The sequence below is a fragment of the Eurosta solidaginis genome, chromosome 5 (genome assembly GCF_040869045.1).
Source record: "Eurosta solidaginis isolate ZX-2024a chromosome 5, ASM4086904v1, whole genome shotgun sequence".
In the NCBI taxonomy this organism is placed as follows: domain Eukaryota; kingdom Metazoa; phylum Arthropoda; class Insecta; order Diptera; family Tephritidae; genus Eurosta; species Eurosta solidaginis.
This window is the reverse complement of record NC_090323.1, coordinates 201,801,521-201,945,699: the sequence shown is the minus strand read 5'-3', so window position 1 is coordinate 201,945,699 and position 144,179 is coordinate 201,801,521. Positions and strand designations below refer to the sequence as shown.

At 40.1% G+C, this 144,179-nt stretch overlaps 2 protein-coding genes across 4 annotated transcripts; one reads left to right on the top strand and one right to left on the bottom strand.

Annotated features, from left to right (window-relative positions):
* The first annotated feature begins 15,464 nt into the window (after nucleotides 1–15,464).
* Nucleotides 15,465–18,689, top strand: Cdc5 (cell division cycle protein 21). Its single transcript, XM_067792241.1, has 6 exons — nucleotides 15,465–15,671; nucleotides 15,733–15,998; nucleotides 16,073–16,203; nucleotides 16,266–17,043; nucleotides 17,320–18,367; nucleotides 18,418–18,689. Exons 1-6 carry the CDS (start codon nucleotides 15,627–15,629, stop codon nucleotides 18,562–18,564), a joined length of 2,415 nt encoding a protein of 804 aa, XP_067648342.1. The 5' UTR covers nucleotides 15,465–15,626; the 3' UTR covers nucleotides 18,565–18,689.
* Nucleotides 18,690–29,833: 11,144 nt separating this feature from the next.
* Nucleotides 29,834–115,116, bottom strand: Ptpmeg (protein tyrosine phosphatase Meg). 3 transcript variants are annotated; one of them, XM_067787499.1, is made up of 14 exons: nucleotides 114,784–115,116; nucleotides 114,357–114,633; nucleotides 76,780–77,285; nucleotides 58,805–58,912; nucleotides 58,633–58,725; nucleotides 58,413–58,554; nucleotides 58,131–58,339; nucleotides 49,989–50,141; nucleotides 48,464–48,615; nucleotides 48,033–48,413; nucleotides 40,623–41,338; nucleotides 38,182–38,806; nucleotides 34,321–34,498; nucleotides 29,834–30,137 (listed from the first exon to the last, which is right to left on the bottom strand). In XM_067787499.1, the coding sequence occupies exons 3-14, from the start codon at nucleotides 76,921–76,923 to the stop codon at nucleotides 30,045–30,047; spliced, it is 2,994 nt and encodes a 997-aa protein (XP_067643600.1). In that variant the 5' UTR covers nucleotides 76,924–77,285; nucleotides 114,357–114,633; nucleotides 114,784–115,116; the 3' UTR covers nucleotides 29,834–30,044. The 3 variants fall into 3 exon arrangements, with proteins under 3 accessions (XP_067643600.1, XP_067643599.1, XP_067643602.1); XM_067787498.1 differs by having other exon boundaries at nucleotides 114,357–115,116; XM_067787501.1 differs by having other exon boundaries at nucleotides 29,839–30,137; nucleotides 48,033–48,377; nucleotides 114,357–115,116.
* Between the last annotated feature and the right edge of the window lie 29,063 nt (nucleotides 115,117–144,179).

Sequence of the window (144,179 nt, the reverse complement as noted above, 5' to 3'; positions counted from 1 at the left end):
GCTCGGTTACCATGTAATTGCGTTGAGCATTATTCAGTTTTTTCGACACAAACGCGATCGGATGCTCAGCGCCCTCGTCATCGACCTGGAACAGCACTCCGCCAACACCTATTTTGGAAGCGTCGCATTGTATTACGAATTCCCTTGAAAAGTCTGGTTGGGCCAAGACAGGGGCGGAACTCAAAGCTACTTTTAGCTTTTCGAAGGCCTCTGTAGCTTCAGAGGTAAGCTTGAACGGGCCTGCTGACTTACGGAGACAGTCGGTCAAGGGACCTGCCAAGTCAGCAAAATTGGTAATAAACACCCTGTACCAATTCGCCATGCCCACAAACCTACGCACTTGCCGAGGGGATTTAGGGATCGGGAAGTTTTGCATTGCTTCTATTTTTCCCGGATCCACTTTCAGACACCCGCTGCCTATCAAGTACCCTAAGTAGCGTATTTCCTTCTGACAAAATTTACTTTTTTCCACGTTTATTGTCAGCCCTGCGTCACTCAAACATTGGGCCACTTCCGCTAGCAATTTCAGGTGGTCTTCAAAATTAGTGCTGCATACCATCAGATCGTCCAGGTAGACAAAGACGTTCTCTCGCAGACGCGAAGGGATTGCCTTGTCCATCAGCCTACTCATAGTCTGCGGTCCATTGCACAGACCAAATGGCATTACTTTGAAGTGGTACAGAGGCCTCTCCGGAACTGCGAATGCTGTTTTTTCCTTAGAGGACTCTGTCAATTTGATCTGGAAGAACGCGTCCTTCAGATCAATGCCACTAATAAAATGCGTATCTTTCAGTCTGCTCAATAAGCCGTTGATATGAGGCAGGGGGTACGAGTCTTTCTTAGTCACCGCGTTGACCTTCCTGGAATCTATGCACAGCCTAACTTTACCTGGTTTCCGGACCAGTACTACAGGACTACACCACGGGGAGTTTGATTCTTCTATAACTCCTAATTCGAGTAACCTGTCTAGTTCGCTAAAAGCTTCGGCTTGCCTCGGTGGCGAAAGAGGGAAGTGTTTGCTTTTTATGGGAACGGCATCACCGGTGTCAATGTGGTGCTCCACTAATTTAGTTTGCCCTAGGCCTAACTTCTCGTACGAAGGAAACGTCTCGATGACCTTTTGCAATTCTAATTTCCGGTCTGGTGACAATTCATGTAGGTTAAGTTCCTCTTCTTTTTCAAGTCTAATCTCTATGCACTCTACGCTTGGGAATATTTCGGGAGCTAACGCAAATGCTCTCCAAAAATCTACCCCGAAATACGCTTCTTGGAGCAATGAGGGAACAAGGTAAAAACGAATAACCTTTGTGATATTTTTGAAGGTGACTGGTAGGGATACTGAGCCTAAAATTTGTTGCTTGTTGCCGCCCGCGGTATATACGAACGCATGTAAGGGCTGATATTCGAAGCCGTTATCCTCTAGGAATTCTAATCCATTTTTCCCTAAGATGGAGACGTTGGCTCCCGAGTCCAACAGCCCTACAAGAAAACTACCCTTAATTTTGGTCTTTACGAGAGGCCTTTCATCCTCTGTAAGCGTTAACGTGGTGGCTTGCAGCAGTCTTCGCTCCTGTACTCTCCAGTGGTATCTCTTCCTACACTTCAAAATATTGTCCGATACCGGGTATTGTTCGAAGATGGTATGTCTTATTTGTTTATACCTATGTTCCCTTTCTTCTAAGTTTGGTGGAAATTGCGTTTGGCAAGCGACATCCCTATGCTGGCGTTGCAGAATTCTGGTCGGCTCGCCCATCGCTGATGAGGACGTTTGACTCTCGGATTCAGAACTATTCGAATTGTCGGTACTGTCAGGGTAAGTTATTATCACGTTTGGGTGTTCCTTTTCCAGGGTACTACTGCACCTCGGAAGCTCACCACCTCCATGCAGAGATTCACCCTCTGGTTCGGTGCACGGGACGACACTTCGAGCACCAGCTGGTGTGGGAGCTATGAAGCCGAACGAGGATCCCCCGCCTTCTCGCTCGGGTACTGGTTTCCCTGCCTGCGATGGTCCCTAGGGCATTTTGGAGTTAATACTCCCCTATGGCCGCATTTAAAACAAAAAGGATTCCTAATGAGTTCCTCGCAGTATATGTATGAGTGGCCCATTGCCTGGCAATTCCAGCATTGGATTCCCGAATAGTCTGGCCTCCTGTTGCGTCGATATTCCAGCGCCTCTATCTGCGGATCCATTTCGCCGTCCTTGCCGTCCATCCTTATGTCCGGGGTTGTCACGCGTGCTTGGTTTACATGCCGTCCTGGGTAAGTGGCTCCCAACAGCTTGCTTTCTTTCAGCACTTGTTCACCTCTGCGTGCTACATCGCGTAGATCATGAAGGGTCCTTACATCTGCGTTAAAAAGCATCAGCTTAAGGCTACTGTTGACGTTTCTTTTTATTATGTCAATCAGTAGAAGCTCCGACATGGGTTATCTTAAGCGCGCGTTCAAGGAGATTATGTCCGTGTGGAACACGTCATAGCACTCACTTGCTTTCTGCTTGCGCATGGAGATCTCCATCATGATCTCGTGGTCAGTTTTCAAAGTGCCAAACTCTCTTTTCAATGAGTAGCACAAAAAGGCATAAGTCGCGTTTGGGTTTTGTTTCGTGAAAAGCCAGTACCATTCTTCGGCCCGCCCGGAAAGAAACAGGTGGAATCTAGCCATTATTTGTTCGTCCGTGCATTGTGTGTGCTCACACAGGGTGTTCAGTTTAAAAAGGAAATCGGCTATGCTTCCAGTGCCGTCGAACGCGATTTTCCACTCCTGCGGTTTCACTACTATGCTGCTCGGTGCAGGGTACATTGGTGGTGCTACTGTTTGGAGCGGGTTACGGTCCATCCTATTTGTGTTCCGGTTCTGATTCGCTGATTGCTGCGCAGATTCAAGAGCGGCGTTGAGCTGGTCCATATTGTTTCTGATTGACCCCATCTCTCTCCGCATTTCCTCCTGCGAAGCCTGGAAAAGCTGGTGTAGCACGTCCACCCACGAGCCTCCACGAGTAGCTTCGTTCTGGATTCCTGGAGTATTCGTCCGGTCACTTGCAGCTTCTCTTATATTTCCCATTCCATAATTAGGTGGTAAAGCACCAGCTCCATCTGGAGCGTAGGTCGACACATTGGTCATTAGCCCCGAGATATCATGCGCGTTTAATAGGGGCGCGTTCAATTGACTTTTGCTTCCCGGTCTGTCCAATTTTTCGCGAGGGTCAGGCAGGTCCGAGCCCATGTTCCCGCGGGATCTCCATATGGTCCACCTACTGGGGTGTGCACCACCAAGGGACGCCTGGTCTTGGAGAAAGCCCCCCTATTATTACCGCCCCGGTTGTGGCTCCCCCGAAAGCTTCCCGCACTCCCGAACGGAGTATTTCGGCCCGGTTGGCCGTACGACTGCTCGCGTGACATAATCCGTAAAAAAAATGTTACTTATGTGGTAGTTTTGATAAAAAAAACTTTTGGTCAAATAAAAATGTATATAGGAAAAATCGCGTGAATAACTGCAGTAAATAATCGATGCTCGTATCGAAAGACAAAAAAACAGCTGAAAGAAAATTAGTAGTTAAGTGCAAGTGATCAATGGGAAGCTGGCATCCCCTTCCCGAAGGCACTCGGGCTACAGGTAAAAAAAAAATTACATAAATTCATTCATACTTGTCCCTAGTGCTCCCAACCGCAATGCGAGGGAGTCTTAAGGCCCCCCTCCGAGACTGGTTGGGGGTGTTGAGGCCTCCCGTCCATTCTCACTGGACACCCCTCCGCCGCAATGGGTGGATCGGTTTCGAAGCCGCTTCCCAGTCTGGTGGGACAGGAAGGAGTGCCACTCTGAATCCCAGCTCAACCCGTCACAGTCCAGGTGGTATTCGAAACTACCACCTGGGACGCGGGATGAGCTGGGGTTCTTTCAACACATACACACTCACTCTAACAACACAAATTCGGCAGATACACTAAAAAAACTACTTTACAAAAAAAAACCCAATTAGCGGACACATATTTTACCTAAGCCGACTAACGCACCACATTCCGGGAAAATAAAAACCTCTAATCTACAAAAAAAAATTAAAGTGCGTGCAGCACTGCCTCATCGGGGAATACAAAAATTCGGAGGACTGACGTGAAGTCCCGTGACCTCATCAGCCACTGTCCCCCGATGACCAGCGCGGACAACCTGATCCGTCCAACCATCCCACCGCAACGTAGGTGGCAGCTTCTGTGGCTGCTCACTCGGACTGGTGGGATGGTCAACTTCACAGGTTGACCCGACTGACCCTCGCGACCAGCGCCTCAGGCGCCACGTTGGGCGCCATCTGTTATGGTAATGCATTTTCTAAGGAAAGCAGTAAGGAAGGCGGTCGGCATGATGTGGTGGTGCACAGTGGCTAGTTATTGTCGGCTGGGGCGGGTCCTTGCCAACCTTACTGTTCCTGCGCCATAATCAGAAAAAAATCCTATCATGCCTATCAAAAAACTCAGCTGTCAAAATCAAAAAAACCTGACAGAAGCGCAGAGACCGACTCAAAACGCTTATCAATTCAAAATAAAACGACATCCGGTCGACCCGGATGCCACGGACAGACCGTTAGACATTCAAACATTTAAAATTCAAAAAGAAATAACCGCGAAAAAAATTAAAAAATTAAATTTATAGTAAAATTAATGAAATCGTTTTACATGTTCAGGTAAAACGTAAACTGTTTTAGCTGATAAGGTTGCGGCTAGTATTGTTGTAGCCGGTATGGTCGTAGCTGATAGGGTTGCGGCTAGTATTGTTGTAGCCGTTATGGTCGTAGCGGATAAGGTTGCGGCTAGTATTGTTGTCGGTGGTACCGCTTGTTGTAGGTGTTAACATTAGTGGCCGCAGGCCTATATTCGCGGCCCTGCTGCGTGCCTTGCAACAGGTGGTGGCGGTACGTTTGGTGGTTGTTACGCTCGTGGTTGGCGCTAATGAAGGGGTAGGGGGAGGTACTACCGATGGTGATGCCCGTGATAATAGTAGGCGCCGTTGGTGGTGGTTGGCGCTTTGGGTCGAGGTAACCGAGTGAACCGGGTGGCGATAAAGCTTCGTGCTACCCTTCACGAGCCGGATGACTTGGCTATTTTGACGTTGATTGTATTACGCGGCAGCGTTCTGCTGGCCCTGGAGGCGGAGGTGGTGTCGGACGCTTTTCCGCAGGTGATAGTGTTCTTCGTAAACGTAGAGGAAGGGGTTTATCTTACTAGGTGTGACTGCGAACGCCGACATACTTCAACTGGATCTTGTGTCCACACAACACAACCGGTGCAAGGTTTATTACCACCCAAAATAGACGCGTAGAAACGAGATTTGTCGGAAAGAACGGTTTCGGTGCTTTGCGCTATCGACTCTTTCCTAGTTTCTGGACAATTACCTGCTTACGCGCACAGCCGGCGAGGATGTTTTGTGATTAGTTGAGTATCGTTGGGGATGCGCAGTGAGCAATAAGGTTACCAAAGCAGTATAGTTGAATATCGTTGGGGATGCGAAGTGAGCAATGAGGTTACTAAAGCAGTGTATTAGCGGAGCTTGACGCCTTTGCTGCTGAAGTTATGTCCCTAGATGTTATATATTCCCATTTGTATAATTGTAGGGCCGCCAAAATTTCGCCCATGCAATTTTCCACCCTTCCTCTTTTTTTTTTTTTGCCGGAAACTCATGGCAATTTTCGCTAGTGATCGCCCGTCTGTCTTCTTCCTTGTTTTTCGATACTTTTTATCGCAACTTTCGCCACATCACTAGGTGTGTTCGCGCGAACAAGCTCCCAAGTGGATCGTAGCCGTAGACCGTAGCAGCAGACCGTAACAATTCGACTCCAGTAATGATATGGTGGAACAAAATACAGGGAAAAAAAATTTCAAAATGGGCGTAACTCCGACCTTTTTCATTTAATTCGTCTAGAATACTTTTAATGCCATAAGTCGAACAAAAATGTACCAATCCTTGTGTAATTTGGTAGGGACATAGATTCTATGACGATAACTGTTTTCTGTGAAATTGGGCGAAATCGGTTGAAGCCACGCTCAGTTTTTATACACAGTCGACCGTCTGTCCTTCCGCTCGGCCGTTAACACGATAACTTGCGCAGAAAACGATATATCTTAAATAAACTTAGTTCACGTACTTATCTTAAGTCGCTTTATCTTGGTATAAAATATGGCCGAAATCCGACTATGACCACGCCCACTTTCCCGATATCGAAAATTACGAAAAATGAAAAAAATGCCATAATTCTGTACCAAATATGAAAAAAGAGATGAAACATGGTAATTGGATTGGTTTTTTGACGCAAAATATAACTTTAGAGAAAACTTTGTAAAATGGGTGTGACACCTACCATATTAAGTAGAAGAAAATGTAAAACTTCTGCAGGGCGAAATCAAAAGCCCTTGGAATCTTGGCAGGAATACTGTCCGTGGTATGATATATATGAATAAATTAGCGGTACCCGACGGAAGATGTTATGGGTCACCCTGGTCCACATTTTGGTCGATATCTCGAAAACGCTTTCACATATACAACTAAGGGCTACTCCCTTTTAAAACCCTCTTTAATACTTTTAATTTGATACCCATATCGTACAAACACATTCTAGAGTCACCCCTGGTCCACCCTTATTGCGATATCTCGAAAAGGCGTCCACCTATAGAACTAAGGCCCACTACGTTTTAAATAATCATTAAGACCTTTCATTTGATACACATTTCATACAAACTTATTCCAGGGTTTCCCTAGGCTCATTTTGCTAAATGGTGATTTTGCCTTATTTTGTCTCCAAAGCTCTCAGCTGAGTATGTAATGTTGGGTTACACCCGATCTTAGCTTTACTTACTTGTTTTAAATTATTGAAACTATAAAAGTGCGGAAATGTATGTCAGAAATCCCCATATGCAGATCTATTCACTTTTGTTTGGAGTGGCTTCATTAACAAAAATGTGCATTTTGACAGCGCTCTCTCAAAATCTAGAGTCGCAAATCCATTCATCTATGCCAGAGGTTTGTGTCTCCGATTTTAGGTACACCCTGTGCTGTAGCTAGTTATTTATCCACCGCCGCTAGATGGGTCTCGTAAGCATTATCTAAGCGAGGATAAGCGTTTTTTACGCGCAAACGTAAACGTATGCGCGTGTAAAAAAACACGGCTACTGATTCAGACATTGATAAGTGATTCTGAGTGTTAGGGAACGGACCTGAAATGAATGAAAACCGACTGTCAAAATTCGCGTTGATTTTACGTTTATAGATTTCTCGGCTTTTTGCCATTGTTTACTATATAGTTTGGCAGCTTAAATTGAGGTTATGTTGCGAATAGAGTGGAAGGCAGTGAAATAGGCCATAGTGTATAAGTACAAGTGTGTTGACTTCTTTCTGACAGGCACTTGCTTAAGTGAGTATAATGGGAAAATCTGGGTTGCCATTGCTGTTTCGGTTGAAAACGGTTAATTAGGGTTCTGTGCAAGGATCGTAAAAGATTGAAACAGGGCTTATGTAGTCACAAAAGTGTTGCTCATGTTCCACAGCATTTTAATTTTTTTCATGGCGAAAATTGTTCAGTTCAGAGTTATTGACTTTCATTAAAAATTTAATTTACTATACAAGGTTACTTCTCTAAGTGTAAACAGCATAGAAAACGTAGAGTTTTTCAAATTATTGTGAAAAACTTTTTAAACTCAACAACAAAGTATATCGGTAAAATATTTTCTAGGATTTCTGAATTTCTGTACCCAAGTTCATTATATTTGGGTAATAAAAGAATCTGGTAACAGTATTTTTAAACGAAAAAACAACAATGTTATTGCATAAAAACTTATCCAATATTTAAACTTTCATTCATTAAATTTTTGCCCGCTTCTTTGGTTTGCTTCCACTCACAGCACCGTTTTATTTGCGGGAGACTTTCACAGCGACAGAAATTAAGGCGGATTTACATAGACACTTTGGTTGTGTTGCATCGATCTGATCTTGGCAGGGCCGTAATATAAAAATGAGACTCCTTGCCATTTACTTCGCTTTGAAGCGAAGAGAGTTGTAAATCCTCCTTTGAGAATTTCTCAACTTTTTGAGTCCTTTAACATTCAACAAACTTTGCTTGGCAAAATAGAGGAGCTCCCATAAATTTAACTCATCTGTCGGGCGAAGCATCAAAAGATTTATATAAACGATTTGGTTGCATGCCTACGCCATTGACGACGCCATACGAAAAACAATCAAACGCCTTGCGTTATCTTTGCTTTGAAGCGACCAAAGCGTTTATATAATTTTGCTTTATGCATTTGTGTAAACAGCCATAGAAGTGAAAATTTTCCTCAGGGCAACACGTTACACGCTTTATATTTGGTTAAGTTTCTCTAGACCTTTTTGACTCTAATTTAAATAAATTTTGCTTTCGGTATGTTTCCGCATTGTTGGAGGCTACAAATCTTCTATTATTTATATTTCCGCAACTATTTCATCTGTTAAAACTACAAAGTTTTATTAAACTATCAAATTCAACTCAGCTTAAAATACTCTTATGTACCAAAAATGCAACTCTAGACCTGAGATTTGCATCAGGTGAGCGAGGCTGTTTGTAACTTTGACATTTATCGCTTAGTTGACACACTGGTACTGTACACAATAGCTATCATCCGGTGGCAAAATCCTGAGCCAGATAAATAATTTTGCATGTAAATGCAACAACAACGATTTGAGCCAGATAAATCCAGATAGAAGTCTGATTCAATTTGTGAGCCAGATAATTTGTTAATTTCTTCTTTTTAGGTTGGCAACGTGGTGTGCGAAAATTTCACGACATCTGCTTCTCACGTCTCTGAATGATCCAGAGCATTTCCGTGAGAATTGAGCGTGAGCCGGAGCTGTAAAACTCACTGAAAGACGGCAAATGAAATAGGCAGTCGAATAACATCCCTACAAGACGGTGGTAACTAATTCACCCACACATTCAAAGCTTTTTTCGCTCTCCACTAACACATCGACGTTTCATGCTGTCATCGAAATGGCAGTTCATTAATTATTCCGGGAAACTTTGAAACCACTGATGACATGATATGAAACTTTTATTCTCTCTCAATTCGTTTCCAGGAATGGGTCTTGAAGTTCATTTGATTGTAAACAAAAGTTCATTCGTTTCCAAGAATGGGTCTTGAAGTTCATTCGATTGTAAACAAAAGTTCATTCGTTTCCAAGAACATCAGATGGCTATAGAGTTGCCTAAACTACCCAAAACAAAACTCCAAGAAATATGTTCAGTTTCATTATTTTCAAAAAAATCAGCAAGTAAGGTGATAAAAACTTATTAAAATTTATAAAAAAGGCAAAGTTTTGTAGAAATATTGTGTGGTAGATAAGTGAAAAAATATGAAATAATATATTTCGATTGCGTTGCTTTGCTTTGTTGCGCTGGCACCGCCATAAGATAACAATGAACGGCTAGCCCCTTTTTCACTTTGATGCGACCAAAATGGTTATGTACATACATATGTATATCCACATACAATAAAAAACGCAAACAATTTATAAGAAATTACGAAATTAGATCACTTGGTGAAGTATCTACGGTTACGGTCCACTTGGGAGCGTGTCCGCGCGAACACCTAGTGATGGGGCGAAAGTTGCGATAAAAAGTATCGAAAAAAACAAGGAAAAAGACAGACGGTCGATCACTAGAGAAAATTGCCATGAGTTTCCGCAAAAAGAAAAAGAGGAAAGGTGGAAAATTGCGTGAGCGAAATTTTGGCGACCCTACAATTATACAAACGGGATATATAACATCTAGGGGCATAACTTCAGCATCAAGTTCCGCTAATATACTGCTTTAGTAACCTTATTGGTCACTTCGCATCCCCAACGATACTCAACTATACTACTTTGGTAACCTTATTGCTCACGGCGCATCCCCAACGATACTCAACTAATCACAAAACATCCTCGCCGGCTGTGCGCGTAAGCAGGTGATTGTCCAGAAACTAGGAAAGAGTCGATAGCGCAAAGCACCGAAACCGTTCTTTCCGACAAATCTCGTTTCTACGCGTCTATTTTGGGTGGTAATAAACCTTGCACCGGTTGTGTTGCGTGGACACAAGATCCAGTTGAAGTAGGTCGGCGTTCGCAGTCACACCTAGTGAGATAAACCCCTTCCTCTACGTTTACAAAGAACCCTACCATCTGCGGAAAAGCGTCTGACACCACCTCTGCCTCCAGGGCCAGCAGTACGCTGCCGCGTAATACAATCAACGTCAAACAACCGAGTCATCCGGCTCGTAAAGGGTAGCACGAAGCTTTATCGCCACCCGGTTCACTCGGTTACCTCGACCGAAAGCGCCAACCACCACCAACGGCGCCTACTATTATCACGGGCACCACCGACAACAATATTAGCCGCAACCTTATCAGCTACGACCATAACGGCTACAGCAATACTAGCCGCATCCTTATCAGCTACGACTATACCGGCTATAACAATGCTAGCGCAACCCTATCAGCTACGACTATAACGGCTACAACAATACTAGCCGCATCCTTATCAGCTACGACCATACCGGCTACAACAATACTATCCGCAACCTTATCAGCTACGACCATACGGGCTAAAACAACACCAGCTCCAATAACAACCACAGAGCAGCGAGCATCGGCCTGCGGTCATCTTAATTGCGACAACGAATATCAGCGGTTAAAGCGGTGAGTTCGTTCCAATACTGAACTAAATATACGTATTTGTAGTATCAACCTTGTTCTTTAAAATTTTTTTTGACTCTGCAACAACATATATTGTTAATATACAGACATATTCAAATTCAAGGCTATCACCCTAGTATAGAATCTTAACACGTAATACATATATACATGCATATACCTAAGTTAAAGAGAGCAAGCTGCATCCGCTTGTAGTAAAGTTAACTTATTATACCATGCAAAAAAAAAAGGTAGACGTAACGTAAAGTTAAGTAGATAGGTTTAATTAACTTAGAAGCAAGAAAAAAAAACAATACCAGTACTGACTGATAAATGCAAAACAGTTTACGTTTACCCTGAACATGTAAAACGATTTCATTAATTTCAATATAATTTTAAAAGTTCACATTTTGCCTGAACAGATAAAACGATGTCGTTAGTCTTACTATAAAGTTAAAAGAAGTTAAAAGTTCACGTTTTACCTGAACATGTAAAACGATGTCGTTAATTTTACCATAAATTTAAAAGTTCACGTTTTACCTGAACATGTAAACGATTTCGTTAATTTTTCTATGAATTTAAAGTACACGTTTTACCTGAACATGTAAAACGATTCCGTTAATTTTCCTATAAATTTAAAAGTTATGTTTTACTTGAATATGTGAAACAATTTCTTCGAGGAGTATGATTTACCCCAATACTATGCGTTATACCGAATTGATGATTTGTTTAACTCAAAAATAAGTGCTACTACAACAACATATTAATTTTGTAAGGGGGCCCCAATTATCGGAATTTGTATCCAAACTGTATAGCCCTAGAATAGGTTTGTGAATGAAACGAAAACGGGCATTTAACCAAATTTTTACTTTGCATGTAATATATCTACTATTCATAAGCACATTTATTTACAACTTTTTTTTCACACCAAGCGCTTATAACCCTTGTCAAGAAAAAACGGGATGACATAAATATAGGTATAGCTTTAAATATTTCTTTTATAGCATACATACGTTAGTAAAAATGAAATTTGAATAAACTTGTAAATAATATGGGAATGCTGGCGTCGCCATTTATTTAGAAGGCACGTAGAGTCTACAGGTAAGGGGCCACCGAAATTTTAGGTGCGTCGGTGGCCATGGATTTTGAGGGTGGGATATGCACCGGGCGTCGCAACAACACCCGCGGCGCCCCCAAGTTATATTCGACCCTTTTTGTTGATACCCGTTTGTATTTATTTTCAGTATTTTTTTTGATTTTCAGAGTTAGTAACCGGCCATGTCCGGTTCGGTTAATTTTTTTTGCGATAGATTTTTTTGAGTTTTTTTTGAATTTGAATTTTTTTGAATGTTAACGGTCTGTCCGTGACATCCGGTTCGGCCGGATGTTGTTTTATTTTGAATTATAATCGTTTTGAGTCGTCTCTGCGGTTTTTGACAGTTGAGTTTTGATAGGCATGATAGGAATTTTTTTCTGTTTATGGCGCAGGAACAGTAAGGTTGGCAAGGACCCGCCCCAGCCGACAATTACTAGCCACTGTGCACCAACACATCATGCCGACCGCCTTCCTTACTGCTTCCACTGTAAATGCGATTCCATAACAATATGTTATTCATAAACACTGATTCTTATATTTTCATTATCATTAAACTGTAGACTGTAGACTCATGACGGGTATTCTTACTGGACACTGCCTTCTGACGTCACATGCCTTTAAATTAGGCTTGGTCAGTGATAGCAGATGTAAGAAGTGCGGGTTGGATGAGGAAACGATTGATTACGTTTTGTGCTCGTGCCCTGCGCTTGCCAGGCTAAGACTCCAGCTGACAGCTGTCAGATCTAGAAGCAGCAAGTGGCTTAAGTTCTAGGAAGCTTCTGGTATTTGTCAAGAGGGCGGAGTTATTTTATAACATGTCCTGGTTGTTGATAGGGTTTTTAGCTTGGTCGTTAAAACAAACTTCTGGTAACACTACGGACGCAATCAGTCTATGTGAGGTCGTCATGAACCCGCCAGTTCAACCTAACCTATATTTTGTTTTTGTTTTTCCTTTAGAATTAACCGTTTAAGTAAGCGATGTCAGCTAACTAAGCGCCTTCAAATGTAGATCTATAAGGAACTTTGGACTTTTCATACTGCACGTCCATACAAGAACTTCGGATAATGAATTAAGTTGTTGTTGTTGTTGTTGTTTTTGAATTAAACAGTCATCTGCATTTGTTTGTTTTTGTAGCACGTCTAATTTCCTTCGTAACATCAATCAATTATCCCTTGTTATAATGTTGTGTTCTCTATGAATGCAACAGCGAAGTATCTTCGGGTACCCCTGATTCTAGTTATCTGAAATCTTCTTGAGTCCCTTGTGCCTTTGGCCTCTCAGAAAAGAGCTAATTGTGGAGCCCTATTAAAAGAACACTTTTCGGGTTAAATATATTAAAAACTTTAATCTATCCTTACTGATATTAGACTCTTTCTCATTCTAGGTAATTTGATTTTGACGATGTGCGCATAGCAATATTCCAAATATTCCAGCTGTAGCTGAAGGAAGAACATAAATTTGCTCAAATTATAAGAAAACTGCGACAACTATCCCCCGCCTTTTTAGTACCACAGATAAGGCGCTAACAAGCATACTATGGGAAAGGGTCAAGACCAAAGGATCAATATCACCTGTACATCGACTTTGATAGCACGAATTGGGGCTTCCGGTATTATCCCTACAAAACTCATATGGCTCTGCAAACTGATGTTGAACAACACCACCAGCGCAGGAAAAATTGGGCATCATCATTGAGCTTCGAAAGTTTCAGAGAGGGCACAGCTATTAATAGACGTTATTGTACTTAATTAGCTTGTACATATCAATATACAAATATGTAAAGTTCACTAGAGTAATAAGGGAATAATTTAAATTGTAAAAAACATTGTATATATGAATTATTTATAATTATATATTATCTGAACATAAAGGACGCGTTTCATTCATGGAAAAAGCGATTTGACAGAAGGTAACCGATAGGCCAGTTACCCGTGTTGTTGTTGTTGCATATATTTTGGTTAGCGATAACGAAAACATAACTGATGAGGTAACTTAAAAATGTAAATAACATCGAGCGAGAGGGAATGTCGAAAACACAATAGGTAAGAGCGAGAAAGCGAGTCACACGTACACTATTTTGAGAGAGCGCATGCGTTACCTTTTTCACGACAGCAATGTAAAAGTCATTAAGACGATAATTGGTGAACAAGTTATTGGTGACGATTAAGTAATCGATTAGGTAACGGGTACCTGCCTTGTAGGGATATAATAAAGGAATGGTGTTCGGAGTTTTTTCACAGTTAAAAAAAAAATTAGAAAGCTTTAATATAAATAAAAATATTGTTTAAATAACAAAAAAACGCCTTATATATTCTATATACATAAATTCGTAAGGATTATCTCCCTTTAAAATTTGAGCTAAATAATCTAAAGTTTTTTGGAACTGAGTCGAGAACTGTGCGTGTGAATGTGCGACTTTTCACCGATCATCTGTTAATTGCGCTACCTGGTAAGATATATGTTGACTTTTACGTTGCGTTATTTTAACTTTGTAAAACATAACAATCAATATTGTACGCATACTGTTGAGCAGGGATGCACCTTAACGTTAAGCTAATCGTTTATCAAAAAATTTCCACCGTTTCCGTTGAAACACTTCGAAATATTATTGATAAAGAAATTATCAAGATAAATTGTATCTCGTTTTTAACCGAAACGAAAAGCTTTCGTTAACGTTAAAACCGTTAACAAAAACGTGATACTTTATGTTTGAATTGTGCTGGCAATGCTATAGCCATGGTGAAGCCGTAAGGTGGTAACAACAAGCGCACATACACACACAAACTCCATGTAATTTGTTTGTGTAATTCGTTGGTGGTAATGTCAAAAATACTCTGAGAAATGTTCGTACTGTCAAAATACATGAGAAAAGTTGCAATCAGCTGGGCTAATGCTTTCACCATTAATGACCCCGCCATCAATCAGCTTTGCCAGCATAGTTTGAAATTAATAATCAACATAAACGATTTGATTTCGTTTTGATATGGCAGAAAACGAAACGAAATAATTTCGTTAATTTGACGTTCTTAACGTTAATAAACGAAACGAAATGACTTTGTTTCGTTTATTAACGTTAATTACCGTAACGAAATGATATCGGTTCGTTGGTTAAGCATGCCTGCTGTTGAGTTTTACTTTGCGTTATTTTAAGCTGCAGGCATTGGTGCTTTATCGGTAACCGTACCGGTAACCTTATAACAGCTGATTCGACCAACCTTATGGGAATCAATGCAATCGATTATTGGTGCCGCTAAGGTCGTAACCGTATCGTAGCCAAACAATTGGGTTTTGGTTTACCGTCGTAACGATAAACAGCTGATTACGTTAGGGATACGACTACAGCGATACGACAAACGGCACCAATGACTCCGGCTTAAAGCCGTATGTCGTATCGCTGTATCCGTATCCCTAACGTAATCAGCTGTTTATCGTTACGACGGTAAACCAAAACCCAATTGGTTGGCTACGATACGGTTACGAACTTAGCGGCACCAATAAACGATTGCATTGATTCTCATAAAGTTGGTCCAATCAGCTGTTATAAGGTTACCGATAAAGCACCAATGTCTTGGCTACGATACGGTTACGACCTTAGCGTTACGATATGGCACCAATAATCGATTACACTGATTCCCATAAGATTGGTCGAATCAGCTGTTATAAGGTATATATGTATATATATATTTCGTCAGAAAAATTTCAGTACAGTTCAAATAAATATTCTCGTTTGCTAAAATTCGTTTGCTGGAAAGTCTTTAATATACAATGCTTTTTGCTGTTTATTTCGACAAACATTTTTGATTTGATTTTTGTGCTCATCGAAAGAATTCACAATTATATAGCACCATGCCGCGAATTATGATAAAAGGTGGTGTGTGGAGAAACACTGAGGTAAGCATTTGACGCGACTGGTTACTCTTGGACGTGTATTAACTAAATTGATAACTTTCAGGATGAAATCCTCAAAGCAGCTGTAATGAAATATGGCAAAAACCAGTGGTCACGTATTGCATCACTGCTGCACCGCAAATCTGCCAAGCAATGTAAGGCACGCTGGTACGAATGGCTTGATCCTAGCATAAAGAAGACAGAATGGTCACGGGAAGAGGATGAAAAGCTTTTGCATTTGGCCAAATTAATGCCAACACAATGGCGTACAATTGCGCCGATTATTGGACGCACGGCGGCACAATGTTTAGAACGTTATGAATATTTACTGTAAGTTATGCAGAGAAGTGCAAATAACATCATTTTTATATATTTATGTATATATTTTACGTTGATCAATAAAGTGATCAAGCACAACGTAAGGAAGATGGAGAGGATGGCGGTGATGATCCGCGTAAGCTGAAACCAGGAGAAATTGATCCAAATCCCGAGACAAAGCCTGCACGTCCCGATCCCAAAGATATGGATGAAGATGGTATGCAAATTAAAATTTTGTTTTTTTTTTTGCTATAATTTACAATATTTAAATGTATATAGAACTCGAAATGCTGTCTGAGGCACGTGCTCGTCTTGCCAATACACAGGGCAAAAAAGCAAAGCGTAAAGCACGCGAAAAACAATTGGAAGAAGCACGTCGATTGGCCGCACTGCAAAAGCGTAGAGAATTGCGTGCTGCCGGTATTGGTAGTGGTAATCGCAGACGTGTTAAAGGCATCGACTACAATGCAGAGATACCATTTGAAAAGCGACCCGCTATTGGTTTCTATGACACCTCAGAAGAAAATGTTGAAAAACTAGAACCAGACTTTAATAAAATGCGTCAACAGGACCTGGATGGTGAACTGCGTTCAGAGAAAGAAGAACGCGAACGCAAGAAAGATAAACAAAAGCTCAAGCAACGTAAAGAAAATGATATGCCCCTAGCTATGTTGCAAAATTTAGAACCCGAGAGAAAGCGCTCCAAACTGGTGTTACCGCAACCACAAATATCCGATCGCGAATTGCAGCAAGTGGTCAAATTGGGACGTGCTAGTGAAATAGCTAAGGAAGTGGCAGGGGAAAGTGGTGTTGAAACAACAGATGCGCTGTTAGCCGATTACTCTATTACGCCACAAGTTGCAGCAACTCCACGTACACCTGCACCTTTCACCGATCGCATAATGCAGGAAGCACAGAATATGATGGCGCTTACACATGTGGAAACACCATTGAAAGGTGGCGTTAACACGCCATTACATGAATCAGATTTTTCAGGAGCGTTACCTAAGGCGCAATCAATTGCTACACCTAACACTGTTATTGCCACACCATTTAGGTGAGTATACATTCATAAGTTTTTTTGTTTTTTTTCTTTTGAACATTTTTAAGTTAGCAAAACTTGCGAAACTGACTGATCCAATTCCCTGTTCTAAGAAAAATATTTCTAATAGCCTATTTTATAAAAGTTTCTGATAAGTGCCTTTGGCAGTGCTGAAAGAGTTATAATACTTACCAGTATGTTTGTTGCCTTTTCACTTTTTTTCTGAAACTATTTAAATTGTTAATACATTATTGCTATATCACCGTCAAATCTTTACTTCTTTCCCCTTAGGACCCAACGTGGTGGTGAAAATGGAACACCAGGTTTTGCAACACCAGCTTCTAGTGCACTTGTTCCGTTTGCTAAAACACCTTTACGACAAACACCGTCTATGGTGCGCGATAAATTGAGCATCAATCCCGAAGATAATCTAAATGTAGGCGATACTCCAGCCGTATACAAAAATTATCAGAAACAATTGAAGAATTCTCTGCGTGAAGGATTAGCCACATTGCCTGTACCACGCAATGATTATGAAATTGTTGTACCCGAACATGATGATCATGAAGCCAACGATGCGCAATCTACAAATACGGTCGAAGATCAAGCCGATGTTGATGCACGCGCCATCGCCGAAGAAAATGCCAAACGTCAACGTGAACTGGAGAAACGTTCACAAGCTATACAACGCCAACTGCCGAGACCAACTGAAGTGAATACAAAAATTTTACGTCCACAATCAGAGAAACAAAATCTTAACGATATGCAAAAAGCCGAGGAGTTAATTAAACATGAAATGATAACTATGCTTCTGTATGATTCAGTTAAAGATCCAGTGCCAGGACAGTCTCAAAATAAAATCGAACAGCTACAAAATTATTTCAAAGCCAATCCCTATGAAGAATATAAAAAGCCCGATTTAGAAAAAGCTACCAAGTTGATTAAGGAGGAAATGGAAGTTGTAAAGGAAGGCATGGGGCACGGTGATTTACCAATGGAAGTGTATTCACAAGTGTGGCAAGAGTGTTTGGGACAAGTGTTATATTTGCCGTCACAAAATCGTTATACCCGTGCTAATTTGGCAAGTAAAAAAGATCGTTTAGAATCCGCGGAAAAACAATTGGAACAGAATCGTCGTCACATGGCGAAAGAAGCAAAACGTTGTGCTAAAATCGAGAAGAAATTAAAAATACTCACAGGAGGCTATCAAGCGCGCGCACAAGCAATGATTAAACAATTACAAGATACATACGATCAAATCGAACAGAATACGTTGGCATTATCAACTTTTAAATTTTTAGCCGAGCAAGAGTCAGTTGCTATACCCAGACGTTTAGAGGTAAACAAAAAAATTATAAAATCTCAAATATAATAGTTTTCTTTTTATAGTCACTGCAAGAGGATGTACGTCGCCAAATGGAACGTGAAAAGGAATTGCAACAAAAATATGCAAATTTGCGAGAAGAACTTGAGCAAGCGCAGCAAGAGCTAGAATTGTATAAATTCCATGAAGAAACGAATGCCGCATTAAATTAAATACAATAAAGTAAACAAAAAAATATTCTTATCACACACTGGAAAGTTGTATTCATTAGTCAAATTAAATAAGGTGTAATTTCTACCTTGGATGGTTAATAAAACAGCAGAAATGTCAGGATTAATTATCTTAGTACTTTATTTTTCGGTCTTCGATCCAATAATGAACCGGAAGTCCACCATCTTCTCTTTCTTCGATTTTCTTCCTTTACCGTGATTTATTTTTGCTTATTCTATTAATTAGTTGACATGGTTAAATAAACTACCCGTGTTGCTGATCCTAGTTAGGTTAGGTGGTAGCTGCCCGGATAAGGATAGCTGACTTGGACAACACGAAGGTCCGTCGTGATACCACATACACCAAAAATAACAGTGACTTAGATCTAGCTACTTAGAGAATCGTTGGGTAGCAACGATAAAGCTCCGAATGATACCAATCTCAACTTTGGATAAATCCTCGGGAGATCCAAGTGAGTCGCGACCGAAGCACTTTCGCCTAGTTCTGACAAAAGCTTGGCAATCAAGCATAAAGTGATTCTACCACATCATCCTCCATACAGCTGCAGCAGGATGGAGTTTCCAGTATATTGAGACGAAATGCATGGATGGATACCCAAGGGACAGTGCCCTGTCAAAACCCCAATGACCATTGATAGGTGAGCCTTAGTGAACCCAATTATTTCAGCAGACCTGCCATCCACTTTCGGCCAAAAAGATCTTGCTACCTTGCAAAACGTGGTGTCCGCCCAACGTTTGCTGAGCTGACTCGAGGCCCAGCTTTGGAGGAGCAATCCACAGGTGGCCAGCGGAATCCCGAAATCCCTACAGCCATCTTCATCCGATTCGAACGTTAGCAGAAGGTTTGGAATACGCGGAATTTCCCTAAATTCGTTACAATATTTTTTTCAACCAACTTCAAAATTTTCTGAGACAACTGTTTTGATGCCTTGGACAACTACACCCATTGTACAGGTACAAATACCTGTACAATGACTACACCAACACCATGATGGAATAACCAGATGAAGTAAGCCGTCAATTGTCTCGCTCAAATTCTTCTTTGTTCTGTCATTCGGCTATCTGAAAATTTGTCAACAATGTTGTCCCCGAAAAGGTGTTGTTTATTGTTGTCATACCCAACTAAGTGTTTTAGCCTGTTCAGCGCTACTGAAGATTTTCGAGGAATGTTTTTGTCTTTCCTACAGCCAAAACTGTCGTGTTACACCTTATTTATGTTAAAACTTTGCTAAAACACTGGAATTCTAAATATAGTTACAACAAATTTTAACTCACTGTTGCTTTGCCCTAAAAATCAGACCAGTAAGATAAGAGGACCAATTGGCGCCGGTAGGCAGAGAGAAGAAGCGACTGGTGCGCCTTGTTGAACGGTTAAGCGCCAATTAAGTAAGTAAGTAAGATAAGAGAAATGTTACAGTTATGGATTGTAATATAGAATATATGAAATCGGCTCGATCGGATCAGCATCTTCTGGTTCTACGCCGATTGTCGCGGGGCTAGTATATCCCCTGGCGTATTTTAGTAATTAATAACTTGGTAACATTAGTAATACATCATGAATTCAGCTGTCAGGAGTTTTTGGGGGATCTTCTGATCAAGTTTGTATAATATATTAGAAGGGCATATGTTTTAGTTCCGACTCTCAACGACAAATCAAAAGAGCAGATGGCAATATCAATACGTTTTTAGGGATGGAAACACATTTAGAAGTATTATGGTCACTTCCAAGTGGGACTGTAAAACTTTTCACCAAACCCGAATCCCATTTAAGTGCGCAAAGTTACTACAGTTCAACTAAATAATGGATAACACCTCTCCCTTTTATGTCCGGTTTTTCGATGAAAGTTTCAACTGCCGTTGAAGATGAGGTTAGTTTACTTTAGACGCATTCATTGAATTTTACCGATCATCGCTGTTTCAGTTTTTTTATTTTTATTCGATGCCAAAAGTAATGTAAACTCGTACTGGTCCTGTGTATCCCTTCTGCATTGGCGTTAGGTAGCACTGATATGCTGAAAAAAACAGTTTCTGTAATGCCTTTCGTAGCAAGGTATTTTTTTTTTCTAGTCCTATTTTTTCAAATCGGGTAACAATTTTACCCTCTTCTGACCGTTGAAAATACATCACTACCGTTTCAGATAGCGTACATCTTCTGTCTTTTTTTATTTACTTCACCTGGTGATTCCACCATGCACCAACACAAGGTTGTAAACGGTAATGCTTCAAAAAGTTGTTAAGACTAGGCAACTTCAACCGACATTTCTTTTTTTTTTTTGACAGGTTGAGTTGTAATCTGTAATACCAAATTGCAAAATTTCAACTAAAAGAGAGTTGAGTTGTAAACCGTAATAGGGGCACACGACGTCATTTTTTCTAACAACCATTCCGCGTCTGTCATCCGTTTCATCCACCCTCCCTTGAAATTAAACCCTGTTGCAATTCTACCTTCAATCTAAGTAAATGTTTATTTTTTTATTATTAAAATAAATTTCATTAACGTTTTGGATATGAATGGTACGAAATATTTAATTGTGAGAACGAGCAATTATAATAAATATATATACATATAATTTTTTTTGTTTGTTTTATTTGGTGCTACAATACTTTTAAATTGGATATGATTTTTTAATAGATATAGGCTAAATTATGCCTATATGTATTTGTGGTACATACTTATGTATATATAATAATGATACAGAATTAATGATACAGCTGTAATGTTTTAGCATGTTTACTCATGTTGCATGCCGTTTGCTGAGTGGGAGATAGACCTTTCACTGAAATCGCTTATTCAGGGTTGTCATGGAATCCAAGTCGGTTTTGCGTTTTGTCGGAATTGCAAACCAATATTGATTTAAATTGGTGTCATAAAACCGTATTGGTTTTGCTCTTTTCGAATGTAAATAAAAACGATATTATCAGCTGTTTTGCAATGTTATCGGTGCACCGGCAATTTTGATGTTAATTTTTTTGGCAAAATTTTATAAAATTGTTTTGTGCATCTAATCAGAAATAAACAAATTTATTGAGTGCAAAATGGCATCAGCAGTTGTAGCATTTATGTTATTGGAAGAAGAAAGTTGCGAGAAAGTCAAAAGAAAATTTTTGAGGGATCGCAGCAATCCATTGGAGCTGCCAGAGACAGCGTAAGCAAAATATTCTTTAATGTGCGTTTTTAAATATTTATAGTGTATTTGCAGTTTCATTGCATACTATCGCATAAACATAGAGGTTTTCCTAATGGTATTGAACACCATTGAAGGACACTTGAACTCGGTTGCAAGTTCTAACAGTGCTGCAACTAGCAGCTACGTTACGATTTTTAGCTGAAGGATCATATCAAAGGTTTCTGTGACACCTAAAACCGACACTAATTCCAATTCGAACATTAAACCGATAACATTGGATTTCATGACACCAAAGTGATTTTTTTGTCGTTTTTAAATCCGATTCCGACAACAATTGGATTCCATGAATTGGAATTAGTGTCGGTTTTAGGTGTCACAGAAACCAATAATATCGATTTTGCTATCGGAAACAAACCAATCAGTTAAATGCCGTTGGATTTCATTTTTTCATAGTTGTTGTTCTCTTGCACTTGAGTATTTTCTAAAAATGTAAGTAAATAAAGGTTAATTTTATAAAAATAAATATACATATATTTTCATTCTTAATAAGGGAAGGCATAAAAATTCAATGCAGAACAGTATTTGACTGAATTTATGGAGAAACATCCAGATATTGCGAAGGGCTTTACGAAGCACATCATCTAAAATCGTTGGCACCGTGCTTCTACCTACACTCATGCTAGAATCCTTGGCAACTGATTTTTGATATGATCCTTCAGCTAAAAATCGTAACGTAGCTGCTAGTTGCAGCACTGTTAGAACTTGCAACCGAGTTCAAGTGTCCTTCAATGGTGTTCAATACCATTAGGAAAACCTCTATGTTTATGCGATAGTATGCAATGAAACTGCAAATACACTATAAATATTTAAAAACGCACATTAAAGAATATTTTGCTTACGCTGTCTCTGGCAGCTCCAATGGATTGCTGCGATCCCTCAAAATTTTTCTTTTGACTTTCTCGCAACTTTCTTCTTCCAATAACATAAATGCTACAACTGCTGATGCCATTTTGCACTCAATAAATTTGTTTATTTCTGATTAGATGCACAAAACAATTAATTTTATAAAATTTTGCCAAAAAAATTAACATCAAAATTGCCGGTGCACCGATAACATTGCAAAACAGCTGATTCGAATATCGTTTTTATTTACATTCGAAAAGAGCAAAACCAATACGGTTTTATGACACCAATTTAAATCAATATTGGTTTGCAATTCCGAAAAAACGCAAAACCGACTTGGATTCCATGACAACCCTGACTAAGAAAGTTCCATTTTCCACTCAACCGTCAAATTTAGTGATGCAATGTCAAATTTTTTTATTTTCTCGCACTTATGAATTTTAAAGTCTTAAAATAGGGCTTAAATATTTTTTCGCATTTCACACGAAATATATTTCTTACATATAAATGTATATACGTTCTTCGCTTATATGTTTGTATGAACTTATCTAATCGATAGTATGGTCCATCGTGTATTATCAAAAATTTAGAATAACGTTGCAGGACTTATGTGTTAAATTCATTTTTTAATTTTTCCGAATTGTCTTGTTGATATAATGTTTTTTGCTTTGCACAATTATAAGAAATTTAAATAAACGTCCTAATTTTTATAATATTTTATGAGCTTAAGCAAAGTTTTTAATATTTTGCCATAGTTTTTAGTTACTATAAATTTAGTAGAAATTTGAGTTTCATGTTTGAATTACGGGCAATAAAGAACGGATTTATATTGTAACGAATTTAGGAAAATTCCGCTAATTCCAAATCTTCGACTAACGTTCGAATCACTAAACTGTTGAATAAATAACTCCAATATTCAATAATGCAAAAATTTTCTTTATTAGACTACTTGAAAGTACTTCACAATAACACTTCACAACCAATAGCGCGATTATATCAAACTGATTGCTCATGCCTCAGCTGGTGCTGCTTTTATACTCTTCGCTTTCCTCGTTCGCATATTTCTAGGCGTTTCTCCTTCTAGAATTTACTAGTTCGCTGAAGATTGCATACTTTTGTGAGTATCTCAGAAATATGCATGTGTACGTGTGAGAACTACTTTGCTGATGATTGTATACTTTTGTGAGTATCTCTCCGCTGCTGTATGTACATATGTGTAGACATAATGATTGATTTGTTTATGTAGATACAAGTGACTGCTTAGTATCGGCTTAGAGATGATAGTATCCCTTAGTGTTGCTAATATTCGTCACAATATTAAGAGTGAATAAAACTGAAACATATTGTGACGAATATTCACATCACTAAATAAATGCACAACAAAAACCTTAAAGCAAGCTACATAAAAACATTAATCATCATGTACACACATACATATAAGTAGTCATCGCTGGAAGTAGTATTCACATATACACGCACATATGGCTATGCGAGAGGCTATAAACGTGTATCTGTAGTTTATAGCTGGTAGCGTAAAGCTGGTAACCAAGTAGAAAATTCTAGCAGAAGAAAAGTCTAGACATTTGGGCATAGAGTATAAAAGCAGCGAAAGCTGAGTAATCTGCAATCATTTTGATTTAAGCACGCTATTGGTTGTGAAGTATAAGTGTTATTGTGAAGTACTTTCAAAGTAGTCTAATAAACACCATTTTTGCATTACTGAATATTGGAGTTATTTATTCAACAGTTCAGCGATTCGAACGTTAGCAGAAGATTTGGAATGAGCGGAATTTCACTAAATTCGTTACAATATAAACAAGTCGGTAAAAAGGGAATATGAAAAACAAAAAAGTTTTTCCCGCTTTTTACGGATATGTTTATAAATTTCATTTATGTACCATAAAGCCCCACTTTTCAGTGCGACTTTAAGTTAAGTAGAGATTAAACTTGCTCTCTTGGTTTATTTAACTGTGAGGAGTATTGAAATTTTGTGTAAACGGTCATAGCAAGGTTGTATTGAGATAAACTTTAAACACAGCTTGATTTTTTATTGAATAAAATAATTTAAAAACAAATTTTAAGTCAAACGGTTTTATTGAAAACAATACTTAAATGAAGTACATAATAATACTAAAAGCTAGAAAATAATTAGGTAGGTCCTAGGTACTAATTGTCTGATCAACGCCCTATATGGATGAGGAGTGTGATGACTAGTACCTAGGACCTATCTAATTATTTTCTAGCTTTTAGTATTATTATTACTTCATGTAAGTTTTGTTTTCAATAAAAGCGTTTAACTTAAAATTTTTTTTTAATTATTTTATTTTCAAGTTTTTAGTCTTTATTTAATTGCCTATTATTTATCATTCTACTTAGTTCATTTAGTGAATCATTATTACAAGGACTCCTTCCTGACAATTTGTTACAATCTAAGTACTAAATACACAATCCTTCCAAAGACTTTACTCGACTCTGCGCCACGTATGCTTGTCTCTCCCCGAACTCCAAAATATTTTGTTGTGACTTCTACCGGACTGTATGTAATATTTGTTCCAAATATGAACCAAATCGGACATCATAGGTCGCTTTCTATTCATGTATGTATTATGTGTTCCAAATATGGACCAAATCGGACCACAAATACGAAAATTTTGAATATCTCGATCTTTGCACCACCTAGCGGCGACTTTCTTTCATTGGTCGCTTTCTATTCTTGCATGTATTATGTGTTCCAAATATGAGCCAAATCGGACCACAAATACAATTTTTGTAGCGGCGATTTTTTTCATAGGTCGCTTTCTATTCTTGTATGTTTCATGTATTCCAAATATGAGCCAAATCGGACCACAAATACGATTTTTGTGAATATCTCGATCCTTGCGCCACCTAGCGGCGATTTTTTTCTTATTATTACATTGTCATCGGGTTCTGAACAATATTCCCAGTTTCAAGCTTGTAGCTTATCGGGAAATTACTTATAGCGTTTTCTTTTCTGAAATAAATTGTTGCCTAAGTAAATGGTAAAGCCTTAATAGTTACTCCTACCCCAGAAAATGTTCAACATTTATAGTGCATGCAAAGAACATAAATGGCTACCCCATGTATTAGCTGATTTTCACAAACGCGCCGTCAATGATAATAAAAATTCATTAGCATTTATTTCCTTCATTTAAATTTTCTTCGCCTAAAAGGAGAGACAAGCATACATGGCGCAGAGTCGAGTAAAGTCCTTGGAAGGATTATGTATTGAGGACTTAGATTGTAACAAATTGTCAGGAAAGAGTCCTTGTAATAATGAGTCACTAAATGGACTAAGTAGAATGAGAAATAATAGGCAATTAAATAAAGACTAAAAAACTTGAAAATAAAATAATTAAAAAAAAAGCCTAGTTTAGCAGAGTTGCACTGCCACACCGCCATTTTATGCAGGGTAAAAGTGTAACGCTTTTGCGTTGCGATCAGGCAACAATTTTCACAAAAGAACGAAATACCCCGTAAAGGCGTTACCTGCTTTTTAGAAAAGAACAAAATATATTTACAACCCTTGCGCGGCGTACAAAAAGCGTAGCACTTTTGCCAGAAAGAAAACGCTATTAAATTTCAATTACAAAAAAAGTGCTGTCCAGCCTGTCAAGTCAACCTAAATAAAACCGTTAAAAAAAACGTTTTTTAACCGCTTTTTACGGATATATTTTTAAATTTCATTTATGTACCATAAAGCACGGCTTTTCAGTGCGACTTTAAGTTAGAGATTAAACTTGCTCTTTTGGCCCATTTAACTGTGACGAGCAGTGAAATTTTGTGTAAACGGTCATAGCAAGGTTGGATTGAGATAAACTTTAAAAACAGCTAGATTTTTTACTGAAAAATGGCATGGTTCAATTCTAGTCAAGTTTAAACTCGCACTGAAAACCTGGCACTAATATAAATTCATTTTATGTTGGTGGTCATTCGCTTTTGGTTTGTCTTAAGCTAATAAAATATTACCAAATATACAACAATTTATAGGCCTAAAATAGCAACAAAACAAATATTTTCAAAAAGGGTTTTAAATTTGCAAATATGTATGTATATAGTTAAGGAGTTAAACTTATTAAGGAAAAAAGTGCTGGCCAAATGCATAATTTCCTTAAAAATATATATATACAACTTCAGTACAAGAATATGACGTAAACAAATCCCCCAGCTGGTTAGGGGGTCAGAATATACCCGCGGTAGGTATGCCTGTCGTAAGAGGGGACTAAAATACCAGATTCAAGGGGCTGTGTAGCGCAACCCTTCAGGTTGCCAGCGCAATATATAGCTTCTCCAACCCAATTGTCAACATCACCTTCAAGCGGCGAATCCTGTTTCACTAACAGACGAGGCTCTGGCGACCCCAAGCTCCTTATGGAACTTGGGGATGGGGAGGGAGGGATGGCCAGAAGGTTTAATGTGGCACATAAATCGTTCCCGAGATGGCCGGGCTAGAACCTTAATGGTGCTGTGTTACCGGAGCGTACCGGATCTGTATCCGGCAAAGGACCATCACATCGAAAACACTCCCCAAGCCTGCGTGGGGCAACCTTATCGCTACAACAACAACAACGTAAACAAATCAATTACTAATTGTTGCACACTAATATATTACAAACAAGTTTATACATATGTACAGTACGCAAAATATAATTTCGCCATGGCGCATTCCATTTCAAGATAACCGGTCCGCGCGGGCCATGACTTTTGATTTCGATGAAATTTTAATATGTTGTTCTTTGTCTGTTCTGAAAAATAACAACAAATGAATGTTTTCAATAATAAATGTTATATGGTTATTAATTCTGAAGCATTTGTCATTGATCCCTTGTATGCTGATATGTATTGCAGCAATATATGGCGAAAAAGTTTAATATTCAAAAATTCATATTTCGAAAACAACTAATTTTGGCTAATGGGCATTTAGCCAAGTTGGAATATATGCTATTCAGTCAGTATGGAAAAAGTTCAAACAAAAAAATTCTTTTAACTGTATGCTATTGTTTATAAATTTATATAAAATTAAAAGTAATAACGAACATTTCAAAGAAAAAATCATGAGAATCGGTTAATTTTTGACAAAATTATTGACAGTGAAAAAATATGTGAATAAAATATCGATTGCATTTTATCGAATTGAATTGCCGATAAATCCGAAAAAAATTTTATGAGGCAAAAAAAAAAAAACACGTGTTTCATTATTTTGACCAAAGAACAACATATTAAAATTTGATCGAAATCAAAAATGATGTCCCGCGCGGACCGGTTGTCTTGACATGAAATGAGCCCCATACATTCTCCCATATGGAAAATTATTATTTTTTACGGCCTAATGTATTTGCTAGTTCGGAGTGAAATAAAAAATTGTATCTTCTTTGCTTGAGGGTGGAAGCCCCTTCATACCAAAAGGGAAGATTTTTGTCTTTAAAGCGGCGCAATCGGGGTCGGGGTCTTCGCTTAATGGTCCTCTTTTGTAACTGACAGAAATCGTTGGGTGAAATTATCTTCTTTGGAGATTTTATGATATTCCAAAATAGCAGGCTGGTGAGATTGAGCTCCAATATATAGAACACTCCAAGGGACAAAAAATCCAGGGATAGCTGTTTTTTAATCTTATTTTTGAAATAGAGCTGTATAATTAAAAAAAACTGCGTTTATCCAAAAAAATATAAAAATTCAAATTATTTTTGGTTACAAGTTTGCAGTTTCGGATGTTTTCTGTTTTAATAAAAGCTGCAAATTTCACCAACATACGCAAGATACAAATTGTTTTGCTCCATCCTAGTAAATACACATTCGAGGCCAAAGCAATAGTAGCACAAAATAATAATTTAACTTTCAACCTTGGCAACAAAAGCAAGCTTCTAACTTGTTGTTACAAGTAACAATTTCGTAGCCCAATAAATTTTAGTATCATGGCGGCCACCGTGGAGTGGTGGTAGCATGCCGCGCCTACCACACCGAAAACCCTGGGTTTAGGCCCCGGCAAAGCACCATCAAAAACTTAGAAACACATTTTTTCAATTAGAAAAAAGTTTTCCTAAGCGGGGTCCCCCCTCAGCAGTGATTTGGCATTGCTACCATGAAAAGCTCTCAGTGAAAACTCATCTACCTTACATTACTATATATATCGAAAAAGGAGTGTGGATCGTACATTAAAAATTCGAATCGAATGTCAACGAAAGGAAATTATCCTTATTGCCGTTACTTCGTACTACTATAATTTTTACATCTACTCTATTGCATATGTATAATTGAAAAAACTTAGCATTTGAAATGCAAATAAATCGTTGTTTGGGAAATAATTTTTTTTTTCTACACAAAGTCTACATACATTTATAGATATTAGTACATAAATTTAAAAAATATATTGAGTCTTAATTTTTTTAGTAATATTTTTATACTACAGATCAAGAGATATCGAACTAATTTACAGTGATTGGAAAACATATACAGTATATGTAAACAAATTTAAATTAAATGTTGATTTGGAGCTTTACGGCCGATGAATTTAGGGCAAAAAAATGGCTGATGCTGAAAAAAAAAAAAAAGCAACAGCGCTTGCAGCGCATTTAACTAATAAAAACCACATAGCGGACTTCGAAAATGCAAAAATATTGGATATAGAGAACAGGAGAAATGCACGAATGGCAATGGAAAGTCTTCGCATACAGCAACAACTACACAGAGTGATGAATTTTAAGGAGGACATAGATAAAATTAACAACGCATATACAGCTATGATACAGTACGGAGATGGCAGCAAAAACACCAACATTAAATAAGTTAAGGACAGTGGGTTTAGACGTACTATATATGGGTTTTTTTTAGTTATTACTAAATAGTTGAATGTAAGTGTGATATAAAATAACTTTTGATTGAAATGTGTACAATTGATAACGATTTACTTTCATTTTTAAATAAAAAAACATATTCCCTGAAGAAGATGCGACAGCATCAAAACGCGTAGGAGGGACCAGGAACGAAAAAAAAATGTTTAAAAGAATTTTTTTTTGCCTTAAATTCATCGGCCGTAAAGCTCTAAATCAGCACATATAAAACTGCCATTTTGGCCCAATTACAAAAAAAAAACCATTAAATTTAAATTAAGTTTCGTTATAAGAATAGTTGAATAACAAAGAAGCACAACGAAACTTTTTTTTTTGAAAGCTCTACCTATTTATGTTAGATGGACAATTTATATACTCAATTCTTGGACAAAACAAAAGTACGTGTATTTAAAACATTTTTTTCTTTTTTGCTTTTATTTAGCATATTTAGGTATGTAAATATAGAAAAAATGATTTAACAATAAGTGGTATACAAGGTATTTAAATGTATATTTCTAAGTGTATGTATGTAGATAAACTGTATGTAATATATGTATATGTCATAGCTAAATATCTATAATTATTGTTAATCGTCTTCAACATCATCAATGGCGGCACTAGAACGTGATAATCTCATATAAGCAGCACAAATGCATTCACATACAAAACGATATTGACTCTGAAAAAAATATTTCAAAAATTAATTGTAAGAATACACGACATGGCATAAAGAATTCTTATTCTGTGCGTTGGACCAAACAATTTTTTAATAGTTTGAGCCATATGTAAAAAGCAGTTTCTCCGTATTTCGAAGGAAGTTGGTTCCAAAAATTAGATATGCGCCTTCGTAGTTCGAAATTGACATCTAATAATTTTATATTCAGCTGAGCAGAGCTCACAGAGTATATTAACTTTGTTCGCATAACAGTAATCCGTAACGGCATAAACTAATCGAGATAGATATAGACTTCTATATATCAAAATGATCTGGGCGAAAAAAGAAATTCATTTAGCCATGTCCGTCCGCCCGTAAACACGATAACTTGAGTAATTTTTGAGGTATCTTAATGAAATTTGGTATGTAAGTTCCTGGGCACTCATCTCAGATTGCTATTTAAAATGAACGAAATCGGACTATAACCACGCCCACTTTTATGATATCGAAAATTTCGAAAAACCGAAAAAGTGCGCGATAATTCATTACCCAAGACGGATAAAGCGATGAAACTTGGTAGGTGGGTTGACCTTATGACGCAAAATAGAAAATTTGTAAAATTTTGGATAATGGGAGTGGAAATGCCCACTTTTAAAAGAAAAAAATAAATTTAAAGTCAAATTTTAACAAAAATTCAATATCTTTACAGCATATAAGTAAATCATGTCAACATACTCCTGTAATGATATGGTGCAACAAAATACAAAAATAAAAGAACATTTCAAAATGGCCGTGGCTCCGCACTTTTTCATTTAATTTGTCTAGAATACTTTTAATGCCATAAGTCGAACAAAAATTCACCAATCCTTGTGAAATTTGGTAAGGGCATTGCTTCTATGAAGATAAATGTTTTCTGTGAAAATGGGCGAAATCGATTGGAGCAACGCCCAGTTTTTATACACAGTCGACCGTCTGTCCTTCCGCTCGGCCGTTAACACGATAACTTGAGCAAAAATCGATATACATTTACTAAACTTAGTTCACGTACTTATCTGAACTCACTTTATCTTGGTATTAAAAATGGGCGAAATCCGACTATGACCACGCCCACTTTTTCGATTTCGAAAATTTCGAAAAATGAAAAAATGCCATAATTCTATACCAAATACGAAAAAAGGGATGAAACATGGTGATTGGATTGGGTTTTTGACGCAATATATAACTTTAGAAAAAACTGTGTGTGAAAAAATGGGTGTGACAGCTACCATATTAAGTAGAAGAAAATGAAAAAGTTCTGCAGAGCGAAATCAAAAGCCCTTGTAATCATGGCAGGAATACTGTTCGTGGTCTTAAATATATAAATAAAATAGCGATACCCGATAGATGATGTTCTGGGTCACCCTGGTCCACATTTTGGTCTATATCTCGATAACGTCTTCACATATACAACTAAGGGCTACTCCCTTTTAAAACCCTCATTAACCATGGTCCACCTTTATGGCGATATCTCTAAAAGGCGTCCACCTATAGAACTAAGGCCCACTCCCTTTTAAAATACTCACATTTCATTTGATACCCATATCGTACGAACACATTCAAGAGTCACCCCTTGTCCACCTTTATGGCGATATCTCGAAAAGGCGTTAACCTACAGAGCTAAGGCCCACTCCCTTTTAAAATACTCATTAACACATTTCATTTGATATCCATATCGTACAAACACATTCTAGAGTCACCCCTGGTCCACCTTTATGGCGATATCTCGAAAAGGCGTCCACCTATAGAACTGTGGCCCACTCCCTTTTAAAATACTCCTTAATACGTTCCATTTTATACCCATGTCATACAAACACATTCCAGGGTTACTCTAGGTTCATTTTCCTAAATGGTGATTTTCCCTTATTTTGTCTCCAAAGCTCTCAGCTGAGTTGTAATGTTCGGTTACACCCGAACTTAGCCTTCCTGACTTGTTTTTACTGTTTTTAAAAAAGTAAAAATGAAAGCGTGGTCTGCGTTCTTTTCATTTTGGAACATTTTTTGTTTATATTTATTTTATTTTTATTTCAAGCTTATACAAGAGACGTTAGGTCAGTTATGATTCCGTTTAATCGTCCCCTTGCCATGCTATCCAATATCGTAGCTTGCTGTATTCGGTTGATTTCCACATGTTGGATTCTGTTAGTCGTCAATCTCCTTTCTCAGCCAATCTCTGCACAAACACTTGTAGAGGCATAAAGTGGAAAATAGCGTTGAGCCCTTTCTGAGGTGCTCTGCTCACTATGCCTGACATACCCAAGAATGCTAGCCTTTGCACCTTCCCAACCATATGCTGATTACTCTTTTTGTCTAGCGCCTTCCACCAGACAAGATCTACATACGTTAGTATCGGTCGAATGATTGTGTTGTACATACCATGGATGATATGCGGTGACAGTCCCCAGTTAATTCCGAAAGCTCTTTTGTAGGCGTTGTTTGGTGCCTGAGTTTTCTTTGACCTCAACTCAGGTTTAATTTGCCAGCTAAGATATTTGGTTTCAGACGAGAGATTCATCGTTGTGGCGTTCAGCCCTGGTAAGTTAGAGGGGATTATTGTTTTTCTTGTGAACAGGATAAGTTCTGTTCTTGTTGGGTTTACCCCTAACCCGTTTAACCCTTCGTATCCATGGGCTCGCTAATCATTGGGAGGAATTCGCCTGTAATCAGAATCATTAAGTCGTCGCGTATGCGACTACCTATAGATTTCTAAAATTTCATTAACTACCAGTATGCAAAGCAGAGGCGATAGCATGCCGCCCTAAGATGTGCCTCTGGTAGCCATTTTACAAATTAAGCCAGCTCTTAAAGTTGCTTTGACGACCCGCTCCTAAGTATAGAATCGGCACATGCATATATAGTCTTAAGTTTCATGTCGCATAAGTGCCCTGCAGATGGCTTGCGTTTGCCCGTTGTTGTTGTTGAGGGCACCTTTAATGTTGAGAAAGGCTACCGATGTGTATTCTTTGTAGTGCAATGATTTCTCGATGACGTTAAGTGCCTCGCTTTCAACTGATTTGCCCTTCCGGCATTCGAGCTGAGCTGCGTCCATCTTAGAGAAATTTGCTTAGTCTCTTATACACTGAAAGAAATGGTGCTAGTAAAATCAACAAATCGGTTCTGTTGTTCTTGACTTAACGGAGATTCGGTGAAATTGATCGAATTATGGTTAATTCGACCGAGTTCTTTGTCAAGCGAACAGATTAGTTTAGTCATTTCAACAGAAGAGAAATTGTCGCTCTTAAGTCAACAAAATTCTGTAAAATTGACAGATTCCTTTAATCTAACTGATTTTTCTGTTAACACAACTGATCTCACTGGTCATTTCAACAGCGATCAACAGTCATGAGCAATACATGAGCAAATTTCAAAGAGAATTTTACGTTCACTGCGCTCTCTACTTTGTACTTATGACGATCGTGCCACTTGTTAAAAAGAAAACACCAAAATAAGAAAACCATCAAATCGAAAAAAAACACACAAAATGGGAAAACAACAAAAAACTAGTTTTTCAGTTATCAATACAAAACGAAAAACCCTTTTTTGAAGAGAGAAGAAATTGAGAATGAGCTGAGCTACAACTGAAAGAATTGAGAATGAGTTGACTACTAAAAAGGTCAATTACGAATCAACGATTTGTACGCAGTTGATTCAACATCTTGTTGCGTTGAATAAAAATTGACAGAAATTTCGGTTCAATTGACCCGTATTTCGGTTGATTTTACCAGTATTTTTCTTTCAGTGTATGCAGGTCGATAAGTATCTCCAATGTCTTAAGGATAAAGGAGGGGAGGCTTATGGGCCTGTAGTCTTGGCCTCAAAGTGGTTTAGTTTTCTTAATTAAGGTATTACCACCACTCGTACACTTCCCAAGACTTCGGGAACATAACCACCTTGTAGGCATCTTGAAAAGATGCCACGTGCATTTAGTATCAATTTGTCGCACAGTGTAATTAATCAGTATTTTTTTTAATTTTTATTCATGTTTTCTTTAATCGAGCAAAATTTTCAAATTTTAAATCGTATAGCTTTGAAAGTAATTGTAAAATTTCAATACGGCTCGTAAAACATCATAGGAAAAATCGTTTGAAGTGGATTCAAAATTAATTTTTTTATAATCGAGTAATCCGGTAAATTTTTTAGAAATTTATGTAGAGATGTCAAAAATGCTTACCACATTCTGCACCATACAGGCACGCTGATCACGCATTGTACGCACAATATCCAATGGATAAACAGGTTCTCTTATTTCCATTAAAGCTAATGCTGTATCCATTAATATGAGAACGCCTGTACGTCCAATGCCAGCTGAACAATGTACTATCACAGGTGGATTTGCTGCGCTGATGCATCTAAAATAAGAGAACAAACATTTTATACATTTTTTTAAATCATATAGTTTAGGTTTTATAATAAAAATCCTATTTTATTCAAAACTAGTAGAACCGGCAGATATTGTTCTGCCCTACATTTGGTCTATCTGCATACATTTTAATAAGCTTTTTCCGTCTAACTCTGCCCTCCCCCTCTTCACTTTTTCTTAATCCTTTTATTCGCTCCTCCCTTCGTCTTTTTCGCTTCATCTATCTCTATCTTCGTCTCACTCTATCTCTTTCTCAGTCTCCTTCCCTCTTTTCTCTTCTCTCAAGTTATTCTCATTCCTCTTCATCCCTTATTGCCAGTGCCATTCCGAGTCCCAGTCCCACTCCGAGTCTCAGTCCTAGTCATAATCCCCGTCCCAGTCCGTCCCTGGTCTACTTCCCGGAAAAAAGGATCGTAAATACTAATATAGGCAAATTTATATACCAAATTTCAGGCAAATCGAATAGGACATATGTAAATAGGTATGTGGGTATTATTAATTCATGTCTTTATTTCGGCTTCGCATGCATATTTATCAGTTTTGCCAGGCTGATGCGACTAAATCGAATATCACAATGAAAATTACTTTAAAGCTCTCAGCAGCAGCTTTCATTTCATATCCATATTACACACACATTCTAGGGGTATCCGGGTCCACGTTTTGGCCTATATCTCGAGACCCTAGCCACCTAGCGGTATAAAAAATATTCTGTACTAAAGCACACATCAACAGCTTTAAGTTGCTGCCCATTTTCCTAATTCCACACTTTCTTGGTGGTGTTAGGGATCGACTTCATATAACTCCTTACTGAATTTCAATGTTCTGGCATGTATAGCTTCAGAGTTATGCAGTACCAAAGATTCCATTTGTATGGGAGGTGCCACGCCCCTTTAATATATCGAAATTATTTTTAGCCTAAAACCTTCGTGTTGATCAAAGGAACCTATAGCCAAAATTTGGTGATGATTGAAGTGTGGGAAATACGTTTCCATAGCGAACACACACACATACCTACAGAATTTGATTTTTATATACACAGATAAAAAAATATATTCTACTGAACTGAGTTAAAGGCTTAAAATACGTTTGTGGCAAATGTATTCATGTCTGCAGAGGCGCCTAAAATCCAGAAGAATGCAATCGTTCTCATGACAGGCGGATCTAGCATCATATTGGTTATAACTCTCACTGCGGATGGACTACCCCTACTTAATGGCGCACAGCAATACAACGAAAATTAAGTCACGTAACCAGTTAAACTGTTAAAACCTTTCTGAAATGCCAACCTTATTCTTTAACTGGAAAAAGTGTCTGTAATTGAACAGCATTCGAGTTCCTTTCGAATCAAATTACGGATTAAGGCCCCTGATATCGCGACATTGCAATTAGCACAAGATGACGGCATGTTATCATCAATCTGATACAAAATTCGTCAATTAAACTAAATAATCCAAATTTTCTCTTGGTTTGGATTTCTGTTGCCCGGTGAATTGGATATGAATTCGCTTTGCCGTCACCTTCTATAGAATCGGATTGAGTTAAATTGTGAATTTAAAAATTCTTAACTGGATTTGAGATAGTCCGAATCCTCCGAATGAGAATCCTCTATAAGCTTTTTTGCCAAAGATGCTCGCCAAAATATCGAACTGAAGAGTTCACTTTAGAACTTTCGACGGCTGAGTTAATAGCACTATATCTCAATAATTGGTCACAAAGGACTTGTGGCAGAATTTCATTGTCGAAGGCCCTATCACGGCCAAAAATGTATTGTATTCTTATTCAGACCAGCGTTGGCGTGTAGACCTTGCTTTCCTTGTCCCTTACATATATGTAATACTCCTATATTGCTACAAAATTCTACGTACACTCAACCCTCATATTAATGCCACAGTCAATAAAGCGAGAGGGGTTTTAGCATTTGTGAAAAGATGGGCAAAAGAGTTTGGTGATCCTTACGTTACAAAAACCCTTTTTACATCATTGGTGAGGCCGATATTAGAATATGGATCGATAATTTGGAATCCGCGTTATCAAGTTCATGTGGATAGACTAGAATCAATTCAAAAACAGTTTTTACTTTTCGCCTTGAGAAATCTTCAATGGGACTCTCCGTATAATCTTCCTCCTTACACTAATCGATTAAAACTAATAAATCTTCCTACACTTGCAAGTCGTAGAGAAATGCTAGGTGTACTATTTATGGCTAGACTTTTAAATGGATCGATTTCAAGCACATTTCTTTTGAATGAAGTAAACTTGAATGTTCCATGCCGAGTTTCAAAGCATTATAAACCTATAATTCTTAAACAATGCAGAAGCAATTTCCAACTACACGAACCTTTTCTATGTTTGTGTGAAGATTATAACTCTCACTCGAGAATAATTGATGTTTCGGACTCGCTCTTTGCCATAAAAAAGACGGTTCTATCTTCTCTTAATAATTAAAAAAATTATATTTACTTTTAGTTTATTGTATTTTGTGAATCTATATTTCTCAGCTGATGAGTTTCTCTGTAGCTGAGCGGTTTTGGATCTCGGCGCTTAAGAAGCCACTGCCTCTCAAAGACTCGGTAACAAAAAAATTATAAATAACACATAAATAAGAATTAAGATACATAAAAAAAAAAAAAACCGTATGTATGAATTAAAAAAAACCAAAAACAGGATTAGCCTGGTTTCATCGGGCCACTTGAGGGCAGTGCGCTGCCACAACGTCCGAGAAAAAAAAAAAAATATCAGAGTGCCGATATATTGTTGTTTAAACGTTTTTGTTTTGTATTCAACAATCGAATGTACCTAAATTTAAATCTTTTCTTGTCACACTTATGCTGCTACAATCACAAAAACTTTATAGGCTGTCTTGTTTTGATTTCGAATTCAAAACACATTGCGAGCATTTTCTATTAGCAATATAGGAGTATTACATATATGGTCCCTTATCCTCATCAATTCCGTTATTACCATATCTGTCTCAAAGCCAAATATCATACATGCAAATCTTCAAAAAATTTACCGGAATAAAATAAGATCATATATATCGGGTATTCCATCCCATTTCGACCAATTTTGAACCCGACCCCTTTAGAATTGGCTGAAAGTTTTTCTTCTTTTTCTAGCTTACGAAAGACGTTTTTCAGAATTTTTTCAAATTTTTTCATCCAACTCAAAAAAAGATGAATTTTTAAAAAAACATCGTTTTTGTTTTCGCAATGCTATATTTTTTTTTCAAAAATTGACCGTTTGGGATCTTTTTTTTTTTTAATTTGTTTTTAAATGTACTTTTCGGAAAAAATACAAAAAAATTTTTAAAGTTTTTTTTTTTGTAATTTTTCAGTTTTTCGAGATTTTTCGAATTTCGCCATTTTTTTTTCTCATAAAAAACTTCAATCAATTCTGTAATCATCCCCACTAATCCCGGATGACTGCATATGAAACGGAAAATCTCATAAAATAATTTTGTTCAGCTAGCTTGTTCTACACGAAACACTGTGCTATGGTCCCATGGACAATATTACTCAGTATGACCCATAGATTCAGAAACTGGATGTGCACCTGAAGTTTTTTTCCCCCATACAATTTGACCCGCCCTAATATATATGTTGCTTACAACTTATTTATAACATTTCTTAAAGATCGGTCAAAAGCTTAAATTTACACATATTAACCACTTACTGATGCACACTAGTGGATACCGGATTTTCATCCTCCGGCGTCACACCATTACTCGCAGCACATTTACGTTCACTCATCAAACCACCATTCTCATCAGCATCAGCATCTAACAAACGTACTTGTTTCAGACTTTCCTCAATTTCCTGCAATAACGTTTTATTACGTGCGACACGTACACGATCCGTGAATTCAATAAACAGATTCGGGTCGGATGGTACACAATGATCAGGCCAAGCTAGATATTGCATATGTTGTATGTGACGTTGTTCACATGTGCGTTTATCGCATAAAACAAATTCACGAAATACAAAACTGCCCGTCTCATCCGGTTGCTCGCTGAGACACTTCACTGAAAAACCATCACCTAAATGCAATTCGTCACCGGTTACTGGCCAATATTGATGACATTTTTGTCGTCCCGCTTCCATAACAGTTGTAAGCATAACAATCAAATGGCTGCTCTCTTGTTGCACCATACGCCAAAAATCAGTTGTTGTATTGGCTAAGGGTCCCTGTGTGGCAATATAACGATTGACCACACCATTTGGAATTTCCATATTTACATAATTGGCATTGATGTAATCGCCGGTACTCGAATTTACCAGCGACACGCGTGTACAATCATCTAAAAATGAGAGGAGAGCAAAATTTAGTACAGTTTTATATGCATATTTTTGTATTTTCGAAAATATGCGAAAAGTTGTGAAAGTTAAAGGGTTACAACTTTTCCAGTTTAGATTTCATTTGAAAATTCCTTTGACCTCGTTCAAAATGCATGACCGATTTACCAAATACTAGGTCTAACTAATAGAAGATATTTCGGTAACAACCCCGAAACTGTTTCGAAATTATCCGAGCACAATCCGTAATCTGTTCCGAAATAACCCGCAAAGTAAAATTATCCTGGTAACAATCACGTAATTCCGTAATTGCTCGGAAACAGTCCCAAACTTATGCCGAAGATAATTCGATGTAACCACGGAAGGTTTATGGTCCTGTCCTGTGACCTCCCTTGGTGATCCCAACTGGCGCCAGTTATTGCGAAACAGAGGTAGCTGGCGTGATTTGTTACGAAACGGTCACAATCGCTTAGGTGCCAATTAATGTTGATGGATGACCTCGAAAATGTCCGAAACAACCTCGAAGTCGTGATATCGAAATATTCACAAAAGTCTGGAGTAGAAGCCGCATAACTTTCTGGAACTATCACGAGAACATTACTCAACCTGTCCCAAAATAGTTCCGAAAACAATACCGAAAGAACGGATCGAGATGCTCCCGAAATACTCATAGAACGGTACGAAGATAGTTAAATAATCTCCAAATGGTGACGAAAAAATTAGGCAGGAATTAACTTGCATGGTAACGAAATATATCCGAAACAATTCCGGAACTACTGAAATTATCCTGAAATATACGCGAAACGATCCGAAATAGTCCCGAATACATCTTGAAACAGTTCCGAAATTATCCGGAAATAGTTACGAAATCCTCCTTAAAAAGCATTGGAGCTTACCGAAAACATTCCCGAAATAGTCCCAATATGATGCTTAAAATTGCTGCGAAATAGTTCTGAAATGTACAAAAACGATAACGAAAAGATCCGATAATATCTTTGGCTCTGGAAATTCTGGAAATAGTCCCGAAATGATCCCGGAAACAGTCCTGAAACTATCCCGAAAACAATCCCAAAATTATCCTGAAATGGTTTCGAAATAGTTCGAAATACTCCTTCCCAATGACAGGAGGGTGCTACTGCTCACTTTTCCAAAATTGCTCCAGCCCCTGTCAAAGGTGCCTCATTGAGGTCAAAGTTAGGAAAAGCAGCGATTTTTCAGAAAAATTGTGTTTCTTCAGTAAAAGTGAAACCATTTATGACAGGAACTTGACTCGTATACCATTGAATATTGTAATGTCCATAGACGTTTGCATGGAAATTAAAAATTAGGGATATCCACTATGACCTGATCTGATAAATGCTAAATACTGCTAAAAATAACCGTTTTATAAAAATATTATTAAGATCAAAATCAATACAAATCAAATTGCTTATCGAATGGTGTACGAGTCAAGTTCCTGGCATAAATGGTTTCACTTTTACTGACGAAACCCAAAAAAATGTTTTCTGCAAAATCGCTGTTTTTCCTAACTTTGACCTCAATGAGGCACGTGTTAACATTATCGGATTGGCCTGAAACTTTGTATGTATCATTTTTTAATCTATTGGCATATTTTATGGGAGTGCCCCAGCGGAAAATCTAAAATTGATTTCTTGTGGCAACCCTAGTGCATACCAATACCCAGGATACTTTGCGTACTGGGAAACTTTTATAATTTAAAACCTGCCAAGCTCGTGCTGCCACATTCTTCACAATAACATTTCTGGCTATTTGCCCTAAATTACAAATGAATTAAATATTCATAAAATACATTCAACTTACATGGTGATATGTCACGATAACGATTTTTAGCAATGTTTTCCGGTTTACGCGCTTCCGTTATAGCCAGTTCGGGATTTTTACGATACATCAGTTCGTATTGTGCCAAAAGCGCACCTGATGCCAAGCCATCACTCAACAATAATAAACTTTGCGTAAATAATGCGTCACCATCGAGTAAATTTGAATGTGAACCAATCTCATCATTTTCGGGCACATACTGATACAATGGCTCTTCTTCGGAGTGTATAGCACGTAAAGCTTTAGGACGTACAGTTAGCAAAAGTTCACCAGCACGTTGTGTACGACTATCACGTATCATTGTTACGACCTGATCATGCTGTAACCCAGCTACATCACGACCATTTATCATTACCACTTCATCACCTTCACAAACACGTGGCGTACAACGATCCGCTGGTGTATTCGGCACAACTTTAGATACTTGTACAGGTAGACTTAAATCGATGCCACCTTTAACATTGAAACCGAAACGTCCTTGGTCATCCGATTGTAAACGTATTGTCACCAAATCACTACCGCTATCCAAATTTGATGATGTGTTGCTATGATTACCATTAATTAGTGTCGTAATGGGAGGACCAAGATGTGTGTTGGTGGCGGAATTATTTGTTGAATTCAATATTGGACTGTGTGCACCCGAACTATAGGCAGGAGGTATTGGTGAATCAAAGCGTCTGGCAATGATACCGGAATCACTGAAAATATAAACAAACAAGTAAGGAAGGCTAAGTTCGGGTGTAACCGAACATTACATACTCAGTTGAGAGCTTTGGAGACAAAATAAGGGAAAATAACCATGTAGGAAAATGAACCTAGGGTAACCCTGGAATGTGTTTGTATGACATGGGTATCAAATGGAAGGTAGTAAAGAGTATTTAAAAAGGGAGTGGGCCATAGTTCTATAGGTGGACGTCATTTCGGGATATCGCCATAAAGGTGGACCAATAGTGACTCTAGAATGTGTTTGTACGATATGGGAATCAAATGAAAGGTATTAATGAGTATTTTAAAAGGGAGTGACCCTAAGTTGTATATGTGAAGGCGTTTTCCAGATATCGACCAAAATGTGGACCAGGTTGACCCAGAACATCATCTGTCTATATGTATATGTAATACCACGAACAGTATTCCTGCCATGATTCCAAGGGCTTTTGATTTCGCCCTGCAGAATTTTTTCATTTTCTTCTACTTAATATGGGAGGTTTCACACGCATTTTACAAAGCTTTTTCTAAAGTTATATTTTGCGTCAATAAACCAATCCAATTACCATGTTTCATCCCTTTTTTCATATTTTGTATAGAATTATGGAATTTTTTTTCATTTTTCGTAATTTTCGATATCGAAAAAGCGGGCGTGGTCATAGTCGGATTTCGGCCATTTTTTATACGAAGATAAAGTGAGTTCAGATAAGTACGTGAACTAATTTTAGCAAAGATATATCGGTTTTTGCTCAAGTGAACATGTTAACGACCGAGCGGAAGGACAGACGGTCGACTGTGTATAGAAACTGGGCGTGGCTTCAACCGATTTCGCCCATTTGCACAGAAAACAGTTATTGTCATAGAATCTATACCCCTACCAAAGGATTGGTAAATTTTTATTCGACTACTGGCATTAAAAGTATTCTAGACAAATTAAATGAAAAAGGGCGGAGCCACGCCGATTTTGAAATTTTCTTTTGTTGCACCATTACTGGACATAAATGTTGCCATAATTTACTTATATACTGTAAAGATATTCAATTTTTAGTTAAAATTTTACTTAAACATTTTTTTTAAAGAGTGGGCGTGTTCGTCATCCGATTTTGCTAATTCTTATTTAGAACAAATATAGTAATAGGAGTAACGTTCCTGCAAAATTTCATCATGATATCCTCAACGACTGCCAAATTACAGCTTACAAAACTTTTAAATTACCTTCTTTTAAAAGTAGGCGGTGCCACGCCCATTGTCCAAAATTTTAATAATTTTCTATTCTGCGTCATGAGGTCGACCCACCTACCAAGTTTCATCGCTTTATCCGTCTTTGGCAATGAATTATCGCAATTTTTCGGTTTTTCGAAATTTTGGATATCGAAAGTGGGCGTGGTTATAATCCGATTTCGTTCATTTTAAATAGCGATCTGAGATGAGTGCCCAGGAACCTACATACCAAATTTCATTAAGATACTTCAAAATTTACTCAAGTTATCGTGTTTACGGACAGACGGACGGACATGTTTAAATGGATTTCTTTTTTCGCCCAGATCATTTTGATATATAAAAGTCTATATCTATCTCGATTAGTTTATTAGTTTATGCCGTTACGGATTACCGTTATGCGAACAAAGTTAATATACTCTGTGAGCTCTGCTCAGCTGAGTATAAAAAATTTTATGGTCTTGGCGTTAACATTAAACCTGTTTGAAATAAGTAAGTAATAAGTAGCTAATATTGTACCTGTTCCGAAAAAAGTTAATGCCTCCCAACCATTTGATTTTCGGCCTATCAGTATTCTTCCGTGTCTATCAAAGATTTTTGAAAAACTTTTATTGAGCCAAATTATGAACTATTTGACAAAAGAAAATCTGCTTTCACAAAACCAATCAGGTTATCGTAGGGGTCATAGCTGTTCAACGGCTATGCTTAAGGTAATGGAAGATATACGGCCTTCCTTTGATAACGGCGACCTGACAATTCTTGCACTGTTGGATTTCTCCAAGGCTTTTGACACTGTCTGCCACAAAATTCTTATTCATAAGCTTCAAACATACTTTGGTTTCAGTTGGGATGCTGCAAGGCTCATAAATAGCTACTTGACAAACAGGTATCAGAGGGTAGTGTGTAGAGATAGTAAATCCAAATTGCCGGTGAAATCTGGTGTACCTCAGGGCTCTATTCTTGGTCCAAGTTTATTTAGCTTGTATATAAATGACATAGAGAAATGTTGTCAAGATGTATCTATGCATCTTTATGCTGATGATGCGCAAGTATACCTCTCGGCACCTCTGGGGTTAGTGGAGGATCTTGTTTGTCGAATAAATGAAGACCTAAAAGCTATAAATCAATGGTCTAACAATAATAAGCTCTGTCTTAATGCATCTAAAACACAGGCGATTGCCATTTATCATTATTCTTATAATTTGGATGACGTTTCTCCAATAATACTTAATGGGAATGTTGTGAAATTTGAGAAGACTGTTAAAACGCTTGGATTCATACTAAATAAGCATCTTGCTTGCGCTGATCATGTACATTCATCATTTAGTAGGTTATATTATATATTGAGACATTTATGGAAAACGGCCAATTTTATTAGTGAAGATACCAAGCTTAAACTTGTTAAAACTCTATTACTGCCAATAATATCGTACCATGAGCTGATATATGGTTGCCTTGATAAAGGTTCCATGAGGAAATATCAACTTATAATTAATAATTGCGCCAGATATATTTTTCTTAAAAGGAAATACGATCATATTTCCAGCTTCTTAGTAACGATTCTTGAATGTAGTTTATCTTCGTTCTTTGATCGCCGTCTACTATTTTTTATACATAAAATTATTTACTCGCGTTCCCCAGAATGTCTGTTTTCGAAGCTTTCGTTTGCGCGGTCAACTCGTACTTGCAACCTTATTATACCGCACTTTAAGTACTCGGTGACATCCGGAATATTTTTCGTTAGAGCTGTGCAATTGTGGAATGCGTTGCCTAATAAAGTAAAGTCAGAACTAAATCCTAAGGGCGTCAAGTTAGCAGTACACCAGATCCTTTGTTAATGAGCTTATGAAAAATATCTATGCTTTTGTCTTATTTCATCTCACTTTTTGAATTGATCTCATTTTTGAATCTCGCTCTGTCAGTAACTAATATTAAATATATAAATAAGTAATAAATTTGTACTAGTATTAAGTAAACATTTCAAATATGACACTGTAAAAGACCATGTCTTATATGTTCATTAAATAAATAAATGAATGAAATAATAGTGCTATAGGTCAAATGCTTACTTCCCAAGAAATATATTAGTTTCAGGTGCACTTGCAGAGTGGTGGCAAGTTATCTTTGTATATAGCTCAGTGTTTGCTTCTTATGAAGAGTAAAATTCATAAATTTTTGAAAAATCATAAATTTAACCCTATGTTAAGAATTTAACATGTCGTTCTGTAAGTGGGCCCAAGAAGGTATTTTTAACCTTCATAAAGTTATCTGGCCAAATTTAACACTTTCGGGAATATAAAAATAATCATTAAAAAGGATTATTTCCGGGCTTTTAATTTTTTAGTCCGAAATAAATTATTAAATTCGGACTTTTATTTTTTAACGACCTAACCACATGAAACGAATTTTGTACCAATAGATTCTTCTAAATGTCTAGATTTGCAGCATATTGTGACGAATATTCACATCACTAAGTGATACTAGCATCCCTAATCCGATACTAAGCAGCCACTTGTATGTACGTAAACAAATCAATCATCATTTACACATGTAATTACAAGGCCGCAGAGAGATACCATCAGCCGAAGTAGTACTCACATATCCACACGCATATGGCTACGCGAGAGACTATAAACTACAAATATACATGTACATATACGGCTGGTAACCAAGCATTAAGTTTGCGAAGTTACTAGACCTTAGGAGAAATGGGTGGACGAGGCAACATAGAGTATAAAAGCAGCGAAAGCTGAGTAGTCAGTAAGCAGTTTCGATTTAAACACGCAATTAGTTGTGAATTAAGAGTTATTGTGAAGTACTCTCAAAGTAGTCTAATAAAGACCATTTTGCATTATTGAATATTGGAGTTATTTATTCAACAGTTTAGCGATTCGAACGTTTGCAGAAGGTGTAAAATAAGCGGAGTTTCCCAAAATTCGTTACAATATGATGTAGCCATTTGAAAGCTTTTATTACTAATACCAGAAATTTGTCATAGAAAAACTAAAACCAACTCTCATCGTACTTTACTTTTACTTTTCCATAGTTAACTTGCACCTGTTTTTTCGCCATGAAGTTTGATCCAATTAACACATTGCCTTGAGAATTGATACACCGCTTTCTGTTGAAACAAGAAGTCTGTACTAAAATGGACAGAATCGGTCAGTTACCACGCCCACTTTTGCATATACCCCCAGTGGGTTAGGGGGCTTAGAATATACTCGCGGCGGGAGTGCCTGTCGTAAGAAAGTATAAGATACCACCTCTCTCAACTCCGGCGCTGACAAACACAGTGCTTAAGTTACGTGAGTCCGCCAACTATCTAGGGCTCACACTTGATAAGAAATTGAACTGGTCACAAAACACCACGGAACGTATCCGTAAGGCCACGGTTGCCCTCTACACATGTAAAGGGGAAATTGGTCGGAAATGGGGTATGTCCCCTATGATAGTTCATTGGATATACACGGCCAACCATACCAACTTTAACAAGGGATACGAGATATTAATCTCTGAGGGAACAGTGGGTGAATGACTCAGATTGGCCCACTGGCAGCATTCAGATCTGCACAGATGGATCTAAACTGGATAACAGGATCGGAGGGGGTGTTTATTTGGAACGATTGGACATACAAAGATCGTTTCGCCTTCCGGATCACTGTAGCGTATTTCAGGCCAAGCTTGCGGCCATATAAAACACTGTGGACTGCTTAAGGCAGAAGGCAGTCTCTCAGAAGCACATTTATATTTTCTCAGACATTCAAGCAGCACTAAAAGCCCTTGACTCTGTCACAACTAATTCTGGAACTGTCGTAAAAGGCGACTAAAATACCAAATTGATTCAAGGGTTATGAAGCTCAACCCTTTCAAGGGGTTGCCAGCGCAATTTATAGCTTCTACAACACAATTGTTAACCTCACATACCCGTGGCGAATCCTGTTTCTTTAACATACGAGGCTCTGGCGACCACAAGTTTCTCATGGATCTATGGGGTGGGAGAACTGGTGCTCTTTACGAGGAAGTATAAGATACCACCTCTCTCAACTCCGGTGCTGACAAACACAGTGCTTAAGTTACGTGAGTCCGCCAACTATCTAGGGCTCACACTTGATAAGAAATTGAGCTGGTCACAAAACACCACGGAACGTATCCGTACGGCCACGATTGCCCTCTACACATGTAAAGGGGAAATTGGTCGGAAATGGGGTGTCCCCTATGATAGTTCATTGGATATACACGGCCAACCATACCAACTTTAACAAGGGATACGAGATATTAATCTCTGAGGGAACAGTGGGTGAATGACCCAGATTGGCCCACTGACAGCATTCAGATCTACACAGATGGATCTAAACTGGATAACAGGGTCGGAGGGGGTGTTTATTTGGAACGATTGGACATACAAAGATCGTTTCGCCTCCCGGATCACTGTAGCGTATTTCAGGCCAAGCTTGCGGCCATATAAAACACTGTGGACTGCCTTAGGCAGAAGGCAGTCTCTCAGAAGCACATTTATATTTTCTCAGACAGTCAAGCAGCACTAAAAGCCCTTGACTCTGTCACAACTAATTCTGGAACTGTAGTAGGCTGTGGCAGAACACTTAACGTGATGGTTGAACAGTGTACTCTGCATCTGGTATGGGTTCCGGGACATAAAGGCATACCAGGTAATGGCAAGAAAGGGTACCTTCCTTCCACTTTCGCCATCCTGGAAGAGGTTGGTCATGCCGCTCTCCACCTGCAAGCTCAAGATAAAGGAGGCTCTACTGATGGAAGCCGGAGCCAGGTGGAAGGAAGCATCATGATATATGCCACACTGCAAAACTCACATGGCCGAAATGGAATGAGAGATCGCGAGAGCTTCTCACCCTCCGTAAGAGTGATCTTTCCTTAGTTGTAGGTCTTCTCACTGGTCACGTTTGTGTTGGACCGCATGCGGAAAGGATTGGCTCTCCATTTAATAATTATTGTAGAAGCTGCGGCAACAAAGAAGAGCCCAAATCTATTAGGCATCTACTTTGCGAATGTCCAGCGATGGGTAGAAAAAGGCAACGTTTCATGGGCAAGATGTTTCTCGTAGATCTGACTGATATAGCTGAGGTCAATACACGACGCTTAGTTAGGTTCAAAAACTCAACGAATTGGTTTGATTAGGAGAGTAGGAACAAGTCCGTGTTTTACTTTAATTTTACTGTTTTACTGAAAAAAGTTCGAAAAAATAGTATCCTTGTTGTGACTCCTCTTAAAAATGCATTGTGGACACCCGGGATTCCCTAAACTTTCATCTAGGACAATTTTTTGACCCGAATTTTTTAGAAGCAAAAACAATTTAAAATTTAAGGGACCATCGAAAAAGGCACCACCTTCAAAAGCCCAATTTGTAAATTTTCTAAATAATTTCTATACTGCGCTTCGAAACTCTTTTTTTATTCTTTAACGGTTGAAGTTCACTCTGAATTTCACACTTACAGTTGTATATCATATTCATCGCTTTGTTGTTCCCATGCCTTTCGTGGCATTGTATTAGTCTGCTTTGAGGTCACTTTATTGTCGTGTGGACGGCTCGTTTTCGTAATAGTCAAAATGGACGTATGTGTTACCAATGCAGCTGATGTGATTTTTCCATTATGCGAAACGCTGCCATTGCTATCCGAACCACTGGTGCCATTCATTAATGCTAATGGAGATGTGGCTACATTGCCAGTAGCAGCTATTAATCTTTTGCTTGGCGAACGTACAAATGCTTTATGTACAGCGCCTCGTTGTTTGGAATCTTGTACAGCTTGCAATTCCGTGCGTCCGGAATAATAGAATCTTGATTTTGTTGTTTTGAATTGAGAAAGGGATTTTCTTTACAAAGAAAAATATTATTTATGAAATTGTATATTTTGTATACTCACTTCGAACCGAGACTCATGTTTAGAAAACGTGGAAGTCGATGTGGGCGTTTTAAACGGAAGAATGAATGGTGTTCCACACAGGATTTCCATAAAGCTTTAGCATGTTTATGCGAGGTCATACTGAAGCCCAATAGAGTGTCATAGCTTTCCGACTAAAAGTTTCAAATAAACGGAGTATTTGAAGTATTTTGAAAAATGTTAAAGGTATAATGATGTTAAAAATTTCGTATGGTATAAACGTGCACAGAGTTTTGCCTTAATTTTTTGCTACTAGCTATTCGTGTGGGAATATTTTTTTATGGAAATAAAACAGAAACTCCGCAAATTAGAAATTTTTAAATGAATACAAAACAAAACAAGTAAAGGTGTCTAAGTTCGGGTGTAACCGAACATTATATACTCAGCGTGAGCTTCAATTGTATATTTCATTTCAGATAAATTACTTTTCTATAAAACACGTAGCACCGCCCGTTTAAAAAAAGTATCTCCCCATTTCCTCTTACAATAAAACTTGATAAGTGAAATATCATTGATTCAAAACTATTTTTTGCTAAGTTATAGCTTATTATTCTAGTCTACGACCCTTTGAAACTTGTTTTATATGTAAGTTGCCGTGGTCTTTAACCGATCTCGTCCATTTTTTCTAGAAATATTTCCTGCTATAGGGAAAATTTGTATACCCAATTTTATTACGATCCGTTAATTTTTCTTCGAGTTATGGGTCCCGAAACATAGAAAATTGCTTAGTCATAAAATGTGCGGTGCCACGCCCATTTTTTTTAAATTTAAAGTTTTTCCTGTTTATTGTTATAAATCCACTTGGGAAATGAAATACCATTGATATAAAGCTTTTTTTTTGCAAAGAAATAGCTTATTTTATTCGTCCACGACCCTTTTAAAAATTTTTTATATAGAAGTGGGCGTGGTCTTTAACCGATTTCGTTAATTTTTCTTCAAAGCATTCCTTATAGTAAATGCAACCTCTCTGCCGAATTTTGTTACGATAGGTTTAACGGTTTTTGATTTATGATTAATAAGATTTGTAAAATTGATTTTATCACAAGTGGGCGGTGCCACGCCCATTTAAAAAAAATTTCCAAATTTTTATCAAGAGTCTCAATATCAGTCCACATGTCAAATTTCAACATTCTAGGTGTATTATTTACTAAATTATCAGGTTTTTGTTTTTTTCCAAAATTTTATATATATAAGAAGTGGGTGTGGTTATCATCCGATTTCGCCATTTTCAATACCAATCTATTCTGGGTCCAGATAAGCTAGTGCACCAAATTTGGTGAAGATATCTCAAGTTATCGTGCTAATGGACGGACGGACGGACGGACGGAAATGGCCCAATCAAATTTTTTTTGCGATACTGATGATTTTGATGTATGGAAGTCTATATCTATCTCGATTCCTTTATACCTGTACAACCAACCGTTATCCAATCAAAGTTAATATACTCTGTGTACAAAGCACGCTGAGTATAAACATATGTATGTAGATATCTTTGATTTTTACTTACCGGCTCCCTTCGCAGTTGGATAAAAAAGTCTTTGCGCTTAAATGATACTTTTACCATTTTTGACCAGGAAAAAGTATTTATACGCAAGCCGTTTTGAAAAACTAATAAACCAATGGCCGAAACTCCCAACTGCAAGTCTTTGCCATTAGAGTCCTGAAAGAAGGAACATCACTCAAATTATTTTAAAAAATCCACTTGACAAGATTACATAGGTAATTCTACAATGGATATTAAACTTAATATCCCTATAGTGTGGGTTTATTACAAGCTCACTACAAGCAGGATCCGAATAACTCATGAATAAATACACAGACACGAAAGTACAAGGCGTAAAAAGGTCGTTCCCGCGACAGTGGTCATATTTCCAAAAAGTAATCACGCATCTCTGGACTGGTATTTATTCTTATTAGCTTCGACAGATGCAAGAAGGCTTTCTCGTGTCATATTATCCAAAGGAAAGATGACGCCACGGACTAAACAAGATTATGCTTAAATTAGAGTAACACACGAGTTATACCGCCACGTGGGCTGGCTATGGAAGCAGTGCAATAAGACACAATAATCAAATTTAGAAGCAATTTATCAATCAACGCTCCAGCGGGTTAGGGGGTCAGAATATACCCGCGGTAGGTATGCCTGTCGTAAGAGGCGACTAAAATATCAGATTCAAGGGGCTGTGTAGCGTAACCCTTCAGGTTGCCAGCGCAATATACAGCTTCTCCAAACCCAATTGTCAACCTCACCTATCTGCGGTGAATCCTGTTTCACTAAGAGACGAGGCTCTGGCGACCCCAATCTCCTCATGGAACTTGGGGGTGGGGAGGGAATGATGGCCTGAAGGTTCCCGAGATGGTCGGGCTAGCACCTTAATGGTGCTGTGTTACCGGAGCGTACCGGATCTGTATCCGGCAAAGGACCATCACATCGATAACACTGCCCAAAGCCTTCGGGGAGCAACCTTATCGCTACAACAACAACAACAACGCAATAATCAAATTCTTCACATGATCTCGGCACCGCAATGGTGAAACAACCGGCAAATATCGGTATTGATTAAGTATGAAGTAATATTTAATGGCGGGACATTTGTGCGCTTCAAGTTTTAGTAATTTTTATGTAATGCTTCTACAGCATAAAACTCCGAAACCAGAAAACCTTTTCAAATTGACCTTTTATTTTTTTTAACCAAGACTTTCTCCTTGTATGTTGTTAAAAGAACTTAGAAGGGTTGAAAAAAACCTAATATAATGATTGGCAAAGACCTCTCCTAACCAAGGCAGTCGGTTCTATGTACCGGAGCGACTCGGGATTTTTCCCGACCAAGGACTGTCATTTCAGTGTGACCCCATTTAATTTGTTTCGTCCCTCCCACAAATTGTCATCCTCCCAGCAGCTCCTTGCAGCAGGACTGCTACATATTCTCTTACTCCGGGAAGGTATCGAACCCAATCCGGGTCCGTCTCCTGACCCCGGTCCTGAGAAATGGTTTTGCTGCATTTGCCAGAAAAGAATCTTTTTAGGACGGTCATACTCTGTTCAGTGTATCTCGTGCAAGGGATGGTTGCATCGGACAGGTTGTTCTGGGCTTGATCCCAAAACCCGACGTCCACGTAACTTTTATAAATCTTTTGTGGCTCCTTGCTGCTCACGCCCAAGGGCGTCCCGTAGTCTACGCCTAAGCGTATCCCCACTACCTTCCAGCAGCTTCGCTGCTCAGCAAGCCACAACAAGTACCCGCTGCTGCTCGCGCCCCACGGCGCCAACAACTCAAACAGCTGATACCACTCATAACTACTACCTTCGTAGTAGAGCTGGTAGCAATGCTGAGCATCAGCCCCTGCCCCCGTCTTCTTCTCCCCCCCTCTTTTCTGGCAGCAATCGTGCAGGTCAGGGAAACAGACTCTTAGTCCCTGCCTCCGTTTGCACCGTCTGCCAGCATAGAATATATAGGTTTGCGACATCCGCTCAATGCAGCTCCTGCCTTGGGTGGTGCCACTTTCCTAGATGTTCTGGTCTCGGCGACGGCAACCCCTCGACGGGTTTCATCGCGCCATGTTGCCAGGTCGCAAACCCAAATCATCCGGGTACCCCAATGCTTGCCCAAGGGCGCCCAGTCCCTAGGCCACAACAGCAATTGCGTCCTGGCCTTCCACAACCTAGGTGTAGTCACCACTCACTTACCCCTAGAGTGGCGGCGTCACCCCTCATGCACTTCAGAATTCTGCAGTTCAACTGTAATGGACTAACTGGGAAGATTACGGAGATAGTCGATTTCATGAAGCGGCACAACATCCGCATTGCTGCGATTCAAGAGACTAAACTCACAGCAAAATCTGCATTGCAGACCTGCTCTGGTTATAATGTCCACAGGAAAGACCGCGAGAGCGGAAATGGAGGCGGCCTCGCGTTTATTATACACCACTCTGTGCAATATCATATATTTGATCCTGGCATCGACCGCAGTGACAATGTCTTAGAACGTCAAGGCCTATCTGTCCGGTCAGGCGATGCAAATCTAGAAATCATCAACATCTACATCCTTCCTGTCACCTGTTGCCCCAGTGGATACCGCCCTAATATCGAGGCCTTACTCACTGGCAACAATCGCATTATCTTAGGCGATTTCAATGCCCATCACGACCTATGGCATTCAAACTTGCGGGCGGACAGTAGGGGTGAGATGTAGGCGGATCAAATAGACGAAACGACGTTCTGCACAATAAACGGAGACGCCCCCACACGTATGGTAGGAAGCTGTCATAGCTCGCCAGATATCTCAATCGTGAGCGCAGAACTCGTAAACTGCGTCAACTGGCAGCCGATGGTAACATTGGCATCCGACCACCTGCCCATACTTATTTCGTTCGAGCGTACCGCCGACTTCATCGTCACCGAAAAACGCACTTTCATAAACTTCAAAAAAGGAAAGTGGGAAGAATATAAATCTGCAACAAACAGCAGCTTTGCTGCCCTCCCTATCCCGACTGATGCCCGCCAAGGGGAGCGTGCCTTCCGTAAGGTCATTGAATCCGCCTCGGCACATTTCATTCCCGCCGGGAGAATTCCCGAAATCCGGCTCCACTTCCCGGCGGAGGCCGCGAGCTTAGCGAGGGAACGCGACCTTATAAGACAGCTTGATCCAGGCGACCCCCAAATAAGGGATATAAACCAACGCATCAGATTGCTTGTGGACGAACACAAGCGGGCGAAATGGGAAGAGCACCTAAGAGGTTGTAACCTCTCTACCGGTGTAGGTAAACTTTGGTCCACCGTAAAGTCCCTATCGAATCCGACTAAGCACAAAGACAAAGTTTCCATCGCCTTTGGCGATAAGGTGCTGTCGGATGCGAAAAAATGCGCGAGCGCTTTCTGCCGACAATATATAATGCATCCTACGGTCGACAAAGATAGACGGAGAGCCAATAGACACGCAAATAAACACAAACTCAGCGCGTCACCAATTACCATCACCGCTAGAGAGGTTGAGGACGCCATTGGTCGCGCTAAACCATCCAAAGCAGTGGGCCCAGACGGCATAGCCATGCCGATGCTTAAAAACCTAGGGAAAGAGGGTTTCAAATATTTAGCGCATGTCTTCAACCTGTCTCTTTCCACCTTTGTCATACCCGAGAAATGGAAAATGGCCAAGGTGGTCCCGCTACTAAAGCCTGGGAAACCAGCTAACGTAGGTGAGTCATATCGTCCGATATTTCTCCTATCGCCAGTGGCAAAGACGCTTGAAGCCATTTTGCTCCCTTATTTCCAAGCACATTTGCAGCTAGCCCCTCATCAGCATGGCTTCAGAAAACTCCATAGCACTACCTCCGCGCTAAATGCCATTAGCACCCAGATAAATTGCGGTTTGAATCAATATCCCCACCATAGAACAGTACTCGTAGCGTTAGACCTATCAAAAGCTTTTGATACGGTCAACCATGGCTCGTTACTGCAAGACCTGGAAGGGTCTACCCTTCCCCCATGTCTTAAAAGGTGGACCGCAAATTATCTGGGTAGTCGGCAGGCATCGGTGCAATTCAGAAACGAAACATCAAAACAAAGGAGAATTAAACAAGGGGTGCCACAGGGTGGTGTCCTATCCCCGCTTTTGTTTAATTTCTACATATCTAAGCTACCTTCACCACCGGAAGGAGTCACAATCGTTTCCTACGCCGATGACTGCACAATAATGGCCACAGGCCCAGGCCCAAAGATCGATGAGCTATGCAATAAAATAAACGGCTATCTCCCTGATCTCTCCAGTTTTTTCGCCTCGCGAAACCTGGCATTGTCACCGACTAAATCTTCCGCGACCTTATTTACAACATGGACGCCCCAAATGTCGACCATATTGAACATCCACGTCGATGGCACTACGCTACCGACTGTCCTACACCACAAAATCTTGGGTGTGACGTTTGATCAGGATCTACATTTTGGTGCGCACGCAACCGCAATTGTTCCAAGAATTCAGAGCCGTAATAAAATCCTCAAATCCCTTGCTGGCAGTACCTGGGGAAAAGATAAAGAAACGCTCTTGACCACATACAAAGCAATTAGCCAGCCGATTACGTGCTACGCGTCACCCATATGGTCGCCAAGCCTAAAAACCACCCACTGGAAGAAACTACAGGCCTGCCAAAATACTGCTCTCAGAATCGCCACGGGCTGTCTTCTTATGTCCCCAGAACACCATCTGCATAATGAGGCGAGAATACTCCCCATCAGGGAGAGAAATGAGATGCTCACCAAACAGTTTCTGTTAAATACCCAGAAACCTGGGCATCCCAACAGACATCTGATTGACGAACCAGCACCGCCTAGGGGCCTAAGGAGTCATCTCCGTAAGCATTTTGAGGAAATACGGCACCTGAGAACCCAGCCGTATGAAGCGGAAAAACACAAGCAGGTCCTTGGTGAACTCCATAGACAGGCGTCGGACCTTTATGTCGGGAATTGCCCGGTGAATCCAGTACTTGAAGAAAAATATCCAGAACTCGCAGAAGAGGAACGCATACTCCCCAGGGAAACGCGTGTCACTCTTGCTCAACTTCGTTCTGGATACTGTAACAGGTTAAACTCTTACCTATCCAGAATCAACCACGACATACAAAATGTATGCCCTGCTTGCAATGTGTCCCCACATGACACCAACCATCTCTTTAATTGTAATGTGGAACCAACGCCTCTAACACCCCTTTCCTTATGGTCCACCGCTGTTGAAACGGCAAGTTTCCTTGGACTCCCGTTAGAGGATATTGATGACAATTTGTGATCGGTCGCGGCTATTAGGTGGGGCGAGCATTGCTACAACAACAACAACAACCTCTCCTAACCATTCAAACGAAGCTTCGGATCCCATTGTGATTGCAATTACCATCACCTTTAGCTAAGAAGGTAGGGGTAGCGCGTTTTGGGAAAATTGTTTAGGCAGTTAAGTACCAAATAACGATTGAATCGGTGCAAATTTTCGGTTGGCGGTTATAAGCAATGAATTAAAGCAAATTCGCCATACTGTCTTTTGCGTTGTGCATCATAGTACCCATGCTAAAAGGAATATCAGAATCCAGTTGAAGAACCCCCAATCTCACAATTGGTCTCAAAATTGTAAATAAACGCTCATATATAATGTTTGCTTAGATACACCATTTTTGAAACCAACTTCTGAGATAGGGTATATTTTAACAAAAAGATTTGAGGTAAGAACTTCTACTAAACTAATTCACATATAGAGCACTTTTAAAAAGTTTGCTGAGATGGATCGTTTTTCCAACGGCAGCCGAGTTGAGGTGATACTTCACTCAGCAGTCGGTACACGGATAAAAATAAATCATAAATTTTTCATGAACGACGTTCATAAAAATTCTGCCCTTGGTTTTATGAATAAGTTCATTGATTTTAATGAATTTTTCATAAATGAAATGTATAATTTCATAGAAATTTATGAAAATGCTCATAAAGGTAATGGATGCAAATTCATGAAGTAGTCTTAGAACAAAATTTCAGTTTCTATGCTTTATGAATGCTTTTCATAAACTTCTATGAAATTATTCATTGAGTTTATGAAACATTTCATAAAATCAAAGAATTTTTCATACAACTGATGGTGTTATTATTATCTTGTGCAAATAATCGGGGTAAAGTTGCAAATCCCGTCGCGTTTAGGCTGCAGAACTACACAAAAAAGGGAAACTTTTCAAAAGTTGACACCACTGAATTTCGCATTATCAGTTGAGTGAAAAAAGGTAAAATAAAACTGCATAAATTTGTTTGTTAAATAAAATCTGTGTTTTGTTTGTGAATTAAAATGATCTGTGCTTTAAATTAACATTAAATCATTTTATGCGGATCACATCGCAACATACTTATTGACATAATTATAAGATTCTTCATCAACAACGACTTCCATATGTCACTTCAAAGTAACCACTGCTTAGAAAGAGAGGAAAACTGTCCACCGAATTTTGCAGCATGAAAAAACGAATTAAAAGCTTCAGTTCCGAAGCTAAACAGCGTCGTATGGAATTTCCAGAGGTCGAAGAAAACGGTAGGTGTTGCAGTATATTACCTAATTTTTCGTTTACTTAATTTTTATTTCATTTCAAGTTCCGGAAATTGGTGCTGAAGAAATGGTTCAGCGTGTGAAGTTCGACAATTTGACTGCGGAGGAGTTTCAAAACGCTTGGCAAGCTTGCGCCAATTATAGAATAAATCAATCCCAAACAAAATTTCAAAACATACACCAAGTATCATTCAAGGTTCGAATCGAGCTCAAGGCCAGAACAATAATTTTTTTCTAATGATAATTATTATTTTTTAATTTTTCTAAATTTGAAAAATTGTATTTTGTTTTTGGAATACAATTTTTCAGACAACCTGCCATAGCTGCGCAGATAGATCCATTTCGAAGGGTGCTAAGCCTTCATCATCAGTACGCTTTAGGCATGCTGCGCTAACCATTTAGCTATACAGCGGTGGTTTGTTTGACTAGCAAATTTGCTACTTCTATTCCTTTTTACCAACTATATTTATTCAGTGTTGCGCCATCTGGTGCAAATCACTGATAATGCTGGATTTTTGTTTATTGTCAATTACTTTGTTTGACATTCCCAAGTGCTCATGGTTTATTAACAATTTTTTTTTGTTTTTATCGGCCTATTGATAAATCATTCAAGGTTCGAATCGAGCTCAAGGCCAGAACAATAATTTTTTTTTCCCTTGAGCTCGATTCGAACCTTGAATGATTTATCAATAGGCCGATAAAAACAAAAACAAGCATACACCAAATATTTCGCGAGTGGCCAGAATATAAGAAACCTGATGGATATCATCTGGTGAATAAATCTTAAATCATAGGTTTTGTGTTTGCAATTTACTAACAAAAACTTTAAATGTTTTTTTCAGATCGATCTTGATTTCGCAGTAATGTTCCCAAATACCCACAATTTTCTTAGCTGTCAACAAGAACTATTGAGGTTATTTCATTTTCTGCAGAAGCCTGGAGTTTTGAAAGACAGTTGGAAGAAAATACTCACACCTTCGACGAAAAAAATTCTGAAAATTCTGAAAATTTTTGGGGAGTGAAAATTATTGAAAAGATTCATAAAGCTTGTGAATCTTTTCATTAAAGTCTATGAAAAAATACATTAAAATCTACGAATTAATTCATATACACTATGAATATGTTCATTAAAATCTACGGATAAATTCAAAAAAGAGCTATGAAAAACGTCATTAAATTTTATGAACCCGTTCATAAAATTTTTGTGAACAGCGTCGTTAATTTCTTTCATAATCATAAATAACGTTCATAAATTTTAAAATTTATGAATATCGATCATTAAATTATTATGATTTTGTTCGTTGGCACGTTTTTCATGAATGTTTTCATTGAAATCAATTTACAAATTCCTTGAATTTATGAACGTTTGCGCTCCGTGTACAATGTACTATGAATCTGGAACGAATTTCCTTTTGCAGACCAGGAAATAGTAGCCGTTTATTTTGAAAACCACATACTACCCATGAACACAACCACTGACTTATTCCACTTCTGAAAAAACTTAGCTTTCTATGTCAGGAGGCGACAGAATGAGGTTGATTCAGACTACTTTAAAAATAGAGCACTGTGCCTTTAGAACTTACCGTAGCTTTGTGTAAATCTATGCCATATAAATCAAGGCGTTTCGCATGTTCCAAATAATTATATTCTGCATCAGCCGGTAGTTGGCCACGATGCAGTTTATGCAATTCTGATATTTTACGCTCAGCATCTGGTGTTTGTTCAACTAATAATTGCATATCACTTAAATAACCTTGTTGATGTTCTGATGAGTTGAAGTCACCCAATTCGGCTAAACAAAAAGTAGACAAATTTGCAATATTAATACAATTTATTGTTTAAATTTGAAGGTATTTAATACTCACATTGCACAGTATAGCTGGCAAGCAAGCATTGTGTATTCACAGAGCATGGCAGTCTTCCCAGTAATATATTACGTTTTATTTGCAAATAGAATTGATAACGCGTATACTCCTCCTGTAAACGACTGGGATCACTTACATAAAACTGTCAAAAGTAACAAAAACAACAACAACAAAATTAGGTTAATTCCAAATAAATGCTTATCTTTGTTTTTCAGTTTACCTTAACTCTAAATTCTAGCGTTTGAATGGCTTCATTATCTAGAGCGAGGCTACTGCATTGCTTTTTAAATTGCTTATGTGCATCAACCCATCGCTTTACAGAAGAAGAAATAAAATAGTCATTATTTTTCTTTATAAGGTTTCTGCATTTATTTTTGCCAAAAAACACTTACAACGACATCTCCCGGTTTCTGTGGAAAGAGTAATCCAAAATAGTCCTTTTCGGATAGTTCTAGAAAGTGAAAAACTTGATCCAGTAATTCAGATCCTTTAGCACGTTTCTGTTATAACAAAAAAAAACAATTTATTTATTTATGAGTTAATTCCACTAATCCTATATATTATATATTATACTAGAGTACACGAAAAACTCCTAAAAATGGCAGAGAAATCTTCCTTTCAATCACATTCCATTAACCGTTTTTCCCTTTTTCGAACATTGTTCAGAATAATAGGATAGGGAAAAGCGAAAGACTCTCAAGGAATGGGAAGGGAAAAAACTCGCAAGGAATTTTGGTTTGGAATTGGGCTTGCCATGTAACATCAGAGATAGGAGAGTCATTTATCGCCTAGAATGTGTCAAGTCCGATGTTGATGCATATAGCTTGGAAAGTTCTAACAGTATTTTAAACCCATTTATTGATAAAGATACTGCTCTTCAGATTCTACTTGCATTGAAACCGATATCTTCACCGGATCCAGATGGTGTTCCCGGTTGCGTTCTTAAGTACTGTGCTGTCAGCCTATCTGAACCTATCTTAAAATTGTTTAAACTGTCTCTGGAATCCGCATCATTCTCATCTATTTGGAAACAATCGTTTATCATAAAAAAAAAAACCTTTGCATAAAAAAGGTAGTAGATCTAATATTGAGAACTACAGAGGCATAGCCAAGCTCTCAGCTATCCCTAAAACTTTTGAGCAGATAATTACATGCCAGCTTCAATATCTGTGTAGCTCTTTAATATCACCTTGCCAACATGGCTTTGTGGGTCGAAGATCAACAACTATCAACTTGCTTGAATTTACGTCTTTTGTTATAAATGGTTTTTTAGATTGCAAACAAACAGATGTCATTTACACTGACTTTAGTAAAGCGCTCGACTCTGTTAATCACGAGCTCTTAGTTCACAAACTTGATCTACTGGGCTTTCTTATATTGGATTTCTAGTCATCTTGAAAATTGGACACAACGAGTTTTCTTCAAAAAGAATCTTTCAAGGTCGATTAATATAACTTCTGGCGTGCCCCAGGGTAGCAATTTGGGTCCATTACTTTTTACCCTGTTCATCAATGACTTACCACAGGTTATCTTGCATTCTAGAATTTTTATGTACGCAGATGATGTAAAACTTTGTTACACATATCTGCCTTCAAACTTGTCCTGTTTTAAACAGCTTCAGGCCGATCTCGACTCTTTTCAAAGCTGGTGTACTGCAAATTTACTTTTTTAATTGCTCTAAATGCAAGCAAATGACATTTAACCGGGTTAGGCCGGTCCTGACATCTTATATACTTAACGGCAACCCTTTGGAACGGATATCCGTTGTAACTGATCTAGGCGTTATTTTTGATCCGAAATTAAGTTTTAACATACATATCTCTCAACCACTATTAACAAAGCAACTGGTGTACTAACCTCTCTGAAGTTGGCAAGACAACTTTTACGTGGAAAAAAATTACCTATTGGGAAAATTGCCGTAATTTATCCGTGAAACAAAAAAATTTGCCGTGACCATATTTTAGAAAATATAGGGTGGCACGATAACTTCACGTGAAGTTGGCGGTGCACCATACAAAAAATTTAAATATTTTTTTTTTCGAATTTATAAAATATGCTACTTATCTACGGCAAATTCGTGTGCAAGAATTTTTTTCCTAGCTGGTCGCTAAGGTGGTTTTCTGTGGGTGGCACGCTAACTTCATGTGAAGTTGGCGTGCAACTCATATTTTCTAAAATATGGCCGCGGCAAATTTTTTTGTTTCACGGATAATTCACGGCAAATTCACGTGCAAGAATTATTTTCCTAACTGGTGTCTATGGTGGTTTTCGAAAAGTGGCACGCTAACTTCACGTGAAGTTGGCGGTGCACCATAAAAAAATTTAAATATAATTTTTTTTTCATTATGAAATATGCCACTTATCTACAGCAAATTTACGCCAAATTCGTGTCCAAGAATTATTTTGCTAGCTGGTCGCTAAGGTGGTTTTCTGACCACCTTGGCTTTGATAGGTTGGAGACCAAACACATGAACAATTACGTGAAGTTAGCGTGCCACCCTATATTTTCTAAAATATGGCCGCGGCAATTCTTTTTGTTTCACGGATAAATTACGGCAAATTCACGGCAATTTTCCCAATAGGTAATTTTTTCCACGTAAAAGTTGTCTTGCCAACTTCAGAGAGGTGGTGTACTAGGATTTATCAAACGTTGGGCTAAAGAGTTTGATGACCCTTATTTAACCAAGATCCTTTATATCTCGCTGGTACTTCCCATTCTCGAGTATTGTTCATGTGTTTGGTCTCCAACCTATCAAGCCATATAAATCGGATTGAGTCGGTACAGAGACAGTTTTTAATTTTTGCATTACGAGGTCTCAACTAGGAATCAAGTACGCGTCTTCCACCATACAGAAATAGACTTCGTTTAATTAATTTGCCATCTCTAGAAAATCGTAGAGCTTTACTCGGCGTTATGTTCATTCATAAGCTCATCATCAGCGTGATTGACTCCCCTGACCTAATCAGTCAACTAAATTTTGCTGTTCCTGCTAGGGCCTCCAGACATTTTGTGCCTTTTCATTTACCTCTATGCCGGCAAAATTTTGCTAGAAATAGTCCCCTGCGTCGTTGGTGCTCACGTTACAATGATTTGTACAACTGCATTAGCCTTGAATGCTCGTTTGCCGCTTTACATACTGCGATACTCTTAGGTTTAGCCTGATATTTTAATTTTATTACTCTTACGCGTGTTTCCCCTACTGGGCATCCGGCTCCTTTATGAGCACGTCGCGTCAGCCCCCTTATGGGCACCGAGCTCCTTTCTGAGCACCCCGCGTAAGCTCCCTTCTGAGCTCCTCTCGATAGCCCCCCACTGAGCACACTTAAATAAATTCTTATATAACATTGTTCCTTTCTGTATACTATAATTGAAATTGTAATGCGTATAATTATATGTAATTTATTTTAATTCTTGGCTTGTAAGTTTATGTACGTTCTTTTCTTGTAATTGAATCTACTATTCTTAACAGTCGACCGCTTTGTTTTGAGTCGACTATAATTTTAAATAAAATAAATAAATAAAACAAATAAAAGAAAAGGCTTATGGTATCATTCTGTGCGAACCAAAGCTCAGACGAACGATTCGTATCTTAGCGGGCTACTTTGCTGTAAAATGTTGTCTGGGTAATAACAAAATCTACTCTGCGGCAGAGCTGCAAAAGTATCGATATAAATATCGATGCATCGAGTACAAGGTTCATGGTGCGATTATCGATGTTTTTTTCTAAATATCGAGTACTGTATTCCCATTTCTTATTCCTTTTCTAGAAGCAGAATTACCAGCGTCTAGGACTTTGGTAAGACAAATAAAACATGAAAAAATAAAATTACATACATTATGTCAGATTTGTGTTTATTTTAGATGAATACCTAACAAGTTGGTGGCTCTGAATATTGAAAAATTCTTACAGAAGTTCAATGTGAAAAGTACGTTATTTTTTTCATATTATGAAATACTTTTGCAATATGCCACTATTGCAAACAATTTTGTAAAACTAGTGGTAATACGTCCAATTTGTTTCACCAACTAGAACGATCGCATACAACTTCAAATTTAGATTCACATAGCTCGCCAAATAAGATTGATTTTTATATGAAAAAAAACCTATGAAGATCCATCATCACCTAAAAAGGCTTTTGACAGCACCCTACTAGGGTTTAATCAACGCAGACGTTTGACCTTTTCCCATAGTGGATGACAAAGGGTGTTGTTACTTTGTATATACCCTCGTTTCGCTGTATAAGCTACCATCGCTGACAACTTTGCAGAATGTGTTTTATGATAGTTTCGAAGTTATGAAGACAATATTAAATATATATATACATGTACATATTGTATTTACATAAATGTCTGATATATACCTGATATTGCTTTTAAATTGAGTAAGAGCTTTTCACCATAAAAAAAATTCGATATATATCGCGATATATCGATACCCTCCCTCTTGAATATCGAAAATATCGAGTAAGCCGAATATCGATACTTTCGCAGCTCTACACTGCGGTTTATAGCAAAAAGGCAGTAAAATGCACTTACTGCCTCTTAGGAATTTTTATGCCAATGAATTGCTGCAATTATAATTAATTCACTCATCAACTAAACAGAAACTCATTTAAAATTTACAGTGAAAGATAAAACAAGGTTTAAATTTTGATGCTTTATTTTAAAAATCTTAAATTTCCCAAATAAAAATTCAATTTTCGTCGATTTCACTTTTCACACTTTACTGCCTTTTTGCTATGGACGGCTGTGTAGGTTCTTGTCATTTACGTGTGTTTTCAAAGCTTTTATAGCCCTATATATTTTACACAAACTTTGTTTATATAATAAATCACGTTATCACAAAATTATAATTAGTATAACGTAGATATGTATTTATTTATTTTTTGTATAAAGTAGCTACTCGGCAAAAAATAATGTAAGCGGTAGTGTACTTGTATCTGAAAGTTACCTGGCAACATCCGAAATTAAAATTTGCAAGCTCGCCGTGATCGGCCTCTCTCACTGAACGTCGCGGGTTCAAGTCCCGCCCGAAGCAAGGAAATTTTTCTTTTTCAAAAAATCCTTGCATATTTCAATTGATGCACGCAGTACGCATTTCGAATCAAATTTTGTAAAAAACAAGTAAGGAAGGCTAAGTTCGGTTGTAACCGAACATTACATACTCAGCTGAGAACTTTGTGACAAAATAAGGGAAAATCACCATGTAGGAAATTGAACCTAGGGTAACCCTGGAATGTGTTTGTACGATATGGGTATCAAATGGAAGGTATTAAAAAGTATTTTAAAAGGGAGTGGGCCATAGTTATATAGCTGGAGGCCTTTTCGAGATATCGCCGTAAAGGTGGACCAGGGGTAACTCTATAATGTGTATGATATGGGTATCAAATCAAAGGTATTAATGAGGGTTTTAAAAGGGAGTAGCCCTTAGGTTTATATGTGAAGGCGTTTTCGAGATATCGACCAAAATGTGGACCAGGATGACCCAGAACATCATCCGACGGGTACCGCTAATTTATTTATATATGTAATACCACGAACAGTATTCCTGTCAAGATTCCAAGGGCTTTTGATTTCGCCCTGCAGAACTTTTTCATTTTCGTCTACTTATTATCGTAGGTGTCTCACCCATTTTACAAAGCTTTTTCTAAAGTTATATTTTGCGTCAATAAACCAATCCAATTTCCACGTTTCATCCCTTTTTTCGTATTTGGTTTAGACTTATAGCATTTTTTTCATTTTTCGTAATTTTCGATATCGAAAAAGTGGGCGTGGTCATAGTCGGATTTCGGCCATTTTTTATACCAAGATAAAGTGAGTTCATATAAGTACGTGAACTACGTTTAGTAAAGATATATCGATATTTGCTCAAGTTATCGTGTTAACGGCCGAGCGGATGGACAGACGGTCGGCTGTGTATAAAAACTGGGCGTGGCTTCAACCGATTTCGCCCATTTTCACAGAAAGCAGTTATCGTCATGGAATTTATGCCCCTACCAAATTTCACAAGGATTGGTAAATTTTTGTTCGACTTATGGCATTAAAAGTATTCTAGACAAATTAAATGAAAAAGGGCGGAGCCACGCCCATTTTGAAATTTTCTTTTATTTTTGTATTTTGTTGCACCATATCATTACTGGAGTTGAATGTTGACATAATACTGTAAAGATAATCAACTTTTTGTTAAAATTTGACTTAAAAAAAATTTTTTTTAAAGTGTGCGTGTTCGTCATCCGATTTTGCTAATTTTTATTGAGCACACATTCAGTAATAGGAGTAACGTTCCTCCCAAATTTCATCATGATATCTTCAACGACTGACAAATTACGGCTTGGAAAACTTTTAAATTACCTTCTTTTTAATGTGGGCGGTTCAACGCCCATTGTCCAAAATTTTACTAATTTTCTATTCTGCGTCATAAGGTCAACCCACCTACCAAGTTTCATCGCTTTATCCGTCTTTCGTAATGAATTATCGCACTTTTTCGGTTTTTCGAAATTTTCGATATCGAAGAAGTGGGCGTGGTTATAGTCCGATTTCGTTCATTTTAAATAGCGATCTGAGATGAGTACCCAGGAACCTACATCACCTTCAACTTTGTCTTACAAGGGAAAAATAAAAAAAAAATGTCTTGAGCGTTTTGGATACCGCGCTTAAGAAAAAAATATTTGGCGCACCCCAGGTTTACATATATATGTAAACATGTTCCAATGTTTTGAAATATAAGTAATTGCACTTCGGTTCAAGTTCACTTGTTGGCCGACATAACGGTTGTAATGATCAGTTTAATTGCATTGCGGTTGTGTTGTAAATTATAAAACATTTAAAACAAACAAATAAACAAATAAACATTAAAACGCACTGAAGTAATAATAAGATAAGAAATAACAAGACCAAATGGAAACAAAGAGCTTGAAATAGAAAGTTTTAACGGTGAGATAGATTCAAAATGCAAGATGTTTAATGGATATAAAGCTGCGAAAAAATTTAAGCAACTTGTCATATGAACCACAATCGGATAGACGGATTCATAAATTAGACGGATTCCGCTCTTAAGAAATTCAAAAGTCAAGTATAACGGAACCGAAAACGGGTCTAACGATTATAGCCGAGACGGTTTCAAAAAAGGCCAAAAACTGGACGAACGGCGCTATAGTCACTTACCAAAAGGCCCTAACGGAGTTGAAGTATGCCGCACATTGCTTCAAAACGGTGTGAAAGTGACAAAAACCCAACATAACAAAAAACAACTCTGTCTTCTTCGCAAACACTTGAATTTCATAGGACCTACCCCACTTACAGTGGAAAATTGTCCCGCTCGCAATAGTCGCAATTTTAGTATGGCGGGGGCAGGACATGAACACAATATATGCTTAAAAAATTAAAGCGATGAGGAAAGTGGAGCTGTTTCGAAAAAAAAGAAACTGCTGATGAGACCACGCTGCGTGCGGGCACAGCAACGCGCGATATATGGTGACGTGAAAAGGAAGGAGACACGTCTGCTTAGAAAAATTATATGTGAGGACGAACGACGTGAGTGGCAGGAGCTTCAGATCCTGGTTTAATAAAGCTTGAAAGTACGACTAGAAGATGACGGAAGGTTGCAATACAGGGGCAGATTCCTCAACCCCTATGCAAAATATGGTCGGCTGAGCACATACCTAAAGATAACAATTTAAGTGTGCCCTGTCAATTAACAAACTTATAAGGCGTTATTAAATACTTCTCCGAGCCATTTGAAACCAAACAATGCTTTAGACAATGGGACTCGCTATAGTGCGATTTATTTAACCTGATCTAGAGAATATACATTTGCCTTAAAAAAATCACCGTAAGATCTGCCTTCTTGGGCTTGGATAAATATACGAAGAAATGGGTCTTATGATGAACGAGGACAAGTCATGGCGTCCCGTCACTGCTAAAGCTCGGTTAAAAGCTCCAAACTTTGAAAGCCTTCGCTTATCTTGGGACCAACAATAACAACGAAAACAATGTCGGTCTCCAAATCAAATGTAGTATAACTTTACTAACAAAAGCTACTTTGGACACAGTAGACACTGAAACCTCTCTACGAACAAAAATCTCGCTCAATAAGGCCCGGTTTTTCAGTACAAGTTCAACTCAGTTTGTCGGTTAAACTACGCTTAAACTTATTCTGCAGTTTTTCAGTCTACTTTAACTGAAGTTTAAGCTAAGCTTAAGCGACCGATCTGCCAGGGTTAAACTCTAGTTAACCTATCTGCTATTTGTGTTCGTACGAAATGGCGTCGAATATACCCAACAAGCATTTGGGCTTGTGTACTATTAGAGCACATGTTGATAACTAGGCATACTTCTAGAATATCAAGAGTTGTTTCGAAACAGTCTCAACTCAAGAATCATAGCGTACTCAACAAAAGAGGGAACTTTTTATAAAACAAAATATGGTATTACTTAAGTTGAAAAAATGTAATTAACAACTTGTGGTTCTCTAACTGGACTCAAATGTAAGATTCAATGATGTTGATGTAGGATCTTCGGTGTGGTAGGCGGAGCACGCTACTTTCACGCCACGGCGGCCGCCTATATAATTTATTCTTGATTAATTACGCTTCATTACTTAATCAGCCAGGTGTTTATTTCTCACAATAAACAGCTGTTGGTTTTCGTGGTACCACCTAGCAGATTTTTTTCAACTCCACCTCAACTCAATATATAATGTAAGATATCAACTGGAGAAATGGGATGAATATTCATTTGAGAACTGTACATTTCTCAAAATCTCTCGAAATTAGGATAATAATTGGAAAATATTAATGACGTTGGAGATCAACTGGAAAACTTTTAAAATTAAAAAATTTCTCAAAGGTTGGATAGTGACTAGAGAATGAAGTTGGATATAAATTCGAGAACTATCTGGTTTAAGAATAATTAAATAATGTTGTTTGATATCACCTCCGGAACTAGATATATATTTCGCCGGAGAATTTTTTTCCATGTTTGTTGGGTAAACAAAATCCAGCTGTTGCCGTATCTACAAATTATCTAGATAATAAAAAAACCAATGTTGCCGCACAAAACAGCATACCCCAAAGGCGGCCTTAAACTGTGACTGAAAAACTGCTCAGTAGTTTAACTGGAGTTTAAATTTGACTAGAGTTTAAGCAAGCTTAGTTTAAACTTAGCTTAACCAACCATTGATAAACCGGGCCTAAGTCTATCATGATACCTGTTCCTTCTGATGTATGGCTTAGAACTATGGATGGCTTGCTCTTTGGAGTATTAGAGAGAAGGGTTCTCTGGGAGGCTTATGCTCCTGTCTGAAATGCTACCCACGTGTAAAAAAAAGGGCATTTGAATATGAGCTCTATGAGCTTTACACAGACATCAACATAGTGCAAGAATAAAAGCCCGGCTACGCTATCAAAGGCGCAACGTCTCTTGTTCACTGATTTCGTGGCATCATATACCTCGCAAAGAGCTACATAATTTCCTGCAAAACCAATCACACTCATCAAGGCGGGATATACTGCAATGGAATTCACATCAACCCCTCAGGCGTGCTCCATGTGTTTCAAGACTTTCTCTAATTTAATAGAGAGTGATAGTTTCGCCCACTTTTTAACATTGCAATAAAATAGCTTGAAAAACTGCACAGCTTACTATAATTTTTTCAGTTTTGCCCCAAAGTACATTTCTTTACTTGTTTTTTATTTTTATGTTTTTGTTTTCGCTACGCAGCATAATATTTACGTTAATGTCCGGATGAGTGCTCGCGCAGTCGACGAGACAACAAGCAACAACACAGACAACATAGGCATTGAAACATAAAAATCCCAAAGTATGATTATTTGGATTATCAGTCTGAGTACTTTCTATTTAGTCATCAGTAGGCAGATATGGAGTACATTTGAACTTATATACAAATAAAACTCGCAGTGGTGGGCGAAAAAATAGCACTAAAACTAAAAATGAAATCGTTTTCAAATTATTATCATTATAATTTTTTTAGTTTTAATCATTTTCATTTCAAATATGATTCGAAAAACAACAGAAGCCATAAAAATAAAAACCAAAAATACATTAAACACGAAAAAAAAAATTTATAACGTTTTTTCTATCCGTGCGCTACTTGGGCTCGGATCTTTGGTATCCGAGCGGCAAAGCAACCAACCAACAAGGATTCCTAGAAGATTAGTATAACAGCTTCATATTTTTCATGTACTGAAAGACAATAATTTAATTCCAGTTTTTTTTTTTTATAGTTGTGGTGTCTTTTTAGCGGATTATTAACGCAGGAAAACGCGCTTCACCCTGGCGCAACTTCGACCTGGATGCTGTAATAAGTTTGACTCTTACTGATACAGCATGTATTGCGTCTCCACATACAAGAAAGATCTTTTCAATTGGAATGTGGAGACAACGGCTATAACACCTATTTCTTCTTGGTCCAGCCCTATTGAAACTGCAAGTTTGCTGGGCCTTCCTTTCCATACACTTTTGGTTCAAATGACTGAATTATTGTGTGGCGCATCCTTTCTTCTGTCTCCTTATATACCTGGTAAGCTGGTAAGCGTCAATCATCTGTCTGCTAGAATACCTAGGTTTCTAGGAATTTAACATAAACTGTTTGTTAAGTTCGTTCGTTCTTTTCTCTCCTTTATGGGGAACATAAGAAAACATCCCGTGGCAACTTTGAGCGAGGTGCTTTGACAGGCCTGCAGTATTCTCCAGTTTGCTTCTTTTTAGGCGACCATATCGGAGATGCGTAACATATAGTCGTACAGAACGTCGGTCTCGTGTTGTTGGTCCGCCAACATGTCTCCCCCTTTGCCGCTTGCAGGTGGGAATGCTATAATTCGTCTTGGCAGTAAAATCGCCTAAAAAAATGATACGATTTTTGCTTGAGAGTTGTTAACTGATGTCCGTTCGGAAGGCACTGGGGTAACAGGTGACAGGGGGATGTAGATGTTTTTATTTTCTAGATTCGCATCGCCTCACCGAACAGATACACATGCCTTGACGATTTCACAGCGGCTGATGCGGGTCAAAGAGATTGTATTGCACAAAATGAAGGGCAATGAATGCGACGCCGTCTCGAGTTCCTCTCGCGCGACCTTTTCCGTGGACGGTTAAGCCGGGTCAAGTTTGCCAGCTAAATTTTGCGAGCTTCTGCTATTAGGAGTCTTCGAACTGCCATTAGTGGGTTCTATCGATTATCCGGTTAGTCGAAGGCACATGGTTCTGAATCACCATCTGCTACCTTTTCAAGTACTTGTACATCGAGGACGAACTTTTATCGTACGCAAAGCCAGGCAACCTAATGTTAATAATACACAAATACATGTACATTAGAACGGGTCACGGGTATGGATGGATTTTTTTCATCAGGAGTATAGCAAAAACGTAATCTACATATGATTCTAAGAAAAATTGTTGAAGACAAACACCATCGCTGTAAGTCCGATTTCGAGTCCCCGACTTTTGCAAAATAGATATTTTGCCATATGAATGTAGGGTTTGGCCAAAAAATCTTCATAGCTTCTGATATAATTATAGGAAAAATATCAAATTTGGCTTACTTTAAAGGTATTTTACTTTAAAGGTATTTCAGAATCTGTATTAATATATATAGTGCTTATGAATTTTAGTAGAGATATCAGGCTTAAATTATGAGAAATTAGCCCAAAATGAACTTTTAACTACTATATTATCATTTTTAACAAATTTGTTATGGAATTTTTTTTTTCTTTACAGCTAAAATAAGTTCAGAACATTTCCAACAACTTTCACTCAGACAGTTTTTCTTTTTATACTCAGTTGAGCAGAGCTTACAGAGTATATTAACTTTGATTGGATAACGGTTGGTTGTACAGATATAAAGTAATCGAGATAGATATAGACTTCCATATATCAAAATAATCAGTATCGAAAAAAAATTCGATTGAGCTATGTCCGTCTGTCCGTCCGTCTGTAAACACGATAACTTGAGTAAATTTTGAGGTATCTTGATGAAATTTGGTATGTAGGTTCCTGGGCACTCAGGTGGGTTGACCTTATGACGCAGAATAGAAAATTAGTAAAATTTTGGACAATGGGCGTGGCACCGCCCACTTTTAAAAAAAGGTTATTTAAAAGTTTTGCAAGCTGTAATTTGGCAGTCGTTGAAGATATCAGGATGAAATTTGGCAGGAACATTACTCCTATTACTATATGTATGCTAAATAAAAATGAGCAAAATCGGATGACGAACACGCCCACTTTAAAAAAAATTTTTTTTTAAGTCAAATTTTAACAAAAAATTTAATATCTTTAGAGCATATAAGAAAATTATGTCAACATTCAACTCCAGTAATGATATGGTGCAACAAAATACAAAAATAAAAGAAAAATTCAAAATGGGCGTGGCTCCGCCCTTTTTCATTTAATTTGTCCAGAATACTTTTAATGCCATAAATCGAAAAAATATTTACCAATCCTTGTGAAATTTGGTAGGGGCATAGATTCTATGACAATAACTATTTTCTGTGAAAATGTGCGAAATCGGTTGAAGCCACGCCCAGTTTTTATACACAGTCGACCGTCTGTTCTTCCGCTCGGCCTTAACGGCCGATCGATATATCTTTACTAAACTTAGTTCACGTACTAAGATACTTGGCTTGGATATCATAAGTGGTTTCAGGCTCTGGATCAGGGACTGATATCAGTCTTAGACCGGCCATAGTGACGAATGTCACGCGTGATTAGTTATCACGTCCTGCACGAGGTGCCCCTGCTTCTACTGATAATGGCGGATCTAGAGAGGACAACTCGATAAAACCAGCACCCCTTGAGTCATTGTGCCGAGCTCAGGGGAGGGAGAGTCAAGATCGGTACACAACGGTGACGAACTGGACTGTTTTAGGACTTTGATTTCACATTACATTTTGACTTGATGACATTGGGCTGGTAGGTGCGGTATTCTGTCACTTTAGTAGGTCGGGGTGAAACCCTACCAACATGGCTGGTAGGCTAATGCTGCACCTGCCCACGTCCCGTTAAAACCGTGGCGGGCCTCAAGGTACGTTCCGGCTCCGTCGCCGTCAAGTTGGTGGTGTAGGTGCGGTTGAAGATTTTCCCGCTTCGCGTCCGGTCTGGCTCTGAACGCATTACTCATAAGGTAATGCGTCAACCCTCGCGTGGCCTCCCTGCGTAGCATAGATAACCACGAGATCGTTAAAGGGCGACTACACAATCGGCTCCGGATAGCGGCCTTGAGGGGGGACTTTTTTAGAATGGACAATACTAATACGAATCCGCCAAGGATGGGGTGCGGAAGAAGAGCGCTTTTGATGGAAATCCGTCAAATCAATCTTCAGCACTCTAAGGCGGCTTCCGCAAATTTGTTGCTCTGCCTTGAAAAAGGCGGAGTGGATATAGTCCTTGTCCAGGAGCCGTGGGTGAGTAGTAACGGCAGTAAGATTTCTGGATTAAGGACTGGAAAATTCAACACCTTGGTGCATGGGGAGGCAAGTAGGCCTAGATCCTGTGTACTTGTTAAAAAAGAGATTAAAGCTTTTATTCTCTCTAATTTCAGCAATGCTGACGTAACCACGGTCTGCCTCGAGCGAGGAAGTAATGAAATGTGGGTGGTCTCAGCGTACATGCCCCACGAGGACGTAGTGGGACCACCACCTGCGATACTGGGTGAAATCACCGCTGAAGCAAGGCGGAGAGGTGTTGGCGTGATCATCGGTGCCGATGCAAATGCCCATCATAGCATAGGAAGCTCGGATACCAACACTAGAGGTGAGTCTTTATTTACTTTTATTGTAGATGAGGGACTTTGTATATGTAATAGGGGGAATGACCCGACTTTTATTACTGCGTTAAGGGAGGAGGTCCTGGACCTCACCCTGGTTAGTAGAGAACTGGAAGGTCGGATATCTGGATGGAGGGTTCTCAACGAGCACTCCTTCTCTGATCACCGATATATTCAGTTCTCAGTGAACAAAGAACGTCCCGGTAAAATATCTTTTAGGAACCCTAAAAGTACTAACTGGGACTTGTATTGTAGGAAGCTGGGAGAGCTACTGCCTGCGGTGCCTATCATTAGTTCGGGCCTGTCCGAATCTGAGATAGACGTTCTGGTGGAAAACTTCACCTCGGCAAGCAATAGCGCCTTTCAGCTGTCCTGCCCATTGAAAACTTACAGGGGGAAGGGCAAGCCGCCCTGGTGGTCGGATTCTCTTGACGACCTAAGAGCGTCCAGTCGGCGGCTCTTCAACAGAGCCAGGAGGAGTAAATTACCCTCGGACTGGGAGCTCTATAAGGTGAGTCTGGGGATTTATAAATATGAAATAAGGATAGCCAAGCGAGATGCATGGCGAAGCTTCTGCGAAAACGTAGAAGGCTGCAATGAATCCGCGAGATTTAGAAAAATACTCTCTAGGAACCCCGCTCCTCTGGGGTATCTGAGAGATGATGGTGGGGACTGGTCGATGAGTAGCGAGGAGTCCCTAAGGCTTTTACTGGACAATCATTTTCCCGATGTCCCAGTTGCGCAGGGATCTTCGCCTGCATGGTCGGCGGTCGTTGGCCATGCAGAAGTGCCTGCCATTCCAATACGGGAAAGTCAGATAACCTGGGTTATAGGGTCGTTCAAGCCCTATAAGTCTCCGGGCCCGGATGGAATCATTCCTGCGCAGCTTCAAAGGTCTTTGGGGATTTCCTGCCGCTGGTTGGCCATCATATATACTAACTACCTCAGGCTTAACTATATCCCAAAGTCTTGGCACACGGTTAGGGTTATTTTCATTCCGAAGGCCGGCAGAAGCTCTCATGTATCACCTAAGGATTTCAGGCCAATCAGTCTCTCGTCGTTTCTTCTTAAGACGTTTGAGCGGTTGATTGACCTGTACCTACGGGAAAGGATACCTCGGGGGTTACTGTCGGCTTCACAACATGCGTACTGCAAGGGCAGATCGACGGAAACGGCTCTCCATTCGATTGTAAAGCAAATAGAGGGGTCCCTAGAACACAAAGAGTATGCTCTGGGTGCCTTTCTAGACATCGAGGGAGCTTTTAACAATGTCTTACCGGGGTCAATCGAAAGAGCTCTGGTGGGTTTAGGAGTCGAGGCGGCTCTGGTTGAATTTATTAGCAAACTTCTATGCGGCAGAATTGTCGCAGCGGAGTGGGGAGGGGCCATAATTAAGAGGAAGGTGTGCAGGGGCACGCCACAGGGGGGTGTCCTATCTCCTCTCCTCTGGGTTGTGCTAGTCAACGAGCTTCTTGTGGAGCTGGAAGCCAATGGTTGTCGGGTGGTTGCCTATGCAGATGACCTCGCTATCCTAGTCAGAGGCAAATTTCTGGGCGCCCTGCGCGATGTTCTTCAGGGCTACCTGGATACTGTGGCTAGGTGGGCTGAATCATGTGGGTTGGCGGTCAACCCGGGAAAAACGGAATTGGTCCTTTTCACAAGAAGATATAAGGTGCCCGATTTCAGAACTCCCTCGATTGGAGGGGTACCGTTGGTACTTTCTGATAGGGTTAAATATTTGGGGATTGTTTTGGACAAGAAACTGTCCTGGAGACCCAATGTGGAAGATCGGGCCAGGAAGGCCGCCATTGCCTTGTACTGCTGCAGAGGAGCTATCGGAAAGAGATGGGGACTCTCGCCAAGAATAGTACACTGGCTTTATGAGATGGTGGTCAAACCGTTTCTGCTATATGGGGTGCTGGTCTGGTGGAAAGCACTGGACACGGCGAGCACCTCCAAAATGTTAGTGTCAGTGCAACGGACGGCGCTGATCGGTATCAGTGGCGCTCTCAGAACAACGCCTACCTTGGCACTGAACGTCATGCTGAACATATACCCAGTAGATATTGCGGGAAAGGCGGCCGCGGCAAGGTCGTTGGTCAGGCTTCGTGATATGGGATATAGACTTTCTGACCGCGGAAACTCTAGCCTTCTTACCAGTTTCGACTTCATCCCGGACAGAACGGACTACTGTATGCCGATAACAGCTCCCTATACAACCTTCACCCCAGTTATTCCAGAGAGAGAGGATTGGGGAAGAGGAATTATCTGGGGCATGGGACCGGTTAACTTGTTCACGGATGGGTCAAAGCTGGATGGAAAGGTTGGTGGGGGGTCTTTTGTCAAGAGCTAAATTTAAGCCGCAAGTTTAAGTTGGCTGATCACTGCAGTGTATTCCAAGCGGAAATTGCTGCGATTAAGGATGCGGTGGATGGAATGCTATCCAGTGCTACCACTGTTAGGGAATTTAACATCTACTCTGATAGCCAATCGGCTATCAAGGCCTTGAGCTCAACTACAGTGCGATCGAGGGTGGTCTGGGAGTGCCTGACCTCGCTTGCGATTGCATCGAATTATTTTACAATTAAGATTATCTGGGTCCCGGGCCATAGTGATACCCGGGTAACTGTCAAGCGGATCTCTTAGCCCGCATCGGTACAACTGAACCGGATGAAGATGGCTGTAGGGACTTCGGGATCCCGCTGGCCACCTGTGGATTGCTCCTCCATAGCTGGGCCTCGAATCAGCTCAGCAAACGTTGGGCGGATACCACGTCTTGCAGGGTAGCAAGATCTTTCTGGCCGAAAGTGGATGGCAGGAGGTCTGCTGAAATAATTGGGTTCACTAAGGCTCACCTATCAATGGTCATTGGGGTTTTGACAGGGCACTGTCCCATGGGTATCCATGCGGTACGTCTCAATATACTGGAAACTCCATCCTGCTGCAGCTGTATGGAGGATGATGAGGTGGAATCACCAAATCACTTTATGCTTGATTGTCCAGCTTTAGCCAGAATTAGGCGAAGTACTTCGGTCGCGACTCACTTGGATCTCCCGAGGATATATCCAAAGTTGAGATCGGTATCATTCGGAGCTTTATCGTTGCTACCCAACGATTCTCTAAGTAGCTGGATCTAGGTCACCGTTATTTTTGGTGTATGTGGTATCACAACGGACTTTCGTGTTGTCCAAGTGAGCTATCCTTATCAGGGCAGCTACCACCTAACCTATCCTATCCTAGTTCACGTACTTATCTGAACTCACTTTATATTGGTATAAAAATGGCCGAAATCCGACTATGACCACGCCCACTTTTTCGATATCGAATATTACGAAAAATAAAAAAATGCTATAATTCTATACCAAATATGAAAAAAGCAATGAAAAAATACTCATTACCACCTTTCGTTTGATAACCATGTCATACAAGCACATTCCAGGGTTACCCTAGGTTCATTTTCCTACATGGCGATTTTCCCGCAATTTGTCTCCAAAGCTCTCAGCTGAGTATGTAATGTTCGGTTACACCCGAACTTAGCCTTCCTTACTTGTTTTGAATTATTTTTTATGAAAATCTGTTTAGCTTCTGCTATTAGGAGTCTTCGAATTGTCATTAGTGGGTTCTATGGATTATCCGGCTAGTCGAAGGCACATGGTTCTGAATCACCATCTGCTACCTTTTCAAGTACTTGTACATCGAGGACCAACTTTTATCGTACGCAAGGCCAAGCAACCTAATGTTAATAATACACAAATACATGTGCATATACTTATTTGTATGTGGTTGTAGATAAGTACAATATTATTGCGTTGGGTAGGCTGAAGTGAAATTACTACTCGTATTGTAAAGTTGAGTTATGGATTTTTAAATGTAAGCAGATTCTTCTTCAAATGAAATGTGGCACGGTTCGTTGATTGGTTGGTAGGGCAACAATTGTAAAGAATCAAGACTGCCGTTGCTTTTTAATGCACTTACAATTTGTACTACTTAAGTGTTTTTGTGAATTACCTACATAATTTCATAATTATATCTATAGTATTACATATGTATGTAGTTACCTGCCGTCATATGAGACTGGTCGCTAAAAAACTTGTATAGGTACAAAATGATAAAGGAAAGGCAAAATCTTTTTCCGAAGAAGAAATAGGAAAGATAAAGGTGTAACGACCTTAACAGTTAAAGTTTAATTACTAACAATAATATAACTCTGACGACTTTCAGAGCAGAGTCACATTTGCTTTCTTTTCAACTAAGGTAGCAAAGTGAGCTGTTTCAAAGATTCAAGAGGTCAAACTAATCATCCCCGCAATACTCGGACTACTCCCCAACGTATAGGATTCACATGCGGGCTGTATACGCGAATGCCTTACGTCTTGCAAAGCGTGTTTAATCGATCCAAAGTCTTTCTTTATCACAACCATTGCACATATCGGATCAGCTTGCTGGTTGCATGACACCGCACTTACGTTTCTATCTCGATAGATGGAGTCTATCTGATGGAGCACACTCAACTATGTGTACACAAAGAAAGTGCCCTGGACAAATTAATGAAATACTTAGGACGTATTGCTAATCCTCGTACATACCTCTATCCGAAAGGTGTGCGTTGTGTCATCTAAAAACAGGATCGTGACACATTGTTGCTTTTGTTGTTTCTTATCGCGCGCCAGTTCTACACTTCGTAAACGACAATTTGCACTTAAATTACTTAAACGAAAACGTTCAAGCATTGCAATTATCCATGGCAATTGGAAGAGCAATTCAGTTTCTCCAAATCAAATATATATTAAAAATGTTGTATTGGTCTATGTCTTAAGTATTTCTTACAATTAGTGTTATTTTCTGATATTTAATTTCTTCTTTGTTAAAGAAATGGTCAGTCACTGTTTGTTTATGTTGTTTTTTTGTTTGGCTGGTTTATAATTTTATTGCAAGCCGATATATACTTATGTAATATATATGTGTATGTTTGTATGCAATCGACTTGGTAATTTATAGACGACCTTCTTCTTCGTTGGTGAGCGACGTTAATTGTGACGGACGTTGTATTGATCGCTGATTGGATGGATTCATGTGATGGATCGTGTTTATTCTGTAACCAAAAAAAAAAAAAACAGATTTTTAAAAATAAATAAATTAACCACTTATTATACTTATAAATAAAGTAAAGGTGTCTAAGTTCGGGTGTAACCGAACATTATATACTCAGCGTGAGCTTCAATTGCACATTTCATTTCAGATAAATTACTTTTCTACATAACACGTGGCACCGCTCGTTTAACAAAAAATGTCTCCCCATTTCCTCTTAAAATAAAACTTGATAAGTGAAATATCATTGATTCAAAACTATTTTTCGCTAAGTTATAGCTTATTATTCTAGTCTACGACCCTTTTAAATTTGTTTTATATAAAAGTGGGCGTGGTCTTTAACCGATCTCGTCCATTTTTACTAGAAATATTTTCTACTATAGGGAAAATTTGTGTACCCAATTTTATTACGATCCGTTAATTTTTCTTCGAGTTATGGCTCCCGAAACATAGAAAATTGCTAGGTCATAAAAGGGGGCGGTGACACGCCCATTTTTTTAAATTTGAAGTTTTTCCTATTTATTGTTATAAATCGACTTGGAAAATGAAATACCAGTGATATAAAGATCTTTTCTGCAAAGATATATCTTATTTTATTCGTCCACGCCCCTTTTAAAAATCTTTTATATAAAAGTGGGCGTGGTCCTTAACCGATTTCGTTAATTTTCTTCAAATCATTCCTTGTAGTAAAGGCAATCTCTCTGCCGAATTTTGTTACGATAGATTTAACGATTTTCGATTTATGATTAATAATATTTGTAAAATTGATTTTATCACAAGTGGGCGGTGCCACACCTATTTTAAAGTTTTTTTTTCAAATTTTTATCAAGTCTCAATATCATTCCGCACGTCAAATTTCAACATTCTAGGTGTATTATTTAATAAATAATCAGGTTTTTTGTGTTTTCCATAATGTTATATATATAAAAAGTGGGCGTGGTTATCTTCAGATTTCGCTCATTTTCAATCTATTCTGGGTCCAGATAAGCTTGTGTACCAAATTTGGTGAAGATACCTCAATATTTACTCAAGTTATCGTGTTAACGGACGGACGGACATGGCTCAATCAATTTTTTTTTTTTCGACACAGATGATTTTGATATATGGAAGTCTATATCTATCTCGATTCCTTTATACCTGTACAACCAACCATTATCCAATCAAAGTTAATATAATCTGTGCACAAACAAAGCACGTTAGGTATAATTATACGTTGTAGGACTTAGGAAGCGTGTTCCAGTGAGCTCTGGACCAAGTTGAAATCCCTTCGGAACTATCCAGATCAGTTCTATGAGAGTTGGCAGCACTCAACTCATGTGTATAAATAATACGGTGCCTGTTATTTACCAAATTTTTTCTCCGAACCACCCCTAAATTTCAAACCAATCATCAAACTAAAAAATAGTATTATTTAAAAAAAAAAAATAGTATTATTACTTATGTAAAATATACAGCAAATGGATAATATCTGAATCACTATTATCGCGAGTTTTATTTTCACCCGAAATTATTCATAGTTTTTGTTCACCCTATCGCAAAGGGTGGCGAACAAATTTTTCATGTTCGAAAAAGATTTCGCCTTATTGGCAACTCTTTGTTCGGGCGAAATGAACAGCGGGCGAAATGAACAGCGGGCGAACGAAAGAAAATCAAAATGTGAGTAATTTGTTTTTGCATATTGATATTCTTATAATTTTATTTACGTTTATTATTAGCACTAAATCAATAAATAATGCGCAATCAGAAATGCTACTTGAAAAAATTATGCAAAATCCCGACATTGCAAGAGGGTTTTCAAAAGAAAATCGGGAAAAAGTCGTGGACTTCTGGAAGCAGCTAAATTTATGTTTAAATAGCCTGGGTCCCCCCATTAAGAGTGAAGCTGCGTGGAAAAAAGTAAAACTCCTTTATTGCTAAGTATGTAAACTCAATTTTTTATGACAACGTATTTTTTTTCTAGGTATAGAATGACAAAAAAGATATGTACGGAAGAAGGCGTCAAAAAATGCTATTTACGCGAGAAGGACAGGAGGCGGCCCCAACAAAACACAAAAACTTTCGACTGCAAAAGAGGCAATATACCAACTGCTGGATTTAAAAGATTCAGTTGAAGGTTTTCAAGACTCACATAGCTACGGAGTATCTTCAAAAAAGGCCAAAACGAGTTCTCCAATGGAAATAGTATCGAACATTGTACTATGTGAAGTTCCCGAAATTGCCGATAGGCGAAAAAAGTTCACCCGAACAAAAAAAGCGAAGGCGAACAATTTTCCGCGCGAACTTCACGATAAGGGTGAATATGTGTAGCTTAATATTTGAGAAACTTTTTTTCCGTGAAGCGAAACAGTGGCCTACCTACTCCAAAAAATTGTATTTATGGTGCGATTTGCTTGAAATTCGGTAGAGGGTTCAATTTTCGACTAGCTTAGCAATTAAGACACTTTTCTTTCCGGCAAGTGAACCTGTGACCGAATTATTGTAAAAAAATTGAATTGCGGTGCGAATTGCTTGCAACGGCACCTTCTTAGCTAGCTTTTTTTTCCGGGATGTGAACCAGAAACCAGCCACTTGATAAAAAAAAAAAACTAATTTATGGTGAGATTTTTTTTAAATTCAATACAATACAATTTGACCAAGTTAGTATATGAAAAACTTTTCATTCTGGGAAGTGGACCAGGGGCCAACCTATTGTAGTAAATCGTATCAACGCTGCGCTTTAGCTGAGATTAAAAAAACTTGGCGCGATTTTCCTTCGAGGAGATTTAGGATTTAGGCCGAGCTTCTCTTCAAAATTGGCGGGATGGGACCTAAATATTTTAAGCCGACACTGAACGGCATCTGTAAGGCAGATGAAATACACTTAGACTGTTTGCCAAATCACTTCCGAGGGGCGACACCTATTATAACATTTTTTTTAATGTTACCTTGCCTCGGAGGTGAACCCAGGACCCTCGTTGTCGGAGCCGGAGCACGGTACCATCACACCACGGCCGCCGAGATTTACCTTGCTTAATATTTGATAAAGTTTTCTTTCCACGAAGTGGAACAGTGACCGACCTATTCGAAAAAACGCGATTTATAGAGCGATTTGCTTGAAATTTAGTACAGTGTTTCCTCTTCGACAAGCTTAATAGTTGGGACTCTTTCTTTCTGTAGACTAGGGTCCTACCCATTTGTTCGAAATTTATTATTTAGGCAGCCTTTCGAATAGGTAAGTTTTATTATAAAATCTGCTGATAACTTTATAGCTTAAGATCGTAGATGGTATGTAAGTGGATGTAGACCAGGCTGGCCTTAGAATTTGTTTTCAAATTGGATGTGTTAGTAAGGGGTTTGATAAAGGGTGGTGGTTAAGAAGAAGAGCGAGGGGAAAGGAAGATTTATACGAAAAGCCACATGTAGAAAAAGCGAAACAGGAAAATAAGAGAGATAGGAGTACTAATCGTAGAGGGGTGAAAAAGGAAGGGAAAAGGAAGAAAAACAGAGAGGGTTGGAAATAAAGTGGGTGTAGTAAATGTTGTTAATAATGGGGAAAGAGCGAGAGGAAAATAGAAATAAGAGGAAGCAAAAGAAGGGAAAGAGATGAAAAAAATATAGGAACCAGCAATTTTCGGGGAAGAACAAAGCTGTCCGGTACTCTAGTTTTCCAAATAAAATTATATGGGATTTCGCACTTACGCATATCTAAATATGTATATGAAAACAGCGATCAACTCAAAAAAATTAAAAAACTTATTCACTCTAATTAGTGGAGGTATTCTTCCATCAAGTATACAGTTCTGTAGGTTTTGAAATTGGAAGCCCGGTGGTACTCCTAAATTCAAACTTTCAGATCTTTTTGTTAGCTTTATTTAAATCTAAGTTTTCCGTCTCCGTTTAATAACACGCCAACCCTTTCCCCACCAAGTGTTGTTCAGATGCCACCTGATACTCGATACCTGTACTCATTTAAAAGGATAGAGGAGAGTAATTTATACCAAAAAATATCGAGGAGAAGTTTTCGATAACTACTCGTGTAATCTTAGTAAAACTTATGAACTACTTACATATTAAAATAACATTGGATTATGATGGACGTAATAATTACTTTCAAAATTAGGTTCCGGATTCCTAATGCTGTAATTATTACTTAACAGCAAAACTACTTTAGATTTCTTACTTTCATTCTAAATTTTATGTGAGTTCATTCTAAATTTTATGTAGTATAATCTACAGCTTACTTTGGATTTAACGTTTTTTTTGTCTATGTAATTATTAAATTAAAGTGGAGATCGCATTTTCTAATTTATTTATTTTTTTTCAATTTATTTATGAGCGGAACGAAATAATCTCAAAATTGAAAATTTTTTGGGGCATTTTTATATATGAAATGAACATTGCCAAATGTTTCTTAAAATATAATTTGGCGGAAATTGTCAGGGCAGTTAGAAAAATACAGAAGACATGATTTGACACGGGTAACCGATACTTACTGTGCCCACGTACTCGATACCTTAGAACGTACTCGTGCGAGGTAATCGACTACGAAAAATAATTGGTACTTGAGAAAAGTACTCGTAGTTCCTCGTATCGGAACAACACTATCACCACCCTTACCTCATTCACGTAGGTATTTTCTAAACCTAACGGCGCTGGCGATAGCAAATAAAAATTTGCGAGCGATTGAGAATATAAGTATATTTGAAATATGTATTTTTCTTTTAGCGTGTTTAGAGGCTAATCTTTTAATAATATTTATTTGTTTACATGTCTTTTTACAATGTCTATTTTTAGTTTGTTATATTTTTTTTGCATCTACTTCAGATTGGCTATAATTTTGAATTTGCTCCTGAACTCATAGTGTTAATTTTTTACGTCAGAAAAGCCACATTATAGCCAAGCATATACATATATTTGTATGTATGTATTAGAGATATACGCCGCCGATTTTAGTCGCTTTTCGCACGCCGCCGCGGAATGTCAAAAATATCGGCGCGGCGGCGGCGGCGTCCGGCGCGGTACTATATTCTCTACTCATTTAAGACTGTTTAGGCCATTTATTGAATAACAACTTTCCTAAATACTTTTTTTTTCATTTCGTTTCGTTTATTAACGTTAAAAACGTCAAATTAACGAAATGATTTCGTTTCGTTTTCTGCCATATCAAAACGAAATCAAATCGTTTATGTTGATTATTAATTTCAAGCTATGCTGGCAAAGCTGATTGATGGCGGAGTCATTAAAGGTGAAAGCATTAGCCAAGCTGATTGCAACTTTTCTCATGAATTTTGACAGTACGAACATTTCTCAGAGTATTTTTGACATTACCACCAACGAATTACACAAACAAATTACATGGAGTTTGTGTGTATGTCCGCTCGCTGTTGCCACCTTACGGCTTCACCATGGCTATGGCATTGCCAGCACAATTCAAAACATACAGTATCACGTTTTTGTTAACGTTTTTAACGTTAACGAAGCTTTTCGTTTCGGTTAAAAACGAGATATAATTTATCTTGATAATTTCTTTATCGATAATATTTCGAAGTGTTTCAACGGAAACGGTGGAAATTTTTTGATAAACGATTAGCTTAACGTTAAGGTGCATCCTTGGTCGTGTGTATGGTTTAAGTATAAAATAGTTTCACCATATATTAAGCGCAAGGGATGTTTCGTAACGTTAATTGTAACGTTTACCAAAAAAACCAATCGTTTCTGTTGAAACGATTCAGATTTTTAACGTCTAGGTTATAAACGAAATAATATTTAGTTTTATAACATAAACGAAGTCCAATCGCTGATTTTGAACACACGAGCAGCAGTAGCAGGTAGCTACCCCGTGAGACACTCGCGCACAACCAAGACATGATTACTTTCAAAACTTTCTCATACCATTGTCCATTAGCATGTATGGCATGCAAGCACAAAAACATACGAACGCGGCTCGGCTGCTAAAACAGCAACAAACACAAAGATTTATTTTGAACGACGCGATTGAGTTTGTTACGCTAATTTAGTGTTTAAACGAAACGAAATTATTTTGATAAGTTATATTTGCGCTTAAACGAAACGAATTAGATTTGAATTGTTTGTTAAGCATCTCTGATTGAGCGCCTTTCATCCGCTGAAGTAGATTTCTACTACTAGGAACTACTGTTTTTAACGCGCTTTTATTAGCTTGGCCTGTACGTAACGGAATTTTTGAGCTTAATTTTCACCGGTTTCTAGAAGTCTGATTAATTTGAAACTTTGCATACGTATCAGGGACCGATGACAATGCATTAATGTGGTGGTGTGGTGACATAAGGTCAACGGACATAAGGTCAATTGGCCTTATTACCACTTTGAATGGCTATAAGTTTGATTGAAACTTTGCACACGTATCAAGACTCAATGACAATGCATTAATGTGATGGAGCGGTGACATAAGGTCAACGGCCATAAGGTCAATTGGCCTTATTAGCACTTTGAACGGCCATAAGTTTGATTGAAACTTTGCACACGTATCAAGGCTCGATGACAATGCATTAATGTGATGGTGTGGTGACATAAGGTCAACGGCCATAAGGTCAATTGGCGTTATTACCACTTTTAAAGGCCATAAGTTTGATTGAAACTTTGCAAACGTATCAAGGCTCGATGACAATGCGTTAATGTGATGGTGCGGTGACATAAGGTCAATTGGATTTATTACCACTTTGAATGGCCATTAGTTTGATTGAAACTTTGCACACGTATCAAGGCTCGATGTAATGCATTAATGTGATGGTGTGGTGACATAAGGTCAACGGCCATAAGGTCAATTGGCGTTATTACCACTTTTAGAGGCCATAAGTTTGATTGAAACTTTGCACACGTATCAAGGCTCGATGACAATGCATTAATGTGATGGTGTGGTGACATAAGGTCAACGGCCATAAGGTCAATTGGCGTTATTACCACTTTTAAAGGCCATAAGTTTGATTGAAACTTTGCAAACGTATCAAGGCTCGATGACAATGCGTTAATGTGATGGTGCGGTGACATAAGGTCAATTGGATTTATTACCACTTTGAATGGCCATTAGTTTGATTGAAACTTTGCACACGTATCAAGGCTCGATGTAATGCATTAATGTGATGGTGTGGTGACATAAGGTCAACGGCCATAAGGTCAATTGGCGTTATTACCACTTTTAAAGGCCATAAGTTTGATTGAAACTTTGCACACGTATCAAGGCTCGATGACAATGCGTTAATGTGATGGTGCGGTGACATAAGGTCAATTGGATTTATTACCACTTTGAATGGCCATTAGTTTGATTGAAACTTTGCACACGTATCAAGGCTCGATGTAATGCATTAATGTGATGGTGTGGTGACATAAGGTCAACGGCCATAAGGTCAATTGGCGTTATTACCACTTTTAAAGGCCATAAGTTTGATTGAAACTTTGCAAACGTATCAAGGCTCGATGACAATGCGTTAATGTGATGGTGCGGTGACATAAGGTCAATTGGATTTATTACCACTTTGAATGGCCATTAGTTTGATTGAAACTTTGCACACGTATCAAGGCTCGATGTAATGCATTAATGTGATGGTGTGGTGACATAAGGTCAACGGCCATAAGGTCAATTGGCGTTATTACCACTTTTAAAGGCCATAAGTTTGATTGAAACTTTGCACACGTATCAAGGCTCGATGACAATGCGTTAATGTGATGGTGCGGTGACATAAGGTCAATTGGATTTATTACCACTTTGAATGGCCATTAGTTTGATTGAAACTTTGCACACGTATCAAGGCTCGATGTAATGCATTAATGTGATGGTGTGGTGACATAAGGTCAACGGCCATAAGGTCAATTGGCGTTATTACCACTTTTAAAGGCCATAAGTTTGATTGAAACTTTGCACACGTATCAAGGCTCGATGACAATGCATTAATGTGATGGTGCGGTGACATAAGGTCAACGGCCATAAGGTCAATTGGCCTTATTAGCACTTTGAATGGCCATAAGTTTGATTGAAACTTTGCACACGTATCAAGGCTCGATGACAATGCATTAATGTGATGGTGTGGTGACATAAGGTCAACGGCCATAAGGTCAATTGGCGTTATTACCACTTTTAAAGGCCATAAGTTTGATTGAAACTTTGCAAACGTATCAAGGCTCGATGACAATGCGTTAATGTGATGGTGCGGTGACATAAGGTCAATTGGATTTATTACCACTTTGAATGGCCATTAGTTTGATTGAAACTTTGCACACGTATCAAGGCTCGATGTAATGCATTAATGTGATGGTGTGGTGACATAAGGTCAACGGCCATAACGTCAATTGGCGTTATTACCACTTTTAGAGGCCATAAGTTTGATTGAAACTTTGCACACGTATCAAGGCTCGATGACAATGCATTAATGTGATGGTGTGGTGACATAAGGTCAACGGCCATAAGGTCAATTGGCGTTATTACCACTTTTAAAGGCCATAAGTTTGATTGAAACTTTGCACACGTATCAAGGCTCGATGACAATGCATTAATGTGATGGTGTGGTGACATAAGGTCAACGGCCATAAGGTCAATTGGCGTTATTACCACTTTTAAAGGCCATAAGTTTGATTGAAACTTTGCACACGTATCAAGGCTCGATGACAATGCGTTAATGTGATGGTGTGGTGACATAAGGTCAACGGCCATAAGGTCAATTGGCCTTATTGCCACTTTGAATGGCCATAAGTTTGAGTGAAACTTTGCACACGTATCAAGGCTCGATGACAATGAAATAATGTGATGGTGGGGTGACATAAGGTTAACGGACATAAGGTCAATTGAACTTATGACCACCCTAAATGGCCATAGATTTGAAACCTTGCACATAATGCGAAAAACGCATTCCTTTATTAATGATAGAAGTGGATGCATGGCACATCTACGAAAGAGCATGCTGGAGCCCTTTTTAACACGCTTTTATTAGCTTGGCCTGTATCTATCTATGTATCCATGTATGTATGCAACGGAATCTGGAGTGGAGCCGAGAGCCCCGGTAATGCAGAGCTCCGAACTCCGTTTCACCTTTTGAAGCATTTTAAGATAGGCCAAGGCACCATAAGAAGAATCAGGCGCACAATGGCTGGTCACCTTAGGGGAGAATCCCCGGGAGGTGCCAATTGCCCTCTTGCAGGTGAACAGCTCTGTTGCTGCCTTCTTGGATCGCTCCACTATATGGCCACTCCATAATAGCTTCCTATCCAGAATGACTCCCAAAAACTTGACTTGATCGCTAAACGCTAAGAACGTACCCCCAATTCTTGGCTGTGTAAGATTTGGTACTTTGCACCTCCTCGTGAAGAGGACAAGCTCGGTTTTATCCGGGTTGACTTCCAAACCTGTGGCGGGGTGGAGCAGCTCCAGGATGTCAGCTGGGTCCGTTGGCGTCACTGGAGCCCAGGCTCTAGCCCTGATATCACGCGCCTCCACTACCTTGAGGCGCGCGCCCGGATATACCACCCCTATCAGCGTGACGGCGGCCCTTTTTGCGAATATCTCGAAAACTAAATGAAAACCTAAATTATCTTTTGTGGCCCTAAAAAGCACCTAAATAGCTCCTAATTTTGATATATTTTTATTTAAAATAAAATGAAATTTAAATTGTGGGTGTGGACCCTAAAAAGCACCTAAATAGCTCCTAATTTTGATATATTTTTTATTTAAAATAAAATGAAATTTAAATTGTGGGTGTGCCAGCTTGACGTTAAGCAAGCAGACCCACACTTTTTTGCGAATATCTCGAAAACGAAATGAAAACCTAAATTATATTTTGTGACCCTAAAAAGCAACTAAATAGCTCCTAATTTTGATATATTTTTTATTTAAAATAAAATGAAATTTAAGTTGTGGGTCTGCTAGCTTGACGTTAAGCAAGCAGACCCACACTTTTTTGCGAATATCTCGAAAACCAAATGAGCACCTAAATTATCTTTTGTGGGCCTAAAAGCACCTAAAATGCACTTAATTCTCAAACAACTTAAACTTATTTTTGAGCACTTGGGTCTGCCAGCTTTACGCACGTCAAAAAATAAACTTTTAGCAGGTCGATGTCTGCACACTGAAGATATTTCAAAAAAATTTATTGGAGAGGTCGTTATTAGATCCCTCAACCCAAATCAGCATGTTTTTTTAATTTTTGCCTGTATGTATGTTTGTACTCGCATCACGAGGGCTTTGGCACATTTTTAAAATTTTTGAGATATCTATCTTAACCCGTTTCCGAGGCATAGTCCAAAATGTGTTTCAGGAGGATTACATATTAGAGCTTACGATTTCTTCTCGAACACAAGCGAGATTTTCGAGACCATAGGAATGGAGAACTCGACTTCTCGCGAGATTCTCGTGTCTCGAAGTACTCGTAAATCTCGCGACATAAAATTAATTGCTGTATGGACAGTATTTATACACTTGTTTTTATTACATATTTATTATACATATAATTTTGTTCGCAATATTTTATTTTTTTTTTTAACGAGACATCGATAACACGGCTTCTCGCGAAATTCCCGAATCCCGAAATACTCGTAATACTCGCGAGCTTCTCGACTTTCAATTCAGTCGCTGAATTGGCAGTATGCTATACATTTCGGTGTTTTTTAGTTGTGGTTTTGTGGAAATTTTCGCTTGTGCCCCAGAAGAAATCGTAAGCTCTATATAAAACAGCCAATGAATCGATTAAATTGAATGTCGAGAAGCTTGTGAGTATTATGAGTATTTCGAGATTCGAGAATCTCGCGAGAATTGAAAGTCGAGAAGCTCGCGAGCCTTACGAGTAATTCGAGATTCGAGAATCTCGCGAGAAGGCGAGACTCGTGAGAAATCTCTTCTCGAACAAGTTCGAGAAATCGTACGCTCTAATACATATAATGAAATTCTAACAGGTCGATGTCTGTACATTGAAGATATTTCAGAAAAGTTGATAGGAGATGTCCTTCTTTGACCCCCTGAGCCCATATCAGAAGTTTTCAAAATGTTTGTCTATCTATCTGTATGTTTGTACTCGCATCACTCAGAAACTACTGCATAGAATTGAGTGCACCTTACACTGTTGCATCCGACGAGGTCTAACTTAAATTTTACGATACATTTTAAACCCCCAGATTTCTAGAGTGTTTAAACCCAAAACATTGACCCGGGTATTTTTCAAATGCATTTTGACAATATGGATACCTAATGAAAGCTACTGATGAGGACATTTATAAATTTCTAAGATATCATAACCCGTTTCCGATATATGGGCCAAAATATTGTTCAGGGGTACTATTATAAATAAAACTATAAATGAGGTCGCTACATTAGTACCCCGGAAGCGGTTTCGATATTACTTGGCTTTCGTATCCAACAACAAAATCCTTCAGTAATGCAACACGGCACAAAAACTTAAGAGAATATACCGTCCAACGCTTTTATTTAATTGTCTGATCAACGCCCTAGATTGATGAGGAGTGTGATGACTAGTACCTAGGACCTACCTAATTATTTTTAAGCTTTTAGTATTATTATTACTTCATGTAAGTATTGTTTCCAATAAAACCATTTAACTTAAACATTTTTTTTTTATCTTTTTTTACTGTATGACCGTGTCAGTAAAAATTGGTTACAATAACAAGTGCCTAACGTATGGCAAGCCTAGCTATAGGGCTTATTTTTGTTTTAATTATTGTATATATGTATGTTTGTTTTTCTGTGACGATTTTCGCCTCCAAATGTGTAATTTTATTAGAAACAAAGTACATAATCATAATTTCCTTTTGGCATTAAGCCGAAAATACAAAGATGATGTTTTATTTTCGTAGAACGACGCAGCCACAAATAGTAAAAAACAAAAATAGTTGTCATAGCAAGAACGTCACCTTTGCCTTGAAATTCTGCAATTTGCAATTATGTCCAAGGAAAATTACTGGTACAAACTTAAAATTTAAGTATTTTTAGAACATAGCTTTTTAATTATTCTGGGAAATGTGATATTTTTTGATTAAACTAGCTTTTTCGCTTGTAGTATACGGGTAATACTTACATCCGGCGCCTGATTTGCGAATAGTCCGTTTACGTCTTTTACGTTTAGTATGAAGGCGGGGATGTTCAGCGAGAGACTCCGCACTAACGCGAATCCTCCCATTCTATTTTAGGGCACCGATCAGCCTATACTGCCGACGACTACCCCTAGAGATGCAACCAGCCGCTGTTCAGGTAAATCCAAAGAGTATCCTAAATCAGCGACGCTCACATTTTCCCAACTTCGCTTTGGTACGCGCTCCAACGCCTATTGCCGCTGTGGTCACCCAGCTTTCCGGCCGGTGCCACCGCTGTCATACCGTCACACGTTTGTTGCAGTCAGGAAGCTGTCCGTCGTTACAACGACCGTTTCCCGCTGGTTACCATACCGCCGTTGCCAAAGTGGTCTCTCCGTCACTACGACGAACATTTGCTATCCGCCACCGTACCGCGTTCAGCCGTTGCCGCGCTGATACACTCCATCGCCTCATTTCCCCAACTGTCGGCAGTATGCAGACTGTACAGTGTGCGTGTGTGCATTCGGCAGTGCGCACAGTGTTTTTATTTAGAGGGGGTTTGTGGGACCTCTGATTGACCCTGTTGTTGTTGTTGTAACGATAAAGACTCTTCCCGAAGGATTTGGGGATTCTTATCGATGTTGAAAGTCCTTTGCCGGATATACATAGATCCGGTATGTTCCGGTAATAAACACCATTAAAGTACTAGCCCGACTATCTCGGGAACGATTTAATATGACCACATTGAACCTTCTTGATCATCCCGCCCCCTTCATATTTGGAACAGGATTCGCCTCGCATAGGTGATGTTGACAATTGGGTTGCGGAAGCTATGCATTGCGCTTATCAACCCCTTCAATCCCTCTGATTGGCCCTGGATTCATTGAGTGCTTCCTAAGCCTTCGAAAAAACCAAACCCATAGTCCTATCTCAGCTGCCGATTCGAAAACGTTTTAACTCAGAAATGATATCAATAACATCAGTTTCAAATTCATCGAGACAAAAAATTTAACTCAGAAAAACACTATTAACGATCCCTGATTTATACAACGGGCCAAATAAGTAATGAACCGCTTGGAAAGGTACAAAAAATAAACAGAAAAGAAGAATACAAATAAAGAAAACTAGCTCAGCAAGGTTGACCTCATTTCTATGGCAAAATATGATTATAATCATAATGAAACTGTTGTACCTACTTAAACTACATACATACATACGTACTTAATATATATTTATTCGACCCCAAGACACAGCATTAATAATAAGTCCGTATGTACTTGTATGTAGATCACAATTCCGCCGGAAACTGAATATTTTTGTAGCGGTAGATCCACTTTAGCAACAAAGGCATTTTAAAATAAATAAGAATAAAAATAGACAAATTACGGTCAACGAACCACAAGCTTTTTACTGCTAGCAAACCAATGTAATTTTCAAGTATTGTGTAGTGTTTTGTTACATTGTACACCCCCACCACCCCACCATACAATGTTCTGGAGCACAATAGCAAATGGGACACAATAGGGAATTTAGCGAAAAGTCGGAGCTGTAGGGTTTATTTTTATTCCCACCACAAACAAATTCGACCAGAGAAGCTTAAAATTCTAAGCAACATACATCATAGCTTTCTATAGCCCCTTCCTATCCTTGGAGATTTTACGAACCTCAAGCCTTCGAAGCAAAAGCAAAAGAGCTAGTGCTGATTTTTCACCACGTACTTCTTTTCTACAACCCGAAGATAGTTTTCTTTAAATCAGTGAGAAAAAATTGCAAAATAAAAATGAAATTGTCTTCTGCAAGAATGAAATGAATTTTGCCTAATTGAAAAGGAAGGTTAGGTTAGGTTGAACTGGCCGGTCAATAAAGAGCTCACATAGACTGAATGTGACGTCCCTTATTTTAGCTGCCAAAGGTTGGCGTAATAAGTTGAAAATTTTACATAATGAGTAGCTAATTATTTGCAAATTAATTGCGAGAAAAAAAATGTATAGCTTTACAAATTTTTTTTTATGAGATTCTGCGCTAAAATAAGACTGAAGTTAGCGAAACCAATCAGCGAAAGGTTGGCGGAATAAGTTGAAAATTTTACATAATTAGTAGCTAATTAATTGCGAGAAAAAAAATTTATAGCTATACACATTTTTTTGTATGCGTTTCTGCGCTAAAATAAGACTGAAGTTAGCGAAACCAATCGGCGAAAGGTAGGCGGAATAAGTTGACCTGGCACCTGATTGGGGTTCTTCCGCTTGGTAGTCAAACAAATTCTGATAACACTCTGGACACATTCAGACGTCCCTTATTTTAGCGGCGAAAGGTTGGCGGAATAAGTTGAGAATTTTACATAATGCGTAGCTAATTAATTGCAAATTAAATGCGAGAAAAAAAATTTATAGCTATACAATTTTTTTTATGGGTTTCTGCGCTAAAATAAGACTGAAGTTAGCGAAACCAATCGGCGAAAGGTAGGCGGAATAAGTTGAAAACTTTAGATAATGAGTAGCTAATTAATTTCAAATTAATGCGAGAACAAAAATGTATAGCTTTACAATTTTTTTTTTATGAGATTCTGCGCTAAAATAATACTGTTTTCACACAGAAACTTAATGATCTCATTTCACCTTCTAATGAAATCGTAAATTTTTTGCTTTCACACAGAAGTAACTGCTCGATTAGTATGAAGGATGAAATGTCCAGCGAATAAAATGACAATGCTGTATGACAGATAGTCATGGCGGAACGATACAAGGTGGCAGCATGGTGACATACCTACATACATAAATAAGAATTCCATGTACTTTGTTTTTGTAAATTCGATGGACAAATGTCAAAATCCTACTGCGCCGGAAGTTGATGTATCAAATCAAATAAAAAAAGGTTATAATCAGCTGTTCGATGCGGCCACCTTGTATCGTTCCGCTATGCAGACAATGACATTTACTTTGACAAATGACATTTTTAAGCACTGAACACACCAAAAACTAAGAAACTGAACGCTCCCAACAGAGTTGCATTGTGCTTTTGACTTCATTAGGCATTCGATTAGCTACTAATGAAATAATTATAGATTCGAATTTTGTAGGGAAGATTGAGCTCTTATTTTAGCGCAGAATCTCATAAAAAAAAATTTCTAAAGCTATACATTTTTTTTTCTCGCAATTAATTTGCAATTAATTAGCTACTAATTATGTAAAATTTTCAACTTATTCCGCCAACCTTTCGCGGCTAAAATAAGGGACGTCTGAATGTGTCCATAGTGTTATCAGAATTTGTTTGACGACCAAGCGGAAGAACCCCAATCAGGTGTCAGGTCTTATGTTATAGAATAACTCCGCCCTCTTGGCAAATACTAAAAGTCGTCTAGAACCCAGTTTAACTACTACCTCGAGACCTGGCAATTCTGCCGACCCTAATAGCTGGAGCCATGACCTGGCGAGCGCAGAAAAATGAACACAGAACGTGCTCAATGATTTCTTCCTGCAGCTCGCGCTTCCTACATCCACTGTTACTGACAACTTATAAGCATGTGACGCCAGAAGGCAGTGTTCAGTTAGTATGCCCATCGCGGGCCTTAAGTCTTCTCTCTTCAGAGATATGAGCCAATTTCAAAGTCTAAAATCGTAGGCTTTGCACATAATCTTAGAAATTTTGCAGCGCAGCGCTTGTGTCCACGCCTTTCTTTCTTGTTGGATCATATGCAACTCCTGCCTCTTTTTTATATCTCCCAAACGAATGGCGATGTCTATCGTCGATTCAGCGAGTGTTGCACCCTCCTTTGCCAACTCATCGGCCTTTTCGGTACCTCATATCCCTTTTCTGATCGGTAACCCAGTAAAGATGTATGATACGGGCTGAGCGAAGTTTTCCAATGCATTTCTTTGCATTGCAGAACACTTCTTAACTACTGTGTGTGTGTACTGTATGAGATTATTGCCCTAATTGCCGCCTGACTATCAATAAATATATTGACGCGCCTGCTGCTTTCTTTATGGCTATAATTTCCGGCTGAAAGGCGCTCCAGTAATCTGGCAGCCTATAGGATCTACTTACATATTTCTCGACCAACATCAGAACCGACCCCTTCCATTAATTTGAAACCATCCGTATGTATGCACGTGTATATGTTCTGCCATTTCAGTACCCTGGCACCAACCCTGCGGCTCAATTGTGACCCCAAGATCCCTCTTGAAGCTCAGGCACGGAACCATATATTCCGTTTGCCCGATATTAGATGGGGCTATACTGCTATGGCCATACGGCCTGCACTCACGCTGCCACGAGGCCTTAAGCCTTGTTGCGTTTGCTAACGCGATATTTTTGACCATCAGGTCTGCAGGCGGGATGTGTAGAATGGCATGCAATGTTGCTGCCGGAGTAGATTTTAGGGCTGTGGTTATGCTTTTTATTGATACTCTGCATATCCATTAAAGTTTTTCGGTATACGTACGTTTTTGTGTGGTTGTCCACCAAAAAAAGGACCCCATAGTAATTGAAAAGGAAACTCGATCTCGAAATTTCTGCGTTTGAAAATTCGTATACAACTATACGCAACATCCCTAGTACACACAACGTATATGAATACATATGTAGACTCCTATATTTTACACAATCAATCCTTTATTTATAAGTCACAAACCGCATCTCAACCTAGTTTACAATTATCCAACAACAAAATATGAGTTTAGGTATCATGCTAATTCATTTGCCACATGCCATAAATGATGTTACTCGTAACTCTAAATTTAGATTGTTGTTATATGCATAAAGAAGAGACACAAGGTGCCTTCGTTTTTAAAACATGTGATTTTATGTGCATTAAACCGTTTCAGAAAGAAATCCAAAAAAGGCACGAGTACTCGTAAATTTTGATATGCAAACATATCTACAGGATATAAATCAAGGAAACAAAGATTTTTAAGTAACCTGGACCTCGCACAGGGGTTAAAGTTAAACCACAACAGAGGTAACTTTACCAGAAACAACGGACTTTTTGAGAAGGGCTTTGTCGACATTTACCGACAAGTTATTGTTTTATTATCGGTTTATTATTGATAGCGAAATATTATTGTCGAGTTTACAATTTATCAGATTGGTATCAATTTATCAGCTTTTCATCGTTTTCTGGTTGGTTTCTTATCGACGTGTTATCGATTTTATATTGAAGTTTTATCGGTATCTGCTTTACAGCAGATCGTCTTTGACAAATCATTATGATAAAAAAATTGGTAACACTCCGATAAGGAATCGATACATTTTTTATAGCAAAATCGATAACTTTTCGATAACACGCCGATAACGAATTGGTAAAACCCCGATAACAAATCTGTAAGTTTTTTGATTTAGGGCAAGGAAAATTCTTTCTTTGGTACTTATATATGGGGTATTCCATCCCAATTCGACCAATTTTGAACCCGACCCCTTTAGAATTGGCTGAACGTTTTTCTTCTTTTTCTAGCTTACGAAAGACGTTTTTCAGAATTTTTTCAAATTTTTTCATCCAACTCAAAAAAAGGTATGAATTTAAAAAAAACACCGTTTTTGTTTTCAAAATGCTATAACTGTTTCAAAAATTGACCGTCTGGGATCTTTTTTTTTTTAAATTTGTTTTTAAATGTACTTTTCGGAAAAAATACAAACAAGTTTTTAAAGTTTTTTTTTTTTTTTCAATTAAATAAAAAAAATCGGTCCACTCCGGGATTAGTGGGGATGATTGCATAATTGATTGACGTTTTTTATGAGTAAAAAAAAAATGGCGAAATTCGAAAAATCTCGAAAAACTGAAAAATTACAAAAAAAAACTTTAAAAATTGTTTGGAATTTTTTCCGAAAAGTACATTTAAAAAAAAATTAAAAAAAAAAAGACTCCAAACGGTCAATTTTTGAAAAAGTTATAGCATTTTGAAAACAAAAACGGTGTTTTTTTTTTAATTCATAACTTTTTTTGAGTTGGATGAAAAAATTCTGAAAAACGTCTTTCGTAAGCTAGAAAAAGAAGAAAAACTTTCAGCCAATTCTAAAGGGGTCGGGTTCAAAATTGGTCGAAATGGGATGGAATACCCCATATATAAGTACAAAAAAATCTGTAAGTTTCCGAAAAAAATTGATATTCTGTTGATAACATATCGGAAAAGTAATCGATAACTTTTTGGTAACACTCGGAAAAAGATAGTAAAAATCCGATAAAAAATCAATAACATATTGATCACATATCAGTAACTTTTCTTTGATAAATCGATAATTTCGATAACAAATAAAAAATCGATTTAATTTATTTTATTCTTTTAAATACATTTTTATTTTATTTTATTCCATTTTATTTTATTTCATTTTATTTTATTTTACATATTTTACTTTATTTTAGCTTATTTTGTAATATTTTTTTATTTAATTAAATTTTTCTCTTTGTTTGACCTTTATTATTTCATATAAATATAACCAAATAATGTACAAAAATGTTGCAACCAACAAAACATTAAAAAAAAAAACAAAAAAACCTGAATACCTTATCACGTGCTTTGTTTTTGTAAACACTTTGAGTACCAGTAACAAAAAAGGCATACCCTCATTTCTGGCTTTTTATTTTCAACAGCATTGTATACATCTCTTCGTGCATTTGCAAGCATAAAAATCGCGTATTTGCTCTGAGACTTAAATAAATAAAATAAATGTAAGGCGCGTTAACCTCTGAAGAGATTTTAGGCCGAGCTTCTCTTCCAATTTTCGTCGTGCTCCTTTTAATTTTTCTTACAAATTGGCGGGACGAGATCTACTTGTTTTATGCCTACTTCAAACGGCACCGGCAAGGCAGATGAGTTTTCACTGAGAGCTTTTCATGGCAGAAGTACGCTCGGAGTGCTAGCAAAACACTGCCGAGGGGCGACCCCGTTAAAAAAATTGTCTTCTAACTGAAAAAACTTTTTTCTAAAATTTTGATGTTCCTTTGCCCGGGGCGGTCGTTTAACGACCAAACCGAAAAACTCTATCAAAAACCAGGATCTAGGCAAGACTAGAAGCTTTCTAGGAACTATGCCACTTGCTGCTTCTAGATCTGACAGCTGTATCACTCAACATTATTAACATTATTAGTAAGAATTATTTACGCAGCTTAACGAAGGAAAATTTTAGTCTTATTTGGATTTCAAGATTTGGAATGAAAATGAATAAATAATATTCTGAAACCGCCTAATGCAGTACATATGTATATCCATATTAAGGGGGATATACATACATACTTTATATATTTTCTACTAGATTATTTTATGTTTGTGCCGTTCAAGCCGCAAGCAATCATTAAGGTGACAATTTTGCAATTGGGGACACACACAGTATTGTGCAACATAATAGCAACACCAAATAATGAATTCAGTTTTCTTTTTTAAAGCTGAAATAATTAACAAAAGTGACTTTTGAATCAATTCACGACTCATCTGAGACATTAAGTACACAAATTGCGAATCTAACTCGTTGCTGTTGTTGTTGTTGTTGTAGCGATAAGGTTGCTCCCCGCTGGCTTTGGGGAGTGTTATCGATGTGATGGTCCTTTGCCGGAAACAGATCCGGTACGCTCCGGTAACACAGCACCATTAAGGTGCTGGCCCGACCATCTCGGAAACGATTTATGTGGCCACATTAAACCTTCAGGCCATCTCTCCCTCCCCACCCCCAAGTTCCATGAGGAGCTTGGGGTCGCCAGAGCCCCTTCTGTTAGTGAAACAGGATTCGCCACGGATAGGTGAGGTTGACAATTGGGTTTGGAGAAGCTATATATTGCGCTGGCAACCTGAAGGGTTGCGCTACACAGCCCCTTGAATCTGGTATTTTAGTCGCCTCTTACGACAGGCATACCTACCGCGGGTATATTCTGACCCCCTAATCCGGTGGGGGGCGAACTCCTTGCTGTTGGGAAGGTATGATGAAATTCTTGGTATTAATATCCATTTGGAGGGTGGGGCCGTGTGTAGAAGTCCACGAAAGTGGGGAAAGCTTCTGACCGCCATTCACCTGGGAATGGCCAGAGCGATTCTTTTGCATGCGGTTCAAGCAGCTCACTACTGCCGGTCGCTTGCGGTCAAGTATCCTCTGGGTAGCCGCTAAACACCCGTTTAGCGGTGAGCTAATGTGAGAAGGCGACAACCTGGCTAGGCCACTCTGACATAATCGGTTTAAGGGCTAGCCGGGGGAGATTTCATCGGCAGCGTCTGTACACCTCTAGGTGCGGCTGCAAGCGGGCGTCTGTCTTGGAGCAAGCGGCTCGCTATATAAACGTGCCAAGTAATATTTTCACCCCCGCTGAGCGGGTTGTGCGCTGGGCTTGGGACCCGCCACGTAAAACCATACTCCAATGAAATATAACAACAAGCCTCGGATAAATACACTCTCTATTGATGACGACCATGGCAAACGTTTGAAGGACAATGAATTGAGGGCATGCACCTGGAACGTCCGCTCCCTGAATGGGATTGGTGCAGATGCCCGGCTGGTTGATGTCCTCGTCAAAGCAAAATCTGACATCACCGCCATCCAAGAAATGCGTTGGACGAAGCAAGGAAGAAAGAAGATCAAAAATTGTGACATATATTGGAGTGGCTATGCGAATAAGCGCAGTTTCGGCGTCGGATTCGTGGTGGGAGAGAGACTTTGTCGCCAAGTGCTGGCGTTCACGCCTGTGGACGAGCGTCTCGCCGCTATTCGAATAAAAGCAAAATTTTTTAATATATCATTCATCTGCGCCCATGCGCCGACAGAGGAGAAAGACACTTTTTATGAACAATTAGAACGCACATACGAGCGCTGCCCCCGTCATGATATAAAAGTCGTGCTTGGCGACTTTAACGCCAGGGTGGGCAAAGAAGGTGTTTTTGGCCCTACAGTCGGAAAGTTCAGCCTACACAATGAAACTTCTCCTAACGGACTGAGGCTGATTGACTTTGCCGGTGCTCGAAACATGGTCATATCAAGCACGAGGTTCATGCATAAAAAGATACATCAAGCTACATGGCTGTCTCCTGATCGAAATACTCGCAATCAGATCGATCACGTTGTGATAGACGGACGGCATGCCTCCAGTGTTTTAGATGTGCGAACGATCCGAGGACCTAACATCGATTCGGACCATTATCTCGTTGCAGCCAAAATACGCACCCGTCTCAACGCGGCTAAAAACAAGGAACAAAAAACACAAGGAAAGCTAGACGTCGAAAAGCTTCAATCACAACAGACTGCCAATGATTTCGCAACTCGACTCTCACACCTGCTCTCTGAGGGCACAACTCATCCTGAAGGAATACAGGAGCAGTGGGAGCATATCTCCAAAGCACTTCATACTGCCGCCGAGGAAAAAATTGGTTACCGGCGGCCACGAAAAAACAACTGGTATGATGAAGAATGCCGCGTTGCAACCGAAAGAAAAGACGCTGCCTACAGGGCTACGTTAAAAGCGAGCGCGACAAGAGGAGTGTGTGAACGCTATCGTGAGTTGAAAAGGGAAGCGAGACGCCTTTTCAGTAAGAAAAAAGCAGAAGCAGAAAGGCGTTAGTGCGAGGAGCTTGAGCTGCTAGCCACCAGGAATAACGCCCGAAAATTCTACCAAAAAATACGGCGACAGACGGAAGGTTTTAAGACCGGGGCAAACTCCTGTAGGAATGAAAACTGCGGCCTTGTAACTGATGTCCAGAGAGTGCTTAGATTATGGAGGGAACACTTCTCTGCTCTCCTAAATGGAGGCAGCAATTCACTGCGCAGAGATGAAGAACCCGATCCCGCAATCGATGATGATGGAATATATGTCCCCCCGCCCGATTATGACGAAGTTAGAATAGCAATAACCTGATGGCGCTGATGGATTGCCTGCGGAGCTATTCAAGTTCGGAGGCGAGGAGTTGGTAAGGCGCATGCAGCAGCTTCTTAGCAAAATATGGGCGGACGAAAGCATGCCCGACGGTTGGAATCTAAGTGTTCTTTGCCCAGTCCACAAGAAGGGGGATACTGCAAAACGCACCAACTATCGTGGAATCAGCCTTCTTAATATCGCATATAAGGTCCTTTCAAGTGTATTGTGCGAAAGATTGAAGCCCACCGTGAACCGGCTGATTGGACCTTATCAGTGCGGCTTCAGACCTGGTAAATCTACCATCGACCAGATTTTCACAATGCGCCAAATCTTGGAAAAAATCCGTGAAAAGAGAATCGACACACATCACCTCTTCGTCGACTATAAAGCCGCCTTCGACAGCACGAAAAGGAGCTGCCTATATGCCGCTATGTCTGAATTTGGTTTCCCCGCAAAACTTATACGGCTGTGCAAAATGACGTTGAGCAACACCATCAGCTCAGTCAGAATTGGGAAGGACCTCTCCGAGCCGTTCGAAACTAAACGAGGTTTCAGACAGGGTGACCCCCTATCGTGCGATTTCTTTAATTTGATGCTGGAGAAAATTATACTAGCTGCGGAACTTAACCGCACTGGAACAATATACTATAAAAGCGTGCAATTACTGGCATATGCTGATGACATTGATATCATCGGCCTAAACACCCGCGCTGTTAGTTCTGCTTACTCCAAGCTGGAAAAAGAAGCGGTAAAGATGGGTTTGATGGTGAATGAGGACAAAAGGAAGTACCTGCTGTCATCGAGCAAAGAGTCAGCGCATGTGCGCCTTGGCAACCACGCTACTGTTGGCAGCCATAATTTCGAAATAGTAAAAGACTTCTTTTATTTGGGAACCAGCATCAACACTAGCAACAACATCAGCACTGAAATCCAGCGAATAATCAATCTTGCCAATAAATGCTACTTTGGACTAGGTAGGCAATTGAAAAGTAAAGTCCTCTCTCGGCGAACGAAAATCATACTCTACAAGTCACTTATCGTACCCGTCCTGCTATATGGGGCAGAAGCATGGACCATGACAACAGTGATGAAGCGGCTTTGGGAGTGTTCGAGAGAAAAGTTCTTCGAAAGATTTATGGACCTCTACGCGTTGGCGATGGCGAGTACCGAAGAAGATTTAATGATGAGCTGTACGAGCTATACGCAGACATCAACATAGTCCAGCGAATTAAAACGCAGCGGCTGCGCTGGCTAGGCCATGTTATGCGAATGAAAGATGATGCTCCGGCCAAGAAAGTGTTTCTATCGGAACCCGCCTATGGAAGCAGAGGTAGAGGGCGGCCCCCACTCCGTTGGAAGGACCAGGTGGAAAACGATTTAAACTCCCTTGGTGTGACCAATTGGCGCCGGTTGGCGGAGCGAAGGAGCGACTGGCGCGCCTTGTTGGACGGCCATAACCGGTTAGACGGTTAAGCGCCAATTAAGTAAGTAAGTAAGTAATATCCATACGCTCGGCTAGACTTCAAAACACGTAAGGAAGGCTAAGTTTGGGTGTAAACGAACATTACATACTCAGCTGAGAGCTCTGGAGACAAAATAAGGGAAAATCACTATGTAGGAAAATGAACCTAGGGTAACCCTGGAATGTGTTTGTATGATATGTGTATCAAATGGAAGGTATTAAAAAGTATTTTAAGAGGGAGTGGGCCATAGTTCTATAGGTGGACGTCATTTAGGGATATTGCCATAAAGGTTGACCAGGGCTGACTATAGAATGTGTTTGTAGGATATGGGTATCAAATGAAAGGTGTTAATGAGTATTTTAAAAGGGAGTGGGCCTTGGTTCTATAGGTGGACGCCTTTTCGAGATAGCGTTATAAAGGTGGACCAGGGTTGACTCCGGAATGCGTTTGTACAATATGGGTATCAAACGAAAGGTGTTAATGAGTATTTTAAAAGGGAGTGGGCCTTAGTTCTATAGGTGGGCGCTTTTTCGAGATAGCGTTATAAAGGTGGACCAGGGTTGACTCCAGAATGCGTTTGTACAATATGGGTATCAAACGAAAGATGTTAATGAGTATTTTAAAAGGGAGTTGGCCTTAGTTCTATAGGTGGACGCATTTTCGAGATATCGTTACAAAGGTGGACCAGGGTTGACTCTAGAATGCGTTTGTACAATATGGGTATCAAACGAAAGGTGAATGAGTATTTTAAAAGGGGGTAGGCCTTAGTTCTATAGGTGGACGCGTTTTCGAGACATCGCCATAAAGGTGGACCAGGGGTGACTCTAGAATTTGTTTGTACGATATGGGTATCAAATTAAAGGTATTAATGAGGGTTTTAAAATGGAGTGGTGGTAGTTGAATACGTGAAGACGTTTTCGAGATATCGACCAAAATGTGAACCAGGGTGACCCAGAACATCATCTCTCGGGTACCGCTAATTTATTTATATATGTAATACCACGAACGGTATTCCTGCCAAGATTCTAGGGGTTTTTGATTTCACCCTGCAGAACTTTTTCATTTTCTTCTACTTAATATGGTAGGTGTCAAACCCATTTTACAAAGTTTTTTTCTAAAGTTATATTTTGCGTCATATAGTAATAGGGGTAACGTTCCTGCCAAATTTCATCATGATATCTTCAACGACTGCCAAATTACAGCTTGCAAAACTTTTAAATTACCTTCTTTTAAAAGTGGGCGGTTCCACGCCCATTGTCCAAAATTTTACTAATTTTCTATTCTGCGTCATAAGTTCAACTCACCTACCAAGCTTCATCGCTTTATCCGTCTTTGGTAATGAATTATCGCACTTTTTCGGTTTTTCCAAATTTTAGATATCGAAAAAGTGGGCGTGGTCATAGTCCGATATCGTTTATTTTAAATAGCGATCTGAGATGAGTGCCCAGGAACCTACATACCAAATTTCATCAAGATACCTCAAAATTTACTCAAGTTATCGTGTTAACGGACGGACGGGCGGACGGACATGGCTCAATCAAATTTTTTTTCGATACTGATGATTTTGATATATGGAAGTCTATATCTATCTCGATTCCTTTATACCTGTACAACCAACCGTTATCCAATCAAAGTTAATATACTCTGTGAGCTCTGCTCAACTGAGTATAAAAATTAAGTAACCTTTGAGAAATTATTTAGCGACAACCAGTTTTATTTGTTTCCTAGGAAAAATCACAACCCGCCATGGAAACCATGGTCACCCAAATGTAAAACTTATTGTAGGATGAAGTTTAAACTTTAATCAACCCATAGCAAGCTAGCTCATTCACGGACTGTAAGACTTATTACAGATGGTTGTATGTACCTGAAAATATTAATTTGAATACTTCAGTTGCAACCCCCACAAAGGACTTATTAGCATTTCCGTAAACGGGCGGCGAGCAAATTGTTACCATTTCCATCGATTTTGGTTTTCATTCTCACATCGAGGGTAAATTCTCCTCTTTGCATTTGTAATGTTGCATTAAGTATGGTTTTGTTTAAGTATTCTTTCTTGCATTTGTGGGGTTTTACTGTTTGTTAAGTACAAAGTAACCCCATTGCGGTTTACTGTTTTGAATTTGCGAAGCTAAAGGTGAATAGCCACTTGTCTACAAATATTTATACTAAAATGCTTATCGACAAATTTGCAAAATCAGCTACCCAAATAAAAAAAAAAATTAATTATTGGCGCGATTTATTTCGGATGAGATTTAGGCCGAAGTTCTCACCCAATGTGCGTCGTGCTGCTTTTTAATTGGAGGGGTGGGACCTACATGTTTTATACCGACTCGGAAAAGCAGGTAGACGCAAGAAAACCGTAGAGAAAATATACCAAATCCCATATTAAGTTCTTCATTCTTAGTCGGATACGCCGATGAAATTGCGGCAGTCATTGCAACAAAAGAATCACACAGAAAGCTCAATCAGGATATGATACGCACAACTTAAAAGCTCGGGCGGAATCAATCGTAGCATAGTTGATACGCCTAATAAAAAGAAGAAGATCCGAAGAGCATTAACAACGATTTGTTCAGCAACCCATTTTCCTTTTCAAATGCTCAAGATGGATACGGAAGCGGCAAATGATCGATCAAATAGTCGACCCAATCGTTGACCTTAATGCTACAACAACTGCTGCTCAGCAAAGTAGCAAAACACACTCAAAGCAAAAAAGCGGGAGATGTAAACAAGGAAAGCAGAAGCCCAGAAGACAAAACGCCACCCTGAAGTAATACGAAGGATGCGCCTTTTGTGAAAGTGACAAAAAATGCTTCGAAAAATTAAATTTCCTAGGCATTCAGATATAACAAAATATTTTCGGATTCAAGGGGTTGTGTAGCGCAATATATAGCTTCTCCAACCCAATTGTCAACCTCACCTTCGAGCGGCGAAACCCGTTTCACTAACAGACGAGGCTCTCGCGACCGCAAGCTCCTTATGGAGCTGTATGGTGCTGATGCTGCCACGAGGCGTTGAGTACAGTTGCATTTGTTATGGCTATGGTCTAGGCCACTTAGTCCATAGGTAAGATGTGTGATACTGATTATTTATAATCTGCAATCCCGCTCTAGTTTCTTACTAATTACGTATGGTTTTTTTTTTTTGTTTAAACAAGGGGTCAATAGTACTGGAGAGATGTTGTTGTTGTTGTAGCAGTGCTTCGCCCCATCCAATAGGTGCGACCGATCACAAATTGTCATCAATATCCACTAACGGTAGTTCAAGGAAACTTGCAGTTTCGACAGGGGTAGACCATAGTGAGAGGGGTATTAGAGGCGTTGGTTCCACATTGCAATTGAAGAGATGGTTGGTGTCATGTAGGGACACATTGAAAGCAGGACATACATTTTGTATGTCGGGGTGGTTGATTCTGGATAGGTAAGAGTTTAACCTGTTAAAGTACCCAGATCGAAGTTGAGCTAGAGTGACGCGCGTATCCCTAGGGAGAGTGCGTTCCTCTTCTGCGAGTTCTGGGCATTTTTCTATATGATCTGGATTCGCCGGGTAATTCCTGGCATAGAGGTCCGAGGCCTGTTCGTGGATATCACTGAGGACCTGCTTGTGCTTTTTTGTTTCATACGGCTGCGGTCTCAGGTGCTGTATTTCCTCATAATGCTTACGGAGATGACCTCTTAAGCCTCTGGCAGGTGTGACCTCATCAATCAAATGTCTGCCCAGGTTTCTGGGTATTCAACAGAAACTGTTTGTTCAGCATTTCATTTCTCTCCCTAATGGGGAGTACTTTCGCCTCATTGTGTATGTAGAAGACAGTCCGTAACGGTTCTGAGGGCACTGTTTTGGCAGGCCTGTATTTAGTGACTCCTTCTGATGGTGAAGGTAGCTTCGATATGTAAAAGTTAAACAAAAGCGGGGATAGGACACCACGCCGTGGTACCTGAACCAGCAAAAAAACCTTTTCATTTATTTTATAACTAGGGAAAAATTTTAACAACTTCACATCAGGACGGACAAGACGCCAGTTGGTTCGACTAGACTTTGTAAATCTCTTCAAAGCCTTCTACTATGTTTTGTGATTTTCCGGTCAATTTATTTATAACATTTACTAATGCTTACTTAGGCTCTTTTGACCATTAGCGTTTGGTGCAAATAAAAACAAACTTATTTCACCATTCCAACCCGACGTTTCGCTAGTCTCTCTAGCTTTTTCAAGGGCGATCTGTGTATTTTAATAACAAAAAACAATGCATTAATATAAAAACAGAAAAGGCATAAGTGCGTAACATTTCAATATTAGTAATCACAGTATTACATACAAACAAATATCACAAAACAAGAGGCAAAAACACTTCGAATAATATAACACGACACGACTATGGTTGAAGTGTTGCAAACGCATTCAGCCACGTCATACTTCTTGTAAACTTATCCCAATTGTCTTCTTTCAATTTTTACACAGTATATACTTCATATACATCTTATCATGGTCAAAGTTATGACTCTTTGATGTTTGTAGGTTTCAAAGAAACTGGTATTTTGCTTTGTTCTATTTATAGAAATACAAAGATTTAACCAATACACAACACTGATGGTGAAAAATTTACACTGATGATGGCACAACGCCGATACCGGTTTGGAGAGCATAATTGCGAAATATCATCCTATCTCGGCTGCCGTGTTGAAAACGACCTATCTAAGAATACGTTTAAATAAAGTCCTTTTCCACAATTTGTCTCAAAAACGCTCTTTCTTAGAGGTCGGCTGAAGAACGCCCCATTTCAGTTTTTTTTTTCATAGTAGTCGATACACTGCCATCGGCTCGAAATAGTAATGAAAAAGAATTTAGTAGCTCAAAAGCACTGTGTAGTTATATCGACGATCTTCAGAAAGCGTTTGATCACATAGTATGCTCTCACGTCGTAAAAGAACTACACAAATGGGGTCTCCTGGACACGATGTGTCATTTGGGGACATAGCATATTTTCAATTGTCATGTGGAACTTACGACTCAAACACCAACTTCCCTATGGCCCACCGCTGTTTATACTGCTGTTGTTTTTGTTGTAGTAGTAATAAGGACACTCCCCCGAAGGCGTTGGTGGGTGTTATCGATTTTGATGGTAATTTTCCGGATGCAGATGCGATACGTTCCGGTAACAAGCACCATAAACATAAACACGATGTCCCACCCATTACCATCACCCCCACAGAGGTCGAAGCAGCAATCCGCAAGGCCAGGCCTTCCAAATCGATTGGCCCCGACGGAATAGCCATGGCAATGCTTAAACACCTTGGCGACGAGGGAATAAAATACCTCACACATGTTTTCAACCTGTCGCTCGAATCCTTCGTTATTCCCGAGAAATGGAAAATGGCAAGGATTATACCGCTACTAAAGCCTGGCAAGCCAGCTAACCACTGCCACTGCTACAACAGCAACAACAACAAAGCCAGCTAACGAAGGCGAGTCTTATTGACCGATATCAATTCTTTCGCCAGTAGCGAAGACATTGGAAACCGTTTTGATCCCTCATTTTAGGGCAAATCTTCGCCGCGCAACACACCAACATGGCTTCCGAAAAATGCACAGCATCACCACTGCTCTCAATGCCATTAACACTCAGATTAATTACGGGTTAATTCAGCAAAAACCCAATTATAGGACGGTGCTCGTAGCACTCGACATATCAAAAGCTTTTGACACAGTTAACCACCGCACGCTACTCCAAGACATTGAAGGCTCACACCTTCCTGCTTGTCTAAAAAGATGGACCGTTCTTCTGTTTAATTTTTACATGTCAAAACTCCCTTCCCCCCAGAAGGAGTCACAATCCTTTCCTATGCTGCCGACTGCACTATAATGGCTACAGGACCTGGCCCTTCAGTTGATGAATTAGTTTCTAAAATAAACAATTATCTCCCCGATCTTTCCGGTTTTTTCACCTCGCGCAACTTGGCACTATCACCGACAACATCCACGGCCACCCTGTTCACGACGTGGAAGGAACAGATGCTGCAAATATTGGACGTACGCGTCGATGGTGTCACAATACCGACTGTCAGTCATTCCAAGATCTTTGGGGTAAGGTTGGATAATACTCTAACAATCAAGGCTCATGCCACCGAGATTGTTTCTAAAGTGCAAAGTCGCAACGAAATCCACAAGTCGCTTGCCGGCCGCACATGGGGAAAAGATAAAGAAACGTCGCTAACCACGTACAAAGCAATTGGCCGGCCGCTCATGAGCTATGCGTCACCAGTTTGGTCGCCTGGTCTTAAAAATACACACTGGAAAAGGCTACACGCCAGTCAAAATACTGCAATCAGAACTGCAACAAATAAATGTATTAACTGCATACGTGCGAAAGAAAGACTAAATATCGATGTGGACATTAATCACGTGGCATTTAGTAAAAGTTGTCCACTATATGTGAATAAACTGGAAGCTAAAAGGAGAAAAAATGGTTACTAGCAATCAAAGTCAATAATACTTTTTTATGCAAATATACAAGGACTTATAAATAATAAAGCGGAGTTAGAGCACATATAATAATTCTATCGGAAACTCATGTAACTGAAGACATAGAACTTAGTGAAATAAAACTACAAAATTTCAATAGTTTTCAGTGTGTATCAAGCTCTCGAAAAAAAGGTGGCGTTATTATATACACGCATAAAGAAATTAAAGCGAATATTGTAAACTGTCTAGTCAGTGATATGAAAATATGCATCGTTGATAACAACGAGCTGTACATCATGGGGCTTTATAGATCACCAAATAGCTCGGAACGTGAATTTTGCAACACATTTCAAGATAAACTGGAAACAATAACGGAAATAAGTAAAGATTTTATAATAGCAGGCGACTTTAACATTGACTGGTCGAAAGATAGTTTATACAAGCGAGAATTAGAAAAAATAACAAACGATAACGGTATAATGCAGAAAATGAACGAGAGTACTAGAATAACTAGAAACTCTAAAACCTTGATTGATTATGTTTTAACGAATATACACAATCTGAGAGCAACAGTGCAAAATTCTCTAAAAATATCAGATCATGAGTCGATAGTTATAGAAAAACCTACTCGCGAAAGTGTAATAAAACCAAAGCACAAAGTAATTGAACAATTCCACTACAACCAGCGTGAATTTAATAGAATGCTTTTAAACAAAAACCTAAAAGATAGTAACGCATATGATGTAAATGAAAACACTGTTATTCTGGAAAAGTGCATACAAGATTTGGTGGTAGCTAATACGAGAAGTAGAACGATTAGAAATAGCTCAAGTCGCAACAAATGGTTTAACTCAACGTTAAAGAAGCTAAAAATAAATAAAATTAGAGCATACCAAGCTGCAAGAGTAATGGACGATACCAATTCATGGTTAATTTATAAAAGTGTATGTAAAACATACAAACAAGAGATAATAAAGGTCCGTCAAGCTGGACCCCCCCCCCCCCCCCCACGATGGATTCGAAATTTGGTAGGCCAGGTATTATGTGCTATTTATGTGTTCCCAAAATAAAAAATTTTGTGCCCAAAATTTAAGTATTTTTTTTAACCTCAAAATGGGGGGTCCAGCTAGACCCTCCCCTCATACGCACTAGGTCAAACAAAAAAATGTAAATGTGGGAAATATGTGCTATTTATGTGCTCCAACATAAGCTACGGTCTGTCCAGAAAAACAGGGGGGTGACAAGGGGGAGCGGGGGCATATAAACCCAGAGGAAAAATCGAAACGGGATAGGTGCAGAATTTTGTGCTATTTATGGGCTCGATAGTTCCAAAAACGACTCGTTTTTTTGACAACTTGTAATGCTTTTTTTTAAAACATCAAAAGTGGTGGGTCCAGCAGGACGTCCAGCTAGACCCCCCCTCGTAAGAACTAGGCCAAACAAAACAATTCAAATGTGGGAATTATGTGCTATTTACGTGCTCAATAGTGCCAAAAAGAATTCGGGTTTTTAACAACTTTTAATGATTTTTTTAAAACTTCAAAAGTGGGGGGTCCAGCTGGACGTCCAGCTCGACCCCCCCCCCCCTCCTCTTAAGCACTAGGTCAAACAAAAAAAATTAAATGTGGGAATTATGTGCTATTTATGGGCTCGATAGTTCCAAAAACGACTCGTTTTTTTGACAACTTTTAATGCTTTTTTTTAAAACATCAAAAGTGGTGGGTCCAGCTGGACGTCCAGCTAGACCCCCCTCGTAAGAACTAGGCCAAACAAAACAATTCAAATGTGGGAATTATGTGCTATTTACGTGCTCAATAGTGCCAAAAAGAATTCGGGGTTTTAACAACTTTTAATGATTTTTTTAAAACTTCAAAAGTGGGGGGTCCAGCTGGACGTCCAGCTAGACCCACCTTCGTAAGCACTAGGCCAAACAAAACAATTTAAATGTGGGAATTATGTGCTTTTTACGTGCTCAATAGTGCCAAAAAGAATTCGGTTTTTTGACAACTTTTAATGATTTTTTTAAAACTTCAAAAGTGGGGGGTCCAGCTGGACGTCCAGCTAGACCCCCCCCCCCCCCTCATAAGCACTAGGTCAAACAAAAAAATTTAAATGTGGGAATTATGTGCTATTTATGTGCTACAACATAAGCTACGGTCTGTCCAGAAAAACAGAGGGTGACAAGGGGGGAGCGGGGGCATATAAACCCAGAGGAAAAATCGAAACGGGATAGGTGCAGAATTTTGTGCTATTTATGGGCTCGATAGTTCCAAAAACGACTCGTTTTTTTGACAACTTGTAATGCTTTTTTTTAAAACATCAAAAGTGGTGGGTCCAGCTAGACCCCCCCCCCCCCTCGTAAACACTAGGCCAAACAAAACAATTTAAATGTGGGAATTATGTGCTATTTACGTGCTCAATAGTGCCAAAAAGATTTCGGGTTTTTAACAACTTTTAATAATTTTTTTAAAACTTCAAAAGTGGGGGGTCCAGCTGGACGTCCAGCTAGACCCACCCTCGTAAGCACTAGGCCAAACAAAACAATTTAAATGTGGGAATTATGTGCTATTTACGTGCTCAATAGTGCCAAAAAGAATTCGCGTTTTTAACAACTTTTAATGATTTTTTTAAAACTTCAAAAGTGGGGGGTCCAGCTGGACGTCCAGCTAGACCCACCCTCGTAAGCACTAGGCCAAACAAAACAATTTAAATGTGGGAATTATGTGCTATTTACGTGGTCAATAGTGCCAAAAAGAATTCGGGTTTTTGACAACTTTTAATGATTTTTTTAAAACTTCTAAAGTGGGGGGTCCAGCTGAACGTCCAGCTAGACCCCCCTCATAAGCACTAGGACAAACAAAAAAATTTAAATGTGGGAATTATGTGCTATTTACGTGCTCAATAGTGCCAAAAAGAATTCGGGCTTTTGACAACTTTTAATGATTTTTTTTAAACTTCTAAAGTGGGGGGTCCAGCTGGACGTCCAGCTAGACCCCCCCTCGTAAGCACTAGGCCAAACAAAACAATTTAAATGTGGGAATTTATGTGCTATTTACGTGCTCAATGGTGCCAAAAAGAATTCGGGGTTTTGACAACTTTTAATGATTTTTTTAAAACTTTTAAAGTGGGGGGTCCAGCTGGACATCCAGCTAGACCCCCCTCATAAGCACTAGGTCAAACAAAAAAATTTAAATGTGGGAATTATGTGCTATTTACGTGCTCAATAGTGCCAAAAAGAATTCGGGTTTTTGACAACTTTTAATGATTTTTTTAAAACTTCAAAAGTGGGGGGTCCAGCTGGACGTCCAGCTAGACCGCCCCCTCGTAAGCACTAGGCAAAACAAAACAATTTAAATGTGGGAATTATGTGCTTTTTACGTGATCAATAGTGCCAAAAAGAATTCGGGTTTTTGACAACTTTTAATGATTTCTTTAAAACTTCAAAAGTGGGGGGTCCAGCTGGACGTCCAGCTAGACCGCCTCCTCATAAGCACTAGGTCAAACAAAAAAATTTAAATGTGGGAATTATGTGCTATTTATGTGCTCCAACATAAGCTACGGTCTGTCCAGAAAAACAGAGGGCGACAAGGGGGGAGCGGGGGCATATAAACCCAGAGGAAAAATCGAAACGGGATAGGTGCAGAATTTTGTGCTATTTATGGTTATAGTTATTCCCACATTTAAATTGTTTTGTTTGGCCTAGTGCTTACGAGGGGGGGTCTAACTGGACGTCCAGCTGGACCCACCACTTTTGATGTTTTAAAAAAAAAACATTAAAAGTTGTCAAAAAACCGAATTCTTCTTGGCACTATTGAGCACGTAAATAGCACATAATTCCCACATTTAAATTGTTTTGTTTGGCCTAGTGCTTACGAGGTGGGGTCTAGCTGGACGTCCAGCTGGACCCCCCATTTTGAGGTTAAAAAAAAGTACTTAAATTTTGAGCACAAAATTTTTTATTTTGGGAACAAATTAGCACATAAATAGCACATAATACCTGGCCTACCAAATTTCGAATCCATCGTGGGGGGGGGTCCAGCTTGAGGGACCTAGATAATAAAGGCAAAAAATAAATACTTTAAGCTAAAAATCAATAGCGCAACAAATCAAAAAGAAATTGGAGAATACTTAAAAATTTAATACTTATCAAAGATGTAAACGGAATAAGCTCTATAATTTATGAAAACGAAGAAATAAGTGATGAAAATGAAACAGCTGATAAGCTCAATAAATACTTCATTGAGAGCATAGAATTAATAGATCATTCAATTGATAAAGACATATATATATTAACAATATTGGTCATTGTCCTGAAACCTTTCATTTTAAAGAACTACAAATTTGGGAACTAAAGGCAATTTGTAAAAAACTTAAGAACAAAAAGGATTGGAATAATGTGAGCCCAAAGATCATTTTGGACAACTGGAATATGCTTGGGCCTTTCTTAACAAAGTTAATAAATCATTCATTAATGAGCGGAGTATTCCCAAATGAATGGAAGGACTCATTGGTAGTGCCAGTTGAAAAACCGCTAAAACAAAAAAATGTGAAGAGTTTCGTCCAATAAATACTCTTAAGATATTTGAAAAATATTGGAAAGTGTTGTGCAAAATCAACTACAAACGTACCTAGAAACTAATAATATACTGTCTCTAAACCAGTCCGGATTTCGTAAGAATGATTCATGTGAAAGTGCAATAAACTTCGTCGTGAGTGGAAGAAACGTCCACGAAAAACAATAATAGCAGCTCTATTTCTTGACTTTAAAAGAGCATTTGAAACAATAGACAGAGGTATTCTAATAAAAAAGCTGTATATGTATGGAATAAGAGGAAAAGAACTACTTTGGTTTAAGGACTACCTTACAAATCGTGGACAGCAAACAAAAATAAAATCCACAAAATCAAGTTTTTCATATGTGAATACAGGGGTGCCCCAAGGTTCTCTTCTGGGAGCAATTCTGTTTATAATTTACATAAATGATATAGAAAAAGTGATATCAAAATCCAAAGTGGTAATGTATGCAGACGATACATTGGTATATACAGAAGCAGAAACAGTGAAAGAATGTAAACGAAAGTTAGAATGTGATATAGATGAAATGGCTTAAAATGAATAGGCTCAAATTGAATGAACAGAAAACAAAAGTAATGGTGATGAATACAAATAGCGAAATAAATTTAGTGATAAATAATACTAGTATTGAGCAAGTAACCAATATGAAATACTTGGGTGTAATAATAGACAATGAGCTCAAATTTAACAATCACGTGGACTATTTGTGTAAAAAAGCCGCAAAAAAAATGTACTTCTTTAGAAGAATACGAAATAAATTAGACACTTTAACAGCAATAATAATATACAATACAATCATAAAGCCACATTTTGAATACTGTTCCACAATTCTGTACACATCTTGTAACCAATCACAAATAGGAAGAATACAGAAATTACAAAACAAATGTATGAGATCAATAATAAAATGCCACAAATACACCCCAATAAGTCACATGCTTGAAACATTGAAATGGCTTAATATTGAGCAAAAACTGATGCTCAATACACTAATAATGATTTTTAAAATTAAACAGAACAGGGCGCCGATGTATTTAACAAGTTGCATTCAGTATGTTAGAGATACACACCAATATGCTGTACGGAATGCGAATGACTTTCGACTAGGATTACAGCGGATTACTGCAGCCCAAAACACATTATTATATAAGGACCTTAACATATTTAACTCGTTACCTGCTATATCAAAGGAGAGAATAATATTATGAATTTTAAACGGCTATGTATAGATCTTATTCGAGGCTAAAATACTTTTTATTACTTTTTAGTACTTAATATATATATATATCATACACGTCTATGAATTGAAAATGAATTTGTGATATTTAAAATTTCTTGTGAAATCAAAAAATATGTAAACATATTAATAATAAATATCAATCTATCTATCTATCATGTCTCCTTATGACTCCCGAACGCCATCTCCATAGTGAGGCCAAAGAGCTCAATATTAAAGAGCACAATGCTGAACAAACAGTTCTTGGTTAATTGTCACAAACCAGGACATCCTAGAAAACAACTGCTTGATTCAGCACCGCCTCCACGGGAAATAAGAGAACAACTCCAAAAGCACTATGATGGGATGCGGCACCTGCCAACACTTCCGTTTGATCCAGGCAAGCATAAGCAGGCCCTTAGCCAAATCCATACAGAATCGGTAAACGCCTTTGTCAGGACGCGCCCGGGAACCCTGTTATTAATATGCGATATCCCACCCTTGCAGAAGAATAAAGAATACTACCAAGGGAAACACGAGTCACCCTGGCCCAACTTCGTTCTGGATACTGTAACAGGTTAAACTGTTACTTGTCCAGAAAAAAAAACCCAGACATACGTAATGTACATATATACTGCATGTGATGTGTCCCCACATGACACCAACCATCTTTTCAATTGTAATGTGGAACCTACGACTCTAACACCCATCTTCCTATGTTCCGCCCCTGTTGAAACGGCCATTTTCCTAGGACTACGGTTAGAGGATTTTGATGACAATTTGTGAGGGGTCGGGCCCATTGAGTGGAGCGAAGATCTGTTAATATAACAACAACATTAAGGTAATACCCCGACCATCTCGGGCGTAATTGGTGTGACCACATGAAACCTTCTAGGCCAACCTAGATCCTTGGGGAAATTGGGTTCGCCAGAGCCTCGGCTATAAAAGAACGCGGATTCGCTACGGGTATATGAGGTAGGCAATTGGGTTTAAGACGCTATATGTTGCGCTGGCAACTTCTTGAAAGGGTTGCGCTACACAGCCCTTTGAATAAATTTGATATTTTAGTCGCCTCTTACGACAGGCACACCCGCCGCGGGTATATTCTAGGCCCTCTAAGCCTTTTGGGGGTGTTCAAACTGCTAGTTTCCTTGGATTTCCGTTAGAGGACTTTGAAGGCAATATGTGGATGATGCGAAGCACTCTTTAAACAACAACCACCAATTGAGTTTACCATATGGATAAATTTGTTATTGCATTTGCAAGTTAAATCTCTATCCGTATCTGGATCAGGATTATTTGGAATGGAACGCGAAGATTGTTTTAGTAAGTACCCATTTCACGTTGACGTGACATTGATGTCGATACGACGTGATGTCGATGACGATAGAAGTGATAGTTGACATTGAAAACCATAATAAGGATGTCATCTCAAATGTTGTATGGAGATTAAGGTTTTTCCAAAACTTAACCAAAACTTAAACAAGATTTATAAATAAATGACTTACCTGAACAAATATTGCGAATCCTTTATGGAAAAATTAATGCTGCTCAATTATGCTAATTGTCCAATTGTTCTACATACGAGGTAAGTTCATTTTCCATAAATGGACGTGATTAAAGTGATGAAATTGTTTCGGATTTACTTGCATATATGTATATAGATATAATAAGTATGTATTCTCTGGAGCATTTATTTTATTATATTTAATATTAAAGCGTAGGGCACAAAAAGCAATATTTATTTTACGACGGATGGCCGATTGATACTCCGAGAGGATTACGCTACATCAATTAGCAATAGAGATTTTATTCAATTGATTCCCTTTACACACGCACAAGTCTTTTAAGAAAGGATTTGCACAATCTTTAACTTATAAATTATTGCACTTTGGTATTTAAATTTCAACAAATTGAAACATTTTAATTCGTTACCATTAAATCACTTGCATATATATATTTACGCATATAGATCACAAACCGAAATTCTGGGCAAAAAAAATTCTGAGAAATATAGTCACTTCCCACGAGATGAGTATCGAGCTAAACGCACCAACAATATAGCATAAATCACAATTATAAATTTTCAAAAGATATTAATAGTACTAAAATTTCATTTTTTTAGTTTACAGTATATTATAAATCAAATAAAAACTAAAGCCGATTGATGAACAAAATCACGTCTACAAATTAAAACAATTGGCAATCTGACATTTCGTTTCGGTAATAAAATTGGAAAAAGAGCCTGGCAATGAGCACAAAGCAAATTAACCGATAATAATGGCTGCCGAAGCAGCGTTGCATAGAACGACGTCCACTTCGCTGTTGACATCTGCCGTCTTTCAGTGAGTTTTACAGCTCCGGCTCACGCTCAATTCTCACGGGAATGCTCTGGATCATTGAAGGACTTGAGAAGCAGATGTCGTGAAATTTTCGCACACGTGAAATGTGCGGCAGATGTCACCGCTGTTTTTCATTTAACTCATACTGCGAAAGGCTAAGCAGCGACATCTATTTTTTAAAAAGTAGGTATATTAAAGGCCGCGTTGCCAACCTAAAAAGAAGTAATTAAATTATCTGGCTCACAAATTGAACCAGACTTCTATCTGGATTTATCTGGCTCAAATCGTTGTTGTTGCATTTACATGCAAAATTATTGATCTGGCTCAGGATTTTGCCACCGGATGATAGCTATCAGGTGCGTAATTGCAATGAGATGGATGAGGTGAATGAATGGACATGGTGAAAATGTTTTTGTTAGTGATGCGCCCACTCGTATATTATTCGGTTTTTACGCAATTTAGTAGACAATTCAAAATTCGCCTAACTAACAGAGCATAAAGGCTGATTAATATATATATTTTGGACGCGTTGCTTCGTCCCCCAGCAGGTTAGGGGGTCAGAATATACCCGCGATAGTTATGCCTGGGTAAAAGTTTAGTTGAGGGGTAGACTGATAATACGTGTCAATAAATATCGAGAGAGGTGTCAAAAGACGCGTATTAACCTCGACAACAATAATCCGAAATTTTATCTGTTCGGAAATATTTGCAGTTGAAGTTGGCGATTTTCATGTGGTTGTTGTAATTTTGTTGTACCCACAAAAAATTGTGAACAAGTGTTTTGCGCGGATATAGTTTCGGTCCCCAAACCGGTGTGGGACCCAACCACGGTAATTTTTCATAAGCGCGGCCGAAGGCCGCCAACGCAGAAAGGTGTTCTGCGCAAAAATAATATGGATCCCACCCCCGGTTTCGGAGGGACCCGCGGGTCATTTTTCGGTTTTTCGTTAATATCTTTTGAACGAGTTGAAATTTTTATTTTCCGCCTTCGGATTATTAATACCGATATCAAGACGCGTTTTACACCTCTCTCGATATTTTTGGTAGTGTATTAGCAGTCGACCCCTCAACTAGACTTTTACCTATGCCTGTCGCAAGAGGCGACTGAAATACCAGATTCCAGGGGTTTTGTAGCTCAACCCTTTCAGGTTGCCAGCGCAATATATAGCTTCTCCAAACCCAATTGTCAACCTCACCTAACTCCTCATGGATCTAGGGGGTGGGAGGGCGGGATGGCCAAGAAGGTCGCATGTGGGCAAAACAAATCGTTCCCGAGATGGTCGGGCTTGGTACCGGATCTGCAACCGGCAAAGGACCATCAACATCGTAAACACTCCCAAAGGCCTTCGGGGAGTGTCCTTATCGCTACAACAACAACAACAACGCGTTGCTTCACTTTGACTTATTGGCATCGCCATAAAGTCGGATTTACGTACATTGTTGCACTGCTACGTCTGCCTGACAAATGAGCTCGATGGTAAAAGCTAGAACAGCAGGCGACTCGTGGTACGGGTCCAAAAATACTGAGAGAAGATTCAAAACTCAATAATTTTCTTGTACGTTTTGCACCCAACACATATAGCACAGTAGCAAGCACACAAAAAAGTACCCGGTGGAGCAAAAGTACTACCCGGTTTCAAAAAAGGACTGAGTTTTTTAAAAGAACCCGGTTCTGAAAAAGTATCCGGATTTAAAAAAGGATTCAGTTCTACAAAAGTAACCGGTTCTGATGAGGGATACGGTATCAAAAAAGGACCCGGTTCAAAAAAGTTACCAGCTCTGAAAAAGTATCCGCTTCATCGAAATTAGGGTTTGAAAAATTACCCGGTTTCAAAGAAGTACCCAGTTCAGTGAGAGTACCCGGTTCCAAAAAATTACCCAGTTTAACAAAAGTACGCGCTTCTGAGAAAGTACCCGGTTCCACACAATTTGTTCTCCCTGTGTACATCGAAATGTAAATTTTTAATCTTTCCTTGCAAACGATAACGAAGCAGCAACTACCTCGAAAGCTGCCAGTCAAAGAGAGAACGTGAGAGGTGGTGGTTTGCCAACAGCGGATTTGGAACATGATGATAGCCAAAGGAGGTAAAACTACGGCTCCGGCTTTCTTGGAGGCAACACTAAGACGCCGCCTGTTCCCGCGCCGATGATTGAAGTGGCGAGCAGTCACTGACTGTGATACTGATTGATCTTAACACAAATATGTAGAAGGAGGTTATCAGCTTTAAGCCGGAGTCATTGGTGCCGTATGTCGTATCGCTGTATCCGTATCCCTAACGTAATCAGCTGTTTATCGTTACGACGGTAACCAAAACCCAATTGGTTGGCTACGATACGGTTACGACCTTAGCAGCAACAATAATCCCGGCGTCATTTCTGGGAGGTTTTAGGGATACCGTCGGGGCAATTTCAGGACTTCTTCGAGATCATTTGGGGTCCCTTCCGGCATCATTTCTGGATGGTTTTAGGGATCCCTCCGGGATCCCGTTGGGGTAATTTCGGGACTATTTCGGGATCATTTGGTGCACCTTCCGGCATCATTTATACATGGTTTTCGGGATCCGTCCGTTATCCCGTCGTGGTAATTTCGGGACTTTTTATCGAATAATACGGGATAATTTAGGAACCATTTCGGCATCATTTCTGGATGATTTTCGGAATCCGTCAGGGATCCCGTGAGGGTCATTTCGGGGCTATTAGGGGATCATTTGAGGACCTTTCCGGCATTTTAGGACTTCTTCCGGATCATTTGGGGTACCTTCCGGCATCATTTCTAGATGGTTTTCGGGTTCCCGTCGTGGTCATTTCGGGACTTTTTCTCAATTAATTCGGGATCATTTGGAGACCCTTTCGGCATCATTTCTGGATGATTTCGGGACCCGTTCGGGATCCCAGCAGGGTAATTTCGGGACTATTAGGGGATCATTTGGGGACCTTTCCGGCATCGTTTCTGGATAGTTTTCGCGAACCGTTCGGGATCCCATAGGGGTCATTTCGGGACTATTTCGGGATCATTTTGGGGTACCTTCCGGCATCATCTCTAGATAGTTTTCTGGATCCCGTTGGGGTCACTTCGGGACTTTTTATCGACTGATACGGGCTCAAATGGGAACCCTTTCGGCATCTTTTCTGGATAGTTTTCGGGATCCGTCCGGGATCCCGTCGGGATCATTTCGGGGCTTTTTCGGGGCTATTTCGGGATCATTTGGGGTATTTTCCGACATCATTTTTAGTATGGTTTTCGGGATCCATCCGGGATTCCGTCGGGGGTCTGTACGGGAACCCATAAGGGCAATTTCGGGACTTTTTCGGGACTATTTCTGAATCATTTTTGGACCCCTCGTGGTTAATTTCTGGATGATTTTCGGGATCTGTCCTGGAATTTTAGTATCATCTTGGGTCTCTTCGCAACCGGTAGTTCAGCACACATGCCTTTTTAAATTATGAGCTTTTATGGCCGTGGATTTGCTGCTAATTATTCGTAATTAAAATTGGGTATGTTTTATCTTCAATCTAACACAGCTTTTTATACTCAGTTGAGCAGAGCTCAAAAAATTTAATATCTTTACAGTATATAAGTAAATTATGTCAAGATTCAACTCCAGTAATGATATGGTGCAACAAAATACAAAAATAAAAGAAAATTTAAAAATGGGCGTGGCTCCGCCCTTTTTCATTTAATTTGTCTAGGATACTTTTAACGCCATAAGTCGAACAAAAATTAACCAATCCTTTTGAAATTTTGTAGGGGCATAGATTTTATGGCGCTAACTGTTTTCTGTGAAAATGGGCGAAATCGGTTGATGCCACGCACAGTTTTTATACACAGTCGTCCGTCTGTCCTTCCGCATGGCCGTTAACACGATAACTTGAGCAAAAATCGATATATCTTTACTAAACTCAGTTCACGTACTTATCTGAACTCACTTTATCTTGGTATGAAAAATGAACGAAATCCGACTATGACCACGCCCACTTTTTCCATATCGAAAATTATGAAAAATGAAAAAATGCCATAATTCTATACCAAATACGAAAAAAGGGATGAAATATGGTAAGGTAATTGGATTGTTTTATTGACGCGAAATATAACTTTAGAAAAAACTTTATAAAATGGTTGTGACACCTACCATATTAAGTAGAAGAAAATGAAAAAGTTCTGCAGGGCGAAATAAAAAACCATTAAAATCTTGGCAGGTATTACATATATAAATAAATTAGCGGTATCCAACAGATGATGTTCTGGGTCACCCTGGTCCACGTTTTGGTCGATATCTAGAAAACGCCTTCACATATACAACTACCACCACTCCGTTTTAAAACTCTCATTAAACCTTTAATTTGATACCCATATCGTATAAACTCATTCTAGAGTCACCCCTGGTCCACCTTTATGGCGATATTTCGAAAAGGCGAACACCTATAGAACGAAGGCCCACTCCCTTTTAAAAATACTCATTAACACCTTTCATTTGATACCCATATCGTACAAACAAAGTCTAGAGTCACCCCTGTTCCAGAAAGGCCCACTCCCTCTTAAAATACTCATTAAATCCTTTCGTTTGATACCCATATTGCACAAACGAATTCTAGGGTCACCCCTGGTCCACCTTTATGGCGATATCTCGAAACGGCGTCCACCTATGGAACTAAGGATTACTCCCTTTTAAAATACTCATTAACACCTTTCATTTGATACCCATATCGTACAAACGCATTCTAGAGTCACACCTGGTCCATCTTTATGGCGATATATCGAAAAGGCGTCCACCTATAGAACTAAGGCCCACTCCCTCTTAAAATACTCATTAACTCCTTTCGTTTGATACCCATATTGCACAAACGAATTCTAGAGTCACCCCTGGTCCACCTTTATGGCGATATCTCGAAAAGGGGTCCACCTATAGAACTAAGCCCCACGCCCTTTTAAAATAATCATTAACACCTTTCATTTGATACCCATATCATACAAACAAATTCTAAAGTCACCCCTGGTCCACCTTTATGGCGATATCTCGAAAAGGCGAACACCTATAAAACGAAGGCCAACTCCCTTTTAAAAATACTTATTAACACCTTTCATTTTATACCCATATCGTACAAACAAAGTCTAGAGTCACCCCTGGTCCACCTTTATTGCGATACCTCGAAAATGCGTCCACCTATAGAACTAAGGCCCACTCCCTCTTAAAATACTCATTAACTCCTTTCGTTTGATACCCATATTGCACAAACGAATTCTAGAGTCACCCCTAGCCCACCTTTATGGCGATATCTCGAAACGGCGTCCACCTATAGAACTAAGGCCCACTCCCTTTTAAAATACTCATTAGCACCTTTCGTTTGATGCCCATATTGTGCAAACAAATTCTAGGGTCACCCCTGGTCCACCTTTATGGCGATATCTCGAAACGGCGTCCACCTATGGAACTAAGGATTACTCCCTTTTAAAATGCTCATTAACACCTTTCATTTGATACCCATATCGTACAAACGCATTCTAGAGTCACCCCTGGTCCATCTTTACGGCGATATCTCGAAAAGGCGTCCATCTATAGTACTTAGGTCCACGCCCTTTTAAAATACTCATTAATACCTTTCATTTGATACCCATATCGTACAAACGCATTCTAGAGTCAACCCTGATCCACCTTTATGGCTATATCCCTAAATGGCGTCCACCTATAGAACTATGGCCCACTCCCTCATAAAATACTCTTTAATGCCTTTCATTTGATACACATGTCATACAAACACATTCCAGGGTTTCCCTCGGTTCATTTTCCTACATGGTTATTTTCCCTTATGTTGTCACCATAGCTCTCAACTGAGTATGTAATGTTCGATTACACCCGAACTTAACCTTCCTTACTTGTTCATTCTATAATCGTGTAAGGAACTGTTATAACTATAATTACACCTTTTGTAATATTTTAACCAACTAAATACCCGAAAAAGCGACACTATTTTCGTCTAAAAAATTCTCTTTGGTTTTAGCTAATTGTAGTTTCACTCTATGAGTAGTAATTCTTTCACCCCTTTACTATCAGTTAATTTAATTTAAAAACAAAATGTATTTTTTTAATTCGAAAAAACTGTTGTATTGTACTATTCATGAAAGCGTGCCTTTCAGCTTATCTTCTCATTTAGTTCTTTTTTTTTTACTAAATTACAAAAATAAAATACATTAGACAAAAATAATTTTTAAACAGATAACTTGATAAGCAGGCTAACTTGAATAGCACATATATTTTATTTTCTCCTTGCGGACGGGGCCGCGGGTAAAGGCTAGTCTAATATATATTATAAATGGGAAAGTTTGGATGTTAAGATGTTTGGATGTTTGGATGTTTGGATGTTTGTCCAGACGTTTGTCTTTGTGACTCAATAACGCAAGAACGGCTGGACCGATTTGGATGAAATTTTGCACACATATAGCCAATAGTCTAGAAGGATCTACTAGCTATATATTTTTCAAAAGGGGCGTGGTCCCCGCCCCCTAGGAACAGTTATAATTTAATTATTATATTTTTTCGTCTTTGCGACTGAATCACGCCAGAATGGCTACACGGATTTTGATGAAATTTGGGACACAAACAGTAGTCTACTAGCGAAATTTTTTTCGATCATGGAAAGAGGGGTGGGGGTCCCACGACCCCTTCGAGAAATTATTTTTTATAATTTTTACACATTATAACTTTACGTATACTGGCCTTCACCAATATCACAGACTCAAGGGGTCAAATAAGTCGGGGGCTTACAAAGTAAGCAGTGACACCCTCCGTCCGCCCCTTTATCTACCCCTCTGGTGTAAAATCCATAAATTGTTATAACTCAATCTAAATTTTCTCCTAAATCAATAGTTTTTGGTATCTGGTACATACAGAACGAGATCTAGACAATTTTGGAGGAACGATCAACGATCCTCTACTCCCGCCATCCGCCCTCCATCAATTGTTTTTATTAGCACGCTTTTATTAGCTTTACCTGTATGTTTCTATCTAACTTTTTATTCGCTCCAATGCGCCTACTGCCTTATTAACATGGTTTTATAATTAGCTTCACCTTATTTGTAATCCCGTAAGGGTCATATCGAGACCCTTCCGGGATCATTTCTGGATGGTTTTCGGGATCGGTCCGGGATTACGCCGGGGTAATTTCGGGACTTTTTCGGGACTATTTCGGGATCATTACGGGACCCTTCCGGGATCATTTCTGTATAGTTTACGGGATCCGTCCGGGATACCGTCGGGGTTATTTTGGAACATTTTCGGGACTATTCCGGAATCATTTCGGGACTATTTCGCGATCATTTGGGGACCCTTCCGGCATCATTTCTGGATGGTTTTCGGGATCCGTGCGGGATCTCGTCGGGGTCATATGGGGACTTTTTCGGGATCATTTGGGGGCTCTTCCGGCATCATTTCTGGATGGTTTTCGGGATCCGTCCGGTATATCGTCGGGGTCATTTGGGGACTTTTTCGGGATAATTTGGGGGCTCTTCCGGCATCATTTCTGGATGGTTTTCGGGATCCGTCCGTGATCTCGTCGGGGTCATTTGGGGTCTTTTTCGGGATCATTTTGGGGCTCATCCAGCATCATATCTGGATGGTTTTCGGGATCCGTCCGGGATCCCGTCGGGGTCATTTCGGGACTTTTTCGCGACTAATACGGGAGCATTTGGGAACCCTTTCGGCATCATTTCTGGATGGTTTTCGGGATCCGTTCGGGATCCCGTCGGGGTCATTTCGGGACTTTTTCGCGACTAATACGGGATCATTTGGGAACCCTTTCGGCATCATTTCTGGATGGTTTTGGGGATCCGTCCGGGATCCCATTAGGGTAATTTCGGGACTATTAGGGGATCATTTGGGAACCTTTCCGGCATCATTTCTGGATAATTTTCGGGATCCGTCCGGGAACCCGACGAGGTCATTTCGGGACTATTTCGGGATCATTTGGGATACCTACCGGCATCATTTCTGGATGGTTTTTGGGATTCGTCCGGGATCCCGTCGTGGTCCTTTCGGGACTTTTTTTCGACTAATACGGGATCATTTGCGGACCCTTTCGGCATCATTTCTGGATAGTTGTCGGGATCCCGTCACGGTCATTTCGGGACTATTAGGGGATCATTTGAGAACCTTTCCGGCATTATTTCTGTATTGTTTTCGGAATCCTTTCGGGATCCCGTCAGGGTCATTTTGGGACTTTTTCGGGGCTAATACGGGATCATTTGAGGATCCTCTAGGGGTCGTTTCGTGACTTTTTCTGTTTTATTTCGGGATCATTTGGGGACCCTTCCGGCATAATTTCTTGATGGTTTGCCGGATCCATCAGGGTCATTTCGGGACCATTTTGGGATCATTTGGGGGCCCTTCCGAGATCATTTCTGGATCCGTCCGGGATGCCGTAGGAGCCATTTCGGGATTTTTTGTTACTTTTCCGGGATAGTTTTTGCACCCTTCCGGGATCATTTCTGGATCTGTGCGGGATCCTATCTGGGTCAATTCCGGACTATTTCGGGATCATTTGTAATCCTTCCGGAATCATTTCTGTATGGTTTTCGCGATCCATCTCCACGATCCCCTCGGAGCCATTTCGGAACTTTTTCTGGAGTTAGTCGGGATAATTTAGGGACCCTTCCTGGATATTTTCTGGATGGTTTTTGAGATCCGCCCGGGAGCCCGTCAGGGTCATTTCGGAACCTTTTCGGGATCATTTTGGAACACCTTCAGGGATCATTTCTGTGTGGTTCTCTGGATACGTCTAGAATCGTGTCGCTCTCATTTCGGGTTTTTTTGGGACTATTCGGGGAACTTTTGGAGACCCTTTCGGGGCATTTCTGGATGGTTTTCGGGATCCGTCCGCGATAGCGTTGGGGTCATATCGTAGCTTTTTCTGGATAATTTCGAGATCATTTTGGATCCTATCAGGTTATCAGCTCATTTAGTTATTTTTTTTTACTCAATTACAAAAATAAAATGCATTAGACAGAAAACAAAATTTTAAACAGATAATAAGCAGGCTAACGCGAATAGCCCATATATTTAAAATTTTCCTTGCGGACGGGGCCGCGGGTAAAGGCTAGTATATTATAAATTGCAAAGTTTGGATGTGAAGATGTTTGGATGTTTGTCCAGAGGTTTGTCTTTGTGACTCAATCACGCAAGAACGGCTGGACCAATTTGGATGAAATTTTGCACACATATAGCCAATAGTCTAGAAGGATCTACTAGCTATATATTTTTGAAAAGGGGGGAGGTCCCCGCCCCCTAGGAACAGTTATAATTTAATTATTAGATTTTTTTAGTCTTTGCGACTGAATCAAGCCAGAATGGCTACACGGATTTTGATCAAATTTGGGACACAGACAATAGTCTACTAGCGAAATTTTTTTCAAATTACATGGAAAGAGGGGTGGAGGTCCCACGACCCCTTCGAGCAATTACTTTTTAATAATGTTTACACATTATAACTTTACGTATACTGGCCTTCACCAATATCACAGACTCAAGGGGTCAAATAAGTCGAGGGCTTACAAAGTGAGCAGTGACACCCTCCGTCTCCCTCCCCCCTTCTCTCCACCTCTGGTGTAAAATCTATAAATTGTTATAACTCAAAATAAATTTTCTCCAAAATCAAGAGTTTTTGGTATCTGGCACATACAGATCGAGATCTAAACAATTTTGGAAAAACGATCAGTGGTCCTCTCCTTCTCCTCCCGCCATCCGCCCTCCTTCAGTTGTTTTTATTAGCACGATTTTATTAGCTTTACCTGTATGTTTCAATGTAACTCTTCATTCGCTCCAACGCGCCTGCTGCCTTATTAACATGGTTAGGGTCGTATCGAAACCCTTCCGGGATCATTTCTGGATGGTTTTCGGGATCCGTCCGGGATTCCGCCGGGTATTTTCGGGATCATTTGCGTACCTTTGAGAGATAAATTCCTGATGGTTTCCGGGATAACTACGGGACCTTTCGGGGTTATTTTGGGTCCCCTCCGTAATCATTTCTGGATGGTTTTCGGTATCCGTCCGGGATCCCGCCGGGGTCATTTCAGGACTTTTTCGGAACTATTTCGAGACTTTTTCGGGATCGTTTTGGGACCCTTCCGGGATCATTTCTGTATAGTTTTCGGGATCCGTCCGGGATCCCGTCGGGGTCATTTCGATACTTTTTCGGGATTTTTTGGGGTCCCTTCCGGCATCATTTCTGGGTGGTTTTGGGGAAACCGTCGGAGTAATTTCAGGACTTCTTCGAGATCATCTGGGGTCCCTTCCGGCATCATTTCTTGATGGTTTTAGGGATCCCTCCGGGATCCCGTTGGGTTAATTTCGGGACTTTTTCGGTATCATTTGGGGTCCCTTTTGGCATCATTTCTGGATGGTTTTCGGGATCCTTCCGGGATCCCGTCGGGGTCATTTCGGAACTAATTCGGGATCATTTGGGGTACCTTCTGGCATCATTTCTAGATGGTTTTCGGTATCCGTCCGGGATCCCGTCGGTGTCATTTCGATACTTTTTCGGGATTTTTTGGGGTCCCTTCCGGCATCATTTCTGGGTGGTTTTGGGGAAACCGTCGGAGTAATTTCAGGACTTCTTCGAGATCATTTGGGGTCCCTTCCGCCATCATTTGTGCATGTTTTTCGTGATCCGTCCGGGATCCCGTCGGGGTCATTTCGGGACTTTTTCGGGATCATATGGGGTCCCTTTTGGCATCATTTCTGGATGGTTTTCGGGATCCTTCCGGGATCCCGTCGGGGTCATTTCGGAACTAATTCGGGATCATTTGGGGTACCTTCTGGCATCATTTCTAGATGGTTTTCGGGATCCGTGAGGAATCCCGTCGGGGCCATTTTAGGACTTTTTCGGGATCATTTGGGGTACCTTCCGGCATCATTTCTAGATGGTTTTCGGTATCCGTCCGGGATCCCGTCGGGGTCATTTCGATACTTTTTCGGGATTTTTTGGGGTCCCTTCCGGCATCATTTCTGGGGTTTTGGGGAAACCGTCGGAGTAATTTCAGGACTTCTTCGAGATCATCTGGGGTCCCTTCCGGCATCATTTCTTGATGGTTTTAGGGATCCCTCCGGGATCCCGTTGGGTTAATTTCGGGTTCGGGACCTTCCGGCATCATTTATACATGGTTTTCGGGATCCGTCCGTTATCCCGTCGGAGTAATTTCGGGACTTTTTCTCGAATAATACGGGATAATTTAGGAACCGTTTCGGCAACCGGGAGCCGTAGGGGTTATTTTAGGACCATTAGGGGATAATTTGGGGCCCTTTTCGGCATCATTTCTGGATAGTTTTAGGGATCCGCTCGGGATCCCGACGGGGTCATTTCGGGATCATTTGGGGTACCTACCGACATCATTTCTGGTTGGTTTTCGGGATCCGTCCGCGATCCCGTCGGGTCAGTTCGGGACTATTTCGGGATCATTTGGGTACCTACCGGCATCATTTCTGGATGGTTTTCGGGATCCGTACGGGATCCCGTCAGGTTCATTTCGGGTCTTTTTCGGGATCATTTAAGCATGGTTTTCAGGATCCGTCCGAGATCCCGTCAGGGTAATTTCTGCTATTTTCCGAGACTATTTCAGGATCATTTTGGGACCCTTCCAAGATCATTCCTGGATGGATTTCGGGATCTATCCGTGATCCCGTTAGGATCATTTAGGGATCCGTTCGAGATCCCGTCAGGGTCATTTCGGGATTTCTTCGGGACTATTTTGGGATTATTTTTGGATGGTTTTCGGGATCCGTCCGGGATCCCGTCGGGGTCCTTTCGGGATTTCATTTCGGGATTTTTTTGTTACTTTTTCGGGATTATTATGGGGCCCCCTTCCGGGATCATTTCGCGGACTATTCGCGAATAATACGGGATCATTTGGGGACCCTTTCGCCATCATTCTGGAAGGTTTTCGGGATCCATCCGGGACCTTGTCATGGTAATTTCGGGACTATATGGGGATCATTTGGGCACTTTTCGGGCATCATTTCTGGATAGTTTCCGGGATCCCTCGGGGATCCCTTCAGGGTCATTTCGGGATCATTTTGGGGTACCCACCGGCATCATTTCTGGATAGTTTTCGGTATTCGTCCGGGATCCCGTCGGGGTCATTTCGGGATCATTTGGAAATCTTTCGGGCATCGTTTCTGGATAGTTTCCGGGATCCCTCGGGGATCCCTTCAGGGTCATTTCGGGACTATCTCGGGATCATTTTGTGGTACCCACCGGCATCATTTCTGGATGGTTTTCGGTATTCGTCCGGGATCCCGTCGGGGTCATTTCAAGACTTTTTCGGGATCATTTGGGGTACCTAGATGTATGGTTTTCGGGATTCGTCCGGGATCCCGTCTGGATCATTTCAGGACTTTTTCAGGATCATTTGGGGTATCTGCCGGCAACATTTCTAGATGGTTTTCGGGATTCGTCCGGGATACCGTCTAGGTCATTTGAGGACTTTTTCGGGATCATTTGGGGTATCTTCCGGCAACATTTCTAGATGGTTTTCGGGATTAGTCCGGGATCCCGTCTGGATCATTTCAGGACTTTTTCGGGATCATTTGTGGTATCTTCCGGCAACATTTCTAGATGATTTTCGGGATCTGTCCGGGATCCCGTCGGAGTTATTTCGGGCTAATTTTGGGACCCTTGCCGGATAATTTCTGCACGATTTTCGGGATCTGTCTGAGTTTTTTCGTGACTTTTTCCGGGCTATTTCCGGATCATTTGCTAACCCTTCAGAGGTCAATTCTGGATGGTTTTCGGGATCCCGTCAGGGTCATTTCGGGATTTTTTCGGGACTATTTCGGAATCATATTGGGACCCCTCCGGGATAATTTCTGGGTGATTTCGGGATCTGTCCGGGATCCCGTCGGAGTTTTTTTGTGACTTTTTCCGGACTATTTCGGGATCATTTTCGGAACCTTCAGAGATCAATTCTGGATGGTTTGGGGACTTTTCCGGGATCATTTGGGGATCCCTCCAGTCATTTTTGGATGGTTTTCGGGATCTCGTCAGGGTCATTTCGGGCCTTTTTCGTGACTATTTCGGAATCATTTTGGGACCCCTCCGGGATAATTTCTGGGTGATTTTCGAAATTTGTTCGGGATCCCGTTGGAGTTTTTTCGGGACTTTTTCCGGACTATTTCGGGATCATTTGCGGACCGTTCGGTGATCAATTCTGGATGGTTTTCGCGATCCGTCCGGGATCCCGTCAGGGTCATTTCGGGACTTTTCGTGACTTCTCGGGATTATTTTGGGACCCTTCCGGCATCATTTCTGGATAGTTTTCGGGATTTGTCCGGGATCCCGTCGGCATCATTTCGTTACTATTTTGGTGTCATTCAGGGACTCTTCCGGGATCATTTTAGGTCTCTTCGAAACCGGTAATTCAGCACACATGGCCGTGGATTTACTGCAAATTATTCGTAATTAAAATTCGGTATGTTTTATCTTTAATATCTAACACAGCTTTTTCGTTCTATTTTTAAAGGAATCCTGTAACGAACTGTTGCAACTATAATTACAATTTTTGTAATATTTTGACCAACTAAACACACGAAAAAGCAACACTACTTTCATTTCAAAATTCTCTTTGGTTTTAGCTAATTGTAGTATCACTCCTTTGTTCTATGAGTAGTAATTCTTTCACCCCTGTCATATCAATTAATTTAACTTAAAAACAAAATGTATTTTTTAGTTCGAAAAAAAAGTATTGTACTATTCATGTAAGCGTGCCTATCAGCTCATTTAACTCTTTTTTAATGTATTAAAAAATGAAATACATTGACAGAAGCAATTTTTAAACAGACAACTTGATAAGCAGGCTAACGTGAATAGCGCATATATTTTATTTTCTCCTTGCGGACGGGGCCGCGGGTAAAGGCTAGTATATTATAAATGGGAAAGTTTGGATGTTTGGATGTTTGTCCAGACGTTTGTCTTTGTGACTCAATCACGCAAGAACGGCAGGACCGATTTGGATGAAATTTTGCACACATATAGCCAATAGTTTAGAAGGATCTACTAGCTATATTTTTTTGAAAAGGGGGGAGGCCCCGCCCCCTAGGAACAGTTAAAATTTAACTATTGTATTTTTTCGTCTTTGTGACTGAATCACGCCAGAACGGCTACACGGATTTTGATGAAATTTGGTACACAGACAACAGTCTACAAGCGAAATTTTTTTCGAACATGGAAAGAGGGGTGGGGGTCCCACGACCCCTTCGAGCAATTACTTTTTAATAATTTTTACACATTATAACTTTACGTATACTGGCCTTCACCAATATCACATACTCAAGGGGTCAAATAAGTCGAGGGCTTACAAAGTAAGCAGTGACACCCTCCGCCCTCCCCCCCTTTATCTCCCCTCTGGTGTAAAATCTATAAATTGTTATAACTCAATATAACTTTTCTCCTATCTGGCACATACAGATCGAGATCTAGACAATTTTGGAGGAACGATCAGTGGTCCTCTCCTTATACTCCCGCCATCCGCCCTCCTTCAATTGTTTTTATTAGCACGCTTTTATTACCTTTACCTGTATGTTTCTATGTAACTTTTCATTCGCTCCAATGCGCCTGCTGCCTTATTAACATGGTTTTATAATTAGCTTCACCTTATTTGTAATCCCGTAAGGGGCATATCGAGACTCTTCCGGGATCATTTCTGGATGGTTTTCGTGATCGGTCCGGAATCCCGCCGGGGTAATTTCGGGACTATTTCGTAATCATCTTGGGACCCTTCCGGGATCATTTCTGTATAGTTTTCGGGATCCTTCCGGGATCCCGTCAGGGTTATTTTGGGACATTTTCGGGACTATTCCGGAATCAGTTCGGGAATATTTCGCGATCATTTGAGGACCCTTCCGGCATCATTTCTGGGTGGTTTTCGGGATCCGTCCGGGATCCCGTCGGGTTACTTTCGGGATCATTTGCGTACCTTCGAGAGATAAATTCTTGATGGTTTCCGGGATCATTACGGGACTTTTTCGGGGTTATTTTGGGTCCCTTTAGGCATCATTTCTGGATGGTCTTCGGGATTCGTCCGGCATCCCGTCGGGTTCATTTCGGGACTTTTTCGCGACTAATACGGGATCATTTGGGGATCCTTCCGGCATCATTTCTGGATGGTTTCCGGGATCCGTCCGGGATCTCGTCGGGGTCATTTGGGGACTTTTTCGGGATCATTTGGGGACTCTTCCGGCATCATTTCTGGATGGTTTTCGGGATCCGTCCGGGATCTCGTCGGGGTCATTTGGTAACTATTTCGGGATCATTTGGGGGCTCTTCCGGCATCATTTCTGGTTGGTTTTCGGGATCCGTCCGGTATCCCGTCGGGGTCATTTCGGGACTTTTTCGCGACTAATACGGGATCATTTGGGAACCCTTTCGGCATCATTTCTGGATGGTTTTCGGTATCCGTCCGGGATCCCGTCGGGGTCATTTCGGGACTTTTTCGCGACTAATGGATCATTTGGGAACCATTTCGGCATCATTTCTGGATGGTTTTCGTGATCCGTCCGGGATCCCATCAGGGTAATTTCGGGACTATTAGGGGATCATTTGGGGACCTTTCCAGCATCATTTCTGGATAATTTTCGGGATCCGTCCGGGATGCCGACGAGGTCATTTCGGGACTATTCCGGGATCATTTGGGATACCTACCGGCATCATTTCTGTATGGTTTTTGGGATTCGTCCGGCATCCCGTCGGGGTCATTTCGGGACTTTTTCTCGACTAATACGGGATCCCTTCGGGGCCCTTTCGGTATCATTTCTGGATAGTTGTCGGGATCCGTTCGGGATCCCTTCAGGGTCTTTTCGGAACTATTAGGAGATCATTTGAGGACCTTTCCGGCATCATTTCTGGATAGTTTTCGGGATACTTTCGGGGTCCCATCAGGGTCATTTCGGGACTTTTTCGGCATCATTTAAGATTGGTTTTCAGGATTCGTCCGGGATCCCGTCAATGTTATTTCTGCACTTCTCCGAGACTATTTCGGGATCATTTTGGGACTCTCCCAAGATCATTTCTGGATGGATTTCCGGATCTGTCCGGGATGCAAGGTCATTTCAGGACTATTAGGGGATCATTTGAAGACCGTTCCGGCATCATTTCTGAATAGTTTTCGAGATTCGTCCGAGATCGCGACGGGGTCATTTCGGGACCATTTGGGGCACCTAGCGGCACCATTTCTGAATGGATTTCGGTATCCGTCCGGGATCCCGTCGGGGTCATTTCGGCCCTTTTTCGGGATCATTTGATGTCCCTTCCGCCATCATTTGTGCATGGTTTTCGTGATCCGTCCGGGATCACGTCGGGGTCATTTCGGGACTTTTTCGGGATCATATGGGGTCCCTTTTGGCATCATTTCTAGATGGTTTTCGGGATCCGTGAGGAATCCCGTCGGGGCAATTTTAGGACTTTTTCGGGATCATTTGGGGTACCTTCCGGCATCATTTCTAGATGGTTTTCGGTATCCGTCCGGGATCCCGTCGGGGTCATTTCGGGACTTTTTCTCGACTAATACGGGATTATTTGGAGATCCTTTCGGCATCATTTCTGGATGGTTTTCGGGATCCGCCCGGGATCATTTCGGGACTATAAGAGGATCATTTGAGGACCTTTCCGGCATCGTTTCTGCATAGTTTCCGGGATCAGTCGGGGATCTCGACGGGGTCATTTCGGGACTTTGTCGAGATAATTTGTAATCCCTTCCGGCATCATTTCTGGATGGTTTTCGAAATGCGTCGGCGATCCCGTCGGGGTCATTTCAAGACTTTTTCTCGACTAATATGGGATTATTTGTGGACCCTTTCGGCATCATTTCTGGATGGTTTTCGGGGTGCGTCGGGGATCCCGTCGGGGTCATTTCAAGACTTTTTCTCGACTAATATGGGATTATTTGGGGACCCTTCCGGCATCATTTCTGGATGGGTTTCAGGATCTGTACGGGAACCCATCAGGGTAATTTCGGGATTTTTTCGGGACTATTTCGGGATCATTTGGGGACCCTTTAGGGGTCATTTCGTGACTTTTTCTGCAATATGGGGACCCTCTCGGCATCAATTCTGGATGCGTTTCGGGATCCGTTCGGGATCCCATCAGGGTCATTTCGGGACTTTTTCGGGACTATTTCGGAATCATTTTGGGACTCCTCCTGGTTAATTTCTGGATGATTTTCGGGATTTGTCCAGGTTCCCGTCGGCATCATTTCGTTACTATTTTGGTATCATTTTGGGACCCTTCCATGATCATTTTTGGTCTCTTCGCAACCGGTAGTTCAGCACACATGCCTTTTTAAATTATGAGCTTTTATGGCCATGGATTTGCTGCAAATTATTCCAAATTAAAATTCGGTATGTTTTATCTATTTTTGAGTGTTTTAAGTGAATGCTGTAACGAACTGTTATAACTATAATTACACTTTTTGTAATATTTTGACCAACTAAATACCCGAAAAAGCAACACTATTTTCATTTAAAAGATTCTCTTTGGTTTTAGGTAATTGTAGTTTCACTCCTTTGTTCTATGAGTAGTAATTCTTTCACCCCTCTCATATCAGTTAATTTAATTTAAAAGCAAAATGTATTTTTTTTAATTCGAAAAAACTGTATTGTACTATTCATGAAAGCGTGCCTTTCAGCTTATCTTCTCATTTAGTTCCTTTTTTCACTAAATTACAAAAATAAAATACATTAGACAAAAATAATTTTTAAACAGATAACTTGATAAGCAGGCTAACTTGAATAGCACATATATTTTATTTTCTCCTTGCGGACGGGGCCGCGGGTAAAGGCTAGTCTAATATCTAATATCTAATATATATTATAAATGGGAAAGTTTGGATGTTAAGATGTTTGGATGTTTGGATGTTTAGATGTTTGGATGTTTGGATGTTTGGATGTTTGGATGTTTGTCCAGACGTTTGTCTTTGTGACTCAATAACGCAAGAACGGCTGGACCGATTTGGATGAAATTTTGCACACATATAGCCAATAGTCTAGAAGGATCTACTAGCTATATATTTTTCAAAAGGGACGTGGTCCCCGCCCCCTAGGAACAGTTATAATTTAATTATTATATTTTTTCATCTTTGCGACTGAATCACGCCAGAATGGCTACACGGATTTTGATGAAATTTGGGACACAGACAGTAGTCTACTAGCGAAATTTTTTTCGAACATGGAAAGAGGGGTGGGGGTCCCACGACCCTTCGAGAAATTATTTTTCATAATTTTTACACATTATAACTTTACGTATACTGGCCTTCACCAATATCACAGACTCAAGGGGTCAAATAAGTCGAGGGCTTACAAAGTAAGCAGTGACACCCTCCGCCCGCCCCCCTTTATCTCCCCCTCTGGTGTAAAATCCATAAATTGTTATAACTCAATCTAAATTTTCTCCTAAATTAATAGTTTTTGGTATCTGGTACATACAGAACGAGATCTAGACAATTTTGGAGGAACGATCAGTGGTCCTCTCCTCTACTCCCGCCATCCGCCCTCCATCAATTGTTTTTATTAGCACGCTTTTATTAGCTTTACCTGTATGTTTCTATCTAACTTTTTATTCGCTCCAATGCGCCTGCTGCCTTATTAACATGGTTTTATAATTAGCTTCACCTTATTTGTAATCCCGTAAGAGTCATATCGAGACCGTTCCGGGATCTTTTCTGGATGGTTTTCGGGATCGGTCCGGGATTACGCCGGGGTAATTTCGGGACTTTTTCGGGACTATTTCGGGATCATTTTGGGACCCTTCCGGGATCACTTCTGTATAGTTTACGGGATCCGTCCGGGATCCCGTCGGGGTTATTTTGGAATATTTTCGGGACTATTCCGGAATCATTTCGGGACTATTTCGCGATCATTTGGGGACCCTTCCGGCATCATTTCTGGATGGTTTTCGGGATCCGTGCGGGATCTCGTCGGGCTCATATGGGGACTTTTTCGGGATCATTTGAGGGCTCTTCCGGCATCATTTCTGGATGGTTTTCGGGATCCGTCCAGGATATCGTCGGGGTCATTTGGGGACTTTTTCGGGATCATTTGGGGCTCTTCCGGCATCATTTCTGGATGGTTTTCGGGATCCGTCCGGGATCCCGTCGGGGTCATTTCGGGACTTTTTCGCGACTAATACGGGATCATTTGGGAACCCTTTCGGCATCATTTCTGGACGGTTTTCGGGATCCGTCCGGGATCCCGTCGGGGTCATTTCGGGACTTTTTCGTGACTAATACGGGATCATTTGGGAACCCTTTCGGCATCATTTCTGGATGGTTTTCGGGATCCGTCCGGGATCCCATTAGGGTAATTTCGGGACTATTAGGGGATCATTTGGGAACCTTTCCGGCATCATTTCTGGATAATTTTCGGGATCTGTCCGGGATGCCGACGAGGTCATTTCGGGACTATTTCGGGATCATTTGGGATACCTACCGGCATCATTTCTTGATGGTTTTTGGGATTCGTCCGGGATCCCGTCGTGGTTCTTTCGGGACTTTTTTTCGACTAATACGGGATCATTTACGGACCCTTTCGGTATCATTTCTGGATAGTTGTCGGGATCCCGTCACGGTCATTTCGGGACTATTAGGGGATCATTTGAGGACCTTTCCGGCATCATTTCTGTATTGTTTTCGGAATCCTTTCGGGATCCCGTCAGGGTCATTTTGGGACTTTTTTGGGGCTAATACGGGATCATTTGGGGATCCTCTAGGGGTCGTTTCGTGACTTTTTCTGTTTTATTTCGGGATCATTTGGGGACCCTTCCGGCATAATTTCTTGATGGTTTTCCGGATCCATCATGGTCATTTCGGGACCATTTTGGGATCATTTGGGGACCCTTCCGAGATCATTTCTGGATCCGTCCGGGATGCCGTAGGAGCCATTTCGGGATTTTTTGTTACTTTTCCGGGATAGTTTTTGGACCCTTCCGGGATCATTTCTGGATCTGTGCGGGATCCCATCTGGGTTATTTCCGGACTATTTCCGGATCATTTTGGGATCCTTCCGGAATCATTTCTGTATGGTTTTCGCGATCCGTCGTTGATTCCCTCGGAGCCATTTCGGAACCTTTTCTGGAGTATGTCGGGGTCATTTGGGGACTTTTTCGGGATCATTTGGGGCTCTTCCGGCATCATTTCTGGATGGTTTTCGGGATCCGTGCGGGATCTCGTCGGGGTCATTTGGGGACTTTTTGGGGATCATTTGGGGGCTCTTCCGGCATCATTTCTGGATGGTTTTCGGGATCCGTCCGGAATATCGTCGGGGTCATTTGGGGACTTTTTCGGGATCATTTGGGGGCTCTTCCGGCATAATTTCTGGATGGTTTTCGGGATCCGTCCGGGATCCCATCAGGGTAATTTCGGGACTATTAGGGGATCATTTGTGGACCTTTCCGGCATCATTTCTGGATAATTTTCGGTATCCGTCCGGGATGCCGACGAGGTCATTTCGGGATTATTTCGGGATCATTTGGGATACCTACCGGCATCATTTCTGGATGGTTTTGGGATTCGTCCGGGATCCCGTCGGGGTCATTTCGGGACTTTTTCTCGACTAATACGGGATCATTTGCGGACCCTTTCGGCATAATTTCTGGATAGTTGTCGGGATCCATTCGGGATCCCGTCACGGTCATTTCGGAACTATTAGGGGATCATTTGAGGACCTTTCCGGCATCATTTCTGGATAGTTTTTGGAATCCTTTCGGGATCCCGTCAGGGTCATTTCGGGGCTTTTTCGGGATCATTTAAGGATGGCTTTGAGGATTCGTCCGGGAACCCGTCAGGGTAATTTCTGGACTTTTCCAAGACTATTTCGGGATCATTTTGGGACCTTCCCAAGATCATTTCTGGATGGATTTCGGGATTTGTCCGGGATGCCCTCAGGGTCATTTTGGGACTATTAGGTGAGCATTTGAGGACCGTTCCGGCATCACTCTGGATGGTTTTCGGTATACGTTCAGATTCCCGTCGGAATAATTGCGGGACTTTTTCGGGATCATTGGGGTCCCTTCCAAAATCATTTCTGGATGGTTTTTGGGATTCGTCCGGTATCCCGTCGGTGTCATTTCGGGACTTTTTCTCGACTAATACGGGATAATTTGCGGGCCCTTTCGGTATCATTTCTGGATAGTTGTCGGGATCCGTTCGGGATCCCGTCAGGGTCTTTTCGGAACTATTGGGAGATCATTTGAGGACCTTTCCGGCATCATTTCTGGTTAGTTTTCGGGTTCCTTTCCGGGTCCCATCAGGGTCATTTCGGGACTTTTTCGGCATCATTTAAGATTGGTTTTCAGGATTCGTCCGGTATCCGTCAGGGTAATTTCTGGACTTTTCCCAGACTATTTCGGGATAATTTTGGGACCCTCCTAAGATCATTTCTGGATGGATTTCGGGATCTGTCCGGGATGCCGTCAGGGTCATTTTTGGTCTATTAGGTGATCATTTGAGGACCTTTTCGGCATCACTTCTGCATGGTTTTCGGTATCCGCTAAGGATCCCGTCGGAATTATTGCGGGACTTTTTCGGGATCATTTGGTGTCAGTTCCGGCATCATTTCTGGCTGGTTTTTGGGATTCGTCCGGCATCCCGTCGGGTTCATTTCGGTACTTTTTCTCGACTAATACGGGATCATTTGCGGGCCCTTTCGGCATCATTTCTAGATAGTTTTCGGGATCCGTTCGGGATCCCGTCAGGGTCTTTTCGGAACTATTAGGTGATCATTTGAGGATATTTCCGGCATCATTTCTGGATAGTTTTCGGGATCCTATCGGGGTCCAGTCAGGGTCATTTCGGGACTTTTTCGGGATCATTTAGAGATGGCTTTCAGGATTCGTCCGGGAACCCGTCAGGGTAATTTCTGAACTTTTCCGAGACTATTTCGGGATAATTTTGGGACCTTCCCAAGATCATTTCTGGATGGATTTTGGGATCAGTCCGGGATGCCGTCAGGGTCATTTTGGTATTAGGTGATCATTTGAGGACCTTTCCGGCATCACTTCTGGATGGTTATCGGTATCCGATCAGGATCCCCTCGGAATTATTGCGGGACTTTTTCGGGATCATTTGGGGTCCCTCCCAAGATCATTTCTGGATGGATTTCGGGATCTGTCCGGGATACCGTCAGGGTCATTTAGGGGTGCGTTCGAGATCCCGTCAGGGTCATTTCGGGACTTCTTCGGGAATATATCGGGATCATTTCTGGATGGTTTATGGGATCCATCCATGACCCCTTAAGGGTCATTTCGGGACTATTAGGTGATCATTTGAGGACCTTTCCGGCATCACTTCTGGATGATATTCGGTATCCGTTCGGGATCCCGTCGGAATCAATGCGGGACTTTTACGGAATCATTTGGGATTCCTTCCGGCATCATTTCTGGATGGTTTTCGGGATTTGTCGGGGATCCCGTCGGGGTTATTTCGGGACCTTTTCGGGGCTAATACGGGATCATTTGGGGATCATCTAGGGGTCGTTTCGTGACTTTTTCTGTATTATTTCGGGATCATTTTGGGACCCTTTCGGCATAATTTCTTGATGGTTTGCCGGATCCATCAGGGTCATTTCGGGACCATTTTGGGATCATTTGGGGACCCTTCCGAGATCATTTCTGGATCCGTCCGGGATGCCGTAGGAGCCATTTCGGGATTTTTTGTTACTTTTCCGGGATAGTTTTTGCACCCTTCCGGGATCATTTCTGGATCTGTGCGGGATCCCATCTGGGTCAATTCCGGACTATTTCGGGATCATTTTGGAATCCTTCCGGAATCATTTCTGTATGGTCCATCGTGGATCCCCTCGGAGCCATTTCGGAACTTTTTCTGGTGTTAGTCGGGATAATTTAGGGACCCTTCCTGGATATTTTCTGGATGGTTTCTGAGATCCGTCCGGGAGCCCGTCAGGGTAATTTCGGAACTTTTTCGGGACTATTTCGGGATCAATTTGGTACCCTTCAGGCATCATTTCTGTGTGGTTATCTGGATAAGTCTAGAATCGTGTCGTTGTCATTTCGGGTTTTTTTGGGACTACTTCGGGAGCTTTTGGAAACACTTCCGGGGCGTTTCTGGATGGTTTTCGGGATCCGTCCGCGATAGCGTCGGGGTCATTTCGTGGCTTTTTCTGGATAATTTCGTTATCATTTTGGGATCCTATCAGGTTATCAGCTCATAAAGTTCTTTTTTTTACTCAATTACAAAAATAAAATGCATTAGACAGAAAAAAAATTTTAAACAGATAACTTTATAAGCAGGCTAACGTGAATAGCCCACATATTTCATTTTCTCCTTGCGGACGGGGCCGCGGGTAAAGGCTAGTATATTATAAATGGGAAAGTTTGGATGTTAAGATGTTTGGATGTTTGGATGTTTAGATGTTTGGATGTTTGGATGTTTGGATGTTTGGATGTTTGTCCAGACGTTTGTCTTTGTGACTCAATAACGCAAGAACGGCTGGACCGATTTGGATGAAATTTTGCACACATATAGCCAATAGTCTAGAAGGATCTACTAGCTATATATTTTTCAAAAGGGGCGTGGTCCCCGCCCCCTAGGAACAGTTATAATTTAATTATTATATTTTTTCATCTTTGCGACTGAATCACGCCAGAATGGCTACACGGATTTTGATGAAATTTGGGACACAGACAGTAGTCTACTAGCGAAATTTTTTTCGAACATGGAAAGAGGGGTGGGGGTCCCACGACCCTTCGAGAAATTATTTTTCATAATTTTTACACATTATAACTTTACGTATACTGGCCTTCACCAATATCACAGACTCAAGGGGTCAAATAAGTCGAGGGCTTACAAAGTAAGCAGTGACACCCTCCGCCCGCCCCCCTTTATCTCCCCCTCTGGTGTAAAATCCATAAATTGTTATAACTCAATCTAAATTTTCTCCTAAATTAATAGTTTTTGGTATCTGGTACATACAGAACGAGATCTAGACAATTTTGGAGGAACGATCAGTGGTCCTCTCCTCTACTCCCGCCATCCGCCCTCCATCAATTGTTTTTATTAGCACGCTTTTATTAGCTTTACCTGTATGTTTCTATCTAACTTTTTATTCGCTCCAATGCGCCTGCTGCCTTATTAACATGGTTTTATAATTAGCTTCACCTTATTTGTAATCCCGTAAGAGTCATATCGAGACCGTTCCGGGATCTTTTCTGGATGGTTTTCGGGATCGGTCCGGGATTACGCCGGGGTAATTTCGGGACTTTTTCGGGACTATTTCGGGATCATTTTGGGACCCTTCCGGGATCACTTCTGTATAGTTTACGGGATCCGTCCGGGATCCCGTCGGGGTTATTTTGGAATATTTTCGGGACTATTCCGGAATCATTTCGGGACTATTTCGCGATCATTTGGGGACCCTTCCGGCATCATTTCTGGATGGTTTTCGGGATCCGTGCGGGATCTCGTCGGGCTCATATGGGGACTTTTTCGGGATCATTTGAGGGCTCTTCCGGCATCATTTCTGGATGGTTTTCGGGATCCGTCCAGGATATCGTCGGGGTCATTTGGGGACTTTTTCGGGATCATTTGGGGCTCTTCCGGCATCATTTCTGGATGGTTTTCGGGATCCGTCCGGGATCCCGTCGGGGTCATTTCGGGACTTTTTCGCGACTAATACGGGATCATTTGGGAACCCTTTCGGCATCATTTCTGGACGGTTTTCGGGATCCGTCCGGGATCCCGTCGGGGTCATTTCGGGACTTTTTCGTGACTAATACGGGATCATTTGGGAACCCTTTCGGCATCATTTCTGGATGGTTTTCGGGATCCGTCCGGGATCCCATTAGGGTAATTTCGGGACTATTAGGGGATCATTTGGGAACCTTTCCGGCATCATTTCTGGATAATTTTCGGGATCTGTCCGGGATGCCGACGAGGTCATTTCGGGACTATTTCGGGATCATTTGGGATACCTACCGGCATCATTTCTTGATGGTTTTTGGGATTCGTCCGGGATCCCGTCGTGGTTCTTTCGGGACTTTTTTTCGACTAATACGGGATCATTTACGGACCCTTTCGGTATCATTTCTGGATAGTTGTCGGGATCCCGTCACGGTCATTTCGGGACTATTAGGGGATCATTTGAGGACCTTTCCGGCATCATTTCTGTATTGTTTTCGGAATCCTTTCGGGATCCCGTCAGGGTCATTTTGGGACTTTTTTGGGGCTAATACGGGATCATTTGGGGATCCTCTAGGGGTCGTTTCGTGACTTTTTCTGTTTTATTTCGGGATCATTTGGGGACCCTTCCGGCATAATTTCTTGATGGTTTTCCGGATCCATCATGGTCATTTCGGGACCATTTTGGGATCATTTGGGGACCCTTCCGAGATCATTTCTGGATCCGTCCGGGATGCCGTAGGAGCCATTTCGGGATTTTTTGTTACTTTTCCGGGATAGTTTTTGGACCCTTCCGGGATCATTTCTGGATCTGTGCGGGATCCCATCTGGGTTATTTCCGGACTATTTCCGGATCATTTTGGGATCCTTCCGGAATCATTTCTGTATGGTTTTCGCGATCCGTCGTTGATTCCCTCGGAGCCATTTCGGAACCTTTTCTGGAGTATGTCGGGGTCATTTGGGGACTTTTTTGGGATCATTTGGGGCTCTTCCGGCATCATTTCTGGATGGTTTTCGGGATCCGTGCGGGATCTCGTCGGGGTCATTTGGGGACTTTTTGGGGATCATTTGGGGGCTCTTCCGGCATCATTTCTGGATGGTTTTCGGGATCCGTCCGGAATATCGTCGGGGTCATTTGGGGACTTTTTCGGGATCATTTGGGGGCTCTTCCGGCATAATTTCTGGATGGTTTTCGGGATCCGTCCGGGATCCCATCAGGGTAATTTCGGGACTATTAGGGGATCATTTGTGGACCTTTCCGGCATCATTTCTGGATAATTTTCGGTATCCGTCCGGGATGCCGACGAGGTCATTTCGGGATTATTTCGGGATCATTTGGGATACCTACCGGCATCATTTCTGGATGGTTTTGGGATTCGTCCGGGATCCCGTCGGGGTCATTTCGGGACTTTTTCTCGACTAATACGGGATCATTTGCGGACCCTTTCGGCATAATTTCTGGATAGTTGTCGGGATCCATTCGGGATCCCGTCACGGTCATTTCGGAACTATTAGGGGATCATTTGAGGACCTTTCCGGCATCATTTCTGGATAGTTTTTGGAATCCTTTCGGGATCCCGTCAGGGTCATTTCGGGGCTTTTTCGGGATCATTTAAGGATGGCTTTGAGGATTCGTCCGGGAACCCGTCAGGGTAATTTCTGGACTTTTCCAAGACTATTTCGGGATCATTTTGGGACCTTCCCAAGATCATTTCTGGATGGATTTCGGGATTTGTCCGGGATGCCCTCAGGGTCATTTTGGGACTATTAGGTGAGCATTTGAGGACCGTTCCGGCATCACTCTGGATGGTTTTCGGTATACGTTCAGATTCCCGTCGGAATAATTGCGGGACTTTTTCGGGATCATTGGGGTCCCTTCCAAAATCATTTCTGGATGGTTTTTGGGATTCGTCCGGTATCCCGTCGGTGTCATTTCGGGACTTTTTCTCGACTAATACGGGATAATTTGCGGGCCCTTTCGGTATCATTTCTGGATAGTTGTCGGGATCCGTTCGGGATCCCGTCAGGGTCTTTTCGGAACTATTGGGAGATCATTTGAGGACCTTTCCGGCATCATTTCTGGTTAGTTTTCGGGTTCCTTTCCGGGTCCCATCAGGGTCATTTCGGGACTTTTTCGGCATCATTTAAGATTGGTTTTCAGGATTCGTCCGGTATCCGTCAGGGTAATTTCTGGACTTTTCCCAGACTATTTCGGGATAATTTTGGGACCCTCCTAAGATCATTTCTGGATGGATTTCGGGATCTGTCCGGGATGCCGTCAGGGTCATTTTTGGTCTATTAGGTGATCATTTGAGGACCTTTTCGGCATCACTTCTGCATGGTTTTCGGTATCCGCTAAGGATCCCGTCGGAATTATTGCGGGACTTTTTCGGGATCATTTGGTGTCAGTTCCGGCATCATTTCTGGCTGGTTTTTGGGATTCGTCCGGCATCCCGTCGGGTTCATTTCGGTACTTTTTCTCGACTAATACGGGATCATTTGCGGGCCCTTTCGGCATCATTTCTAGATAGTTTTCGGGATCCGTTCGGGATCCCGTCAGGGTCTTTTCGGAACTATTAGGTGATCATTTGAGGATATTTCCGGCATCATTTCTGGATAGTTTTCGGGATCCTATCGGGGTCCAGTCAGGGTCATTTCGGGACTTTTTCGGGATCATTTAGAGATGGCTTTCAGGATTCGTCCGGGAACCCGTCAGGGTAATTTCTGAACTTTTCCGAGACTATTTCGGGATAATTTTGGGACCTTCCCAAGATCATTTCTGGATGGATTTTGGGATCAGTCCGGGATGCCGTCAGGGTCATTTTGGTATTAGGTGATCATTTGAGGACCTTTCCGGCATCACTTCTGGATGGTTATCGGTATCCGATCAGGATCCCCTCGGAATTATTGCGGGACTTTTTCGGGATCATTTGGGGTCCCTCCCAAGATCATTTCTGGATGGATTTCGGGATCTGTCCGGGATACCGTCAGGGTCATTTAGGGGTGCGTTCGAGATCCCGTCAGGGTCATTTCGGGACTTCTTCGGGAATATATCGGGATCAATTCTGGATGGTTTATGGGATCCATCCATGACCCCTTAAGGGTCATTTCGGGACTATTAGGTGATCATTTGAGGACCTTTCCGGCATCACTTCTGGATGATATTCGGTATCCGTTCGGGATCCCGTCGGAATCAATGCGGGACTTTTACGGAATCATTTGGGATTCCTTCCGGCATCATTTCTGGATGGTTTTCGGGATTTGTCGGGGATCCCGTCGGGGTTATTTCGGGACCTTTTCGGGGCTAATACGGGATCATTTGGGGATCATCTAGGGGTCGTTTCGTGACTTTTTCTGTATTATTTCGGGATCATTTTGGGACCCTTTCGGCATAATTTCTTGATGGTTTGCCGGATCCATCAGGGTCATTTCGGGACCATTTTGGGATCATTTGGGGACCCTTCCGAGATCATTTCTGGATCCGTCCGGGATGCCGTAGGAGCCATTTCGGGATTTTTTGTTACTTTTCCGGGATAGTTTTTGCACCCTTCCGGGATCATTTCTGGATCTGTGCGGGATCCCATCTGGGTCAATTCCGGACTATTTCGGGATCATTTTGGAATCCTTCCGGAATCATTTCTGTATGGTCCATCGTGGATCCCCTCGGAGCCATTTCGGAACTTTTTCTGGTGTTAGTCGGGATAATTTAGGGACCCTTCCTGGATATTTTCTGGATGGTTTCTGAGATCCGTCCGGGAGCCCGTCAGGGTAATTTCGGAACTTTTTCGGGACTATTTCGGGATCAATTTGGTACCCTTCAGGCATCATTTCTGTGTGGTTATCTGGATAAGTCTAGAATCGTGTCGTTGTCATTTCGGGTTTTTTTGGGACTACTTCGGGAGCTTTTGGAAACACTTCCGGGGCGTTTCTGGATGGTTTTCGGGATCCGTCCGCGATAGCGTCGGGGTCATTTCGTGGCTTTTTCTGGATAATTTCGTTATCATTTTGGGATCCTATCAGGTTATCAGCTCATAAAGTTCTTTTTTTTACTCAATTACAAAAATAAAATGCATTAGACAGAAAAAAAATTTTAAACAGATAACTTTATAAGCAGGCTAACGTGAATAGCCCACATATTTCATTTTCTCCTTGCGGACGGGGCCGCGGGTAAAGGCTAGTATATTATAAATGGGAAAGTTTGGATGTGAAGATGTTTGGATGTTTGGATGTTTGGATGTTTGGATGTTTGTCCAGACGTTTGTCTTTGTGACTCAATCACGCAAGAACGGCTGGACCGATTTGGATGAAATTTTGCACACATATAG

Bases quoted from the DNA above. Each gene is read 5' to 3' on its own strand.
- Cdc5 (XM_067792241.1), top strand. From the start codon at position 15,627: ATGCCGCGAATTATGATAAAAGGTGGTGTGTGGAGAAACACTGAG. The intron at 17,044-17,319 runs GTGAGTATACAT...CTTTCCCCTTAG, and splicing joins GTTATTGCCACACCATTTAG to GACCCAACGTGGTGGTGAAA. The intron at 18,368-18,417 runs GTAAACAAAAAA...TTCTTTTTATAG, and splicing joins CTATACCCAGACGTTTAGAG to TCACTGCAAGAGGATGTACG.
- Ptpmeg (XM_067787498.1), bottom strand. From the start codon at position 76,923: ATGCTTGAACGTTTTCGTTTAAGTAATTTAAGTGCAAATTGTCGTTTA. The intron at 48,616-49,988 runs GTAAGTAAAAAT...TGAAACTTTTAG, and splicing joins TCCAACTGCGAAGGGAGCCG to TCGGAAAGCTATGACACTCT. The intron at 41,339-48,032 runs GTAAGTGTGAAA...TTATATTTTCAG, and splicing joins GATGAATATGATATACAACT to TGATTCCGGTATCATTGCCA.